Below are 118,210 nucleotides of genomic sequence, written 5' to 3'. Positions count from 1 at the left end.
AGAAATAATGATCAGGTTAAGAATACAGCGTTATTGGATTATAAAATAAAAATACTTGAGTTAAGTACAAGTACCAGCCTACGTAATCCCCAGTGCAAACTATGAGTGTAGTTCTACTGCGATGTGTGAAGTATTTACACTAATAAATATCCCCATGAAACTTCAGTTCATTACTTAATAAAAAAGTAATGAACTTACTAGTTTTCATCCTGCCTGCTTGTTCTATTAACTCATTCCAGATCCTGTCCAGATTATCTCTCATTCCTTACACCTGGTCCTCATGCCCTTCTCACCTGGAACCCATTCCATTCATTAAAACAGCAACGAGGGATTTCATAACTCAGAACTTTGAGGTCAGTTTGTTTTTAAATCCTATAAAAAGGTGCCACCAGGACTCCTTGGTTGACATTGTGAGAGTGGACTTCCATATTTTAGAGAGCTCAGACAGCCTTCCCCCCTCTGCTCCAGAACTGGTTCCCAGCCCTAAATCAAAGTAGAACATTAATGACAGGTATATAAGCGTACCTGAGCTCCCCGTCCACTACCTGCTGGATGTTAAAAAAAAAAAAACTCTATTCGGGTCAGAGCACCCCCCCACCCACCGGTAGCGGAGCATCTTCTGCCGGCAGTTTCTGTAACAGATTGTGTGGGGATTTCACCGGGAAGCCTCCATGGCAACAGAGATTAGGCAATTAACCTGCACGTCACTAATTATTAAGACACTTTAGCAGAAATTTAAACATTTGTATCTACATTGAGTATTTCTGCTGCAGAGTTGGGCATTTTAACTTGTTTTACTTGAACAGAATCTTTGATCCAAATAAGTCAACTTCTCATCTATATTTGACCTTTCACCTTCATGTTTTAATCTCAAAGGAGAAAAGCTTTCTTCCCCTTTTTCCTCCATCAATATTTATATGTTGATGTCACGGCTCGTTTGAGGAAACCCTGAACATTAAATCCACTGAAATAAAATCACTTTCAGCTCATCTGTCATCATAAATGTTGGATGGTCTGTGGTGACGTTAATATTTACACCCCCCCCCCCACTGATGGACGGGTGAGAAGATGTGGGAGGACGGAGGAGCGGACTTCACATCTTTAACACACTTCAGCCATTGATATTCAGCACCTGCCGCTCCGCCTGCTCGTTAATTACATCTGTGAACAATAATGAAATCAGTGTCATCGTTGCAGCACGGAGGGGTCGGAGGTCAAAGAAAGACCAAGGGGGAGCTGTGTTAGCGAGTGGGAGGATATGCTGGTATTTTAATTAGTATGCTAATGTGTTACAGTGCGAGTGTTTTCAGCTCACGCTGTTTCTATTAATCCTGAAAAGTTATTTATGAAGATAATGGGTGAGATGACAAAGCGTGGAGTGAATGCTGACATGAAGGTTTGAGCACTTTAATCTCTTTTTCTGCAAAGGGATTTGTCAAACATGAAGAAGAAAAGAATTTCGAAATCCCCAGAATTTTTAAAAATTCAACTCCTGTCTAAAGCAGAAACTTCATGAAAGTGTTTTAAAAAATCAGATGTGGAACCCTAACCCATCCGACTATTGACGCTTTAAAATGTTTGTGACCTTATGTCACATGACATTTTGGCAGAATGTGTGTTTATTCATGTAGCAGTATGTCTTTTTAAAGTGACAACAATCTGCTGCTGTATTCTAGCAGATGTAAGACCCCACTGGAGCTTTAGGCCGTCAGAGGCCAACTGGACGCACGCAGCAGATGATGGAACTGAGTCACATGACGTGGCATCTGTATGCCGCTTCCCTTTGGAGCTCCTCCAGGAGGGATCGAGGGGTCTTGGAGGTGGAAAGTAATGCTGGGGAGAGGAACGTCTGGAACACGCTGGAAGTGGAAAAGAACATCAGGGTTCAAATATTTTCCTCAGAGCAGAAATTTAAATTGAGTTTTGATTGGAAATCTGTACATACAAAATTTACCCATCTTTTGTTTTGGCAAAAGTAAGACATTTCTATATTTTATGTATTGAGAGTAAATAAAAACCCAAATAACTGTATTTTCTTTCAAAATCTAATAATTCATTTTTTGTGTGTGTGATCCGTTGTTCATCATATATCTCAATTAAATAAATCTGTCTTTCTTAAAGCCTCCATCGCTCCATCAAGAGTGTCTCTAGTCCTGGAGCGTGAGAACAAACGGAGGCAGACGGATTGAAAAAAGGGGAAGAAGACAGAAACGGGGGATCAGGGACTCATCAGTCGACCTGTCGTCTCATTAAACGCTGCGATGCTAATAAGCCTGCATCCGTCTCAACAAACACTAATTACAGTGACTCGATCGCCTCTCATCGCATTAGAATTCACAAACGAGCTTTTGAAGCTGAGAGCCCGGGACGTGGGAGGAGCCTAACGCGTCTCTTCACCTGGAGACCGTCCAAGCAGGACGCAAATATCTACAAACTTACTGCAGACTTTATCTTTATGTTTTATTTGGGTTTTTTTTGTGTTTCTTTTCTAGGTCGCAAACTTTGAACCAAAACAAGTTCCCCTGCTCAAGAAGCACCAACAGGTGGGTTCAGTTTTGGGAGAATAATGTCTTTGTGTCTTCTGCGGCTCAAATGGCTGCCAGCAAGTCTCAGGCAGAAACAGTTGACCTTCTTCTTATTTTAAGGCGTTTTTTTTCCTGTTGTTACTCCACGCCGTCTGGCTTTGAACAGATTAATATCTCATGTCCTCGTCAGGACAAATCTTCACTTCATCATTTGTTCCTGTTAGCAGACTCGGCTTCCAGCCACTCGTTCACACTCTCATTCCTCTTTTTCTTTTTTTTCTTGGTCCCTTGAAATATTATCAGAGGTTGCTGCATTTATTATAACATGGCGTTATGTTTCCTGGAAGCCATTGCTGGGGGAGTGGTTAGTTCCTGTTGATGAATGTTGGCTAATCGCAGGCGTCAGACGCAGCGTTCTCCATCATTCATCACGTCTTTAGAGGACGTCCCTCCGGGAATATTAACCAGGCCACTCCACCCTTTAAGGAAGTCTTTAGTGATGTTACAGCAGCTCTGGGCCGACACACCAGGTGATGGAGGGAGAGGACCCAAGGACAGAGGACAGGGGATGGAGGGAGAGGACCTGAGGACAGAGGACAGGATGGGATATGAGGTGGATAGGTCAGGGGACTGATGAGTCTGATGCAGCGATGAAGGGAAGCTTCATATGACCTGTTGCACCAGTCTGGAGATCAAAGGAGCTGATTGGTCAAAGAAGACCTTTCTGAAACAAGCTGTTGCGAACATCCTTACTGAGAGTTCAACCCTGATTCTGTGAGACACAATGTCCTTACTGAGTGAACAATTTAACAGCTATAAGATATTTTAAGTTTAATTAAGTATTTCTACCTCTTCTGAATGTCAACGTGGAGTTGGTTGCAAAATGTGCTGTCAAAGAGACAAGATGAATCGACCAAATGTGAAAAAAGACGTCATGTTGTCGAAACATTTGTGTGAAAGCAGCTGATGTTTGTGTAACTTTAACAGTTAATTGTGAAAGAAGACTTGAAACAGACCGAAGAGCAGCAGTGGGAGCTTCATCCATTCTGATCTCGGAGGAGAATGTTTATTTTATCTCTGTGTTCTCAGGGAGGAATCTCCTCCGGCTGGAAACTTACACCCCGGTTACATCATTACTGCTGCATCAGCGAAATCTGCACAGCCATCAAACTACAGTTTGATGCTCCAGCTGCCGAAAGTTTTTATCGTCCTTTCAACGATGCCTGACATGGTCGAACGGTTCCGGCAGCGAGTGACATTCCACCGTATCTACATCTGTTAGCCACCAGACGAACAAAAACAAAAGGGATTTGGGTAATTAAGCAAAGCTTTCTTAATTAAACAAGCGGCCATTAGCAAGCTGCCGAGGTCATGTCGGGCGGCAGAATCCTGAAGAGACGTCGTTCCTCCAGCTCGTATCGGGCGGAACTCAATAATCCCTCCTCTTTGAAACCTGCGAGCTCCTCGGTCTGGCCCGGCCCGGCCCGGCTCGGCTCGTCTCTCCTTGTCAGTTCATGATTTGTGGGTCTCACAGTAGAGGAGCGAGAGGATCTCCTCTAGGTTAAAATCTGCAAACAATGAGTCTTCCTCGGTGTGATGGATGGTGCACATCCGGGCCCATTTGTCTGTGCTTTACAATTGTTGAAACTTTGCTCAACGTGCAGTCCTGGATGTTGGCGAGGAAGAAGAAGGAGAAGAAGAAGGAGAAGAAGAAGGAAACAAAGAAAGAAGAGAGATAAGATGGATGTTGGCTTCGTTTGGAAGAGATATTGAGAAGGCCACATAACAGTGAAATTGATTAACTCCCAACAATAGAGAAATAAATCAAGTACGTTATTTTATGTTTGTTTTGTGTTGCATTTCTCATACTTTTTAAATGTACTAGTGAAGAAAAGAGTAATGCTTTTAGTAACAATAATGTGTGGTATCCAAACAGTAGGAGAAGGTTTTGGATCTACACTTATCGGCTTACTGTACCGTTCAGGTTCACTATGACGGCTCTCAAAGCTTGGTGTTTGAGAGAAAAAGCCATGCAGCAGAGAGACAACGAGGCTAGCTGGTGAACACAGTGGAGCATTTAGCTGCCAAACAGACGGTGGAGACCAAAAACAGAGTTACAAGAGAAATAATACAGGTCTTACCTTCATCAGTTGACCATAAACCAAGATCCCTTTGGAATTATTGATTTATCAGTGTTCGATGTGCACAAAAGCTGATGCTAACAAGTTAAAGAATATTAGCTCAAAAGCACATCTATACCTATGATGAGCCACTATAGGTCGGCAGAAATCCGATTTTCTGTAACTCTTTACTCTCGTCTTCAAGGACGTATCAGAGCAACCAAAACAAAGTTGCCATTGTTAATCCCACGAAAAACTCAAATCTCTGAGTGAGAAATTAGAAGAACAATAGATGTTTTACAGCACACTGTAAGCTGCCTGCTTGTTACGCTGATCCAACACCCATCAAAATGTGGTTTGTCTTTACAATATTAGATTAGTCTGAACTCAAAATATAAAGAGAGCCTAGCTCTGGTGCATCACTTTCATTTGGGTCTCTTTTAGTTTGAAACTTTAGTTAGCTAAAATTCTCAATGTCTGAGGTCTGACTCTTGTATTACACATTGATATTTAGCTCTACTAGGAACGATCTGTTTGTTTTTTTGACCATCTGTTTGAAACGACAGAATCGCATTCAGACGTTTGCTTAAACAACAGATGCCGTTTGGATTTTTTATCATTCCTTTCCATGTTTTTATCCCTTTGAAGAAATGTCACATCAGTTTGCCACCGGCAAACAATTAAAAGTTTATCTCAAGAAACTTTTACTCTTGGCTCTGAGGAGGAACACAAAGCAGTGTATTTTGAGCGTCTTTTGTACCCACTACAGTCAGATAATCCATCCACTCCTAGCTGGACTTGCGGATTGGCTTCATGTCCGGCCACCGTCGGGCTAATTGGTCCTCGAGAGGAACAATTAGGTGATACGATAAAAGCGACGGGGCTTTTTGGCTTCTCCAACAAACGTCACTTTATTCCCTTTCGTGTTGCAGATCACGGCGCTTTGAGAGCCGCCTGCACGGGAAACGGCTAACGAACCTCCATTAGTTGCACCGAATAGCTCAAATGTCTCTGTATTTAAACTTCTTTAACAGACAGCGTTGAGGCTGAACATATCGGGCTGTTGCATTTATAAAAACGCAAATTGGAAACGGCTACAGGAGAACGTTTCTCGTTGGACCCTAAAAAGCAAGACTTTCCACGTGAATTTGAATTGTAGAGCTCTTGAAAACCAAAGTTGATCAAAGGTAATATCCAGTTTCCATCATTCATCGATTTATTCAGACCACATGCTTCATACTTCCCATTCACAGAATAACTACAGCTACACTTTTAGAAAAGTTTTACCTCCATAGATAGCTCATAGCTTAGCATGAACACACACAAACAAACACAAAGAACTACAATACAAATCTTACTGGAAAATGGAAAGCTAGCAATTCCGTGGAGCCGCTTCAAAGTCGGGTCAGCAAATAATTCAGTTAAACAAAAAGAACATTTTGTATTAGCTGCGGAAACAGTTAGCTTAACAAACGGTTACGATTAGCATTGACGTTTTGGGCTTTGAGTAGAAAGATGAACCATTATTGACGATACATTTACGAAGTAGCTTAGGATCTTTGTCATTCTGCAAACACATATTTCCCATATTTATGAAACCATTCAGTCAACGTTGACTTATTTGAAATTAAGGATATGTGAAGTTATTTCAGGCAAACCATGATGTTTTCTTTCCTAGACCTACTAAACTAAATTACCTTGGGGCGTTGTCTAATTTTGTTGGCTTTTACGAGCTTGTTGTCATTCTCGTATTTCTGAGATCACGTTGCTCTGATAGCCACGTTGGGCTAGCCATTAGAATTTACACTGAGTTCCTTGTTAACGTTTACAGTAACAAACCAAGTAAGACTCATATTTGATGAATAAAAAGCTTACACAGTTCATATCCTTTCGAACAAGCACAGAATTCCAATGAATGATGCCATATATTGACCGCACAAACACTATTTCCTAATGGAAACAGGCAAAAGGAATTGGGCTTCTGAGGTACGCTCACAGTCATCGTCTGAGAGCAAAAACATTTGGATCCATTGACTGGAAAAGCTTCAATACTACTGGCTGTTTTTTGGTTTCTATGTTTAAAAGATATTGATCTCCCAGAATTCCTCTTTTTCTTCACAGAGGGAAATTGACCTGACCAGTGTGCGCTACAGGAAGCTACACATGGCTCGCCAATCTACTCAAGCACTATAAGTACGGGTTTGAGTTTTAGAGAGTATTTTCTTTACTTTACAAATTAAGATTCATATAACCATAAAACTTGTGAAAATATACACCTAGAGCAGAAAACAGAAGTCCATTAATAGAAGATCTATTGCAATAAAAGGTTTAAGCAATTGTATTTAGTGCGTCTGAAGATAGAAAAGGGGAAGTTAAATACGAATTTGAATATTTTAGTATAAATATTGAATTGACTAAATTAACATTATTAGAATTATTGGGCTTTGTTTAATTAGGACGCCTTATTTCTCCAAATATCTACTTGTGAAAAAGAAAAAATGTAAAACAACAGAAAGGTCCTGCTTTTATCAGAAAGGACAGTTGCCTACTCTTATTACTTTTGGTGCAAGTAGAGTTGACATACACATTTCCAGTGTATTCCAACACACAACAGGGGCATCAAAAGGGTATCTTCACTGTGAGGAATTAGCACTTTTACATCTGAACACTTGCTCGTTCAAGCTCTCGGTTTATCACACACCTGAACTGTTGTTTGAGAGCTTGTGTGTCTGTGAAAGCAGATTCATGCTGTGCTGCATGTTGTGTTAAAACATCCAATGTATGATGTATTTGTGACAAATGACAACTAATGACAAATGGATGGAACGAGCCCTCGATGGGAAGCCAGCCGTGTGAAGTCAAGTGCAAAATTGATATTTGAGGAGAACTGATGCATTGTGGGAGTCAGGTCTGCCCGGCGTCATTGGCTCGGTGTCACAACGATGCAACACCGAATCCGTCTCCATCAAGGCTTCACCCGGAGAGGGGGGGCCTCCAGGAAACACCCCCTCGGCCGGGGGGAGGAGTTTGGACTCTGGATAAAATGACGGAAGCGGCTCAAATGAACGTTTGCATAAAGAGGCTTCTCACCTGAAGGCATGTGTGACGCCCACGTGCACAGAAGCCAACGTGCACAGAAACCAACGTGCACAGAAACCAACATGCATAGAAGCTACTGGAAACCCAAGTTAATTAGTTTTCTTCTCTAAAAACCAATAGATAAATATTCCTTCTATCAGATGAAAGTACTTGTGTCTTCTGGTCCATATTTAGGTTCCAACATTATTTCGCTATTAGCAAGCTGTCAGTGGGTTAAAGTTACATTATATCATTATGTCATAATGTTGACTTCAATTCATTTGATGCTGATGATAAGAACTCTTTCTCTCTTCCTGCAGCGATGGAGCACAAACCGCTCCATCCATCCGGCGTCCTTCCGTCTGCTCCCAATGGACAAAACCAAGAAGGCCGCCGGCCTCTCGGGTCCGAACCAGCAACCCGTCGCCTCCCGAGGGCGGCCATGATGGATGGCGCCGGGGAGCGGCGAGACGCGATTCCCAGGAGGCCGAGCGCCTCTCTCTGCAGGTTAAACAGCGCTCAATGCAGAGGAATCCATTCTGACATCTGATAGGACGGTGCCGACGACACAGAAACCCAATGTCAGAGGCATCGAGGAACAACATGAAGGTCAAAATGTAACTATAAATGTACTCGGGGGGAAATGTCTTTATTTATGTAATTTTTTATGTCACGTTTTATGTCAAATGTGGCACAATGGTTTACATATTAAACATATGAAAAGAAAAAAAGAAAAAAATATATATACATATATTAATAATAATAATAAAACCATTAAAAAAAATTCCACCTAAAAAATTCAGACAGAACTGAAGAATTAATGTCTAAAATACAGCAATAAATGTAAAAGCCTGAAAGCGCAGAGGTCTAAGAACATGAAAATCAATAAATGAGGCGAGCTGCCGTGTGGTTTCACTTTCACTCCTCACTTCTTGACTGTGATTGGACGCTCAGCAGCTCAACAAAGCGTTATTTATTGATGTGCGTTCATTTCCACATGCGATGTGACATCGGTTCACATTACCTACGCTCCAATGAAAGAAACACATTTCTCCTCTCAAAGGCGACCGCGGACGGACGGACTCAGGTCCATTAACACCCCCCCCCCCCCCCTGTGAGAGGCAGGATGAACAGAACTAAACGTTTGGCAGTTTTCACCTATTTTACGATGCATGTGACGAGTCATATTAGGACATGAAAACACAAGATGCATTCATTCATCAGATATTTATATGTTTCATTCCAACAATCTGAAATCCTTTGGATTCATTAAACATTTAGTCACTGCTCGGATCTGCATGCAGCTTTTTGTTAGAGGCATTCATTCATTTCATCCTCTTCAGGACCAAAGAAACGGATCAATTTGAGTGACAAGTCCACATGAACCCACGTTAAATCATATTTAACATGTTAAGGAGTGAGAAATACACAACATTCAAAGGCACAGAAATGACCCATCAGCTCTTTCGCACTAGACGCCAGACGCATGACTTTGTTAATGAAGGGTTTGAATTGAGTTCTGACCCAGACGAGGTCGTCGCTCTGAGGTCGACTGCAGCACAGATGAGCTGCTGAGCTGCGTCCATGTCCATGGGCTTTTATTGTGAAAGGTAGGAACAGAATGAGTCTGCCTTTGTCACTGTTGAAAGGAAGAATAAAGTCTGATGTTTTAGATCAGACTAAGGAGGATAAAACGGCTTTGTGATCGGTTTAAACCACACTTACAGAAGAAGAAGTTTGGCCTGATGTTCACGTCGGCTTAGTTTCCTCCTCGGTGGAGATGTTTTCCTTCATGACCCCTGAGGAGACACCTGCAGGTACATTCTGAGAGGAGGAACCAGTCCAGTGACTTCTTCAATTAGGAGAAAAGGTCAGATGGACATTTTACAGATGATGAATGTCTCTGTGAGCGAATCCAGCCTCTGCAGGCCGAACCGAGGTGGGAGGAGCTCCTCAGAGACGAGCGGGGGCCTCGTCCGCGGCCTGCCGGGGGGGGGAGGGTCCCGTGGGCGTCTCGCGTTCCCGCCTGCAAGGTGTCATGGCGGCGCGCTGGGACCGGCGCCGGTCCTCGGCCGCCTCATCCGACCTTCAGCAAACAGCTCTGACCCCGACATTAATCATCAGGCGGCGGCGCGTCTCTCCCCCGACGCGTTGGACCTGTCGTCCCCCCCCCCCCCGAGGAACTCGCCTCGTTCCCCCGTTGACGTCCACCTTCCTCGTCCTCGATGTCCTGATGTCCTCCGCACCTACGCGGTCTGTCACCTTAAGCTTGTCAGGTGACCAGTGCTCCTTTAGAAGGTCTCATGATGTCTCAGTTGAAGACTTTTAGTCCCGAGGGTCGAGGGATGCAAACAGGACTCTGATTGGCTGCATCGCTGCTGCACGTTGGCGCACTTGGTCCAAGTCTTTCTGATGTTTTGTCCTTTCGAGGTACTTGTCCCACTCAATGAAAGGCAGTTTATTAAGTTACCTTCCAGATTATTTTAATTCTCCTCTTAAGGAGATGTGTTGATGTTTTTGGTGTCAATAAATATCAGAAACATCAGATATAATTCATGCTTTTACTTGAAGTATCTTTGTGTCTAAGTGACTGATGAGGTGTTGAAGGTAAGCGGTGCAATGGGATCCCTCGGTTCTCCTCCTCACGTACTCAGTGTCATCAAAAAGACTCTCCATGTTGCCGCTGAATCTGAGGCGAGACGCACAGTTACAAACAGATCTATTATATAGATATATTACTATATATAAACATATAAATATATTACATTTTACGACAACAAGAACTTCTACTTGTAGTACTTATACCTTTCTCTCCTTCTTCATTCATCAGTTGGCTTTTTCATAAAAAGATCATTTCAGCTGCTGGTAATCAAATAAAGAGCTGGACAGAAGGAGGAAGGAAGAAAAAGGAAGGAGGAATGAGGAGGGAGGAAGTAGGATGCACTTAAAATCCTCTCACATATATACTGTATCATATACCAAGCTACAGTGTGTGTGTGTTTATGAAAATCTACGTAAATCCAAACATTAAGCTCCTGAGATTAAATTATTCAAATGAAAACCTTCCCACACACACACACACACACACACACACACACACACGCACACACACACACACACACACACACACGCACACACACACACACACACGCACACACACACACACACACACACACACACACACACGCACACACGCACACACACACACACACACAGCTACACACAGTGTTTATGTACTGTGTGTTATATAAAATTCACATTGATGTAAAACGACATCACTCTGCTGTGAAGGCCTGCATGTGTGTGTGTGTGTGTGTGTGTGAGTGTGTGTGCGTGTGTGTGTGTGCGTGCGTGTGTGTGTGAGTGTGTGTGTGTGCGCGTGTGTGTGTGTGCATGTGTGTGTGTGTGTCTCATGTAGGGTGAGTTTTCATGTGTCCTGCATTCATTAAAGGCTCCCCGCTGTGAGGCCAATAAACATCTGTTAATTATCGGTAGCAGATGTTTTTGTGTTTTTTACAGAACTTTGAACAAACATTTTTTGCAGAGTGAAAGATTAAAAAAGAAGAATCACGGGATATTTCATTTAAAGTTAGTTTTAGTTAAAGAGTGGTGCTTTATCTGTTCGATAGTGAGACACAGTGGACTAAACAAAGCTTCCAACGTCTTCATACTGTTACGCAACACGTGTCACTTTCTGCTCGTCTGCGTGTAGATTTTTCAAAGTGAACCTTTGTGTTGACAGGAAACAAGTGTCGGCCACTAAAGAGGCAACACAACTATTTAGTCAGGTTAAGATAAATCAAATATTGAGGCAACACAACATGTTACTTGTCTTCGTTGGTTGGTGTTTATAGAAACAGAAGGTTCGCTTCAACTTAAACAAACACTTTTACCTTCATGGCTCTCTTCTTCCAGGGTGTTTTCTCCAAGGCCTCAAGGACACAACGTTACAGTAAAGTGTTTGTTGGTGTTCAGGCTGGTTGTAACATGAATATTCATGTGACATTAACATTTGAACAGAGCTTTTCAAGGTGAAATCCATCAGCTGCTCACAGGTTCCAAAACACGCTGCTGATGATGGATTTTAACGTCACTCTGACCTTAAAATGTTCCTGGATTCCTTCCTGGTTTGTCACATTTCTCTCTGAGATCTTTCAGTTGATGGCCTCATGCTTTTTAAAAAACAAATAAATAATAAAAAGAATATTCTTCACGTGAAACGACACAATTTTATGTTGAGGTCGTCCGCACTGTTTACTTGTTTTTGGAGATGTATTGAACATAAAACATCTGCACAATAATGTCCCTCAGGACGGTCTTTTAGGTTTGTGTGTTTTTTCTTCTTTTTGGAAAATAAAGAAAATGCACAACTAACAAAATGAACTCTGGGAAACGCAGCCATGAAAACGTCTCCAAACGAGCTCCCTGGAGACCACCAGGAGAAACTTTTATTTTTGCCAAAAGAAATTAAGAAAATACAATTGTTTCCAATTTAGAGGGTCATGATATGACATCCATGTTGTGATTGAAGTAACACATTTACAAGAAAAAACTAATATTTCCTAATACCCTTCAACATGGTGGACGGAGCTGCAGGACGGAGCTTTTGTCCACGCGGCCCGCCGTCCTAACAGAAGATGTGAATGTGTTTTAGTGGCGTTAAATGGAGCCCGACGACTTGCTGACATCAGCTCGACTCCCTGCAGCCATGACAACACTGTGTGTGTGTGTGTGTGTGTGTGTGTGTGGTTTGAGGTGTTCTTTGGTCTAGCTTTTGAAGGACGGGTGCCGTATTTGTTCAGGTCTGCAGGAAGTAGTGTTTGGACATTTAGACCATGAGAGTCAGAGAAAAGAAATGCACCTCATTAAAGTGATCTTCTGCTGATTTCCTGTTTCCGTTGTAAAAAGTGGGCTAATTTGCTGAGGGAGAGAAGTAGGCCAGAATATGAAGTTAATAAATAAAAAAGGAGAGTGTAAGAGCAGTGAAGCCTCAGAGAGCCCAGCCTACATTCTGCTCAGTATATTTAGTTCATCTGAGGTCTGGAAACGGATTCATTCAGTCACTGCATTCGGCAGTGGGACGTCGCAATGCTTCATGTTTGATTTGGAGACGACAGAGTCCGTAACACCCTTCAGACGGGGGACAAGTCTCTGTAAAACCACCCGATCTACAGCGTGTTGGTGTGCACATCCTCTACTGCATGATGAGGTTTAAATCATTTTCTCGTATGTGGGATCATCTTGATACCAACAGTTATTTTAGCGAGGTAGCTGAACTATTTGCAGGTCACATGACTACTGATTGGCGGCAGGTTGTGATCTGTCTCTCACAGCAGCTTCACATCAACGCCTTTCAAGAATTTAGTGGGAGCAGATTTTTGAAACTGCATTTACTGCTCTCCCCCTAAATGACCTCCAGACTTCAGTCCCCGCCCATTGGGTCGTGACGTAGTTGCCGCAGGAACCAGCAAGTGTGGTTTATTGCGAACTCGCCTTCCGGTTGCTTTTTTTCCAATGAAATGCGGCTGGAAGCTTTTATTGTGAAGGAGCATCAGCCGTTATCTCAAAACGCTTTCTGCTTCTCTGGTTGGAGATTGGAGCCACGCTCGCTCTGTGACCTGAAGCACCAACATCTGACCACCAGGTGATGGAAAGCCGGTCTCCATAAGATGACCGTGCGAATTTAATAAAAATAAAGCTCTAACGAAAGGCTTTGTATCTTCTTCTTGAATTTGTGAAAGATCAAATGTTCTGATCTGCAAAGACCAACGCGTTGATCTCATGAACAGCGTGAAGACGCCTTGATGCACAATCTGACAGGAGAACAAACCCTTTGAGATGAGACACAGAGGTGTTTTCTGTTTAATGAAAACCTCCATTCTGGCAGAGACGCACTGCATTCTGGGATTCGCTAAACTACAATAACTGAAGGAAAACTCAACGCCACTTTCTCATAAAAAAGATTTATATGTTGTAATTAATGATTTAATTGTTGATGAATTACTTGGTTTTACCTTCAAATTATTATCATTTACAGCTGAAGACTTAATGGATTATTAAAGGCAATTTATGATTTGCAGATTTAACCGTTTTTGACAGGTAATAAACCATTAGTTACAACTTATAAAAGGGTGACCAGAAAGTGGGATAAAAACGTTTCTGTATCTCAGAAACCACAGCAGCCGCGTGCTAAATAAAACGTCTCTACTTAGATAATAGTTAAATATAGAACTTTAGGCTTTTGAAAATACATTTAATGCTTCTCCCACCACACGAAACGAACATGACCGCCTCGCTTCATCAGAACCTGCCGAGCCGACGGGGCACCGCAGGGTGTAAAAGCAGAGTGGAGGCGTGACGTAGTCGGGTGGAGAACCAACCAAGGCGCCGCTCGTTCCCACGATCCGTCCGTAGACCTTCAAAATAAAGCTGCAAAATAGAACCACGAGGGAAACTTTGGTTTCTCCTCAAGGAAGAACCCCGCGACAGAACTCAGAGAAGGTTGGAGCGGGGACCCTTTTGGGACTTGTTTCAACCCTTCAGAGGGCTGTACCAAAAAACCAACACAAGGGGTTGTACCCAAAACGATCTGAGAGGTATTACAAATGGTGTAATGGTTCCGTCCAGAGACATGTCTGACCTTTCTATGCAGAGCCTTTTACACCTGGCGCAACAAGAATCTCCCCAACGTACTGAGAACCTTTTTATGTTTCAATGTGAGTTTCATTGGGAATCGACCAAGAACCCTTTTACAATCCAAGGGGTCCAAGGGAACCGGGCTGACTGAACAGCGACTCTTTCAACGCTCCTTCTTCAAAGGGATGTAAACCCCTTTAGGAAAAAAGATGTTCCTCAGAAGGAAGGCGATGAGGCTGGAACCTCAGCTCTTCAGCTGGAGCCGTCCAATAAATGAAGTGGAGTTTATGGTAAAACATTCCCATTGATTTATGTTAATGTACTTTATAGTTATATTCCACCATTGACTGACTCTAATCTTTAAAACATGTTTTATGTTCCAACCTTGAATGGCGGATGAGGTTTTTCACCTTCTCTCCTTCTTCAGCACATGGAAGAGTTTCCAAACAGAAACTTTAACAGCTCTCAGAAAAGTTTCATCATGAACTCATGTACATGTTGGCTGTGCTCAGGTACGACGACTGAATAATGTGACAAGGTGTTCATTTCTTTACATGGTGAAAACCTCTCGGCTCTGTTCATCTTTGGTCTGTGAAAACAGAGTTTTGAGCCTCACAATAAATCCGTCCTGCAGCTCCTCATAATCTGCTTCTTTTTCTTTGAATCTCCTGCAAAATAAACATTTTATTTCCAGCAAAAGTCCGGCCCCAGTTTCCTCAGGTGGGCCCGAGCACGAGGGCCCGCCCCCAGGCTCTGAGGGGGGCTTGTGATTGGTTGGTCGGCGCTTTGCGGTGATGGACGATGGGACCCGGTCTTCCTCCGGAGAGCGTCAGTCTTTGCCGCCGCTGTCAGGAGACCTGGAGGACACACAAATAGACCGGCGTCAAAACCAGAGGGTCCGCTCGTACAGTTTAACAGGTTCTATCTCCTGAATTACATCACAAAATAAAAGTCACAAGTGCCTCATCCAGAGCAAGTATTCGACTTTGTGTCAATCAAACACAACCACAGCGTCTCAACGTGTTGACCTGAGATCGAGTTGTAATTGCTTCAAGGAAAAGATTTAGAAGAAGAAAATGAAGCGGAAGCAGCACCTCGGAGACGCCCCCCACCCCTCCTCCTCCTCCCCCTCCTCCCCCCCACACACCCCCTTCTGAATTATTCATTTCCATCCTGTTCGACTGCAGCTGGAAACCTAAAAGCCAAAAGAGTCAAACAGGGACGAGCCGGATGACTCTGAGAACTCGTACATCATTCTGGAAACTAAACGCATCCAGGCCCCCCCCCAAACGCATCAAGGTCCCCCCTCCTAAACACATCCAGGTCCCCCCTCCTAAACACATCCAGGTCCCCCCTCCTAAACGCATCCAGCCCCCCCCCCCCTAAACGCATCCAGGTCCCCCCTCCTAAACGCATCCAGGCCCCCCCCCTAAACGCATCCAGGCCCCAAACGGGGTGTGGTCATGTGACGTGCACACGGGCGTGGTCCCACTCACCGTGGTGGTCTTGACCCGCCCCCCCGGCTGGGTGCAGGTCCAGCCCGACTGGTTGACCAGCAGGTCGCAGCCTTCGTCCTCCAGACACGGAGACATCTCGCACCACTGACGGGTCCACACGATGCGACCTGGGAGGGGGGGTAGCGGGGGGGGGCACAGGTCATAACACGACTTTATCTGACCCTGACTCGTTCAGATTATGGCACTTCTCTTAAAATGAATTCCATCTCTAGGACTGGTTCTGTTTACTGTAAACTCCTCGGCTATTTATAAAGAAATAGCACATTCTCACAAACACATTTGCATACCGCGGCTCCCTGATTGGCCCACAGAGAGAAGAGGAGGGGGGGGGAGTGGGGGGTTTAAGGGTTTAATAAGAATCACAGGATGTTCAGTGGAGTAAAGGGCGGAGAAACCTCACCTTCATTTCCCATAATGCAACCTGATATCGTCTCTTCATCGGCTCATCGTCAGTTAGTTGTATGTTGAGACGCTAACATGAGACAATATGTAAGATGAGACGCCGCTTCTTTAATCAGCAGAAAACGGAACAAACATCTGTCAGCAGTTATCAGTTCGTGCATCTAATTAAAGATGGCCGCCGGTCCCAGAGGGACATAAAGTACATAAAGTAATGTTCTCATTATGGAGGAAGCAGAGGAACATTTCCTAAAAACAAATGCAGCTTATATCGGTCTTCTTATATCAATGTACATCATTGGTTTTAAAATACTTATTATAATGTATAAAACAGATTGATGTATTCTTAATTCCTTCCATGTGTCACATTCAAGGCCTCATCAAGATGAGATTTCTTCATTGAGTCAACCTTTAAAGAACATTTTATACCCAGAGTTAAAGAAACATTAAAAAAAACAAATCCCACAGTGAAGAGCAGCGTGGTGGCAGACTGTGGTGAAATGTGATGAAATGTGGTGGAATGTGGTGGAATGTGGTGAAATGTGGTGAAATGTGATGAAATGTGGTGGAATGTGGTGAAATGTGGTGAAATGTGGTGGAATGTGATGGAGCTCTTCACTCTGAGGGCTTCCCTGCTGTTTGGGCGACGCGTCGCTGCGCCGAGCGGCTTCGCTTTCATTCTCGGCACTAAATGACCACCCGGGGAAAGAGGAAGGGGGGGGGGGGGCGAGGGTCTGCACCTGTGACACACAACCAGGTAAGCAGCAGAGCGCCCGTTAGCCGTGAGCCGAGCCCTCGTTCTTCATCCGAGGAAAAGGAAAGTACCAATAACAGGGCGGTGGGGGTGAAGGTTTATTCCGCCTGCCCCCTCCGGAGGAGAAGATGGACGTTTAGAAATGTCTGTCCAGTCTGAGACATGTTCCATCGTGCTTTTATCGCGCTGAAAGTCCTCCTTAGGAATAGATTTCGATTTGGACGTTCATCACCATGGCAACAAGGTTTCTAAGCATTCGTCTCGGTCGTTGTGGAGAAAGTTACCAAAACAGAAGTTTAAATCTTTGTCCTCTAGAGACACTTTTCCTGATGTGAATGATTCATTTTGTACTTATTTGTTCTCAAAAAACATTCAACGTTCACATTCAAAAAAATTCTTAAGTTATTCCTTAATTGGTGGATTCATAAAATAAAAGAGTGAGAAACGTTCCCCGTAACGAAGGATTAATCTCAGGTATCGTGAACACCTGCGAGCGCAGATTAATGATCAATCAGCAGGTCGTTCATCCTGGAAGAGAGGCGGCCATTTTTTAATGGCTTCATTCATCAGCGGCTGCGTCCGGGAGGAGGGACGCCGCCCCGCTCCCCCGAGAGGAACCAACCAGAAGAAGCGAAGGACGAACAGCTGGACGTTAATATGAAAACAGGAAGTGGCGAGAGGAGCCATTATTCCCGTCTCCTTTTAACCGCTGTTATTTCAGCCTTTCCTTCTTTTCATCAAGTTCCCTTCTGCAGGTTAATGTCTGTCCTTTATTGTCCCTCCGTGTCCTCTCCTTAGAACCTGTGTTTCTGTGGGAGTTTTACTGCAGACTTTACCGTCAAAATACAGCTTTCATGTGAAGATTTGCATCTTAAAGTCAAAAGACTCGTTCAAAACGCACCTCAGAGACCTCACAAAGACCTCATTCTCATCATGACGAGACTGATTAAACATAACCAGGTGATGAATATATATCTCCTCGCGTCTCCTAAACAGTTGTCCTGCATTTCATCATAAAATAAAATGAATGTAATTATGGTTCAGACAGAAGACGCCTATTATGAATGTGATTAACATGAATACAACTACATTTATTTTACTTTCCTATTTGTTGAAAAAGTTACTGCTTCTGCAGCATTCCCATTTTCCACATGGAATTGACTTGATTGGAATTGATTTTCAACAAAGTCCAGTCATTGATTTCTTTTCCTCTTGTTGTCCTCTAACGTTGGAGTTGCAATGTAAGATTAAATATTAAATGAAACACAAATAAAGTTGGTTTGGTTCTGTTAACTGATACTTCTCAGCATGCACATCGGTGTCGAACGAGTCTTGACGAGTCTTCCTGTCGGAGAGCTGCAGCGATCGGCCTGAACGTTGCTCTTCTTCTAAAGGTTTAGACGAAGCAAGCGCTGATGTGGGAGACGCACTGATACAGCCGAATGGACCAGAGGGACAGATGCAGATCACATGACCCAAAGCTGTGTCCATCCTGCAGGAGGACAGAGAAGTTTGGACGGAACCAAAAGTGGTTCATTTATCAAAATGACGTTTTTTCTGCTGATGAGGTGAAAACAACCTTCATTAAATCGTTATTAATTGTGGTGTTTTAGAGCCTTTTGCCCCAGCTGTAATTATCCTGAAGGAAATCCATGCTGACGAGATGAAACTCTTCAACCCAAGGAGACGTTTCCTCTGGAGCTCAAAGGAGGAGAAGGCGGCAGGAAGGACTGCGAGCGCTGAGCAGCCGCTGATGAAACAATGCGCAACTCTGGGCTTTGTCCTTCTGAACCTTGGGCTCCAGACATGGAGATGTGGAAGATCTAGAGGCCACGGATATCTGTGAGTGTGCTAAAAGGAAGGTTTAGCCTCAGGAGACATTTCTGCAGACTGAAATCCCTCAAAATGAACTTAATCAATTGTAAATGTGCCGAGAAACACACACAACAAACTCTTAAAGGGAGTCACGACAGTTCCATCTGTTTCATTTGGATTTCATCATGAAGCTTAACCAGTTGGACCATTATTTTTATATTTTTAGACGGTTTTTCCATCATGAATCAAAAATGAATAATCAGAACATAAAGTCCTCAGACCCTACATTTTAAAAAATGTTCTGCTTGTTCAAAGTAATAAAATGTTGTAAAAGTCAGACTATGAAATATTCATGAACGAAGCCTTCAGAACAACCAGAGGAATTAACTGGACAGTTCTGAAGAGAGATTCTGAGAATGAACGAACATTAAAGATATCCATCACCAAAAGAAAGAAAGCAGGAAGTCCCGCCTTCACTTTTCAGAAGGGGACGTGGCCTCCAGTTTCTGACCCACATTCATCATCATTCCCCCGACACAGTGACGACTTTATACCGACACAACTAAACGGCGTCTGCTGCCGCCCGAGGACAGAAGCAGACATTTGGACATCGGCTGCGTCTCACCGTCCACGCAGGCCGGCCTGGCTCGCGTCGTCCCGGCGATCCGTCCCTTCCTGCAGGCGCAGCGGGCCGTCTGCCGGGCGATGGTCCTCCTCGGCTGGCTGCTGTCCCGGTCCAGAGTGACGATCTCACAGGTTCCCGCCGCCAGCTGACCTGAGGCGGGGACGGGAAGTCCGTCGTGAAAAGACAAGTCAGTTGGTTTCGGAAGGATAATTAGCCAAGTGCAACGCGTGGTTTTATTTTCTGGTCCGTTATCGTTGTCATGGTTACGGGTGGGGAGACACACAGACTCCCCCCCCCCCCCCCCCCATCGCTAACCAGCCCTCCATCCGCCGCCACGGCAGCAACTAAAACCATTTCCTGTCGTACTACTCGAGTGATCAGAAAAAAAACAACCAATAGTCCAAAGCCAGAAGTTCAGTGCCACAACCACATCATCACAACTGACTGAATATTAAGGATTCTGTGTCTGAAAAGACTGAATTTGGTTGACACAATCTCCTCTAAAGTTCCTCAAGGACCTGCACCACGTCTTCAAAGATGTCTGCAACCACAGAGAGGATCTACATCTTAAGGGATGAATACATTATACAGGCACCTCAACAAATTCCTTGTTTTATTTGGTGCGCTGTCAGTTTTTTAACAGTGAGAGCAAACCAGAGGAGACAGAAAATGAACCTGAAGTTTTGCTCTCTGATTTGGTCGAGCCAAACTGAAGGATTTCAAAAACCTCTGAAACCTTCTGAGAGAAGCCTGGAACTTTTTCTGTGCCTCTCTAACCTCCTCGAAGACAAATAAAGCCTCCTCAAAGACAGCTCCCATGAATAACTATGCCTACTTGGGACCTTTCTACCTTTCATAAAGTCACCGTTAGTTTGTAGTACAGAATAACTTTGCAGTAAATCCTCTTTCTGAATGAAAGGATTCGTCTGAAGGTACCGATAAAATCAAATCTGAGGCCGAGGCTGGACAACGGAGGGGTGAGTGTTGGGTGAATCAGAGGGGACAGAAGCTGCATTTGGTCGCCGTGGGGACGGCAGACGCCCCCCCTGCATGCTGATGAGCTGTCATCAATAGAGCGATGGACCGTCTCCCTCTTCGGAGAGGACCAGGACCTCCGAGGCAGAAGAACAGGGGGAGCATTTCTTCAGAGAGGCCGAGGCCAGAGCGGGAAAAACTCAGAGGAACAAACTGCTCGGAAGAAGTCCAACAGACTTCTGTGAAGCAGTTGACAGGTCACATGATAACTGGAGGTGGCCCATTCATTGGAGAAGCAACAGGACAACTGTCAAGGAAACAACAATCATCAACAAGCATAAAAGGAAGCACCTTAAAATGACTCAAATATAATCAAACCTACCAAATGTACAAATTTAACCTGATACCTTTTCTCCTCTGACAACTACAATAAACTACATAGACGTCTATGAGGAAATGACTCTACTTCTGTGTAGTGACCAGCAGGGGGCGACTCCTCTGCTCCCATAGACGTCTATGAGGAAATGACTCTACTTCTGTGTAGTGACCAGCAGGGGGCGACTCCTCTGCTCCCATAGACGTCTATGAGGAAAGGACTCTACTTCTGTGTAGTGACCAGCAGGGGGCGACTCCTCTGCTCCCATAGACGTCTATGAGGAAATGACTCTACTTCTCTCTTGATTTATTCCCTCAGTAAACATTGTAAACATGAGTTTATGGTCTTCTTCAATGCAGCATGATGTTCATTTAGTGAATGATGGTCCATTTAGAGTCAAACAGACCATAAAGGGGGGATGCTTCAGGTCAGGGGTTCAGTCTGACATTATTTACATTTTTAAGCAGTATCTTTGTAAACAATGTTTGTGTTACAAGTCGTCATAAAAAATGTTAACACGTCCTTGAACAACGCACACTGCTGTAACGGCTTCCCCCAAAAAGTGTTTTAGGGAACTGGGAGCTCTTTTGAATCATGTATTATCACATGGGAACTTCCAGGGCTGACGTTAGAGACACAAACAGTGTTGAGATGTCTTTGCTGAGACTCTCTGCCGTTTTAATGAAGCTCATAATTACTTCTGACAGGCCGCATTAACGCGACTTCTGCTCTCTGTCTGATGTGTCCGCCCCCTCCCGTTAGCCTGCAGGCAACATGGAAGCTGATAAACTCTCTCATCTCTGTCTGAGAGGTGCTGTCATGGCGTCTTCCTCCTCCTCCTCCCTGTGTACGTACAGACAGTCAGACCTCTGTGAGCGCAGCACTTTAATGTTAAAGGCTGCAAAGGTCACGGCGAAAAGTGTTAGAGCTCCACGACATGCAGAGAAGACGCGATCACCTCAGTTCCCTCGAATGTAATCCTATCTGACACAAAGGTCAAAGGTCGCCCACACACACACAACCAGATACCGGCCTCTGCAGGGAGGGAAGCACGAGAGTATTTCATGAAAGATGAAAGTCGTTACTCAACTTCTGGATGTACCTGAATGTTTGAACAGTTATAATAATCAATAATGATCTTTTATGCGTTGTGTGGACGCCGCAGCTGAAGCATGGTTATTATTTCAATAAAGCCTCACACAGAGACGTTGCACCACGGCCATTACGTCACCAAACATCTCGAGCAAAACCCTCCGGTGGGACGAATCATCGGAGGAAGCTCAGAGTTCAAATCAAAGCGCGAAGCTTCACAGGTTTCGTCCTTTTTCAATTTCAAAGACCCTGAACCCTCCGAGCCGCTGAGGGCCCAGAAGCCCCCGAGCTTTTTCACGGTAATTGGGAGCCGGTGTTCATGTGTGTGATGTGAGAGGCGCTGCTCGCTAACAGGTAACCCGTGGTAACCCGTGGTAACCCGTGGTAACCGGCGGCGGGCAGAGCAGAGGCCTCCGGCTGCTCGTTAGCAGCAGCATTAATTCTCAATCTGCTGCAGGTCACCAGGAGGAAGACGCCATTGTGCTCCATCCAGAGCAGTGCATGCTGGGAGAAGAGGCAGCTGCATGACACCTAATAATGTTACTAATAAAGAATAGTCATCAGAATAAACAAAAGTCTGACAGGACTCCAGTTGGTCTGCAGAGGTTTTATCAGTTATTCTGAGTCGACTGCTTTGACCACGATGTCGCTGGTTTGATCCCAGACTCCAGACTCCAGCCTGCTGGAGTGAAACATATATATACATATATATATTATACTTGTGAGCCGCATTTAAAAAATCCATTGTATTTTATTAAAAAATCGACATGTATGTGAAAGCTCAGACGGGGCTGAAGCTCGACTTGGACGTCAGATTGTTTCGTAAAGCTTCTCAAAGTCGACCATCCAAACTCCTCATGTTACAAGAGGGTTTCTTATTGCAATTACCTACATGTTGTTGTTTTTTTAAACTGGGAATACCTAACTCAAAATAGTTTTTTTACAAATTGAATGTGTCTTGTTTAAGTTTGAACTACATCATGTCGTCTCATTAAAACAAAGAATCTCAACCCGTGAGGGTTCATAAACTTCTTTTTGTAAAGTTTAGGGATGAAAGCATGAAGTTCATTACTTCACAATAACATCTCCCACACAGAGAAAGTTTCATTATTGCATTTATTTGACTGTGTGACTCAAAGATGACTCACGAAGCCTCACGATACGGAATGATGAAATTACACAGCGTGGTTTTTCGCCCGTTACGCCGACGTGTGATCGGTTCCCGAATGAGAGGAAGGACGATAAACAGATGAATGACAGCTTTTATTATCCCTCGTCTTACTTTCATAAACCCCTGCAAATCCAAATATAAGAACCACGACCACAGAGAAAAGAAAAGCATCCCGAAAGCGACGATGGAGGAGGTTACCACGGCGACTGAGTGCAGCTTTAAGACCGGAGGTTGCACCTGGAAAGAAAGGTTGGATCGGGCTTCCATAGCTAGCCGCCATCATGGAGGAAATAATGACGATGATTGATCAGCTGATCTCAGGGAAATATTAATTTTATGCTATTAGTGTAAAAACCCTCATCAAATCATTTCCTCAAATGAAGTTCTTTTAGTTAATTAGCATGTTGAAAACTAGCCACAAACCCCCAAAAAACTCACAAAACTCAGATCTTATTAAAACAAGTTATTTTTTCCTTTTACTTAAGATTAATATCTTTTCTTATGTAACTTATATGTATTACTTTCTATTGGCACAGTCAAGTAAATACTGAAATACTAAAAGTTGACATGAATCTATTTATTACATAATAAACATTCTGTAATTTCTGCCTCTGTTGATGCAGGCTTTTATTGTGAAGTCTCACAGCGGGCACCAAGGGATTAGAATTCTTTAAAATGGGGTTGTGGTTTCCTGCCCGCCGCCCCCCCCAGAAGAATTTATTTAAATCCAATTACACCCTCTGTCGCATTTTACTCCTTTAATTTGTGTTTGTGTTTTGTTGTTTTTTTCTCTTTCATTCACCGTGTTCATAATTGCCATGAAGATACGCTCGACTTAATGGAGCACTGAGAATTAATTTGGACTCTGAAGGCTCCTTAGATAAGCGTTTTCACACCGCAGGCACAAACAGCTGTTTCCTGGATCTAAACTCATTCAAGCTTTCCACTAAAGAGACGGCAGCAAACACACCTCCAAAGAGCAGATTATCTCCAACGTTTGAAAGGAAACCTTCCAGTAAAGATGTTAACACCATGTGTAACATCACTATGATGGAAGCAACCCTCCTCCGTTAAAGAGAGGAAATCCAACTATCCATCTTCAAAATAAGAGTCTCTGCAGCGTGACAGAAAGCTCGATCCTTCTCACCTCTGATTGTTGAATACGAGCAGCTGCTGGATTTCTGTTGCAGTTTCTCGTCTCTCTGCAGCAGGACGGATGATCTGAAATCTCTGCTGTGGTTTGTGATTTTGCCTCATGTGATGACGGTGGGGTAAAAGGTCTAGAGAGGTAACATTGCTGCTACGCCAGGCTTAGGAGGGCCGCCGTGGTTCTCCATGGTTCGCCATGGTTACGGTAACAAACATGTGGTCGATGTCATCCGGAACAATCACGGTCATAAATACTAAGGCCAAAACTAACGATGCTTCATTTCTTCTTTTGGCAAAGCGCTGACGTTTGCTGCTTTTTGGTGTCTACTTTGCTTTTAGCATTAGCATTAGCATTAATGAAACATTAAAATGAACAAGTACCGCTCGATAAGGCAAAACTTCATTGTTTGTTACATTACAAAGAAGCGCGGTCTGGCCTTAAATTACTTTCCATCATCATCATCATCATCATCATCACCATCAAAGGGTGTGGACGTGCGTATCGGGACAAACACACGCAGGACTTTCACCCAGGAGACCTGCGTTGATCAGAATCTCCTTATTATACTTTACGTTATTACCTTCAATAACGCAAGGAAAAGCCAGATGTTTGAGCCCAATTAATTACAACCTTAACCACATGTTTAAAATCTGCAACCTCGTGCAGTTTAATAAAATGTATTTTAAAAGCTGATTGCATGTCGTCTTCTAGAAAGCCCGACTCACAATTATGTGGATGTATAATTGTTTTAGAGAAGTTACATTGTTAAACGCTACTGGAGTTAATAACTTAAGAAATGTAAGATTCTTCATTCTTTATGTCATGTTAAAAATGCGTAAAAACCCAAATTCGTTATTTAGTCTGTAGAATTTTAAGGGTCAACTTCTGTGTTTTATTTTCCTTGTGTTTCACACTTCGTCTTTTGCTTCACACATCCTCGTTCAGAGAAGCACAAAGACTGAGACTGAGGAACGAGAACCTCGTTATTTACAGATTCCGCCCACATTCAAACCATTCAAAGCCAACGGCACACACGCTGGATGGGTAAAAAGAAAAGGTCTGCGGGGTGAACAGGTGGAGTCAAACCGGCAGAAGTGATGACCGCGGGGAGGGGGGAGGGGGGGGCAGGTGTTCAGGTGGGCGGATGGAGGAGCGTTAGTGAGCAGGTGGTCTCTAATCCTCGAGCTGTTTCTCAGGTTCCCGTGTCGGGTTCTGCACCGCTGTGCTTTTACCTTCAGGAGTTGAAGCGATTTGCTAAATGATGTGTAGTGGATTCACAGAAACGCTTTTAAATTCTGGTGTCAAATTCTCCACCAATTTGGATGGTTGTTCGAGTCCTTCTAAGAATATCTTCCATAGAGTGAACACTTATTGAAGTCTGTAGATTCTTATTACCTTCCTGATGACTATTACTTTAACCGCGATGGTCCTCTGAACACCAAAACCATTTCAACACATGTGACCTGTTGAGGCCGTCACACACACACACTCACACGGTTTACTTAACCAAACCTTAAGGGAAGTCTTCACCCAGAATATAATGAACTATAAATGAAATATAATGTGTCCCCATGAGGATAGTGAGTCCCCACAACGTAGCTGTGTGCGCTGACGTGTGTCCTCACAAGGCCGGTAACACATGCCCACACACACGAGGTCTGGGAGCCGTACCTTCTCTAAGGACCTGGTTGTGGAGGATCAGGAGCAGCAGGAAGCAGAGCGCAGAGGCAGTCACAGCCCAGGCCAGCCGGAGGAGCTGCATGAGGGAGAGCCGGGAGCCGCACGGGGAACCAGAAAGTCCGAGACTACCCGCAGGCGGGTGCGTCCTCACTGCGCCACATCCATCCCGCTCCGACCCGGGTGAAGACAGGGACCAGAACAGATGGGGGGCATCTCCCGGGTATAAAAACAACACACGAGCCAAATGCACGGGCGGAGCAGATGTCTTTGAAGCAGGAGTGAGACTCTCCAGGTGAAGCCTCCCTGGCGCGTCACGGTGCGCAGCGGCGGCCGGCGGCAGCAGCACATTCCCGGGGTGATCCCCTCCGCGACACCATGTTCAGCAAAACACCCAAACCTGCTCCAGATAGGAGGTTTTCCAGTTTCACGGACTCCGACTCACAGCTCTCTGCGCTGCGGATCCACCGGGACTCTGCGTCCGCCCGTCCGCGTAAATCCCCCCAGAAGTGGAAAAGCCGACCCCGGGCCCAGCTGGAGCCGCTCTGCGGGCATGTTTCCGCGCCGGGAACGTCGCCCCGTGGGTCGGCTGGTCGGTGCCCGGCTCCCCGGTTGTGAAGAGGAGAGGAGGAAGATGAGCAGGAGAAGGAGATGCTGCTCCCCGTCCGATGATCCGGCGCGGTCTGCAGCGTCTCTCTCTCTCTCTCTCTCCCCCCCCCCTCGCTCTCTCTCCCTCTCTCTCTCTCTCTCTCTCTCTCTCTCACACACTTCTCTCCATCCCTCTCTTTTTCTCAACCTGTACCACAGGACTGGGGGTCAATGAGAAGGGCATCCATTTTCTTCTTAATTGGCCAATTTCTTAAAATATTTTAACTCATGTTTCTTTGTTCAGGAAAGTAATGTGTAAATTAAGTAATTACTGTATTTATGTGAGATTTCTTCTTTTTCCTCAGCAGTCCAAAACTTCACAAATAATTAAACGAGACAAAGAACAGATACCAATCATCTGGTTTAAGAAACCAGTTTGCGTAATCATTTCATATTAAATGACTAAAGCAAATGATTTATTAACATCAGTGATGACAGACGTTTTGATTAAAGTGGTGCCGGATATTTTACTTGCACAAAGAAGAAAACTTTTTGCAATGGTGGACATTCAAATGTCTGAGACTTCAAATGATTTCGTAATTGCCTTTAATAATTACAGCCCACAAGAGGTGAAGATCTGCTTCGTGGATGGAATGAATAGATGGAGATGATTCTCCTTTACTGGATTGTTTCTGCTGCGTTTGAAGGAAACTGCAGGACCTCAGTTGTTGGCGAGCAGCAGTTGCAACATTAATTATTGCCATAATTCAGCAGCCAACGACTATTTTGGTTTTCCCTGAACTGAGGTGGTTGCTGGGCTCCAACTCTTCAATCTGCTGCTCCTTACATGCTGCTCTAATTACTGAGTTTGTTTCCTTCCATGCAAGAATAAATTATTCAGAGTTCTTGTGCTGTCAAGCTGCACAGTGACTCTGTCATGCTACAAACATAATGATGAATTCATGTATTGTTACATGTAAAAACATATACCTGTTTATACGCATGGGTAAACACTTATTCAAATACACAGTTTAGAACTTTGGGCTGTATTGATATTTAATGCTGCTGACCAGCTGCAGCACTTCGTCCATCAGCTGATGGTTTCCTGCTGAGCAATGAGGCGTTCGAGGTCCGACCTCTCCACCCACCGCGGTGTGTTTACATGCACTCTGACTTCAAAGCGCTCGGCCTGTGACACACTGGGCGGAGGACGGAGGAGGCGTCTATCAAGTTACATTTTCAGTGCTTCGGCAAACCATTTCAGATGCTTAAATGTAAGTTTAGTATCGTCAGCAGTGTGCAATCAGTGACTCACACAGGATGAAAGATGTTCTGCATGAACACACACGGAAACATGTTGTCTTGCATGGGCAATGGGAGATGATGCGTCTGGTGGGGACGTTTGGTGGGGACCTTTGGTGGGGGCGTCTGGTGGGGACGTCTGGTGGGGGCGATCTTGATGGATGGTCCAGGTTTTCTTCGGCGATGGACTCTACTTGCCGATGTTTCCCCGGAGCCGTCAATCAACGAAACGAGTCTGCGGAGACGAGCTCAACACAAACGCTGTCAGGACTCTGCAACAGTAAATTAAATCTGTCTGTTGGACGGTTTTCATTTCACGTTTCAGTCAGAAATGAACTTCTACACAAAGTATAGGTACAGCTACTCAGGTATCTGGCTTTACGTGAAAAAGCCATAATCCAATATAAAAATTAGGTTACCATGGAAAATTCAATTCACAATGGCTATCTTTCTGTGTTTTTATTCCATTTACTTTTTTTGCAAGAACTTCAGGAAGTGTGTTGTCATCACGCGGTGAGGAATGCGGTGTGAACCCCATTAAAAAAAAAACACGGGGAGACGGGTGTTTGTTTGATGTAGACGTGTGCTTCCCCTTCAAAACTCCTCTAGATTCTCCACCGGCGTGAAGGAAGCGGAGGAAACACTTCAGTCAGCATGAAAGAAATGCTAATCCATAAAAGAATCTGCACACAATCAACCGGGGGGGGGGGGGGGACGCAGCTGGAACAATCCTCCTGAAGACTCCCTCTGTAATTCCCAGCTTTGGAGAGAGCAGGCGGCAGATGAAGGGCCCAAAACAACACACAAACACAACCACGCACACGAGGAGGTGCAGAGGGCTGGTGAGTGAGTGACAGGTGGAGAAGTGGGAACAGGTGAGCGGCGAAATGGCTGGAGAAACAAGGCGAGTGAAACCAGTCCGGGCGATCGTACCTGCAGGGGAGGCTCACGGAAGCCTGGGAGGGAAGGAAAGTCTGGGACTTGGTGAGTTAAAGCTGCATTCTGTGTAGTGGCCACCAGGGGGCGACTCTAAGCCTAAGCCCAACCCAGTCCTAATATGGTCACGTCTGTTTGCTAGTGGCAAAAAAAAACAGAAAAATATTGCGTAGTGGAGTAGAAGCACAAAGTACCTTCCCTCTACTCAGCTTAAAGTTAAACACTCGTTAGGTCGACTCTTTCTGTTCTTATCCTGTAATTAAGCGGCAGTATATTGTGTAACTGCGTGTGTGTGTGTGTGTGTGTGTGTGTGTGTGTGTGTGTGTGTGTGTGAAATACGAGCGTCAGACAGCAGCCGCCTGCACAGCAGCAGTAAAAACTTAAGTATCGGTGATTAAACACGACACATTTAATCATCGTGTGAGTTTTTGAATCATTGCAGAATGCTGATCATCATCAACACCCAGGGAACTACATTTAGTTACTTATACCAAATAAGCTCTATTCACATACCACACATACGCCACACACAAATCATACACACTCTACGCACTATTCATACACCATAAGTGCTATGCGTGTATATTTGAAAAGAAAACAATATTTCCAGAGAGAAATATGATGATTTCTGATTGTTCTTTCCCTCTTGAATCTATTTTTCTGTGTCTTTTTCTCTCATTCTCCATCGAAAAAACCACCAGAGATAAAGTCGGCCTTTAAAAAGCCTCGTTTTACTCTCCCGACCTTTTCGTTTCCCGCCTCGCGCTGGCAGAGAAACGCTCGTAAAAATGAGGTTCAACAAACCGTCCTTAAAACAAGCCGAGAGGATTCTTTCTCTGTAAAACCACCCAAACAGCGGTGTTCATAGAGAGAGAGAGAGAGAGATGGAATAAGTTTAACGTCCTCGTAAAAAAAGAAGAGGAATGAAGTGAATGAAACTGGCCTCAGGTCAGCAGTGAGCACATTTCATCCCAATTTAAAATGGGCGTCGTTGCTATGCAGAGCACAGGGATGTGAGAGCGACGCATGAATAAGAGAATATCTGAGAGACTAAACCTCCTCTCTCCCTCTCCCTCTCTCACAGGAGACCATCAGCAAAGTATGAATAAAAAATAAGATGCTTTTGGTTTGTTTTCAATCAAAATGAGGACTTGGCACACTGGGATGGATGCTTTCATATCTGCGTTATTATTATAATTATCAGTTTAACGAATATTCAGACTACAAATCTACAAAAAAGAGTTTTATTGGCAAGTAATAACATTTACATCAAGATCACTTTCATTAGAACATTTGATTCATTTCTATTCTTTTTAATGAGAAAATGTGTTTTCATCACCTCGTTCGTCACAGCTGTGAAAGGGGAATCCGCCATGTTCATTTCAGGAAGGATTCCTGCTAGAAGGTTCTTTTAGAGACGCGTTCCTCCAGAGGTCCATGCTGCTCTGCAGCCTGAAGGCCAACACGCCTGCATAAATAACTCTATTAACGTCAGTCAAGGGTTTTTAATTGGAATTTTACAGTCAGACACCAAATGTGTTTATTTTATTTTTTTATTTTAAAAAGGGTTTATTCTGTATTATTGTAATTTAATATTAAACCTTTGTGTGGTTTTAGAGTTTCATTCTAATCTAATTATGTGTTTTGAGTTTACTGCTTGTTTCTTTTTTATTCTCCAGTATGTAAAACATCTGTTGAAAGCATTTAAATGTATTTAATTCTTATGTTTCCTCGATTTTTACAAAGCGTCTTAACATTCATGAATCTGGAAAATGGGGGCGTACATTTCACCTCCCAATTGAGAGGAAGCCCCTCCCCCTTGCTCCCGGCCCCGCCCCCTGCTGCGTCCCTCCTTATAACCTAATGGTCCACATTATTCAGCCGCGTCTCTAAAGGCTCTAAAGGCTCCTCTGGATTTATGGTCCGGCTTAGAGTCAGAGGTAGAGCAGCACATTGGGAATTATTACGCTCACTTTACCGCACAGGAGGAGGATTCATTAAAGGGAACAGAGCGGTGATGCATCACCAGGCCGTCACACACACACACACACACACACACACACACACTGCGTGTTAACCACATTGTGTTCGTCCAACTAAACACTTTCAAACTGCCTTTGTGAAATATACAAGACAGGAGTGGTGCTCTGATTCATAAAACACAGCGTTATCCAATCCGATAGAAAGGATTCACCAAAGTGACAAGACTGGGCTCTGAAGGCAATTCATAAATTCACTTTTCAATAAATACCTTTTAATTCAATGATGCTGTATCCATTTTGGTTTTTTAATGCATGATAAAAATCGCGGTTATTTGTAATTGTCCCAGAAGTGAATGTGAGGAGATCAAAGAGGAGAGTCTTTAGCCTTCAGACCTTCTCTGTCATGTTGGGAACATTCAGTGAGGAATCCTCCTCCCTGAGGTAAAAAGAAAGATCAGGTCCAAAGGAAGGAAGGAGGAGAGGAGGGAAGGAAGCGAATGAGGACGTGTTTTATACGGCTGATTCTCCATCTGTTATTTTCTGACTGAATCAGATTACACACGAAATATTGAAGGAGTGAAAAATGTTTTGTTTCAGAAATAGAGTGAAGTGACTGTAATGAGCAGATATGAGGATCAGTGCACATCTGCTGCACAGGACTTAAATAGCTGCAGTCTTTAATAACCAGCATGGGACACCATTAGATTCTACTGATGTGCACCAAGAGGCTCTAAGAGCAGAAGGGAAACAACGTGACGACATTTAGGGAGGAAATGTTTAAAAAAATGAGTGTAATTATCAGACATGATGTCTAATTGTGACACATATCGTCTCCTGGAACGTCCCATCAAGTCGAGACTCCTGGAAAGAAAACATCCAGATGTTTATTTCGACTTTGTTTGCATTGGTGGTTTTCCCCCAAATTCACCAAAGTTACAATTAAATAATTTGTCCTTTACTCATTTAACACAGCATTTAAGAAAAAGTATAATACAGATTATTATGAGTGTTCATCTAAGTGGTGAAGTGGTGAAGTTTCATGCTACTCTTTCATTCTTTGACCCTCTGCACCTGTCGCGTCTTCAACATGTCGGTCATGTGACTAAACTTCTCTTTAAACGAGTCTGTTCTCTCACTTCGATGTGAACGTTACATCTTTTTATTCACAGTCTCATTTAAACATTAAATAACTGAAATAAAGTGTTTTCTTGCTGCACTTTCAAGCAGGAAAAGGACACAAAAAAAAGATATTTCACAAACAAGAGCAGCACATTGTGTTCTTCGTGTCTCTCTGTTACCGTTGGTCCTAAAAACAGTTTATAGGCCCATTACCTCCAACTACTGGACAGAGTGGAGCAGCAGACTGTGAAGTGTGCGATAAACTTAATGAGCACAAGCGAGCGTCGTTAAGCAGGAGAAAGTTTGACTGTAGTTTTTAATGGAAAAATGAACAGCGTTTTAGTTTATTGGATGGATGATGTTAAATGTAAAAATGTTACATTCTTCTGTCTCCAAGTTGACCTTAATGCAGGTTTAAGTATGTGTGAGTGTGCGTGTGTGTGTGTTTATGTGTATTTATGTGTATGTGTGTTTATGTGTGTTTATGTGCATGTGTGTGTGTGTGTGCTCAGAAATGAGCGACCAAAACGACAAAGGGAGAGAAAACAAATTGTGACAAAAAGTAATGGTCCAAACCCGGACTGTCCAATCAGAACTTGAGCCTGTTTTAACATTTTGACTTCTTCAAGCTATTAAACATGTTAGCAAGGAGTCTGAATGAGCTCAAGCATGTGACTCCAGTTTTAGGATGTATTTTAACATACGGTCAGAACAAAGGACTACAAAGCTAAAAACAACCATCAGCCTCCTTCCAGATGATCCAAGAGTTTTGCAGTTTACTTTGCTGAAGAAGGAGGAGGATTTCCTAACACATAAAGGAACACTTCCACAAACATCCACACATCTTGAGCCACGTGGTTTTACCTGAACAAGAAGGGGATGAAAAGAACCGCTGTCAGTGCGACCCGGGTCCTGAAGGAGCAGCTCGTGGCGTCTGATCCGCCTCTCGCTGAGAAACCATCACGGTGAATAATGACCCGCCCGAAGGCGCTCTCGGCCTTCGCCTTATTAGAGCGCTGATGATGACACCACCAGCGGAGAGGACAGAGAGGAGGCAGCGGGGGGGGGGGGGGGGGGGGGGGCGAGACCCAGATCCAATTACCGCCGGCGCTGAAAGCTCTCCGTGGGCGGGCCGGCGGCCGTCTCTCCGGGCGGCGGCGGTCCGGGGAGGTTTTCTGTGGTTGAAGGTCGGAGCCGGGCAGAGCTTTTCAGATCGGGGGGGTGGAGGGAGAGAAAGAAGGAGCAGCAGGTGTCGGAGGTCAGGAGCGACATCCCGGATACATCCGTGTAATCCATTTAAAAAGCACTCCAGCTGCTGTGACCTTTGACCTCCTCTCTGTGTGTGAGGAGGTCATCCTTTGAAAATAAAAAGAAATGACGTGTAAAACCCTCGTTATTAAACCTTCAATTAAAGGCACCTTCATCTTTCAAAGCCACACCGATCAATACCTTTCATACTGAATCAGTTTGCTATTTATAAACTGCTCCATGTGAAGGACTATTAGGGAGAATATTACATTACATTTAATGATTTGCTTTGGCTAGATTGGAGATTATAGGTTAGCATTTCATTACTATTAATATTTTATTTATAAAAAATGTTACATGGTCGACATCATTAGACACACATAGAATATATCAACACGCAAAAGATAACATGAGAATATTTAGATGAACTTGATATAAAAAGTGTTTCATCGCAGTCACTTCAGGTTCTCCAGCAGCTACACCACAGGAACAAGGAGGACATGTCCACAAGGAGCTTAAGTCACACTGTGTGTGCAGGGCTTTGTCTCAGTAGTAAAAGAGTAAAAAAGTAAAGCATCTGGAGCAGAAGAAACCACAAACCAGCTGTTGCAGAAAGAATCCGAGCTCCAAGAGGAGAAAGGGGTCACCAAAAAGCTCCAGAGCTGCAACCAAGCCGAAGGTCCTCAGAGGAACCAGAGGAGCCGTTCACAAAGAGGGAGAAGAAGCCTTTACTGCTTTAACGGAAGTAAGAGATCGGAAGCGGGTTGATCCACATCGGGGGATTCTGTCTTCCTGTCAGATTCAAAGAATTCAAGAATCATTACCCCCCCCCCCCCGACCCCCCCTTTGTCTAAACCTTCTTCCTTCGCAGCATTTGACCTCTGACCTCTTTATGGATCCACACATCCTCGGCTCCTCGCTCTTGCTCCGGCTGAGGACCGTTAGCTGATCAGTAAGTATCAGTTTGTCCAACTAACTGCGGGGATATTGATCGCTGATAAGCGATCGACTGTAAGAAGCTGACGGATCGACCCGCGAGTGTCAGGAGCCTCAGTGATCAATATCTGAATATTGTAACATCGCTGTTGTTGTTGTTGTTGTCGAAGCGCTGCCATTGATGATGATTGACCTGGATCCGATTCCAACTAAGCTGCTTAAGGAAGTTTTTCCGTTAATTAGCACATCCCTACTGGATATTATGAATCTGTCTTTGTTGACAGGACATGTACCACAGTCCTTCAAGGTAGCTGTAATTAAACCTCTTCTGAAGAAACCTACCCTAGCTCCAGAGGTGTTGGCTAACTACAGACCCATCTCTAATCTTCCCTTCCTCGCTAAGATCCTGGAGAAATCTGTCGCGAATCAATTATGTGACTTTCTACAAAACAATGCTTTGTTCGAGGATTTCCAGTCAGGATTTCGAATGCATCACAGCACAGAAACGGCACTGGTGAAAATTACAAATGATCTTCTACTTGCATCGGACCAAGGACTTGTATCTTTTCTTGTATTGCTGGACCTCAGTGCTGCATTTGACACCATCGATCACCGTATCCTGCTGCAGAGACTGGAACACTTGATTGGCATCAAAGGAACTGCACTCAGCTGGTTTAAATCTTATTTATCGGATCGATCCCAGTTTGTGTTTGTGAACGGTGAATCATCGAGGACCACGAATGTTGGTCACGGAGTCCCACAAGGTTCTGTGCTTGGACCGATTCTATTTACCCTGTACATGCTTCCTTTGGGCGACGTTATCAGAAAACACCGCATAAACTTCCATTGTTATGCAGACGATACTCAACTGTATCTATCGATCAAGCCAGAAGACACCAACCAACTTGTTAGACTTCAGGACTGTCTTGGAGACATCAAAACCTGGATGACCTGCAACTTCCTGATGTTAAACTCGGAAAAAACGGAAGTTATCATGATAGGCCCAGAGCGCCTTCGAAGTCAGCTGTCACGTGATACAGTCTCTATGGATGGAATTGCTCTGGTATCCAACAGCACCGTCAGAAATCTTGGAGTTCTCTTCGACCAGGATATGTCCTTCAACTCTCATATAAAGAAGACTTCAAGGACTGCCTTTTTTCATCTACGGAATATATCAAAAATCAGGAACTTCCTGTCTCAAAGTGATGCAGAAAAACTAGTTCATGCATTTGTTACTTCTAGACTGGATTACTGTAATTCTTTGTTATCAGGCTGCTCTTGTAAATCGCTTAAACCTCTCCAGCTGATTCAGAATGCTGCAGCACGTGTATTAACAAGAACTAAGAAATGGGATCATATAACTCCTGTATTAACTTCTCTGCACTGGCTTCCTGTTAAATCAAGAATAGAATTTAAGGTACTTCTCCTCACCTACAAGGCACTTGCTGGTGAGGCACCGTCTTATCTTAAAGAGCTTGTTACACCGTATTGTCCTACAAGGCATCTACGCTCCATAGATGCTGGGCTACTTGTGGTTCCTAGAGTTTTAAAAAGTAGGATGGGGGCCAGAGCCTTCAGTTATCAAGCTCCTCTTTTGTGGAACCAGCTTCCACTTTCAGTCCGGGGGGCAGACTCGGTCAGTTCATTTAAGATAAAGCTTAAAACGTTCCTCTTTGATATTGCTTATAGTTAGGGCTGGCTCAGGTTAGCCTGGACCAGCCCTTAGTTAAGCTGCTCTAGGCTTAGACTGCCGGGGGACTTCTTAGGACACACCGAGCCCCTCTTTCACTCTCACACTCTCCTCCCACAATCATCCATGTTTTATTAATGTACATCACTAATTAAGCTTCTTTCCGGGAGTTTTTTGTGCTTTCTCCCCTAGCAGGTCTCCGTGGATCATAGTTTCGTGCGGACCCCGGTTCTGACTCCTGGCTCATGGCTCTGCTGACACCTGCTGCTGCCATCATCATTACTTTAAATATGATTCATATTACTGTCATCAAAAACCAACATCTTTCTGCTCTCCCTCCCCACAGAAGCCTCTGTGGATGGTGGTTCGATCTGATGGAGGTTGTCCCTGCAGTGGTCCTGCCGTACACCTCTTCTGCTACTTGCAATTACTTGTATCATTTCAGTTAGAGAAATTGAATGTATTGTACATCTTTTACATTGTTGATTCTGTACACATGACATCCATTGCAGTCTGTCCATCCCGGGAGAGGGATCCCTCCTCTGACGTTCTCCCTAAGGTTTCTTCCCTTTTTTCCCCATTGAAGGGTTTTTTTCATATTTTGGGGAGTTTTTCCTGTGCCGATGTGAGGGTTTCGGGACAGAGGATGTTGCATGTGTACAGACTGTAAAGCCCTCTGAGGCAAATTTGTAATTTGCGATTTTGGGCCATACAAAATAAAATGAATTGAATTGAATTGATCAAATCTGCCAATATTTCTCTACGTTCTTCTCTCCCCAAGCGTCTCCTCATTAGCGTCAAACAGGGGTCCCGTTGGCAAGGTCACCGTTGCCCCGGCGACGCTTCAGAGAGGAGCGATGACCAGGCCTATCGGAGCGGCATCGGCTGCATCCGGGGATAAAGAAAGAAAAAGAATCACAAAGAGAGTGAAAAAACAACAAGCCGAAAGGGGTCCGACCGACTGTACCAGAGAATGATCATCAAACATCAAAGGGACACCAGGGACGGCGTCCCCCACGTCCCCACTCTCCCCGTCACCACTGACGTTTGATTGACAGGTGGCATTTAGACACACGTGACCCCCAACATGACTTCACATGCCAACGTGAGCACGGTCAGGCGGGCGCGGGGCCTCGGGCGAAGTCACGACCGGAGGACGAGCTGCAGGGAGATAATGAAATATTAATGAGCCGTTCGCACCGGAGCTAATCAGAAAGAAGTCTCTCGTCAGACGAGAACTGGAAACAGATGTCAGACTAATTGTCTATTTATTACATCAATTTTCACCAGAGCTACTGGGACACAAAAAGAAAACCCTTATAATATGTCTCCTTACCTTAAAAATACATCAAACATCTCAGTCAAAATGTGCATCATCCCGACTGTTAATCAGCGATTCACGAGTCGGTCCCTGAAAAAGGATCCGCGGGGCAAAAAGCAGCATAAATGTTAAAATATGCAGCGATCAGACTGCATCAGCACAACTTCATCCCAGACCAAGACGTCTAAAGTCTGGACTCCTGGACAGACCGTTTTAATAGAGAGATGATACCACGCTCATATTTGTTGAATAAGAAGCTTATTAATAATAATCATTGTTTATATTTAAATAGAACATTTTATACAGTCATGTTAAATATGTGAATGAAAAGTGGACAGAGAGGGGGCAAGGCCTGTTTAGGCTGGTTTGGACCAGTTCACACTGGGTGTAGACTTCATTAGACTGGGTGTAGGGTCATAAGACTTCGTTTTATTGAGGGTGGAGGTCTGCAGACGGCCCCGGCCCCGGCTGTCCATCACGCCTGACAGGGATGTTATTGTTTGTGAGTGACGGACGAGGAGGCGAAAATGAACCTGAAAATCCAGCCGTGGAGAAATGAAGGAGATGAAGAGCTGTCAGGCTGCATGAAGCATCGCCACCTTCATCGCTCGCCTCTCAAAGCGCTGGAACCGACACTTTTCACTTCCTGTCGCTTTGTCTCCGCTGTGGAAAGAAGCTTCTCACACAAGAAGGTTTTCTTCTGTGTATTTTAAACATCTTCATTCTTTTTTTAATTGTACGAATGATTTCAGATTTGCCAAATTTAACCTAAATGTTGAATCCTGTCGTCATGGTACCAGGTTTCCAGGTAGCAGGTTCCTTGGTACATCACATTCTCATCAGGCTGAGAACGCTCTTTTAATCAAAGGCAGATTTCTGATAGATAAGCTCTAATAGCTCACATTTTATATCAGACTAATGGGACATAATGAGCTACGCCCCCAAAGTACAGCATGTTTTATTATATAGTGTTATTATAATATATGATGTTCACCCTCATTTCATTTCATTAATCGGCTCAGTCGGCTCCTCTGTGTCTGCACTAAGGAGCTGAAATGTGTTTGGAGTCCTCTGAGGTCCGGGAGGAGTCGATGTTGGAGAGGGCTAAACATCCCGCTCTTCTTCTTCTTCTTCTTCTGACTTCCTGTCACCTTCCAGGTGACGATGATGGGAGGATTTCAGATCATTCTTGAGCATGTATTTATAAAATCTTACTTACTTGCCTTCACCCCCCCCCCTCAGGAGCTCTGACTGCAGCTCTCTATATTTGATGATTATTCCCTTGGATATTTCACTGACCCTCTCTTGAATCATTTACCCCTTCTCAGACATTTAACAATACATTTAGAAATGTTGATGTTATTTCAGTAATCTTTGTGTTTGATGGAGAATACCTTTTTAAATAAAGTCTGTTTCTGAAGTCACTAGTTGGACAGCAGAGGAGGAATGTTGTTATAGTATGTATGGTGGGGGTCAGAGGTCAAAAAGAAAGCGCGGCGCTCAGCAGATTCCCCAACAGTGCTCGCTTGTCTTCTGACGACCTTTGACCCCACCTGTCCGAGTGCCCACCGCCGCCACGTCCCCACAATGTCTTTGTTGACTAATACTTGTGTATGCGACTTTTAACCCTTTATTGTACGGTATATATACAGTATATATACATATATATACCATACAATACAGAGAGAGAGAGAGATGATTGTCGAGTTTCATCACAGCAAAGTTTAGTCTTCTAAAAACTCTCACTTCCTCATCAAGGTCGTCCCCAGAACCTGCTGCCATCATCATCATCATTAACAAACTGCTTCGTGTTCGAGAAAAGAAAACGAAAACCGCCACGTTCGCTTAAAAATATCACGACATTAAACTTAAACGACTGAAGCGTTCACACACGCACGCAGACGCACACGCAGACGCACACACAAACACTCTGGCTGTTAGCGGTTAATAAATAAAGGAAATGAGCAGAGAGAGAGCTCATTAATATCAGTGAAGGTGAGCAGCTAACGGCCCACGAGGCTGTTCACACACTCTGTTAAACCTTCTCCAATATGATACATATATATATATATATATATATATATTAAGGTTTTAGAGATTGATAGATAATCAATATTATTCATACATTTAGTTGCTCCAGATAAATTATCAATAATTTTCTTTGATAGCTTACAAAGTCTTTGTTTATAGGTGGATGTATTCATATTTTACAGATATTTGAGTATTTAATGCATTTGCATGCATTTAATTTTGGAAACTCATCAAATGAAATCAAGTATGAACTATGGATATAAATACATATAAGTACATATACACCAAAAATGTTCTACTTCTTGTCCTTCTTTTTGTCTTTCTCTTCTCATTTTTCTTCTTCGTCCCTCTTCAGACCTTCATCACCAGGAAAGCGTGTGTGTGTGTGTGTGTGTGTGTGTGTGTGTGCGCATGATTATTGTGACCTTGGCTGGACTAATTATCTCCATGAAGGACACGTGAGGGAGAGCAAATTCTTCTGCTTCTAATGATTCATAAACAATTTTAACAGGATGAACTCCATCAGGACCTTAATTACCCGACACACACACACACACACACACACACACACAGGCTTCACAATAAAATCTGCAATACAGCCGTATAAGCATTGTACTTGAGTAAAAAGGGGTGTTGACATGTTACATGTGTCATGGAGGCTGCATGCGGTCAAAGGTGCGAGGACCATGACGTGTGGAGAACGGCTCCATCAGAGTTGGCACCTTTGCAAACGGTCTGTGTGTTTTACATCAAGCTCAGGTGAGTCAGCTTATTGCAGGTGAACGAGGCCCAGCTGGGGAGCAATCAAGTCAATCAAAAGGGGGGGGGCGGGGAGAAGAGGAGCCGAAACCAACCCTACAACCCTTGATCTGCTGCACAGGCGAGTGTGTTGCAAACCAGAGGAGACTGACAGCATGACCATGTACAGCGCGATCGTGTTATGCCTTTTCTTTGGAGCCTTTTCAGCCGCACAGGACTTCAAGTGGAAGACTCACCAGGCCAATCCAAACCATCAACGTTCAGGTACATTTTTTATTTTTTCCAGAGCTCCTAAGGGATGAAGACCAACGAGTTGCACTCCTTGTAATGCCTGTCGTCTCCCAGCTCCGTTCCAGAAGACTCCGCCTCGTGAGGAACGCTTGTCCTGGAGGTTTCCAGAGAACCCGGCCGAGGAGGAGCCTCGGTTCCCGCCGGAGTTCGAGGTCAAGGTTCCGGTGGCGGCGGAAAGCATCACCGCCATCTGCGGGGAGAACTACGTCTGGGTGGAGGCCAAGAAGGACCTGCTGGGGGTGGGCGAACCGGTCCTGTCTGCAGACCTCTCGCTGGGCGGATGTCCCGCCACCGGGGACGACCCGGAGAGGCAGGTCCTGCTCTTCGAGTCCCCGCTGCACGGATGTGGCAGCCAGCTGCTGGTGAGGGGTTAATGTGAAGGGATGAATTTTACACATTAAAGGCTTTCAGTTTAGCACTGACATCGACACAGTGGATAATTTCAGTATTGAGACTTTGCTGCTTTGAGCTCTGTTTTTGGTCTCCACCATCTCCTGAAGGAGGTGTTTGTCTTCAGCAGCTAAATACCCCAAAATGTTTATTTTAACAGTCTTTCTGGTGGACCGTAATTTTAATTTTTGGGGGTTTCAGATGTCTGAGGACTCGTTCGTCTACGTCTTCACGCTGCTCTACTCTCCCAGCCCTCTGGGCTCCACTCAAATCACCCGAGCCAGAGACGCCGCAATCGACATCCAGTGTCACTACCACAGGTCACATTTTACCAGGCTGAACCAGAAAATGTCGTTTTTGGAAGGTCTATCTGGATGTTCAATCTGCCACACGTTTCTTTGCTGAGGCTGTAACCGTTTCAGGAAGCAGGACGTGAGCAGCGCGGTGTTGACTCCGACCTTGAGTCCCTTCAGTCGCTCCAGTGCCTCTGAGGATCAGCTGTACTTCTCCATCAAACTCGTGACCGGTGGGTTTCTTCAAACTGCATCAGTGCTTCCCTGGTGCAGCCTTTCTGAGATCCTACGAGACTTGCCCATCGTTTCAACCTTGTTTCTATAAATTCACTTGTACCTTTTCTACCATCAGGCTCAGTTGGTCTTTTTATTGGACGCCACAATGCTTTGGCGTTAACTCTTCGTTCCGCCCTCCCTCCTCAGATGATTGGCAGTTCTCTCGTCCAGCCGCTGAGTTCTTCTTGGGCGACATGATGAAGTTCGAGGTATCTGTCCGGCAGTTTCACCACGTCCCACTCAGAGTGACGGTGGACCGCTGCGTGGCCACGACGCTCTCGCACGTCGACACCGTCCCTCGCTACGTCTTCCTGGGAAATGGCGGGTGGGTCCACCGGAGCGGCTCCTTTTTTATAATAAAACCTGACTCGTCCTCCCAAGTGCAGTATTTTTAGGGTTTGTTGGTTTGCGGTTCAGGTGTCTGTTCGACAGTCAGCTGACCGGCTCCAGCTCTCGGTTCCTGCCGCGCTCGCAGAACGAGAAGCTGCAGTTCCAGTTGGAGGCCTTCAAATTCCAGCAGGACAGCAACGGCGTGGTGAGAAGAGATCTCCTGCCTGTTAGAATTTACCTGACCATGGCTACTAACTCTACTAAACCCCCCCCCCCCCCCCCCCCCCCTTTGTGTCTGTGCAGATCTACATCACCTGCAACGTGAGGGCCACGGTAGCTGCAGTACCTGTTGATGCCACCAACAAGGCCTGCTCCTTCTCCAACGGGTGAGACTCTACGACTCCCAGCATGCATTCTGCCTCTCCCGCTCCAGAGCAGATGTCCAGCAACTTTATTTAAATGTTATCGTAACCTAGTTCGACCCCTGCAGGGATAAAAAGGCTTTTCTTTAGTGTGACCGTAAGAGGCGGTGCTTTGTTCGACAGGTGGAGGGAGGCCAGTGGCAACCATAAAGCCTGTAGCTGCTGTGACTCAGACTGTGGAACAGGAAGCCAAGGTCATGCGACTAAGACTGGTAAGTGGACACCACAACCAGATGGACCTTTGTCAATGTATTATTGTACTGAGCAACTTTGAGGATTAGGCTAAAGTTTGAATACTTGATGCATTAGATCCTTTTTATGCCTTCTGACCTTTTAATAATGGAAAGCTTTATTTTTAAGCTGCAAACGAGACATTAATAAAATGTTTGGGGTGAACCCTCTGACTTGACTTGGTGTTTGTAACGTTAAACTGCTGTTCTTTGCTCCAGGAGCTCAGTGGGAAGAGGAGCGAGCTGTAGGACCGATCACAGTGAAGGAGAAACCTCTACGGCAACCCGACGCCCCCTTGGTGAGAGGGTGGAAATAAAGTTACTAACTAGAACACTGAAGCTGTTGATTTGGATTTAAAAACTCCTTGTTACTGAGAATAAATCAAAGCTGTTTGACACCTGAGACTCAAAGTCCCTTTTTATTGACTGGCTCAAACTTATCAGAAAGCTAATGTATTGTTTCAATGGCGCCCTGCATGGCGCGGTAATTATTTTTTGTCTCCTGTGATCCGAGTGGAGCTTAAGTCTTAATACAGCTCATGGGATCTCCGTCACATGATCCAGAGAGAAACGCTAAAACCTGCTTACTGTGCAGTTCCACCATCACCTTTCAAATGACTGAACCACAAACTCTTCATGGCCGTCAGAGCTGGTGATAAAGCTGCTGGATTCAGTTGTTTCAGCAGCTTTGCTTCATGAATTTTACTTTTATTTTACCTTCAGTAAATGTGGCCTTAATGTCTTCTTCTCTTGGTGAGAGGGTGGAAATAAAGTTACTAATGTCACACTATGGAAATACCCCAAGTAGTGCTTTCAAAATGCAACTTAAGTCTCAGCCAAATGCTTTAAAATATGAGAAATGGCTTTATATGGATCCTGTTTAGTCAACTTCAGAATTTGCTTGTGTTTACCTGCATTCGTTATAAATTATATTTTTCCAAACAAAGTCATTTCTAGACACTGAAAAAGGAATCTTGCTCAGTCTGGAGTTGAAGTGTCATCCAGAGTGATTCTCGTGTTAATAATCATGAAGACTTGAGTGGCTGTTTTACCTTCAGGCTTTTTGGACAGGTGTTTAATTTAGTTAGATTTCAAATCAATGATTTTATTTATTCATACCTTCCAGAGTCAAAAGTTTGAGTTGAACACACACACACACATGAACACACACACAGAGAGAGCAGTGAGTGAAGCTGCAGCGTCTCCTGCTGTCTCTGAAGGACATCACATCCCACAAACCTGCAGGTAGCTTTCCCGTACTGGAAAGCCCTGAAAATGTCTTTGAAAACATCAAATTGTCCAGTTGAAAGTTATTCTCACAAATGGAAAGAAAATTCAATTTAAACTTGGCTTGAAACGTTTTAATTACAAAGCTGTCACCAAAAAGTCCACATCAAAGTAATTAGGCAGAATATTAAGGCAGGAAATCGATAATGTATTAATATAAAACTTTATTTTAATGTATTTGTCTTGGATGGATGTTGGATTATCAATGATTTCCTATTTTTTAATTACAGGAGCCCTGTTCGTCCTCTCACTGGAACCGTAAGACGACGTGATGACGTAGGGGACAACACACGCCACACATCCCTGCGCGTTCAAGTGCTGTATAAAATGTTGGAATTATGAACTATTTTACGTAAACACAAAGAATCAATAAGTGAGATGGGATCGCATGTACGTTGCTTTGATACAAAAACCTATATAAAGACATAAGGTATTTTAATCTCCGTTTATATCCCCACTGAACACAGACATGTTTAAAGCATACATGTTAATATATCGAAATGAATAACTTTTTCAATAACACATTTTTTTTCAATATTATCCAAAAGAGACGTAACTCGCTTTGGATAGGTGTTTTAAAAAAGAAATACATTGTCTTTAAAATCAGACCGAAACTATCCAAACATATTTAATATTTAATCTATTGTGAGCATTTAAAAAAAATACAAAATATTTATAAAAACGGATTTCTTTTAGCAGCACATGAACGCAACACCAGGGTCCTCCTACTTCCGGAAAGAAAACCGCTATCTGTCAGAAAAAAACATCACGGCCGAATTCCGCTACTCGGACGCACTTCGTACCGCGGACGTCCCGCCGCTGTTAGCTCGTGACATTCGGTTGTTGTTGTTGTTGTTGTCTCCGACGCACACAGAGAAAAACATGAGCGGACAAAGGTAACCGACCCCCCCCCCCCCCCCTCCCCTCCCCTACAGCCTCCCCCCTCCCCGGGCAGAAGCACCGGGGACGGACGCAGATGGAGAGGCCGGGCAGGCTGCTGCTGCTGTCCGAGCTCCACGTCGGGAACGCGGCCTGCGACGTGAGCCTGAGCCGGTCCCTGCTGACCTGGAAGCGGCGCGGCTCCTCCGGCCCGGTGTACCACCCGTTCAGACCCAGTAAGACCCGCCGCACCGTCGGCCTCCTTTGAAAACACCCCGAGCGAGACGCCGAACGGACAGAGGACACTCAGAGGACAGACGCGGGACACACACGCACACGCACACATACACACGGCGGCGTGCTGAACATTACACAATGAGCCAGACGCGATACATCCGGGTTACATAACGGTAGACGCGGCGTGTGGAGGTCACCGGGGGCTTTGTTCTTCTCAAACTCCTCTATCTACACTTTTAAATTACATTTGGACATAGACTTTAATGTTTGTGCTTATATCCGCTCGAACGTTTTCTATTCTATATTTAAGTACTTGAGAGTTGTAAACAAGCAGTACTGTTAAGTATAGCTTTAAGGTACTTGTACTTGTTTCTACTACTTAATACTTCCAGGGGCCTACAAATCAGACAAGAATACACCAGTAAATTCACTTTTATAACTTCAGGTACTCTGCAGGTTCCAATCGATAAATACAAAAGGTACCTTGTGGTTCTCCTGCAGGGTTTTGTGTTCTTTGGTTCCCTTGGCGACCAGACTCAGGTAGGAGCCTCCCACAATGCACTGGGCCGCCGCCTGCAGGTGGAGCTGAGATTGTGGTGCTGCTGTTTTATTTTGTTCCTGTTGAACGTGTTTTCTGTGTTTTGACGGTTGATCTGTGAGCCCAAACTGAGGCAGTTATGTCCCACAGTGCTGAACGCCATTAAAGAAACACCTGACCACTCAAACTGCTGCCGTTACCTTTTAGTTCATTCATTCGTCTGGAATCTAAACTCACATTTTGGAATGTAACTGCTGTCTTCAGAGAAGTAGAAGTTTCAGATATCCATGAGCACGGCGTCCTCCCGCTGCTCCTGGATCTGTGTTGGTTGTTGTTTGGAATGCGTAGTTTAGTTTTTGGATTCCTGTGCTTTGTCGGTTTGATCAGATGTTCCTCCAGAGGAACCCTTAAAGATTACTCTCTCTCTCACACGGAGTCACATGACTAATGTTTCCCTCAGTTTGAACTTGTGGCGTTACAAGTAGATGAATGTTTTATGTTTTCGTTAAACATGGCACGTTGTATCCTGTTAACATTCAACATCTTGTCGTGTGAAGAAAGAGGAAGAGCCACACCCTCGACATCTGATTGGCCACATGTTCTCCGTGTGGCGGCGCGGGTTCTCTCCGGGTTCTCCGGGTTCTTCCCACGTCCCAAAAACATGCAGCTTAGGAGATCCGAAGGCCTCACATACGTTTGGATGTGGGACATCTGCTTACGCAAGGCTGGATATGTTCACTCCAGAAAGCCCAAAACGTCCCTCACACCCACTCAGTTATTAGTTATTCGTTCATTTTTCCATCACATGACACTTGTGGTTCTGATACTCCGAGAGGTGGACCCTAACGCTAACGAGCTGTGTGTGTGTGTGTGTGTGTGTGCGTGTGCGCGCAGGTGTGTCACACAGCGTGCCAGTGTCAGAGATCATCTCCGTCAGAGAGGAAGAGGAGGAGAGCCGAGGAAGAGACGATGGCAGCTGGAAAAAGATCAGAGAGAGTGAAGGGAAGGACTGCAGGCAGGCCTTCACAGGTAAACGCAGTCACACAACATGTGATCGAGCACATGGGAACACGTGAAGACACATCGAGAAACGCATTCCACAGAAATACACCTGAAAACAGACATGGAAACGTGTGTGTATGTGTGTGTGTCTGTGTGTGTGTGTGTGTCAGTGTTGTACGTCGAGAGGCGCCAGCAGCACCGCTGGCGGTGTGCCGAGGTCACCTTCACCTGTCCAGAGGGGGCGCTGCGTCAGCACTGGGTCGGCAGCATCAAAGAGCAGCTCGCCGCCATCGGTACGACGTCACGCCAGCGCACACGTGGTCTCGGGCCGGACACGCCAGTCACGTTGTTGTTTTTGTTGTTGTTTACAGCCAGCCGACCCAAACACCTGCTGGTCTACATCAACCCGTGCAGCGGGAAGCGCAAGGGGAAGCGCGTCTACGAGGAGAAGGTTGCGCCGCTGTTCGCCCAGGCCGGCGTCTCCACGCAGGTCATCGGTACGTCCCGCCTCCCCCGCTTCCTGTTCTTCGGGGCTCCCCGTGTTACGCGTCTGATGGCTGTGGGTTTGTTGTCATAGTGACGGAGCGCGCCAATTATGCGAGGGACCACCTGAGGACGGAGGCGGAGCTGAAGAAGTTTGACGGGTGAGAGTTTACTTCCTTCACTGACCAATTGATCGTTACGCCACGGGAGCGCGAACGACCCGCCAAAATAAAAGCACGGACCTGAACGCTTCTTGTCAGGCTGCTGTTTTTCCACGTTTTGTAGGGACGTTAAACATAATAAATACAAACAGCGCCTTTGCCTTTGCCCCGGCTCAGGGTCGTGTGTGTCGGGGGGGACGGCATGTTCAGTGAGATCATCCACGGGCTCATCTGGAGGACGCAGGTGGACGGCGGCGTGGATCCAGACTGTCCGGATGAAGCGCTGCTGCCCGGCTCGCTTCGCATCGGAATCATTCCCGCAGGTCAGAAACACCTAAATGCGCCTTTTATTATTTATTTGCTTGATTTTACTCTGGCGTCAAAGTGGAAGAAGTCGCTGAGGCTCGCTGAACCCTCGAGGAGGTCGTAGGGATCGTTGGGTAAATTTAGCAGCCATCACGTTGCTATGGTTACCTATAGTTCCGTGAATGTGTAACTGTGTAAAAGCCGCTACGTTATAAAACAAATGAACGAACCTGAACTCAGTTTGAGATGATGAACTGATGTTTGATGAAGAGCCGACAGCCAATCAGAGAGCAGGACTCTCTGTTACCGGGGTCTCTGTTTGTTCAGTTTGTTTGTGTCCTTTTGTGCTTCTTGTTGACGTATAAATCCTTCGGTCCACATCCGTTGTGCGGAAGCAGCTCGCCCGGTTAATTGGCGCCGATGCAACGTGCAAATATTCTAAACAGGAAATATTTGATGATCTCAAATCCACCGAAACATCGCTTTCCTTCTTTTTTTTTTTTTTTACAGGTTCAACAGACTGCATCTGCTTCGCCACCGTGGGCGCCAACGACCCCGTGACCTCCGCGCTGCACGTCATCGTGGGTCAGTCGCGCTGCGTCGCTACGCCTCGAGCGTCACACGCACGCTGTTGTTTGACATGTTGCACACGGGACTAAAGGACAAAGCAGGTCGTCCTCTGGGGACTCCAATAGTTTAATGTGCATGAATAGTAGGGATTATCCGTCGGCTTTTTTTACACATCGGATGATTTCACTTTGGGTATCTGAGATGTTTTAAAGACCAAATGAAAAATTTAACAGAGAAAATAAGTCAATTCTGCCGCACTGAAAGAAACCTAAAGAAGAAGATGCTGTTCATCTCTGAGAAAAGAACATGTGTTTGAGGAGTATTATAATACCAACCAGAAATAAAACATTAGAACATGGTTAACAATATTAACAACAACAACAACGACAACGTAAGATAAACCCATTAATAATCATAAGGTTTTCTAATAAACAACTAACAAACATGATTGATTGCTTGTGTTGATGCGCTCAGGAGACTCTCAGCCGATGGACGTGTGCTCGGTCCACCACAACAACACCTTCCTGCGCTACTCCGTCTCGCTGCTGGGTTACGGTTTCTACGGCGACGTGCTGACGGACAGCGAGAGGAAGCGATGGATGGGACCGGCCAGATACGACCTCTCGGGTCAGAACCAAAATACTGCAGTACCTGATACTTTAAAGTTTCTTCTTTGCTGGCTTCTTGTTGGTTTTGTCGCCCTCCTGTGGACCGAAGGGGCCTCCCTCCAACCCCCCTGTGACGTGTGTCTCCAGGTGTGAAGATGTTCCTGACGCATCACTACTACGAGGGAACGGTGTCCTACCTGCCGGCACGAGGCATCGAGGGAACGCCGCGGGACGCCGCCAGGTGTCGATCCGGGTGAGAAGTGTCACCTTAATGCCATCGACTCGACGTGTGACAAATACACACATACACACATACAGATATACACACATACACACATACAGATATACACACATACAGATATACACACATACAGATATACACACACCTACACACATACAGATATACACATATACACACATACACACATACAGATATACACATATACACACATACACACATACAGATATACAGATATATATACACACATACACACATACAGACATATACACACATACACACATATACACACATACAGATATACACACATACACACATACAGACAACTTCTTTGGTTCAGTACAGATTCACTCAGCCAACATTTAATCAGTTAGAACAGAATTGGCTTTAGCAGCTAAACATGTTTTGCTCTGTTAATGTTATGTGAAGGTTCATTTTTTTTATAGTTACCTTTATTTTCCTTACTTTTACAGCTGTGTGGTTTGTCAACACAACGGGCAGCAACTTTCAGAGAAAGCTGAGCGTTACGAGGTGGACGAGGCATCGGACAGCGGTGAGTCCAAAGAATCCTCATTCGGAGCTTCTAGGATTCTGGGACCCACTCAGGTTTGAGACTTCCTGTCGAACCAAGAGATTTGTACTCAAAAAGTCACTTTGACGTCACTCCCACAGACTGGAAGCAGTTTAAAATGCACCTTGCATCACATCCAAAGCTGTCTGACTAGTGGTCCCTGAATGAAACCCTGGGGGACACCAAAGGATCGTCCTCACACTCAAATTCAATACACTGAGTAGTTATAAGAGCTGTCAATCTAATCCCACGTCTCTTTTTCTTCTGATAAATCTGTACGATGTCTCATCCACCTTGTATTAAGATCTTGTCTCTCTTATTCTATTGGTATTGATTTTTTTCTTTGGTCAATTACTTGTCAATATCAACGTTTTCCACAATAAAAGCTCGAGCTATTGAAAGTCAAGTTGGGGGGGGGTGTGTATCTGTTCTAGAAAGGGACAGCGAGTGGAGGACAATCAGAGGGAAGTTCCTCGCCATAAACGCTGCCAGCATGAGCTGCGCTTGTCCCCGGAGCCCCAAAGGCCTCTCGCCCGCCGCTCACCTGGCCGACGGCACCACCGACCTCATCCTGGTCCGAAAGTGTTCCCGCTTTGACTTCCTGAGGCACCTCCTACGGCACACCAGCAAAGACGACCAGGTACTAGATCGGCCCTCTGCTTTCACGCGTGATCATCACAGGCTGAAGAGGCTGAATCCCAGGACCCCCCCCCCCCCCCCCCTCACCGTCTCGGTCTGTCCCCAACAGTTCGACCTGACCTTTGTCGAGGTCCACCGGGTGCGGCGTTTTCGCTTCACGCCGCGTCACTGCCAGAGCGACTCGGACCTGGACCTGAGGGAGAACGGCAAACACCAGATCTTCAGCCAGATCTGCCGCGACCACCCGGCCTGCGGCTGTGCCCCCGCCTACAGCAGCTGGAACTGCGACGGCGAGATCCTGACCCACACGGCCATCGACGTCAGGTACCGCCGCCCCCTGGGAGCCTCTCCCCGAACCCATGAGTGGATTTTTACTTTTTTTAAAAATCTAAACACCTCCTCATTTTGTTCCCTCTTTCCCAGAGTGCATTGCCAGTTGATCAAACTGTTTGCGCGAGGGATCGAAGAGTCAACGGTGTTTGAGGACCTCCCCAACCCTTGTGCAATATAAGCCCCGCCCCCTCGGATACTGGGTTCTCCCAGTTATGCTGTTACTACACGGAGATAAGCAGAAGGCAAGCAGGCAGGAAGTGAGATGTGGTTTCCTCAAATCGTCTTTCCCGAGCTTCAGAGGTATTCTGCAGAATCTCGCTGCTGTTTCAAGGAAATAATCCAGGACATTATTGACCTGGAGAGTGAAGCCTCCCCCTCAGATTGTATTTAGTGCTGTAGGTTGCCGGGTGTCTGACGCCTGATTTATTTTTGTTAAATTGACCTCCAGTCCTGAAGCTACGCCCTCGAGGTTAGAGTCCCGTCTCAGAAAATATCTCTGATGTGGCCTTTTCTATTTCTTTTTTCTTTTGTCTTGGTCAAGAGACGTTTTTATTCTTACATCTTCTCGTCATAGTCTGAAATTGTTAATTTCTGCATTTTTGACCTTGTCTTGATTTTGACCATCAAACATTCTCATATGAGCTCGAAACCCATTTGGACCTCAAATTTTTTTTTTATTTGAAATGATCTGGAGTGATGGGTTACATGTTTTAAGGATGCCAGACACCTGCCAGTCATTCAAACCCCCCGTGACCTCATCGCTGGAAGTGCTGCAGAGTGCAGTTATGCTCCAGATGGCGCACAAAACCAAAACGAACGTACCCTCCGCGTGACGTTAGCAAGCAGTTAGCGCGCGTTAGCGAGTGGTGCAGCATCCCGCGTTAGCATCATAGTCTGAGCACGTCGAGGCGTGACCCAGATGCTCTGCACACAACTTCCATATTCTTTACTAATATATGATGTAGCCGCCTTGCATTTCCTCCACTAACCCTCTAGATGGTGAGGACGGTTGAGGACGTGATGCCTGAACATATTCCTGCTTTCAAGCGGATGAACCCTCTAGATTTGAATGGCTTATTAAATGTTGGCCATTTTTTGCTTCACTAGAAGCAGCAAGTATTATGTATCTGCCCCCCCCCCCCCCCCCCCCCAAACTCCTTGACCTCCATTTGGCCGGTCAGGAGAGCATCTGCACTGGGCTGCAGATGCTGTTCCTTTTGTTGGTTTGTTAACGGGCAATCACGTTTTCTCTCCGCGGGCGTGGAGCTGGTCTCCACCCGACGGAGGGGGAACCCGGTAGCAGCTCCCGGTGCTGGTGAACAACCCCGATGCGAAGCAGTAGCTCGGCCTGCGGGACCCCCGCCGGACCCCCGCCGGTCCACAATCAGCAAAGTAACCGCAAAAACCGCACTCATTCGCCGAGGGTGTGTCTCTAATCGCTGTGTCGAGACAAAGTCTCAAACCTGCAAACAATCATGTTAATCGTGTGAACGCGAGGTCGACTGTGATGGTTAGTTGGGAGAGGAGGATAATTATTTATTTACATTTAGCAGTATGTCATTATGATTTAATGTGCTTTTAGTATATAGATTTAGGTTTAGTTTAGTTAGTTGGAGCTGGAGAGGCACCTAACCTGCTAACGCTAGTCCGCTACAAGTGCGTATCTAGCTGTGTCGCTGAGAGCTAGCTGCCGCGCTAGCTGCCGAGCTAGCTGCCGCGCTAGCTGCCAAGCTAGCTGCCACGCTAGCTGCCAAGCTAGCTGGCCGGCTACCAGCTAATGCCGCATTCAGACAGACCCTTAAAAAAAGGCTCAGTCGCACCCAAAAAAAAGGTGTTCATAAGACTTAATGCTTCACAAGAAGCTTGGTGATGTAGCGCCGCTATCTGGTGAGCTAACAGAAGACACACTAAAGACATGCGGCCGTAGCAGCTTGCTTTTGGTCGACTGAGGGAGTTTGCGTCAAGGTTCACGTTCATTGAACTTGTTGCTGCAATTCCTCTGGAACTAATCGACTAATTTGACTGCGTTTATTAATGCTGATTTTTCATCATTTCAACTGAATTTGAAGCCAAGTCTTGTTTTTATTCAGTAAAACACCACAACAATATCTTGCCTTGGGGAGAATGACTTACTGCTGACGTGCGCTCTACTAGTTGGCCATTGATAAGCTAGCTATGCTAACAATAGCACACAGTCATGCTGCTCCTCACATTAACACATTAGAAAACCCCAGTTCAACACTGTGGAGACGTTTGAATGTCTACTTGCAAATTAAATTCTCTCCAGTTAATCCACTGATTGTGTAGATATTAATAGATTTTGTCATTACATTTTGCGGTGGTATGATTGTACATCCTTAACATGTGTAATAGCCTTAAACAAGTAGTTTAAAGATTTAACCAAATCATCTCTGATTGCATCAGGTATTTTACTAACAGCATGTAGAACTCATAGAATGAAGGGTTATTTTTCCGAATAATAAATCCTTTAAGTAATTTAACTTTCGTCTTAACATATGAAAAGTCATTAAAATGTGCATCCTAAGTTCTTAAAGTCCAAATTGTTTTTACAAAAGTTTGACTCCGTGAAGCATTCATTTCTCCCAGTTTAAGTCTCACTAACTGACAGGTGTTATATTTATTTTCGAGGCCGGTTCAATCCGTGGAGCTCTAGTTTGATCCAATGTGTCGGTCGACCTTTAAGATGTAAACTGATCTTTTCCTTCTTCTGTAGCTGTTTCAATTATCAAGAATAAAAATAAGAAAAATACAATTCCACCGCCTGTTGATTTATTGTGAACATCTGGCCACTGAAGGGATTTGAACCCTGACCCCGGACCATCAGGCGGATCTTTCCTGCGATCGTTTGTATTTTTTGGTATAAACTATTTGACTTTCTTTCTGTGGCGTCATGCCGCTGACTCCTCCCCTCTTCACCGGTAGATCAACAGAAGACTCTTCCACATCACCCCCCGATCGTCTCACAAAGGCCTTTTTTTACAATGTGCTATAATAAGAATTGATTTTTCCCAACGACCCATATTAGGACATTTCCTTTTTTTTGAAGAAATTGTAATAGGATTTTCTTTACTTTAAAAGTAAGCTAACGAGGGAGATGTTGATTCGAACCCTCCTTCAGAACGTCATAATGCGCAAGGTGAAATTATTCTGTAACTGGTCCTTTAAAAAGAGAGAAATAGGCTTGTGGACATGATTTGGAGATCTTTGATTGGTCAAATTTACATTTTACATTTACATTCAAACATGTAGAATGAGATTCCCTCTCGTGTGGTTCTTTGACCCCACAAACACTTTATAAGGCTGAAGGCTTTTGGAGCTAAAATTAGAGTTTAACTTTAAATCTCCTGCTGCTGCTGTTCTAAACTCACTATAATGTGCAATCATCATTGTCTTCACACCGATATGTTGAAGGAGAAACTTCATAGTGTTTTAAGCAGAATATAATTAATAAGTAGAGGTTATTTAAAAGTGAAAAGCGTAAAAATGTGACTCATAATTGACATTTTTGGTGAGCAGAGCAAACAGAAGCACAGAGCTAATGAATCGTGTGGCGTGGGATCGATGCCCCGCGTCGGCCTGAGGGAGATGTGAACAAACAGCGGGCCGCTCTCACAGGTGATTAGAACTCATTAAGGAAGTCGGACCCAATAATCTCATTAAGATTTCAGGAAGCGCAAAACAACCGGAAAATCTGGTTGCCCTAACACGCGTGTTGACACGGTAAATAAGCAGACCCATAAAGTGGTGGGGTCGATACCCGAGGGGGTTCAAAAGGAGGCGGCTTGGAGCCCAGCAGGCAGTCCGCAGGTCTGATCCGTCCAGGTGAGTCACCACACGATCTGATGTTTCTTTCAATCGCATTATTTTAAGTTTCATTTTTTAAACTCGCTAAATCATGTTTTTATTCAAGTTTGTGCTTTTTCAGTTTTTCGTTTTTCACCTTAAAGCCACTTTGAAGCCCGGGGAGATCAGACCTGAATCTTTTTAACTTTAAGTTGCACAAAGCTGATATTAACTAAACATTTTTTTTGTAAAAAATACTTTTATTCCTGGATGAAAATCAATCAATTTGAGCCCCTCCATTCTGCTGAAATGTTCTCGCAAGGTTAACCTTTGAGGATCCATTTCATAAACTAAGAAGCACCATTATTTCCATGTGATGTAACAGTCTTCCGTCTCTCAGGGTGTTTTCCACATTGTTTAAAAAGCCGTCCGTGAACTCGATAATTAAATCACATCTCGTTCAATGCTGCAGACAGAAGAACCGAACCAGAGGATCCATCTGAACCTTCTCCTCCGGCCTCATGATGCCATCGGTTAGTGTGACTCAGCTCTTCCTGCTGTCGGCCCTCCTGCACATCAGCACATCCCTGCCTGTCAGGTAGTCTCACCTGTCCACCAAAGACAATAAATATGATATCATTATGTTTATATATCAGTCGCTCGTGAGCAGCAGCATTTAGTGGAAAACTAAATACTGAACGTTTTATCGTGTTTAGTTCCTTCCTTTTTTTGAATGATCTTGTGTTCCTGTCACGTGACCTCAGGGAAGAGGAAGAGGTGGAGGCTTTCCTGACTCAGGTGGGACAGCTGGACGCACAGTGGTCTCCGTCCAGGATGAACTCCGCCGATGTTCTGCTCGAGGCCCGACTCAGGTGAGGTCACACCCACAGGAGAAAGACTGTGGGCGGGGCTTACAGCTGTTACAGGTGTTAATGCTACACAGTCAAAATCTCAATGTTAACATGAAAAACGATGTGAAAAAGGTTATTAGTCGTGATGAGACAACAACACATGGATCTGCAGCTCCTCCCAGGGATAGAATTACTCTTTAAGGACCATCATTCACCAAATGAACAACATGCTGCATTGAAGACTTGAAACTAGAGACTGAGACCATAAACTCATGTTTACAATGTTTACTGAGGGAATGAATCAAGGGAGAAGTAGAGTCATTTCCTCATAGACGTCTATCTGAAAGAGTTCTCTCTTGGTTCATAATTTGTTTCTTCTTCCATTTCATTGCATTGTGAATGGAGTTCATTGTAACTTCACATTCAGATGTAGATTGGTGTCGGTGACTTTCAGGCGGCTGCTGTCGGCCGGTCTGGACCGCCGGAGGCAGCTGGGAGACATCGAGTTCTCCAACAGGTACGCAGAGTTCCTGCGATCCAAAGCCAAGCACAACTCCGTCTGCGCCTTCCTGCGCCGCATGCAGAGCGTCAGGAGGAGGTGAGACTCCTCAGGCCTTCATGCAGCGGGTCTCAGGGACACATTACAGTTGGGGAATACACATTTTAAAAAGGATCCCTGGTCAGTTTTCACAACACTCTGATCTCCAAATGAAACTTTGATTTTCTGAGCACATGTCAACTCATCGACCGATCATGAACAACGCAGCCAACTTTAAAGAACCCAATGACACAAAGGGACGTGTTCGTCACTGGCTGTTGGTCACATCAGTGTTCTGTTGTCGGGGCGTTTGATTCACTGTTCAATGTCAGAATGTTCTTCTGAGAAGACGACCCGGTGTTCTTTGCCCTCAGCGGCGCGGGGGGCGACTCGGAGAGGGTGAACCTGCTGCTGAAACAGTACATGTGTCCTTCCGTCTACGACAGCTGGCCGACCGACCTGTAGAAGAAGGAAAGGGGAGCGAAGCCAAGCTCTTTACATGCAGCTTCAGTTTAAAATGGAAACATGGATGTCTTTGTTATTAAAATACATTTGATGAAGAAGCTCCGTGTGCTTGCTGACTAATGCTTTGTATTAGTGAGGTTTGAAGACAGGTCGTGGGGTCAAGCAGGGAAGGAGGCTTTAACTACATGCAACTTATCAGTATCACACCACATGTAAGGGTTATTCCAAATAAGGACCCACGCTATCCCTCCACACAGCGAGCCCCCCCCACCCCCCCCCCGCTCGAAATATAAATGAAATAAAATGAGGCGAGTAAACGAAAAAAAACAGAAGGAGAACACCAGTTATTAAATTATTAATTATTAAATCGCTACTCAGTTCAGTTCACCCGGCTCAGTTCCAGGGTGTAGTCAGGCCCGACTCCAAATAATGAATAGTGACGTACATCACGTTCCATCAGTCTATTGGTGCGAGTAGGTTCTGTGTAAAGTCAATGCGCGACGGGTCTGGTCGCCAATGAGGCCAATTTTAAATGACACGAAAGACAGGAAAGACGCAAAGAAGAGAAACGCAAGAACGCGCAGACGTAAGAGCCCCCGCTGCCTTTCACCCCCTCGTGCGTACATGCGTGTGTCCACCCATTTTATCTAAACATGCGGCAAAAGCAGCAGGTGGAGTCACGTGTTTTGTTGAAGACGACCTGCAGAGGGACGTCTTTGTGTGGAAGTCCTTGGTTTGTTGAGACTTTTTTGTCCCGTGCATCGACACTGCTGCTTTTCAATGCATTTTATTTGCGTATCTCCTACTAATTCTAGTTGTGTTGCTGTTGTTAACAATAAAGAAACAGATTACACTGTGCACAACTATTGGGAAGCTTCTTTTCCTCCGGCAAAATGAGTATATTATATGTAGTAGTTTATGTGATGTTAGATAGTAGATGTGACATTTGTATGTTAGATGAAGTGAATGCATTATAATCAATAACAATTTATAGTCATGTAAATCATATAAATACTGTACACATTAACATCCTGTCATGATGTGATGTTAAAACCTGGGGATGGAAGCTAATTTCCGTCCTTTATGGATTTCTCCCAACTTTCTCCCCAAAGAGGGTTTTATTGGGAGTTTTTTCTCCTGTCAGGTATTAGATGAGCAACTGGATGCATTTAATTTATGCAATTAAAATGCGATTAATTTTGATTAATTACAAAGCCTCTAATTAATTAGATTTTATATATTATATATTATATTATATATATATTGACCGTACATATATATTTTTTATAATACATTTTTACCTATTATTTAAAAAAAATCTTTTCTTTTTTGACCCTACATATTTTGACTTTTTTCACAATATTTTTTTCCCATGACATGACTGGAATGATCTTAGATGGAGCAACCTACACGTCCCTGTCACTAATGCCAAATGCCCCAAAATTCTGTACTTTAAACCTTATCTGGGTTCAACCCTCAAGGGACATGGTGGCTCTTACTAAATCCTTTTTTAGTTTTGGGTAACTCACATTTATAAAAAATCCTAATGGGATATTGCCCCAGAGACGGATTGGTGCATCTTGGAGGATCAACCGTGCTATTCATCCTTCCTGCATTGGTAATGGCACAAGTGAGTTGAATTTGAATGTAACAGAGAATTGGAGGGTGGATGCACTAAAAGGGTAAACAAATCTACACCCTGTGCCAGACTGTCAGTTTAAGGTTGTCCGCAGGATGCCCTGAAGTAGACAAACATGTGATTGTCTTGAAAAATGCCCTCAGAGGCTGTAATAAGTTTCATGTCAGTGTGACCACTGAATGAGACACATCTGCTCATCTTTACTGACTCATCCGGCCTTCTCTCCCGTCAAAAAGGTGGAACCCTATAGGCTACGTAGCATGGCTAATAAGTGCTAAAAGCAAAGCAATTAACATCAAATTTAGTTAATTCATCATCATTCAAAAGATTCTTCATCATTCTTGACAATGCCTTCATAACTCAAGACGCACCTTGTGTTTCTGCATAACCCCCAGGGTTCACTTCTCTGAAACAACCAGTGGGGACAATGCCCCCACAACTACCTCCGCAGTAGTGCGCTCAAGACTTGGCAGGAGCGGGATTTGAACCCACGGGCGGCACTTACAGAGGCTTTCGGCTCCTTCTTGCACCCCTACACTACCAGTCCTGGTCACATTTTGGTAACTTTGATTCTCCTATTTAACCTTGAGCATGGGAGCTAAACCTCAAAATTCTTTTAAATGTTATTTCCACATCTGGGCTTGAACCCACAACCTTCAAGTGCAGTGCAGGGGCTTATGTCAGCAGCTCTTTCGCTGCGCTACTTCACCACACACTAAGCAACCCTTTGTTTGTTGTATTTAACCTTGAGATTGCTACTCAAACCTGAAGTAGGCTCAAACCCAAGACTGGGCTTGAACCCACAACCTACAGGGTAAGGACAGTAGCTCCTCAGCTCTTGTGCTGCACAAATTACATTTTTGTTTCTCGTATTTAACCTTGAGACTGCTACTCAAACCTCAAAATTCTTTCAAAGCAAAAGTGATGTCTGCATGAAGGGGCATGAACCCACAACCTCAGACAGCAGGTTGGAGCCTGCAGCCCTTCAGTTGTTCCCTTGTGCCATTCAAGCACATGCCTCATTGTGTCCGTTTCTCATATTAGACCTTGGGATTGTTTACCAAACCTCAAAACTGTTTCAAAATATACAGTTTGAAGCTCTGACTGCAACCAAACCCTCCTTCTGAGAGAGCAGGTTTGAACTGCGGATTTCACTACTTTTATGCTGTGATCCTTATTTCACTTTTTTGGACATGTGTGCTGATGCCCGCGTGTGAATTGAGAGGATTTATGCAATTAAAATGTGATTAATTTCGATTAATTAATTACAAAGCCTCTAATTAATTAGATTCATATTTTTAATCGAGTCCCGGCCCTAATTTACACACATGACTCTATGGTCTGTTTTCTGTATTTGTGTGTTGGTTGTAAAACAGAAACGGAGACCCCTGATGACGCTGAGATGAGGTCAAAGAGGACCTGCTGATACAAGGAATTAAGTTGATTACAAACTTAGTAAAGGCTTTCATTGGGTCTTTAGGCTCTGTGTGATCCTGTAGTCACTGTCAAACTGATCAAATAAAGATCACTGGTCACATAGAAGCTTTTATGACTTTATGACCCAGCACAAACAGACCTGTGGTATGTTTTTACGACGGGGAAAAGTCCACCGAAGCCATATAGCCGAGCAGAAAGGTCGGGAACAGAGACAGGCAGAGACCCGTTGGGACGGAGACATGGAGGCGATTCATCCTGGCTTCACGTCCTTCTGCTGGCTTCTTCTGATTCTGCTTCCAACGTCCGACGCACAAAGTGAGTTTGGAAATGAGCTGTTTCGCCTGAAGCTTTGTTCTGTCACCTCCCAGAGAGAGCCCACGGTGTGCTGACCAGTCACCGGTGGTACAGACCATTCATGATGTATGAGGAGACAGAAGGCGAGGAGAGCGGGAACCAGGAAGAAGAAAGTTTGTGTGTGGAGGCCAGAGAGCTGAAGGGTGGAGACATTCTCACCAAGGGACTGTCGAATGATCTTGGGATAATTTGGTGCTTTTATCAAACAGCGGCTTGTTGTTGAGGACAAAACGTTAGCTGCTTATTTATGGTTCAGGGGAAAGGACACGTTCTCCAACCCAAAAAACGTCTACAGTCAGTGTTTGTTTCGTCCTTTCTGAGCTTCTGAAAAAGAAACGTTAAAACAGGTTTGAAAAATGGGAAGCGGTTTTATTATCTCCCATAATAATAGAATAATTTACCCGCCAGTCAAATATGCTCCGATACGTCGAAAAGGACCATCTGATAAGAAAACAAATAAGTCCATAAACTTCAGATTTCTGTGGGGCTGACGCTCCGTGAGTCTGTTTCATCCTAATCAGGCCTCCTGCAGAGCTACGCTCCCATGAGACTTACCTGTGGTTTACCTGAAGTTATGGTTGAGGCTCGTCCGCTCTCACCAATGCTTTGAACTTCACATCTTCATGAAGTGTGTTTGAGAATATTCTTGTGCCTATGGGTTAAATGCACACCACTGTGGAATGCAGTTATGCAATTATTATTCTTCATTCTTCTATTTCTTCTTTCCCGACAGTCTGCTCTGCAAAGTCACAGGTGGAATTCACAGAAAACAACGTAGTGGGAGCTCCGGTCTTGGAGATCACCATCGAAGAAAACGTGATCCTCGGGTTCAAAGCTCCTGTAAGCCCAGACAACCCGTTCAGCTTGGAAGGAACCCGTCTGATAGCTAACAGGAAGCTGGACTATGAGGTATGAAGGTCACGACTCGTCGAGCAGATCCAGGCGACACGTCTCTGGTCAGTCACCAGTCTGTGGAAGTACCGGGAGCATAAAAGCTTGTTTTTTTGTTTGTTTACAGACCGAAAGAACTTATGCAGTCAATATCATCTGCACTAAGACGACCACCGGCGAGGAGGTAACACTTTGTTCTTACTCTAAACATTCACACTGTTGAAATGAGAGACAGATTTTTGATGAGGTTCCTGAGGAGGTTCTTTGGGGTCTCGCATTGGTAAAAGTGGTCCAAGAGATTCACTGGGTTTCACTGGGTTATCAGGCAGGTTCTCAAGGAGCTTGAACATGTTCCCCAGTGGCTTGAGGAGATATCAAAGGATTGATAATTAGGTACACGTCATTTTGGGGGGATTGTTCAGGCTTGTACGGATGCTTGGGGGTGTTTTACTGGTTCTTGAGGAGGTTCTACAGCTGCTTGAGGGTGTTTTACTGGTTCTTGAGGAGGTTCTACAGATGCTTGAGGGTGTTTTACTGGTTCTTGAGGAGGTTCTACAGATGCTTGAGGGTGTTTTACTGGTTCTTGAGGAGGTTCTACAGATCCTTGAGGGTGTTTTACTGATTCTCGAGGAGGTCCTTTGCTAGAGGAGCCACCAGGTTCTTATAAAACATCTTGATGGGCTTCAGAGTTTGAACATGTTACTGAATCAGGAACCAGGAACATTTATTGCGAAAGTATGTGGGACATTGAAGGAATTTGACATGAAATTTGACACAGTGCAGGAAATATTCACTTTTGGACTTCAGTTCTATTTACATACAAAATAGGATCCTATAAACAGACTCAGAATCTTCATGCAGCTAAGGGATGGATATCAGATTTTTTTGTCTTTACTTCATATTCTTATTCTTATTTATTCATATTCTTAATGTTTGGTCACTCATAATTTACTATGCAAGTTCTAAGCAAACCAGGATATAAAATACAACAAGTAGTTAAACAAGGCTTTCGTCTCTTTGTTTCCAGTTCCCTCTCACCATCATTGTACTTTTGGTCAATTTGAATGATAACCTTCCGTTGTTTGACCAGGACTCGTACAGCGTGAGCGTCAATGAGGTAAGACCCGCAAATACACCTTCAGATAGGAGATATATATATATATATATATATATATAATAGATCAATGAAATATTATTAATCAATGTTCATCCTGTTTTTACATCCGAGTTGCTGTGGAAAACACCAGAACTATGTGGACATGTATTTCATGCTCTGCTTACAATGACCCGTTAGTCCTGTTTTCCCGTGATAACACTTCTGTTCACAGCTGTCGAAAGAAGTGTTTTTTTAGTTTGAGGTGGAAGAACTTATTAAGTCTCTCATAGGAGATTCATCATATTCCACTGGTACTTCTGGCCATGTAGAATTCAAACAGGGACTTTATTGTTCAGGTTTACGTGGATCTTTTGTGTCAGAGAGGTTTCAGTTGAAGCTGCTTTAATCCCTCCAATGGTTTCTATCCCAGTTGTCTCCTGTAGGCACAACTGTGGGCCGCTTCGCTGCTACCGACTTGGATGGACAACAACTCTCCTACTCGCTGACGCCTGAATCTGTGAGACCTCCTGCTTGTTTTTCTCTCTCAACAGGTTCAACATTGAGATAAAGCCTCTGGTTGTTTGCCTTCCGTCTAATCTTTAATACTCAGATACTTTGCCTAGCATTAAACTGCTAGCTCAAGGGTCAGATCTTAAGACATTTTATTGTCCTGATGGATTTCTGCAGAAGGGCTTCAAGCTTAAGTCACAGACCAACCCAGATCTCCTGGTTGAGATGCCTCTTAACTACGAGAAAGACCCAACTGTCCATCTGGTATTAACCGCTGTGGTGAGTACTGCTGACTGCCGGCTTCAAAAGTTTCCCTTTTGTCAGAATCAATTAAATATCTGTATTTAACAGGATTGTGATTTATAAACAATCCAATTCACGCCTCTCCTTTTTATTTTTTTTAAAGGAGGCGCCGCTGGGCGGTGTTTCACACAGTGCTACAACCACCATCAACCTCTCCATCTTAGACGGGGACAACAGGCCGCCGTGGTTCCAGCCCTGCAGCAAATACGAGGTCGGGGGGGCAGTTGTCTGCCAGAACAACGGCTACAGCGGCAGAGTTGTCATGAACGAACGAGAGGTGCAACACTTCATCTGGAAAGAGTGTTTCACCCTAAACGCCTTTACTTCCACACCGACACACAACGACGCACAAATTCTTTTCCAAACAGCAGGAACGCAACAAAGCCTATGTTCCAACGAGTGGTTTTACACTGTTGGACAACTTTAGGCCTTTAGGCCCCTTGGCGGACTTCCGCCGCAACGATGATGACGATCGGTGTTTTTCTCCTCGGCAGCCCGGAGCGCTGCCTCTGGATCCCGGGCCGCTGTACGCCATCGACGGAGACGCGGGGATCGGAGACGAGGTGGCCTACTCCATCTTAAGCGGTGAGGGTTCAATCGAGGTATTTGTTGCTCGCCCGCTGACCCACAGGTGATCGGCAGGTAGAAGCAGCTCCCTCTGTCTCCGTTTCAGGAGACAACGGCAATCTGTTCGAGATCAACCCCGACTCGGGGAACATCACCATGAAGAAGGCGGCCGACCAGCTGGGGACGATCGGACTGACGGTTCTGGTAAAGACGAACGTTCCATCACGCGACCCGCGGTTCGGAGGCGGGTCTGTTTGGTCTGTACTGTTGTTGCTTAGCGCTGTAACCAGTGGCGGCTGGTGGACAGTAGGGCCAGTCAGTTTCAGTATTCAGTATTTGACACATTTAAAAAAAACACAAGATTACTTTACACTCCAAAAAAGGGGCCGAATAAATAAAAACAAATTAAAAATATAATGTAAAAAAGACGGTACATCGATACATAATGAAATGGCGAATCAGTCACTCAATGAGAGATAACGGATCATAAATGTGTCTCCCAGGCTGTTCAAAAGACAAACAGCTACCAGTTTGCCACCACCTCCGTCACAATCAGCGTGCAGGTGAAGAGCCTCCACCAGCCCGAGTTTCAGAGGTTGCAGTACGAAGGCGTCGTCTCCGGGGTGGGCGTCATGGCGACGGAGCTCAACACCAAGGACGAGCCGCTGCGGATCCTCGCCACGGACGACGACTACTCCGGGGTATGAAGCCCTGGAGCAGGACTCCAGCAGATTAAACTTGACTTTGTGCAGATTTATAGAAGTGGAACCGTGGGTTCTAGTGGTTCTAGTGGTCTAGTCAATAGCCGAGATCGTCCACAAACACAGACCGTATATCGGAAAGCCTTTTAAGGTTGAAAAGTACACCTGAAATGTACATTGACACAACATTTTGGGCAAACCCTCCGTTAACTCGGTCTGCTGAATGCTCACCGTGGCGGGTTTGAGTGCTGAGAGTTCCCTGTGGTGCACTGACCTTTGGATTTATGTTAAAACAGGGCATAAATCCCTACATCTCCTACTTTGTTACCGGGAGCAGTGATTTTGCCATCGTCGGCGGCTATTTGTTCCTGACAAAGGCCCACGCGGACGGCCCATTGTCTCTGCAGGTCAGTCTACGAATCTACAGCCAAACCTCCAAGTCACACAATGACAAGAGCGGATTTTCAATTGAACTTTTGTTCTTGCAGCTGAGGGCCGTGGACACCACCAACAATGAAGAAGCTTCGGCGTCGCTGTTTGTGGAGGTGATTTCAGGTAGGATGAACCCTTCTGTGCTTCATTGCATCAAATACATGCAGGGGAGCCACAATCACGCAACAGTGTCCAATAGGCTGCTGGCTGTCAGACACCTCCCCCCCCCCCCCCCGCCCATCTTTCAAGAGCAAAAGCCGATTTTACAAATTCCAGGTGCAGAATTGATTTGGAAACTTTCACGGGAACCTTTTCAGAATGTTGTACCTGTGTGGCCTCGTTACATCCGTCTCACCCGTTGCGTGGGAAGCTGACTGTGTTTTTTCATCAGTTTGATGTCTCCTCTGCGGCGCTGCCCTGTGGTCGGTCTTTTCTCATGTCACAAGAACTGCAGCACAGTTCATTTGGATCCGAATTAAGACCTCTCATGCTGTCTGAGAAACACAAACTCCGGGTCGAGTGATGTAGCAAACGTATGTGACGTATAAAAAGATTTGTCTTCTTTTCTGTCTGCTACACTGTGAAGCGGCAATTAATGTAAGCTAAATCTCTCACGGATCCACTGATTGATCGTAGTGTATTGGAACTTCCAGCGGTCAGGTTTGTGCAGATAACTCAAGGGGGTCAGGGGGGCGAATCCCTCTGCGTCCGGTGTGAAGAACCATTCGCGTTTTGGAGCTTCAAAGTGTGTTCTCCTCTTAGGTCTAACCACCACCAGTTTGCCTCCGAACACCACAAACACAACGTCCTCCACCGTCAGCATGACCTCAGAGGAAGTGTTCACCTCCGACCCAACGGCCTCCACCTCCATCAGCCTCTCAACCGCCTCCACCAGCCTCTCAACCGCCTCCACCAGCCTCTCAACGGCCACCACCACTAATCCAAGTATGACCGGTGAAGGCAGAAGACGGGCGGCCATGCTTCCCTCTCAGGCACCTCCGTCATGTCGAATATGTTCCTGTCAGGCTCCGATGGCAGCGATCATCGTGGGGTTAGAACACGCGATACACTGTTAAAATAACAAAAGGAGCTCCGGCGTTCCACCGAAGGGATTCAAGAGAGGGATTAAAGTTCCTGCCGTGGACGAGTTCACAATGTGTTCGAGGGCAAAGACAAAGTGTCGTTGACGTGAAAAGCAACCAACCACAGGGCTCCGCTTTGTGATAGGGATGGATATCAGACCGACACGTTGTCCAGCTCAATGCGGACCAGCTCGACCTTAACAGACTTGTGATAGGTCAAAAGAGCAGAAAAACAAAATGATTGGAGACTTTGCAGAGCCCTTTGTAGGCACTTTGTTTGGCTGATGTCTAAAACCATCGGTCTCTCTTGGGTCTCCTTTGAGGTTTAAATCGTTCAGTTCGGTTTCTGAAATGCTGTAATATTGGCCACCTGTTGAAAGAGCCACACCTTAAATTTAAGATTTACCGCCGTTTTGATTCCAGATTCATCCGTTTTTTGTTGGATTTTTGGGGCGGCTCCTGCAATTAGTTCCTCTTTGTTCCCGCAGCTGTTGCCCCGGGCGCCCCGGGCGCCTTTGGGGTGGTGGACATGGCGGCGCTCGGGGCCACGCTGGCCGTCCTGCTGCTCGTCTGCCTGGCGGCCATCGTGGCGCTCGTGTTTCGCATCCGGAAGGCGGACGCGAACGGGAAGAAGGTCTTCGAAGCCAGCGTCTTCCAGAGCTCGGTAAACTCCGACTTGTTGGATCCCTGATTCCAGTGGGATTATTGGGGATAGCGCTCTGTAGAAGAGACGCGCTTGCTGCCATTTTAACGCCTCCATCTTGTAGGAATCTGCCAACACTTTGATTTCGTTGACCACATGGTGTATGGTGACCACTGCAGGTCTTTGAACAGTTGATCCTGATTTCACCCACATGTGCTCTCCGTCCACAGCTGGGTAAAGGCGGTCCGAAGGGGGGCATCCAGTTCACCAACGAGGCCTTCCAACACGATGAAGATGGAGATAACCTGGGCTCCGGGAGCCCGGCGGCGACACACTTCGAAGAGTCGGATGACCTTCCAGTGAAGTCTTCAGTGCCGCTGCGTTCTGTCCCGCACGGTGGTGGTGATGATGATGATGATGATGGCAGCCAGGCGGGCTCGGACAGCGGCGACAGCGTGGGGAAGGATGTGAAACCCATCCTGACCAAGGAGAGGCGCGTGGACGACGGGTACAAGTCCGTCTGGTTCAAGGAGGACATCGACCCCGACGCCAAGGACGAGGTGGTCATCATCCCGGACAGCGAGGAGGAGGAGGAGGAGGACGAGGACCAGAAGCCGCCGTCCGGTAGCAGAGAGGAAGATGAAGACGAAGGCCCGCGGGTGAGAACCCGGAGGGTCGGCTTTAACGACACCGATCTGGACAGCGGACTCGGGGTGAAGATGGATGATCCAGAAGATGACTCAGAGGGTGACGAAGACATTAACAATTATCTGTGAAAACACCCACAATAAAACGTAACGATTTATAAGCAACGGGGTGACGATCCGCCTTATCAGTAAATGACATTGAATCATTCATGTCATAGAGTCCTTTAAATACATTTCACAGCATTATTTATGTAAATACTTGTGTCATAATTACTGTGGACGGACCTGATTAAAGATATTACGGGAAGTCCGACCAACGCTTCTGTGGCCCCCCTAGTGGCCATTGCTTGCAGTTACAGTAGAGTGGAAGATTTTAGGAATTCTATTGATTTTAATTTGTTTAAATGACAGATGGACTTAAAAATGACTAATTAACTTTTCATAAGGCTTTAAAGCACATTTTTGATCCTTTTCTAAGTTAATGAAAACGTTATTTTGCAGAAGAGTTTCCAGACGTACTGGTAATTATGGTTGATAATTCACCAGTTATGGTGATTGTTGTTCAGCACTGACAGACGCACACTATCGTGTCACAGGCCCTATAAAACCCTCCCTGCTGATAACGAAGGTGGTAAAACATTATGATCGAAGCAAACTCTGAACTTCTATAGATATGCTCAGAGCAGAGATCCAACACGTCAGTGTTAACTAATTTAAATTCATGTAAATAAAATGTGTGATTGTTGGCTCAAACCATTAAACCCTTGAACTGAAAAATGAACTGCTTCACAATTATTGTCCTTCAACTTTTGTGAATATGAATCAACTGATTGAAGTTTTATTCAACCATAAAGAAAGAACCACAGAAGAAGAATCCAACCTGAGGATAATTCCCTAAGGACACCTACAGGCTGAAGATGGTACTGGACAGAACAGACAAGAGACTGACATTTTTTTACTTTAAAAAAAAGATTTTTTTTTTTACATTGACTCCATTTTATAAAATCATTAAATCAAAAAGACTCAACATGGCCGAGCGAAAATAAAACCTGATGAATAACATTAACAAAAAAAAACGAAACTGAAGTGAAACAGGAAGCGCATAAAACACAAAATCTAAACGAGGCAATGTGGCGTTAATAACTGGCATCAATACTGCAAAAAATATATATAGAAAGAAACCCATATTTTTATAAGAAACAAAAACTACAAAAGACTAAAATACTTGGAAACGACCGAGCTTTGAGAGGAAGTGAGAAAAGATCTATCAAAAATGTATTTGAATAGGATAGAAACATTCATATAATATTATACTGACGCCGTCATTATGCTAAGTTAGAAACCGCTATTACCAGTAATATTACCTCATTTTACTCATTAAAAAACAAGCCTTTTTTTAACAATAATCATTTCCAACAAAATTGAGTGAATTTCCTGTGAAGTAAAAGTAATGTATGCTGGTGTGTCAGCCTCCAGACTGACAGTTAGTAGTTCTACACAGTGACGACGAGCAGCTACAACACAGGATTATAAAATGTACACGGCCCTTTAACCGGCAAACACCATCAGAGTGCAAAAAAACAAAGTGGTTTTCTTAATTTATCCAAAAACTAAAAAACGGATCTCGTCCTCTTATTTCGATTCCAATTTTCTACTAAAAGTTTAAAATGCGGACAACATATTAGCTCCTTTTTTATCCTATAAACACTTGCCGGCTTCGAACAAGGTTTTTAAAAAATCTGGTTTTAACTCGTTCAGCTTTTGCCGATTAGAAAACAGTGATAAGTTTTAGACTCTGTTTTACGGCGTCGTTTTGTTTCGCTTCTTTAGCTTTTAGAGATTTGTGCTGCATTCAAGTGGTGTCAAAATAAATAGAAAAATAAATTTGTGAACCTAACGTCAGGACATTTGAATCAAGTCTGACACGTGTTTGCTCAATAAAATACAACATGTCGTCTTCCAAGTTTCCACATTCAAAGTTTAAAAGGACAGGAAAACATCGAAGTTAGAAGAACTAGATTCCATTTTGAAAAATCTAATTTTTAAGCCTAGTGAGTTTTTCCAGTTCTGGAACTCACACCAATCGAATAAATATTGATTAATAATATTTAACGACATCAAGCAATGAAGGTCGGGTTAATAGTACAAGCAGGAACATTCAACACTGCTCTTTGTTGGCTGTGAATGCTAAAACTAAATAAACTGAACGGTACACGAAACCGTTATTACCGTTCAGCTTATTGCATTTTTTTTAATTGTTTAGCTTTATCTAACAAGCAGAAACAAATTGGACAAAGTGTTGATATTGGACTCAAAATATGGCAAAATAAGCTTTATCTTATTGGTTGGGAAAGAAAGCTAAAGCCATAGACCAATTAATAGAGATTAAATCTCGAAAATTTAGGGGGTTGAACATTTTTTTTGCTAAAACATAAAAGCGCAACACTGAAGTAACATTAGTGGTTTACATTGTTAGCTTTAGCTATTAGCTCAATTATAAGAGCTACACTAAAGTAACATTGGTGGTTTACATTGTTAGCTTTAGCTTTTAGCTCAATTATAAGAGCTACACTAAAGTAACATTGGTGGTTTACATTGTTAGCTTTAGCTTTTAGCTCAATTATAAGAGCTACACTAAAGTAACATTGGTGGTTTACATTGTTAGCTTTAGCTTTTAAGCTTTTAACGAAGACAGAAAAGTAGTTTGAGATGAATTCTGTGGTTCACATTAAATAATATTGAACAATAGAATACAAACCATCTCTGACCACCACATAACGAACATACCATAATATTACTGTAGGCTAACCTGCTAAGTACAATACAGAGGCATATAATGACGATTTTACAAATCCCTGAAGACACTGATGTAAATGAATGGTCTAAAAATGTTAATCTGCTAATACTGTAAAACAGATTGAACTTGTTATTAAGTCAAAAACACTGGAACACGTGTAACACGTGACACGCCATCAGCAAAGTAAGTACGGTTTTAAAAATCATTGTAAACTGATTATTTGGGAGTTAATTGCTTACTTTCTCAGTTATCATTCTACTTTTTAAAGTTGAATTTAAATGCCCTGTTTGAAGCCAGAGAGATTAAAATAGCGTGATTTTCACCTGTGTTGTGTTATGGAATAACAGTCCCAACCTGAGAGCTATTCAGTTCACAATGATGCATAAAACAAACAGCACTTTTCTCACATTGGCAAAGCTCTAAAAGAGAATGCTTTAGGTTTCTATTGATGTGACTTCAATGATGAAACTATCCTCACAAATGCTAATAGAGTAATCCTTCCCATTGTAGTGAGGTGAAATCAAACAACCAGCTGAGCCTCAACAAGCCGATTGAACTTGAATGCAGAAAGTGTTTCACATTAAAAGCCTCCCAAGTAAAAGGAGGTGTGTGCCCTTGGAGCACTTTTAATGTGAAGGATCTGTGCAGGAGGTTTTGCAGCTTAACAGGGATATAATTAAGAGAAGGAAAAACATCTATGGATGTTAAACAGGAACAAAATCTACTTTATACTGAATTCAAGTGTGAGGCTTTAGTAAAAGGCAACATCACCCTCCTCAAAATCTTTAGCCGGCTCTCCATTTGTTTTTGCCTTTAAAGGATACACGTTAAGAAGTAAGTTAGCCCTAAGGATCACCGCAAAGCCAACCGCCGGGGTCCAGAGACACCGCGGATCCCGACAGGAAAGCAGTGATTGGTTGGCAGCCCGAGTGACGGGAGAGCAAAATAAAATCATCAACTGTTGAAAGTCGTCACTGATGAACACAGTGAAACCATTCCAGGGTGTGTGTGTGTGTGTGTGTGTGTGTGTGTGTGTGAGAGAGAGAAGCTGCTGCTATGTCTCATGGCTGGTGGCTGGACTCGCGTTGAGGATCTTCGTGTACTGGGTGAGGATGGCGTCGAAGGCCTCGTCTCTGTGGATCATCGCTCCGAACACCATGGGCTGAGAAGCGAGGGGAACCGAGGGTCAGTGACTCAAGGACAAGCATCAATCACACTGTAGGTCAGACAACACGTGCTGAACGTAAAGAGAGCAGGGTGAAGGCGTTAAAACCTTCACATTCATCTTTAAAAGCACTGTAATGAAGTACTCATGTGTATCATGTTCTAACTCCCACCTTCTGGGTGGATGGCGTTGCGATGGAGATGCCCATCCCGGATCCAGGCAGCACGGACAACACTTTGTACTGAGTGACAGGAGACAAACAGCATTAAACAATCAACACCAAACCAATCAGGGTTGTTAACTAAGAGAACAAGAGCTTGGGATTCTTCCAAGTTGTTAAAAGCACAAAATAAAAACCTAAAAAAAGAACAATGAACAGATGATTTACTGCAGAGACAGAAGCTCTTACCTCCTATTTCACTTTGTTCCATTGTGCATCAGCAATAACAAACAGTTTATTTAACGCCTTGGTCGGACAGCTGGTTCTTCACACTGTGGAAAGTACGTTACCTTCTCCTTAAACTAATAATAATAAAACTATTTTAATAAACCTGCAGCCCCTCAATCTGCATTCATCAGTAGATTCACAAATGTCTTTTCAGACGCTCATGAAGACACCCGGGGGCTAAAATAACTTAAAACTAACCAAATCATTCCAAGAGGAAGAACATAATCACACTAAATGCATGATAACAGGAATAAGTGATGTAGAGCACCTTCTGGATGTCGATGACTTCCAGCAGTTTGATGACTTTGTTCCTCTTGGAGGATCCGGACCTGGAGCTGGAGCTCTCGAAGCACAGGTAACTGAGGAGAAACATCAGAGCTGCAGGTTTCAGCATGAAAGAGTTCTTCATATGAGGAGTGTGGAGGAGCTTAGACGTTCCCCCCGCTACATCTACAGGTCCTTCTATCCATGGAGGGCAGATCTGATCTCAGGACCCTCGTCTCCCACTCAGCTCCTCCCTTCGATTCTCCCAGCGAGCACATTGACATATTTTAACCGACCCGACCCATTCGGACCCACGCGAGCGCTCACTTCTCGGTGACGTAGAGGTACCCGTTGCGGATGTAGTCCGTGGGCGTCTTGCGGTCCCTGTTGATGAGGCAGCAGCGCCAGCCGCTCTCGCACACTGAGACGACACAGAGACAACAGGGAGCTCCTTATGGACATTCAGGGGGGGGGTTATGAGTGTGAATGAGTGAATTGACACCTGTCAGCGGACGCTCGCTCTCCGGCAGGCTGAAGACCTCGTGGAAAGCTCCTCTCTTGGTGCTGGAGTACCGTCCTCCGTCCTCGTCCCGGCTGACGCCCAGAGGAGCCGCGGCGCCGAGGCTGCCTCGGCCCGCCGTCACCGCCACCTGGACAGGTGGACAGAGGGGGGGGGGTTACAGCAGTAGGAACACAGCGGAGGAATCCTGAGCACAAAAAGGTGTCAGAGAGCGAAGCGGCAGCCCGACCCACTCACCTGTCCAGATGTTTGAGGAGGTTTCACTTTGTATCTTTTGGTAACAGACACGGGTTCTAAGAACTAAACTAAACCACGTGGCACTAAAGGAAAGAACCAACATTCATTCACAAACATAGGATCTAACCTTTAGAAAAAACGTTGGAAAGTCCGATAAGTCTAATGGTTAAATGTTTGTTGCACTTGTTTTAAACTATTTTAAAGTGAAACCTGAAGCAGGAATCCACAAACTGAGCCAAAGAGAACAACAACTTTAAGGACTCAACGAAGCTCAAGTAAAAACTTTGAGAAAAACAAAAAAACAAAACAGCAAAAGAGCGTATTAATTCAAGTAGGATCTGATCCAACGTCCCACAGGAGGCGCTACAGGAAAGATTGGTACGGTCTAAAGGTTCATCCTCAGGGGAGCGGGAGAGAGAATTCTCCCTCAACTAAACAGACTGTCACTCAACAGCTGATTGGATACAATCATACGATTCTCACACACACACACACACACACACACACACACACACACACACACACACACACACACCCTACCTGTTCACACTCAGACAGCTGAGAGAGAGAAAAAAACAAAGAGCTGAAACACAGACCAGAGATCACCCAGTGGGACAGTTATTACCAAGTCACCTGATCCCAGACCAGCGGGTTCTGGAGGGAGGGAGAGAGGGTATTCGGGGGGGAGGGGGGGGGGACTGACCCGTCTGCTCAGCGTGGTGCCGCCGCGCTCCTTCAGCTGCAGGTCGGTGGGCAGGTGGGTCCAGATGATGTAAGGCGTGTCGAAGCGCTGCCTCAGCTTGGGGCAACTCTTAAAGATGAAGTCGATGATGAAGAACTTTATGCCTGCGTACACACCTGAGGAAGAGGAGGAGGAGGAGGAGGTGGAGGAGGACACCAGTCATAGATTGAGTCAAATATTTGTGTTGTTGTGGTAGAAAACGTATTCAGGTAAATAAAGGATTCTGGTTTGGTATTTTGAGAAACCTCAAAGTCCCTCTCACTCGTCGCTTGGTTGCCGTTGGCAACCGTTTTGAGGACTGAGGATAAGAGTCGTACCTATGATGAATCCCAGCAGTTTGAACGGCAGCAGGCAGGAGGAGATGAAGGCGAGCCACAGCCCAACGTACAGCTTCTGAGTCAACTCTGGCTGCACCCACATGAACAGACTGCACACACACACACACACACGTTATCAAAGTCCTCTGGAGGAACCATGAGCTCACCTGTGTGCAGAAAAACTCACTTCTTTATTTTCTCCAGGATGTTTGCCATCTTCCCAAACAGATTCTGTGAGGAGCAAACAAACAGCAGCAGACATTGTTTAGTCTGCAGGTGACTCACAGCCTCCAGCTTCTCCGTCACGTCTCACCTGAGCTTTCTGAGCGACGTCCAGAACCAGCGTGAACTTCTCCGACACCGTGAGTTCTTCTTTGGGAGGCTCCTGCGAAGCGGAGGAGACCTGTCAATCACCGCTCATCTTCTTTTAAAGCTCCCACAGACGTTTTTATTTCTGTTGTCTTCGTGGGGGCCGGGCGGGCAAACAAGGCACCCTGTGCAGATCCTCCAACTTACAGATTAACTACTTAATAAACTTGGGAAGTAAAAGTACAGCATTTGCCTCTGATATGTAGCAAGTACAAAGTTACGTGATATAGAAATGTACTAAAAAGTACTGAAACTTGTTCAGTTGTAAGTTAAAACAAGGGTAAAAGGAGTTTTCTCACCACCGGTTCTGAGACTTCAGGTACGATGCTCCACTGGATCCTCCAGCCTCTGAGAGCAATGCATCATGGGAACACACAGCCAAAATACATGACATCATTGCCCACAACATAACTGTGTATTCATCAGTCACTGGAAGAAGACGGATCACAGTGTGTGTAGGTGTGTGTGTATTTGTGTGTGTGTGTTAAGCCCTTTTTGGAGGGATTAATTATCTGCAAAAAAGAAATTATCTGCTGAAGCTAGCTGGGGGTTTTGTGATTCTGGCCGTGTGACTGGCTGATGAAATAGGGGCGGGGCTTGCACTGACCTGGCGATGAGGCAATTTAAGGAGAGGCGCAGGATGGCGAGGAACAGGAACATGGGGACGGCCCAGCCGTGCCATGCCGCATACATGTAGACCTGTGAGAACACATCCATAACAACATCAACAACAAATGAGCAGGTTGGTAATACATTGAGTTTTGTGCATGTGTGTGTGTGTGTGTGTGTGTGTGCGTGCATGTGTTGGACTCACAATGAAGGCGATGGCCGACGTGTAGACAGAGTTCCAGCTGGATAAGGCAGTAAGGTTCCTCTTGAAATTGGTCAAAGGTTTGAATCCTCGCTCTGAAAACAACGGACCAATCACACACCGAGAATTCATAGCGATAGAACCCCCCCCCCCAACCCAACACACACACACACACACACACACACACACACACACACACACACACACACACACACACACACACACACACACACACACACACACACACACACACACACACACACACACACACACACACACACACACACACACACACACACACACACACACACACACACACACACACACACACACACACACACACACACACACACACACACACACACACACACACACACCTTTCCTTAAAAGTACAAGAGGAGAAAAACTCACTGAGGCGTCTCATGTTTTCAGTCAACCTGTGGAGCAGAATCACAGACTTTAGCTTGAACACAATAAAAACAGTGGGGTGTAAAGCTGCGGGGAGGGGGGGGGGGGGGGGGGCTCCATCACCTCTTGGCGCTCAGCGGCTCCTCCGTCTCCACCGTCTGCTCCTCCGGCTGGAAGCGGAAGTCCTCGATGTAAACGCCGAAGCGCTCGTAGAGCCACTTCAGGAAGCTGTCGGTCAAAGTGTCCTTCTGCTTGTCTGAGGGAGAGGAGCCTGTTAGCACGTTAGCACGTTAGCACTCTTATCCAAGTTTATACACACGGGTCTGAAGCCACCAAAAACACAGAACAAAGATGTTACTTTGTGATGGAGGAAGTATTTACATCCTTTACATTAGTAAACGTACATCTAGAATGTTAATTAAGTTACATTCATTAATGACCTTTTAAAAAAAGCTCACCTGTGCTGGTGGAGGAGGGTGGAGGAGGGGGCGGGGCTTTACGCGTCTGACAAGGCGAGTCTTCAAGTCTGAGAAGCGACAGAGGACCACGTCAGAACAACGGCCCAAAACAAGCTGGAGTAATAAAGCTTTTTGAACAGAACCAGGACCTGGGCTTCACCACGTCGCTGATCTTCTGCTCCAGCTCGGCGCACCTGCTGCGCTCCCTCTCCAGCTCCTGCCGCAGGGCGTCCACGTTGGACTCCTCCCTGAGCTTTCGCAGCTCCTCCTCTGAAACACAGGCGGAGGCAGGTGAGCAGATCCCTCTCCCTGACCCCTGACCCCTCAGGGACTAACTGACGTCCCCTGGTCAGTGATGAGAGTCTGAGGGCCGGAAAAGGTGCAACACATCTGCAACACGTCACCATGACAGCGCCAAGAAAACATATTTTGCCATATTTTACTATTCTGAATCATTTTTTTTGTTTAGCAAATTGTCAACATATGTTTTGACTTATGAGATAAGTTTCACTTCTCTATAAATCTTTGTTAAGAGAAAGAACTCGGCTCCATCTAATCGAGTAGAAGCACAAATATCATCAGAATCATCACATTTGGATGTGTTAATTATATAATAAATACCAGTGAATAAAAACATACCCGTGTGTGTGTGACAGATGAGGTCAGCAGGGTTATTAATAGTGTGTGTGTGTGTGTGTGTGTTACATAAAGCGGACAGTCAGATATTGACAGATTACCCAGCATGCTTGTATGTTGTGAGGATGTTTGACAGATTGAAGACACTTAGTAGCTTTAACGGATTCTAAAGGGTTGTATTTAGAGACAATGGAACAAGGAGAGTTTCCTCCATCAGAGGAACAAACACGCGGTGAGTCTCCAGGTTCAAATACTCACGCAGGAAGTGTTTTTCCAACAGAGCGATTTCTAGGTGACCTTTGACCTCGTTGAGATCCGTCCTCGAGTCGTCTGCAGAAAACGTCGCCGGACCGGCCTGAGCAGCAGAGACAGAACCGCCGAGGAAAGGTGAGTGAAGCCGTTTGTGACCCAGTGATGATAATATTAATAAACCGGTTCCCCATCAATCTCACGACCCTTCTGACCCTTTGGGGCCAAACCACTAAAAGCAGCTGAAATGAGCTCATTCAACCAATGACGGAACCCAGCTGCTGTCACACAAACAACGATTTGTTACCGGCGCGTCACACTGCTGCTCTGACTCCGCCTCCCGCGGCTCCTCCGCCTCCCGGGCGGCGAGTCGCGGTTTGATCACGACCTCCTCGGTGCATTCCGTGTCCGACGTGTTGGGCGAATCGGCCAGATCCAGGAACTCGTCCCGCCTCTGGCCCCGGAACCGGATCCGGTCCAGGTGCTTCCGCATGGCGGAGGGTGGGGGGGGGGCGTGGAGCCGGTCTCTACCTGAACATGGCCCTCAGCCGCCCTGCAGGGACGACACGAGAGGGAGGAGGAACAATGAGAAAGGGTCCAAACAAAGAACGTCTTTGGCACAGAGTGAAATATCTCCACAGCGATTGGTTGGATCCCCAATGAGGTCACACGTTATGCAATATGTTCTGGGGGGGCGGGGGGGTAGCCTTTCTTCTAGCTCGAGAACCCCGGACTAATGGAGGTTTCCATAAAACTTCGCCAAATGATTACTCATATTAAGAAAAAAATGTTTTGTCTGAGAGTAAATGTGACGATATGCAAATGAGGCATTATCTAAATCTTCATCAATAGAGCAGTAAACTAAATGTGTATTTTGGATGTTTTCTTTCCACTAAGGACCACCATCTCTAAATTGAGTCCTCCACTGGTTGCCTAGCAACCGCTCAACCAATACAGCATGGCCTCGGTAAATTGACAATTGACAATTTCAGTCTAAAAATGGATTTAAAACAAACAATTTAATGACGATTTTAAATGTATGAGCAGCTTTAAGAGTATTTTATAGTATAAGTATAAGAGACTTTTTATTATCTTCATGATTCTATCGTTAGACGATGTATCATATTACCTTCAGCCGTCGTTATGCTAAGCTAAGCTAACCGGCTGCTGGCCTTATGGGAGACGTGGTGCGCGTGCAATGATCGGTGGGCCTGTGTGGGCTTGAATCACAGAGCCTTCGATCGCCTGCAGGGACAACCGGACCGACCGGTCCAACGGAAGCTGGGACACTCATTCTTGGGCTTTCTGCTGTCGTGGCAACTGGGTGTATTTCAACATAATAAAATGATTTCAAAGCCTCTGACAGAGAGAAGAGGCATTTAGTTCCTGTAATTAAGTCAAAATGCTTTTTTAATGTGCAAAATGTGTGAACATTTATATAAAAAAATAGTCTTAAGTTAAGTGATTCTACCTTTACTTATTATACGTATATACATGATATTAACTCCTTGATATCATGTTTAATCCGAGTTGAATCTAAATGAATGGATCATATTCTACGTGATCATTTCGTCTTTGTTAGCATCTGGTTAAAGAGTTTTATCTCCACGTCAAAGAGTACTTTGTCCTTCAGATTCTCACAGACACACCTGGACACACGTGCCTTCACCTGCACGGAGACCCGGTGCTTTGTAAAGTGAACGAAGACTCAAGGAAAGCAGCGTGGACGTGGACTTGAGTCCAGTACTTATTTGGGTTCATGTAGCCTTCACATAAGGACCGAAGGACAACAGCAACCTGTAACGTCGCTTTGATTGACAACCCGATCGGCGCGTGTTCGAGAGAGCCGATCACCTGCTGCTCACCTGCTGCTCACCTGCCGACCTCACCGATCCGCTACCGCGCGGTTCCCCGTCGGTCCCGCCCTGGAGGACCGAGGTGTGGAGGGAACAAGGCGAGGAGGCGAGGGAACAGGAAAAAAGGGTGTATCGCCGTGAACCGAAGCCGAGGCAAACTTTGCCTCCTTGTGTTCTTTCCGTCGGTGCCGACCGATCCCCAGACCCGCTCCGAACCGGGGCCCGCTGCTCTCAGCCCGGCTGCGGACCGCCTCCCGTCTCTATCCGGGGTCCTCGGTCCAGCTGCGCAGGGCTTTAGGGGGTAAATAAGCAGCTCAATTGTGAGGGCGAACCGAGCCGTCTGTGTCTACCTGTCAAAAATAATCTCCGCTGTGGGCGGGGTCGCCGGCGGCGGGCAAACACGGAAGTGACGTCATCGCGTTGCGCTCTCAAAGAGAACGTCCGGGGGGCACACGGGCGGAACCTTTGTTCGCTTCCCTGTTTCCGGGGGCACGCTTTCATAACTTAATTTTAACAGCCCGTCCAGCGGTGGTGACTGCGTCAGGACGCGTGGATGGATTCAGGCATCGAGACTCTTTACAGTCTGCTTTGTTTCAGCTAAGAGGCGGAAATGGTCTCCACGGTCCACAACACCGACGTGAAGCAGGTAACGCGCACCTGAGCGCGGGCTTCTTTCTACGGACTGAGCCCTCGTCAAAGACGTTTCACACAACCTGCAGAACCACTAGTCCTGCTCCGGCAAATCTCAGATGTTATAACACGCTGTTTGTTGTGGCATTTTCATTTTAAATGTTCCCTCCAGACTACATTTAAATAACCACCTACTTTGTTGTTTATTGACTTCCTCGTTTTCTATAAAACATCGCGTAACTCGTTTAACTCGACGCCGCGGGGTCCACTGGCCATTTCATCTGGTCCATGAGTTAACGTCGTACTGGTTTACCTTTGAAACATCCTATTTATAAAGTTTGAATCCTAGTCCCAATCCAATTGTCCCCTTAACCTCTGACCCCTTAGGAACATATCTGACGTCACCTGCTCAGTGGTTGAGGGTCAGAGTCTGTGAGGGCTTTAAAGGGTAAATATGAACGGGACAGCACTTTGCTGCCACATGTCACGTCACCATGACAACGTCACCAACGCCAAAAAAAGCATTTACAATTGAGAGTATTTACTGAACATCTTTCAGGCTCTTTCCTCATAAGATGAGACGGTGATTTGAAATAATGTTTTTCTGCTGCTTCTCGACAAAATGTAATGTAAATATCACAATATTCTAATTAATATTATGTGTATATTATGTAAGACGAATCGATCAATTATAGCTAGTCATTTAAAATACACTAAGTTGATTATAATCTATGATGTACCTTCACCTCTTGCTGGCAAAAAAGAATAAGCCCCCCTATTCTAACAGTGAGACATTGTGAATTGATAGCGTAGTGTTTTCTAAAATACTAAATAAAGTCGCTTTATGAAGTCAAAGGTCAGGTTTCTAATGAAATTATGTTATTTTGTATTCATATTTCTGTGTGTGTGTGTGTGTGTGTGTGTGTCCACTGCAGAAAGACGCTGGTTGTGCACTGGTCGTCGCGGTAACGGCGCGCGCGGTGTTCGATGCTGGAACAGGTGACGTGTACGGAATGGGCGTGGCTTTCCCCTTGCTGCAGGTCAGAATCAAACAAAACTTTTAAACTCTTCACTGCTGTCATTACGTGTCGAAGTAAGTTATCCACCTGCAAAGTATCGCGTCTTTTTAATCGAAGCGTGTGTATAAATACAGTCTTTACAGAACTACCTCACCAGTAAGAACCAATGGGTTTGGACTTATTAGCACTGAGTGATTGTTGTTGAGAATGAGAATAATATAGAATTACACCAGATGGGAGCTTTAAAGGAACCTTTTTCATCCGTTTGATGAATCAGTCGCTGCAGAGAGTGAACGAACGTCTGCTGGAGAAGAATCCAGCTGAGAAGCTGCTGTTTGATGTCGTCCTGATCGCCACCGACAGCCAGCAGCAGAGCTCCCGCATCATCAGCAGCACCAGCCACTACGGTAATTTAACCTTCATCATCAGCAGCACCAGATATTAAAATAATCTGATTTGCATCTGATCATCATCTCCAGAGATTACCGTAATCTGTCTTTAACTGAGGTGATGATTGTCAGACATTACAGTAATTTAGCTTTGAACCCTCAGCGACGTATTGCACCCAGCAGCTGATCAGGGCTTTGTTGAGAACTTCCTGTCTTGACGTTGTCGTGGCTCTGTCTCCAGGTCTCGAAGTGGGCCGGTTCTGCTTTTCCAGCCGGGAGGATTTGGTCGAGACTTTATTGGTAAACAAGGTGCATCTCTTCCTCTCGACGGACCGAGAGGAGGCGCTGCAGGCGTCACACAAAGGTCGGCCCTTTTCTCTTCCTCATTGGTTGAGCTTGCCAAAGCAAAATAACAACCTTTTTTAGCAAAATATATATGTAAGAGCCAGCTTTTGTCAATGTCGACCTGATGAACGTTTTTGTTGTTAAAACACGATCATTAAGTGCTGGATTCATTGTGACCGGAGTGATTCCTGTAGAAATGAAGCGCTCCCTCAGCGCCGGAAGCCTCTCAGTGGGTCGTGACGTCTGAATGTCGTTGGTCCAGGTGTCCCCTCGGCGCTGCTCGGTCGGCAGGAAGCTCCGTCAGAGCCGCTCAGAGTGATGTTGTGCGGGGACGCCGTCGTCCGGCCCGACTCCGACCCGGCGCCGGCGAGCCGACGGGCCGCTCAGGTACTCCCGGCGGCACATTGTCACATTGTCCCCATGGCTCGCTCACGTGGTCACGTGGGGCGTTCTTTAAGCGTACTTGGCGTTCCCGCTCCGCAGAGCTTCTCGGCGCGGCTCGGCGAGATGCGGGGCCGGTTCGGCGCGGCGGGCAGCCCCCTCAGCATCGTCCTGGTGACGTCCAGCGGCGGCAGCGAGAGCTGCGGCGTGGCCCTGCAGGCGCTCAGGTCCCGCGGCCTCGCCGTGGACGAAGCGTACTGTCTGGCCGGGGCCCCGCGGGGCCCCATCCTGTCGCTGCTGCGACCTCACTTCCTGCTCGGCGACGGCGTCATCGACCTGGAGGACTGATGACATCATGGGGGGAGGGAGGGGGGGGGGGTGATTTCATATGACCTCACTAAAGCTCCACTGTGTCTTTGAAACAAGTTGCCAAAATGTTCACGAATGAACTGAAGTTCAGGAATGGTTTCAGCTCATTGAGCCAATCAGTGACAACTGATGTAAAGCTAAGCCCCGCCCACCACAAGCTTAGACACTGGCACAGTTTTCAGCTCTCTTTTTCGGACGTTATCGTTAACCTGGGTGATTTAAAACAGTTTTGCACAGTAATTAACTGTATTATTTCTTTTTAAATCTGTCATTGATGAGAAATGCTACTAAATTGTTGGACTTTTGATTCTCCAGTTTGTTAATGTGGAAACGTTCTGTTACTTTGCCTGTTGGGTGTTAGAGCTGCCAAAGTCCTGGAATGGGACACTTGTATTAAAATGTACAAATCTCTACAGTTGTGTGGTGTTTAAAAATGTCAAGCAGGTAACAAGTAACTCCTGTCGGTGTAAACAACCGGTCACTTACTTTCCTTAGTCTGCACTGACACAAAAACACAGTACAAAGAATATATATATAAAATGGGAATGTTTGAGGAGAAGGAGATCCTTGAGTACAGCCTTGAAGAGACTGGGGAGGGTCCTTGAAGAGGCCCCAGGCTTCCTTCATTAGTTTCCTTGTAGTTCTGAATGTCTCCAAAGGTCAATGAGGAGGTTCAAAGAGTGCTGGCTTTTGATATGGAGGATCAGACTATAATCCGTAGAGCAGAACCATCATTTATTAACGGTGCTTGAGCAGGTTTGAGGTGTACTTCAAAGGTTCTGACCTATTGATCATTGAGGAGGCCTGGTGCTCCTTCAGAGGTGCATGGGGGCTTTGTTGATATTCCAGCAAAACATTTGATGGATTAATAAAAAATTATGGGGTTTCATTTGTTCTGAAGGAGGTTGCAGTGGTTTCTTGAGGAGATCACATGGTCCTCTGGAGTTCTGTTATGTTTTTATAGTGGTGAGATTCAAGTGGTTGTTGAGGATCTCCATTCTATCCTTGAGGTGGTTCCAGGTGTCTGTCCCAGCGGTTTAACGGTTCCTAAAGTAGGCTGTAGTTTCTCTGTCAGAAGGTTCAGGTAGTCCTTAAACCAATCTTGATGATAACATCCTCGCTCTCAAAACTGGCCCTTGAGAAGGCTCCGTTGGTCCTTGAGGTGGTGTTGTTCCAATGAGATGGTCTCAGTGAACGTTGAGGGACACTTCCTGTCCTTGAGGTGGTTCCCAGTGCAGCGGTTCTTCACAAGAGTTAAAGGGTTCCTGGGTGCGTAAGTGCATGGTCCTTGAGTAGCTCCTGGTTTTCCTTAATAGGAACCACCAAAACACCCTCAGTAAGGACCGCCGACGACCAATGAGAGAGCTCAGAGGAGGATCCACTGGTCTTGAGAGGGGGAGATACTTCAGAGTCTCAAGGTGCTTTTGAATTCAGGCCCTCAACCATCTTCATGCAGGCTGTTCAGGATTAGTCCAATTAAAATGAGAGAGGTCAAGATAAAACAATCAGGGTTCACAATGCTAAGTGGAGTATGATCAATATCAGCATCAGGTCGACTTCTTCGCAGCACTGAAGGTGCAGATGTTCACGGCACAGAGAGTAGACGGCCATGAAGCTCCCTTCTCTTTGCTCCCTCTGCTCTCAGAGGAAGAGGAAGATGAGGAGGAAGAGGAAGCATCCTGCAGGGATCCGTGAGACGGGGAGAGGTGTCAGACTGAGGAGAACCGTGGATCAACCATCAGAGCCTCCACCTGGAGGAGAATAAACTGTGAGCTTTCACATTCAACATGTATGTTATACATACATACATACAAGTCGCCACGTGTTGCTGCTCTTGGTGAGAAGACGCAGGCGTGTGAGGAGGTTTTTGAGATGTGCCGTTGTTGCATGAACTTTTGTTTTGGTGTCTAAAGGTGACTTTACTGTTTGGAGGTTTTTCCTAAACGCAGACTAACAGACACATTTGATATCGTCTCTGTAACAAACTGCAACAAATGAGGCTCAAAACATTGATTCATTTAGTAAATAATGTGCAAATAATCAATTCATTTTTCAAGGTTGAATTATTGGCAGTTTTTTAAGAAAAAACACATTTAAATCGACCACGTAACATTACAACTTTCTTTAATGGTTCATCTTTAACGTTTTTTTCTAAAAAAAGATGACTTTCATTTAAATAAAGGTGAATATTCAGGGTTTGGTCCATTTTAAGGTGATTACGAGGTTTTAAGGGGTTTAGTTTTTGTGTTTTTCAAACGAATGAACAGATTATAGCACACAAACCAGCACTCTTAATCCGTGTACAATCACGTGTCATAATCCTAATCCCATTCATTCAAAACAAAGCATTAAAAGCTTTTAACTACACCGCTGAGGTGAAATAAGGCGTTAAAGGTCCACGTGCAGCATATTGATCTTAGAATATTACATTGTCTAACTGTTCATTTAAGTTGTGCATATTTTTTGCAGCGGGGGCTCGCCCCCCCCCCCTCTCACACACGCGGACACGCGCCTTCTGGCACTCACGCACACGCACGGAGACGTCGGACCGTCTCCTGCTGGCGCTCAAGGACTGAAGGACACGGCAAAGCGCAGCCGGTAAGCGGCTTTGTTGGGCTAATTTGGCCCCGGTGGCCTGTGGGCAGGCGGCGGTAAACCGGAGCCCCGCGGACCGACTCGCTCCGTCGGCTCTCTCGGCCCGGAGCGCTCTGTCTTTTGGACACATGGACTTCGTCCCCCACTTTGCAAGGATTCCAGGATTATTAGTGCGCTTTTGATCAAATCGGTTGTGAATGTTCTCTCTCCAGAGGACGAAGGGAACTTTGTGAGCACCTGTTTGACAGGATGAGTTAGAGGCGTCCGTGCGCGTGCAGACACGACCCGAAGCCGTTTTTACGCGCGGCCCGTCTGCGTAAAGAGCGCACCGGGGCGCCTCTGCGCCAACGCGATGGGACCCCGGCGAGGGGACCGCAGCCCGGTCCGGCATTCATGAGAGCCCGCTGGCCGCGCTACAGGGGCTCGGGGCGCGCACGCAGCGCGCACGCAGCGGAGATGTCGGCCAACCTGAGCGCGCCGGCGGCCGCGGGGGGGGAGCGGCACAACGTGCCGGCGCTGCTGTTCGGCGTGCTGCTCATCGTGGTGATCATCTGCGGGAACCTGCTGGTGTGTCTCAGCGTGTTCACCGAGAAGGCGCTGAAGACCACCACCAACTACTTCATCGTCAGCCTCGCGGTGGCCGACCTGATGCTCGCGGTGCTCGTGCTGCCGCTCTTCGTCTACTCCGAGGTGAGGTCACCTGTTTGCACCTGAAGGAGCAACAAGCACCTGCGTTTGGGTTCCCTTTCCATTCAATTCAATGAAAACATCTTCATCCAAGGGGGGGGGGGGACTTCACTATTGTACAAAGTCATGACTCATCATTTCATCAAGGTGTTATTTCATTATTATATATGAATTATTGCTGATGAATGGCTGTGTGTCCTGTAGCTCGGTCCAGAAAGGTCAAACATTAAACCTGGCTGTTGAAATCCATCCCAAAGGTTAGAGCTTCACTCTGGGAAATGAACGGGGTTTTAAAATATATCAATTGATTATCAGACCATCCTGTCGCCCTTTGATCTTTATTGAGCAGCCAATATTAAAAACATAAAGAATCCAAAACTCCAAGGAAAACATTAAAAGTGATGAGAAAAACAATAAGTGATGGATGAGTTTGAACGGAGGGATCGTTTATTGTTTATTAGAATATAGAGTTTTCATTTCATGTGGCATCAATAAGAACCTGAGCGTCTGCATTATTGATTTGTGATTAAACATTGATAAGCAAACACACCCTCTGCTCTCTTCACTGTGATTAAACACATAGGAAGGACATTTCTTTATAATAAGCATCATTTCATGTGATAAAAACTCTGATGCATATTAATGTCACGTTACCAACACTTCATATCTGGCACAAGGAGTTCATTCAATTTTCAGTTGCTCCAAACGAGGAGGAGAAGAAGGTCAACCTTCTCTGAGAGTCTCTCCACATCTTTAAATAAGCATTTCCGTTTTTGGCTCAGATAAATATAATATTTCTAGTCAAATATTGAATAATTAAAACTAATGAAATAACTTGTTGAATGCTTTTCGATGAAGGCGTCACAGGAACGCGACTCTTCGAGGTTTACTGCACTCAAACCTGGAGTCACCGGCTATTTCCTTCATGGGGGTCAAAGGTCAGCAGCCAGCAGGTGAATAGTCCACAGAAGAATTAAGGAGCGGCAGACATCTGGGGAGCATTGTTACAGCTTTTATTGTTACAGCTTTTCCCTCAATCACAGTCGAACAGACGAAGTGATTCTGAGCACGACGCGTCCTCCACGCCGACCTAGAAGTTGACCTTCACCGCTGCTTCCATCGGCGGTTTGAGATCACGTCTCACCTCGCAGAGCTCCAGCACTAATGGACCTTGAGGGGAGGTTGTTTTTCATTCTTAATTCCAAGGTCTTCAAAAGAGGACCGAGAGCTTCTGCTCCAGGAAGCTGAAAACCTTCATTGCTTTGACTCCTTTAGCAATAAGTTCAATTGTCTTTTAATGTGACGATTCATTCTAACAGGTTTATGGAGAGAGTGAGATATTTGATTCATTTCTTCTTCATTTGCATTGTTCTTCATTCTAATGATATTTCTAATATTTTTGTCATGTATGCATTTATTTGTTTATTCATTCATATATTATATTTCTAATGTATTACTTTTTCATTTTCTTCTTTTAATACATAATTTAATCACTGATTTAATACATTGGTCCCAAACTAAGCTCCGAACTCCTTTTCCCTCCTCGGGAGAAGCTCCGCCCCCTCCTGTGACATCACTAAGCAAACAGGATAATGAATATAAAGATATATATTCATCTTTCACTATTTGTCATTAATAAATGAATTGACCTTTGAATGTCGCAGCGATCGCAAACATCAAGACGGAGGCAGGAAATCCTCTTTTTTTCATTAACGAGATCCAAGTAAACAGTGAACACTTGTTACAGTTTGTCTCTGTGTGGCAGACAAACACTGTACATTCCTCCAGAGGTCGGCTCAGCTGTGGGGTCAAAGGTCAGCCGAGGGGCCTCACAGTTAACGGGGATATTTTGGAGGAGAATGGCGGGGTCCTGGTTTGTTGCTTTCATCCATTCATCGTAACGTTTCCTCCCCACAGTTGATCTTTTCTTTGTTTCGATATTCAAACTGTTTTAGTTTTCGTTGTCCAACAACCGGATCTTGTTCCATTTGGGTTCATTGTGGCGTTTCTTTCAGTTCCAGGGCGGCGTGTGGACGCTCAGCACCACCGTGTGTGACGGCCTGATGACCATGGACGTGATGCTGTGCACCGCCTCCATCTTCAACCTCTGCGCCATCAGCGTGGACAGGTCGGTGCCCACGTGCACGGTGCACGCTAACAACGACGCGCAATCTGACAAAAGCATCAAATATACTTAAAATACCGAAATCTAAAAATATTCATGATGCAAAATGGTTCATTTCAGAGAAGAAATATGCATATATATACACAAAAAAATAATTGATGAATTAAAGTGTTTGTGCAGCTTGTAAAAGCTGGAGGGACTTAATATTACCATGATACTACTTTAGATTTAAGCTGTGAAAATAAATGTAGCAAAGTAAAAAGTAATTAACATTCCTCCAAAATTTACTGGAGTGGAAGTAAAATGGAAATATTCAAATGAAGGATGAATATCTCCAAAGAGTCCACCAATGACTGCGGACCACCTTGACACCAGGATCCCAGTGAACGATGCAAGATGCATTTCTGCAGCTCAGGAGCACAAACAAGACCCTGCAGGAATATCAAAGTCAGAGGTCAAAGTTCAGCCTCAGCTCAGGGAGTCTGTGTCCTGACCGGAGCCTTTAATCAGCTGATTACTCAAAGCGCCGCTTTTTCTGCAGAACCCCCCCCCCGCTGAGCGCTTCGGCTGCGCGCCCGAAAAAGTCGCCGGGGTCGGACCGTCGGGCCGCTTTCATGTTTCCTGTAACAAGATTTTTTTTTTTTTTTTTTTTCTTTAAAGATCCGAAAGAAAGACAAATGGGAGGAATGCTTCCGCGGCGATGAACCGCCGGCGCTCGTTAGCGTGACGCGATTAGATCATCCGATTAACTCGGCCGATGCTGACGGATGAGAAACTCTTGAGCTCCTCCAATGTGATGTGGCGAGTCCGGACAGATGGGATTACGAGGGAGACGGGCGGAGCTAACGAGGACTGATGCTGAGGATCTGAAGCTTTCTGTGCAGAAGCAACTCTTATTCAATTTGGTTCTCGAAAGTCAAAAGTTCAGACGTCTTTACCTACATGTTTTTGCTCTGGATCAAGGATCCAATTAGAAGTCGTGATTTACAGTTAGCTTTGCTCTGTCCAACGGCAGCAACATCACCCGCATTTAATTTTCACTAATTGACACAAATGTGGTTTGTTTAACTCAAGGAAAGTAAGAAAAAAGGAAAAAAAATATGAAAAAGGGAAAATAAAATTGGTTTTGAGAGGAGAGACGAAAATCTCAAAAGTTCTTCCTGGTTTGAGTCGTTTGATTCGCCTTGATTAGTGATCGACCAATGGGCGCTACGGGGCGGTAACGGTTAACCCAATCACACCCGGGGGCGGGGCTGCTTTCTGTTGGTGTTGGTAGCTGTGGTAATGCACGCTGCCGCCTCTAGGGGGCAGGGTGTCTTTTTATTATTTGGTCATTTCCACAGTTTGTCGCTTTCAGGGGAAGCCGACCTCAACATCTCCCCCATCGGTTGCAGGTTCATCGCCGTCTTGATCCCGCTCAACTACAACAGGAAGCACGTGGACCTGCGGCAGACGGTGCTGCTGACGGGCACCTGGGTCGTGGCCCTGGCGGTGGCCTCGCCCATCCTGTTCGGCATCAACAACGTGCCGGGCCGCGACGCCACCGAGTGCAAGCTGGAGAACGACGACTACGTCCTGTACTCGTCCGTGTGCTCCTTCTTCATCCCGTGCCCCATCATGCTGCTGCTGTACTGCGGCATGTTCCGCGGCCTGCGGCGCTGGGAGGAGTCGCGCAAGGCCAAGCTGAAGAGCAGCATCCAGGCCTGCCGCAAGCTGCAGGAGGCCGCCGCCTCGCTGCCGCCGCTGGCCTCGCTGCCGCCGCCGCTGCCGCCTGTCATAGAGCGGGAACCGACGGACGACCCCGACGGGCCCTCCGCCGACAAGCCCCTCCCCTCGGCGGCGCGCCGGGACGGCCTCGTGCCGACCGTCAGCTTCGCCGAGATCAAGTTCAACCCGGACCCTCGCAGGAGGAAGACGGCCAAGATCAACAGTCGGGAGAGGAAGGCCATGAAGGTGCTTCCCGTCGTCGTGGGTGAGTGCACTTCCTGTTTAGCAGACGTGTCGCCTATACCCTATATCTTAGACCCTATATCTTAGACCCTATTTCCTAAACCCTAGACCCTATACTCTAAACCCTATACTCTAAACCCAAAACCCTAAATCCTAGACCCTAGATCCTGATGATTGGTGAGATGATGAATTCACCATGCAGCTGAAGGTACCTGAACGCCTCATCTCCACCTCTGATTTGTGGTCAGAGGCTCCAACACAAAAGGCCGTCCTATTAATAGCGGCCGGTGATGGTTCTGAGTGCTTTGCTGTGGCGAGCTGCAGTTAATCCTGCAGCTCGCTAATCTGAGATCCACTTAGCAGCCAGAGCTTGACCACAGGGCCTGTTCAGTGTGCAGCAGGTTCTCACGAACCTCCTGCTCGGATCTGAGAGGGCAGTGACCCGATGGAAGGATTAAACGATGGAAAGAAAAGGTTCCGACCAGTAAAGTATTTTTGCATGAATCAGATCTTCATGAAGATCTTTGGTGTCACGCTGCTCTCTGGATTTTTCATTCAGAGGAAAGTAAACTAGTTTTCCTGAAACAACGGTCGTCATGGTGACGGGTAGGTTTGGAGGTCATAAGGTCAAGCTGTGCCTCATTAGCTAATCTGACCTCCTGCTATTAGGTGTGAGTCTATGCTGGTGAGCCAGAAGGACATGGGCAGCTTGATGGATACATGAGGAGGTTTGGTGAGTTCTTTGTGTTTCTTTCTTCTGAGACAAACTGCTCGTGGTCCTCCTGCAGGAGCCTTCCTGTTCTGCTGGACCCCCTTCTTTGTGCTCCACACCATGCGAGCTCGCTGCCGGGACTGCCGCGTCCCGCCGGCCCTCATGAGCGTGACGACGTGGCTCGGCTACGTCAACAGCGCTCTCAACCCCGTCATCTACACCGTCTTCAACACGGAGTTCCGGAAGTTCTTCAAGAACTTCCTTCAGCGCTGCTGCTCCAGGGCCTGAGGGCCGTCTCCTTCTGTGCCATCGTCTCCGTCCTCTGTGAGGTGTTGATTTCTTTTCTACTTGTGACCACGGTTTGTTTGAGCGCCGGGTTCCCCGTGAAGGACTCAGAGGGACTCAGAGGGTGGGGGGGGGGGGGGGGGGCGGATTTTATATGTTGGAAGTTGTCGTTTCGCAATAAAAGTTTTCACAAACAAAAAGAGAAGCCAGTTGATGCGTGAACATCTGTGTGTGTTTGTGGTCGGAGACAAAGAGGGGGGCAGATGTTTGGGTGAGGAGGACCCGCCTTCACGCAGCGATTCCCCGCCCCCCCCCACATTCATCCCGCTCCAGTACACAAATCCAGGTAATTATACTTGAATTAAGAGTATTCCATGCTGGCAGCTTTTCATTAATAAAGGTCGTCCCTGCAGGAGCTCGTCCTCTGGTGAACAACGCCTGAAGGTCGTCTGAAGGTCGTCTGAAGGTCGTCAACGTTTCATGATCCAAAGACAAATGTCATCGTGACACAAGGTTCATAAGACGCTAAACTCAATATGAAAGCATATCGTATGAAAAACAAAATGTCATACGGAAATGTGTCTGGAGGAGGGGTTTAATAAAAATAATAATAACACCTGAAATCTGCTTTTCATTAATGATGAGGTTATTTAATAAAGTCTGAAAAAAAGACTGAAAAACGCAAGAGAAATTAAGTTATATTCTTAAAAAAAGAGCCTCATTAATAATTTCAAATGATTGTATTTATTAAATTAGATTCATGGACAGCCAGATATTTTACATATAGCTTGGGTGGCACAATTTAGAGTAAAAAAATAATTTAAAAAACTAATGATAAAAAAAAAAATCATATAAGTGTTCTATAATAACTACAAAGGTGAGTCTAGATTAAATAGAATAAATCTAGGTTTCCCTCCTGTAATCCGTCCAATCACAGGACGCCATTCGACCGTTCTGGTTTCAGGTAAAACACTGTGTTCCAAGTCCAATCTGACCATTAAATACCATCTCAACAGAGGACTCGTCCTAAGTATCAGCCAGGGGGGAAGTATACATCACAGTATTTGTAATATAATACTGTTGCCCTTTATTTTCAAATGATTCAAATGAGTAAAAATGGCAGTAAAAAACATAAATATAAAAAAACAAAATCTTTTTTAAATAGAGTGTCAACAGATTCATTGATAATCCGAAATAAAGTTTGGTGTCAGCAGTCTTTATGAAACTAAAGCTGGGTCCTCCGTCTCCTGTCCCCTGCGGAGGACAAACCTTCACAATAAAAGCTCCTGTGAGGAGGTCGTACGTCTTTAGAACAGACCCGCTCCTCTTCAGACCCTACAAGGACTTCCTGTCTTTCATTTCACTTTGTCCATGTCCATGGCTGTGATTGGCTCCTCCTCCTGGACGGACACGCCCCCGGCTGATTGACAGCAGGTGTGCTGATGCTCCTTCCAGTCCTGCAGTGGGGAAAAGCCCCCCCAAAAACCAGCTGTGAACGTCTGCACCAAGTCGTACGTTTCATTCATGTTTCATCTCCGTGGGTCTCACCTTCCTCTGGCAGAAGGGGGAGCAGTAGTTGACCTTGTGACACCCCGTGCACTCGCTCATCGCCACGCGGCCGCAGTTCACGCACATCTGCAGCAGGTGAACACAACGATGACTAAAGGTGGCAGACGGACGGACGAGAACATGACTCCACTTCTACATTGATTCATTCCCTCAGTAAACACTGTAAACGTGACTTTATGGTCTCAACCTCTAGATGACATTGTGTCGGTGTGTGTGTGTGTGTGTAGGTGTGTGTGTGAGTCATACGTTGATGATGATCTCTGTGATGTCAGAGCTCCTCTTGACCTCCGATTCGTCCGGCTGCTGGAACGTGATCTGGTTCTGAAACAACTGACACCACACACACACACACACACACACACACACACACACACACACACACACACACACACACACACACACACACACACACACACACACACACACACACACACACACACACACACGTCTTTCAAACTGGGCACTGAGATTGATTTGTGGGTCACAAGCAGAAGGATCGGAGAGAAAAGGAGGCACAGAATGGAGAAATGAGGAAGGCCTGATGTGTGTGTGTGTATTCTCACCTCCTTTCTGCCTCCCTGACCTTTGACCCCGGCAGAGTTTTTGGCCTGTTCGATTAGAACCTTCAGCTGCTGGACGTTGCTCATCAGCGTGTTGGCCATCTCCTCCAGGTGCAGCCAGGCGTTCCTCTGGCCCTCGATGAGCACCGGCCCCGCCCCCCCCAGAGGCTCCGCCTCCAGACTGCTCACCAGCGCGGCCGACGGAGACGCCGCCACCGTCACCGCCATCTTGGCCTGAAGCGGCTGAGGGGTCACGGCCAGCGCCGGCAGCGCCGTCAGCACTGAGAGGAGAAGAGAAACTACATGAAAGACGAGATGGAGGGACAGACGCTTTCCTACACCCACAATCCTTTGCACATGTGATGCATTGGACAGCTGCTAACCAGATGATTTGTCTTCATTATGAGATCTTTTTAATTCATTCATTTCATTCACATTCCTGATGATATTTATAACCTGTCACACTAAAAGTGATGAGGCCTATCGCTGGCCCATCGGTGACATCACAGGCCCATCGCTGACATCACAGGCCCATCGGTGACATCACAGGCGGAGCCGCTACCTGCTGTGCTGGCGAACACCTCGCTCTGTGGCGACCCCTCCGAGATGATGGCGGCGTCCCCCGGCGGCGTACGCTCGAAGGTCAAGGTGCCCGAGGTGGTGAACTGTCCCGACGGGGACACCGTGACTGTTGGGGGAGGACAGACGCGTCAGACAACCCCCCCCGGAGACACTCGTTCATTCAAATCCTTCCATAAGCGATATGATGACATCACAATTTTAGGGTCTTTCCATGAAATGTGAACGTATCTTAAAAGGGACAAAGACACAAATTTGTAGCTGCTGTGAAATAATTGGATTTAACGGACCTAAACCTGCTGCTCCTGAACCACAAACTATCTTTTCCCTCCACCAATCAGAGGTCGGGCCGAGGTCACCTGACGTACACGTGGTCCCCGGCGTCAGCGTGATGTTTTTAGCGGCGGGGGGCTCCTTCTTCGGGGAGGCGACCAGCGGCTCGTTGTCCTTCTTCCGTCTCTTGTAGGGGACGAAGAGACGGACCGGACCCGTCTGACGGAGACGAGACGAAACATCAGCGACGCAGAGATTCTCCTCCCAGAGTTAAAGGAGCCAAAGATGTCACGTGAAGACAAATGAAGGGGGTCAAACAGCTGTGAGGAGGAAGGAAGACGCACCATGCTGATGTTTTCTGCTTCCACAGCCTCTCCGTCCTTTGGACACTGACGAGGAAGACGAGCACAAAGTGACTCTTTATCATTAAACATGAGAAATGATTGTTCCTTCAGCTCATCAGACAAAGTGCTCCGTCCCTCAATGTTCTTTGGCAGAGTGAAACAAAAAAAATAAACCTTTCGTCACTTAGTGACATCACAAAAATGTCCGACCACGAGGTTTGAGAAATTTGTCACTTTTAACGTCATCCCTAAATATACACATATACACACACATGTACATATTCATAAATACACTATTTTCTTAAAAAATGTTAATCTTTTTCTTTTCTTTTTTATTAAAATAAAAAATAATGGAACAAAAATAAACGAAGGGACATTATTCATATTATTTTAAATTATTTTGAGTTAACTATGACATAAATGCGATTAAATATAATAATATACACACATAACATACAAACCGACTCACCCCGGTCAGGTCGTCACAGCAGGCTGCACAGGTGCAGGAAGCAGCATGCGGGTTCAGGATCCGCTCCTACACACACACACACACACCTGTTTGTGTAGCAGCAATCCACAGTAGTACCTGTAGGAGTACTGCAGTATGCAGTAGTACCTGTAGGAGTACTGCAGTAGTACCTGGATGAGGCAGAGCAGAGGCCTCCCAGCGTATCTGATGCTCCTCTTCCAGTCTTTGCTGCTCGCTCTTCCTGCCAGACCCTCGAACTCGGTGGGACTAAACCACTGCTGGTTGTGTCTGATGCAGCGACCTTTGCCCCCTGAACACAGAAATATGAATCAAAATAAATGGAGAAGAATACAGAAATAAATAAGAGAGCCTTTTTTAAATGAAGTGAGCCATGTTCACAGCGCAGCAGGCGAGGAGGGACCGACCGACTGGCTGAAACCAGAAGCGCCAGTTTATGAGGGTTACGTTTCCATGGCAACTCCTGTGGTTTTGCCACTTTAGGAACGGAGAGCGCGAGGTGCGTCGGATCACCTGATCCCAGCCGGGACTTGTAGAGGACTCCGCTGGTGTTCCTGCAGCGGACCGGCAGCTCGCTGTTGTAGACCGACGGGTCCCAGTTGTACTTGGAGCACGAGTCCTTGTCCTGGGGCGGAGTCAGCGGGGTGGGCGGGGTCTGCGGCCCTGAGGCACGAGCAGGGGGGACAAAACAAACACACCCGTGGGTCAGTCTGAGAGCGTGGAGGCCCTCGCTGCCACTCAAGGGCCTTCTCAGTGCGTGCATGCGTGTATGTATGCGTGTATGCATGCGTGCATGTGTGCGTGCGTGTATGCGTGCGTGTGTGCATGCATGCGTACCTGATGCCATCGATGCAGCGGACTTGAGGCCGGTGGCCTCCACGATGCTGCCGTCGGTGTGAACCACGATCAAGGTGGCCTTCTGGGTGCCGAGACCATCCCCCAGCTGGAGGGTTGTTCTGCCACTCTGAGTCACACCAACACACAAGTGGTAAAGATAGGACACTAGATCAGATAGATGCACCTCCCCCCTCAGGCGGAGATATTTCATATTCAACTATCCGATAAAGGATGCAGTGAATCTGGGGACTTCTCTTGAAACTCTACCGTGACCATATCTTATCATTCCCTGCTGTCTGCAGGTGTGACCGTGCGTGTTCATCTGTTTTCTAAAGTATAATAAAATCTGAAAGCATGGTGCTGTGGAAGAGCAGCACGGAGCGTACCAGCACGTGTTCAGGGAGGCTTCCTGAGGTTGCGACCGTCGTGGTAAACACGTTGTCCTCTCCAGCTTGAACGTCCGCCACCGTCACAGCGGTCACCTCTGATTACCAACAAGAATTCAAATATTCACATCAGTACATCATTAATGTTTGGATAGAAGGGACCAAAGCACCGGCAAAGTATTGTGATGGCAACAGTGAACCCCTCTACATTTGTCATTATAGGTCTTATTATTGTCTTCTTTCGATGTGAAAGCGGCCTTTCAGCGGCATCTTCAACATTTGAGACATGACTTGACTGCAGAATGTTGCATTGTCATCATTATTTGGGCAGCAGCCCTCCGGACGGTGACGCCGTCTGGCCACCAGGGGGAGCTCTTCACACCATTTATTCTCACAAACTAACCTTAGAAGAAAAAAAATAGAATTTAAAAAAAAAAAAAAGTTGTAAAGTTGCTTAGTGGTTTTAGTCAGAGCCGAATTTGTAAACGCATTAAAATCAGTTAATTGAGTACAAATATATTCGTGAGATGCAAATACAGATCTTAAAATAAAGCGATGGGAGTTTGTCAATAATACAGAGGTGTTGATCGATCAGGTTATTAGATTTCCTGAAGAGCTGTGAGACTTTATGTGAGAGGTGGTGTCTGAATCACTTAAATCGATAAGAAGTGATAAGTACAACAGACGCGTGTGTTTCTGTTTGCGCGTTGTCGTTTGAACACGAAGCGCAGCCGCCATTGTGCGTTTCAGCGCCACCCTGCTAGCTTGCCTGCGTACGCCGCCTCGGCCTCGTCTGAGTTCGGCAGGGACTCGGCTCCCATGTCGAGGTTTTCCGGATCCGCCATCACGGCCATCGTGGTGACTTCGGCCTCCGATTCGGTATCCGAGCCCACTTCCTGAACGGGCGGCGTGTCGATGGGCGGTTCATCCAGCCCGAGCGCCTTCGTGGCCGAGTCCGCCTCGTCCATTCCACCGCCCGCCGAAACGACAAGAGCCGAACGCCACCGAGCAGCCGCGGTCCGAGCGCAGCCGAGCCCGGTACGAGCCTGGGGACGAGCCGCGCGCACGGTTATTCCGGGGCCCCGAAGCGGCGAAACGCAGCGGCTGCGTCCCAAGAACCGAGAGAACGAGTCGGGAGAAAAGAGACTACGGCCGCTCGGCCATTTGTCTTTTTTCATGAAGTCTCTCGAAAAGGATGAACCGGAGACTACCGGAAGAACACGAGTGGATCCGAAGCGACACACAGCGGCCAACACACACACACACACACACACGCGGATATAGCCCGAACTAGAATATTTTATTCCCCATAAACTCATTTCTTCACTATTATTTTCACATGAATGCATCTAGGTGAAAAACGGAGTGTCTTGTAAATACATACAAATAAAGAGAAAAATATAAATTAATTGGGAGCTTTGCTATGAAGGCAGTGGTGGAAAAAGTATTTGATAAGTTGATACCTCACTGTAAAATACTTAGATACAAGGAGAATACAAGTAGTTGAGTGGAAGCACAAGTAACATCTTTATTATAATTTACCATTAAATCAGGATTAAAAGTTATTTCGCAACTCGACTTGTTTATTTTCTGATATTTAAGGATTCAAAAATATCTTATTTCATTTAGACATTATATATATATATATAAATATTTGTATACATAGTCCAACTACATAATGAACAGAACCTGAATAACACGTAAAAAGACCGCAAACAAATTACAATTAAAGCCATTTCTGTCATTGTTAACTAGCAATTGGAATGTGAACACATGAAAAAAGGAAATTATTTTGAATGTTTTAATAACATAGATACAGAACCGCTACCAACATGTCATATTATGCAAAGGAACCACACAGTGTTTCCTGTGACCCCGTCTCCCTGGCAACCAACCGCATGATCAATAGTGTCATGAGACGCTCTCGGGGGCCAAATGCACATAGATGGTTAAATTGAGCAGTTGAGTGGCGGTTGCCAGGTGCTGCATCGCGTCCCACACTAATGGTGATTACATTTTCCATTTTCCTTTGATATTCCATTTGATTTCTTGCAGATGCTGGTTTTTGAGTCCGGAATCTTGCTCTCTGAATAAGTTTGCCACCTTCAAAATAGTTGCGTAGGTTTGGGACCGGGACGCTGAGCTCGTAGATCCTTCTCCCTCCTGAGATGCCTTCAGGCTCCTTCTCCTCCACATCCAGTCCGGGCTGCAGCAGCCGGGGACACAAGTAGTGCCGGCATGATTTTTTTTATTAAGACGCGAGTATCTTTGGTAGCAGCATCGTCCCACCACCCCCTGGGTAAATTCAACAAAAATATGATTTTCTCTCTACTTCCCGTTAATTTTCTCACTCCCGTGCAGCAGAAGCACAGCGATGACATCAGTCCTACGCTCGCAGATCCATATCAGCTCCTTGCCGATTCCTTCATTGAACCCCCCGCCCCCCTCCGCCATCAGCGTTGAATCCTGGAGACCATGTAGTAGAGCAGGAAGAAGACCAGCACCAGGCCCACGGAGACGTAGCAGAGGATGCGGCGGTTGTCCCTGCCGGATCGCACCATGGTGGAGAAGCGCTTCACGCTGCCGCTCAGCAGACCCGTCGCACTCAGGAAGTTTGAGTCCTGAATGGGAAAAGAACATTGTGGGGGCAGGCCAAGGGGGGCATTGTAATGAAATATTTGTATACATTATCGGTCAGTGCTCACCATGCCGTCCAGATACTCGTTCTGATCGTCAGCCTCTCGGTCGATGTCGTACGCCAGCTGTCAGGTTCAGAGACAAAACACATTCAGAACAAACTGAGTGTTAAACTCTTCCCCGTATCGTCCAGAAAGCATTGTCCTGATTGGGAATGAATTTGAAGAAACGAGACTCTGTATGTGTCTCGTGTCGAGACCTGTCAATCACAATAAGCCCCGCCCTGAAGCAGACTTTCTGTCTATTTGTTTGTTGTATTGAAGAAGATTTGAAACTAGAGGCCGAGACCATAAACTCATGTTTACGAGGGAGTCATGACTTCAATACAATACTTTGTTTGAAGAAAAAAAAAAAAGCATACTTATTTGTCAGAGTTGCAAATAGCAAGTTTTAAGACACTTCTTCCTGCATTTGTGTGAGTTTCAAGTGTAACGGGAAGGTGAAGAAATTGTTGGTGGTGGCTCACCGATTTCAGCCTGGAGACTTTGGTGGCCAGGTTCTCAGCCAGGAGTTTGTTTTCCTGATCCAGCAAGTCGTCCACCGAGTCGTGACCTGGTCACAACACGGGGGGATCACAAATGTAACATGAGGTTGATCAGGAAACTATGGCTCACTGTAAAAATGGAAACTAATATGGAAGCAATACAAAATAATGTCCCGAGCCCCCACGTGTATCACTTTATGGAAGCAAAAAGCTGAACACATGACAAAATAGATATTTTCTAAATTAAGACAAACAACTTCGTACTGATTTATAATTTCCGCTTCAAATAGAGGTTGATTATTAAAGTGGGCGTGTCAGTCCGGTGCCATGCTACGGGGTTTCCTGTCCGACAGCAAGGGGACTCCTTCACTTTTATAAATCACTAGCCAGTTAAATTATGGCACCTGACGTTACGTAACATTATCGAATCCAGGTTAAAAACCTGACTTTGCAGAAATGAATATTTTTTCATATTTATTTAATTAGTAATTTGGGGGAAATAGTCAACAATTAGGCGGTCAAGTTAACGAATGTTAGCTAACGGCTGTCCAAGCTAACGGGGGACGGCAAGCTAATGGCGGTCCAGTTTCCAAAGGTAAGCTGAAGTGATTAACGTTACGTCCATTAACGCTCAAATTAAGCGATTTTTTGTTATTAAATGGGTCTGTTTGTTAAATAGTTGAATACATTAAGATATGTTCCTTAATATAAATCTTCTCCCAATGAAGAAGCGTTAGTCTGTCCGTTAAGCAGGTACAGACTCAACGGCCTTAATTAGCAGTTTTCTGCTGACAGGTCCACTTAGTTTCTTACTGTCATATAGAGCACTGTTCACCGGCAGTTGACTTGGTTACTAACGTTACAGAAAACAGTGGTCCTGCTTCTGCCCCAACTTAAAATTAAGTTTCCCGAAGCGGGAAGCAGAATTAACGTTTACCTAATGCTGCGCCTCTTTAACCAGTTATAACGAGACCCCGGGAGGTTTGATTCACCCGGACTTGGATAATATGGCTAACCTATCAGCGCGAAGCAGTTAAACACCTCTGCTAGTTAGCCTAGCTGAGCTCCAGTTTGGCTCTTGGAGAAGTGAACTAACGATCTAAACGCACTGTTGGCCTGATCCGACGTTTGTGGTTAAAATTCCACCGCACTCCCGCAACGGTAGCGTCGTACTGCTAAAGACGATCAACGGCTCAATATTTAGAAGTGAGTACGTGTCAAAGAATAATACCTCTGTTCCAGTCCGCCATGTTGTTGAGTGACGTCACGATCAGCTGTGTGCAAATTTGATAGGACCACTCCTCCCGCGACGCGTCACTTCGTCCGTGCGTATTTGGGAACCAGCGTACAGGTGCATCCTCGCCGCCTACCGGACTGGAGTGTGGGGCTGTGGGTTCTAAGTAAAGAAACATTTTTTAAAAACAACGCAAAAGTCCCCCTATTATTTCTCTTGCTCCTAAATCTGACTTGTGTGTAGTAGAATAAAAATTAATTTGTTATCATGGCTTTCTTGCTGCAAGAATCGGAGCTCTGAGAAGCTGGTGAATGTGTGGCTATTCAGTCCACGGAGTCCTAAAACAAATCTTTGTTAGAATGAATTATAGTGTGGGGTCAAAGCTCATGCCAACTCAATGTTAAAACGCTATCATGCAAATGTTAAAAAGTGATGTCATTTTGTGTGTGTGTTCAGTTAATCCGCCTGTGACTCTATGTGCCGTAATCCACCTGTGTGTGTGTGTGTGTGTGTGTGTGTGCGCGTGTGTGTGTGTGTGCGCGCGTGTCACCTGACGTCAACCGGCATCAGTGCTGCTCAGATAGTGGGGGGAAGGGAAGTGTCCATGAGTTTTGTGTCTGTCTCTGTAAAAAAAAAAAAACAACGGTAGTGAACAACATCGAATGCAGTAACAGCGCTGAGAAGAGGATGGATATTAATTAGCGGGTTGAAAGGCTGTGTCCTGGAGGTTGCTTCCCTTTGGTGGTACACTCTTACCTGGCCACCCGTTGCACCTTTTCTTTCAAGACTGTGAAGATTACGAATCCGGTCTGTTACTGTTTAGACTGTTTAGTGTATGTGTGTGAGTGCGTGTTGACCTTGTGGATGTGCCGACTTGGGGTGTGACCTGCCATTGTGTGTGGAGCCGCTCTGTGACTCGTGTCAGACCTGTTGTGTTCTGCTCAGCAGGAGGAGCTGCTGCAGCAGCAGCAGTCTCTCTGGCGCTCACCGAACCCACAGATTGTCTAATTAGATTAGGCAAGGCTTTCCTCAGATAATCATTTAGCCAGCTCCTGTTTCTTACTCCGATGGAGTGCTGCTCGTGGCTGTGAGCTTTCTGAAGGTCAACGGGAATTTCTTAGAAGAAACGGCTGGTTTGGGGAGTAAATTTGGGTCTTGGAGCAAGTCTGCAGACTGCCGGCCGAGGAGCCGTGGCCGGGTTATGGGTTGTTGCTGGAGCTGTGAGTGTGACGCTGCTGAGAGTAATCGGACTGCCGTTAATACCTTCTGCTGCTAACAGGAGGCGATGGGGGAAGTTTCTGTAAGTAAAGCTGTTATCTTCTTCAGTGCAGGAGTAAGGAAAGTGACAACAATGTTTTATCAACAGTGCTGTCTGTTTTTGTCAGTGGAGAGAGCCGGGACTTTTGAAACAGCTTCTAGTTTATGTAGTATTACGTACTGTTCTGATGACTAAGTGATCCAAAAAAATCCTGTTGCAGCATCTCTCTTGTGCAGATTTACAGCTCCTCTTGTGTTTCCTGGTGTACACGGAATCTCTTTGTTTTTCTTGGGACTATTTGTTGGAATTGGTAACGAGGCTCTAGTTATGTACAGTGAGCAGCAAAGCTCATCCAACAATGTGACCAGTGATGATTGCAGTTTATTTATTTCCCCCTTTCTCCCCTTCGGCCTCAAACAGCTGCTCCTTGCTTGCTCAGATTAAGCCTCGGCTGACTGATTGACACAGATTACAGTTGAAGGCACATAGGTCACAACCTGTGAGGAACATGTATGAAGGCTGTCAGTTCACACAGCAGACACAATGCTCCACACCAGAGAAATAATATATCACGACTGTCCAAAGTCAATCGACTGGTCAAAGGTCCTGATTGTCATTTTCTGAATTCAATCAAACCTTTTAATGTTCAAATATTTTAGACACTTCTTAGTCATTGTTTTCTGTCTTTATTGCCTTAATCACTGTTGATGTATTATACATTCCACTGACCAATGTACTGTGCTAGGAAGGGTTGGATATGAATATAGGTGGACAAAAACGAATTGGGCCAAATTCATCTCAAACTGGATTCAAACAAATGTAAATCATTGCTAAACCGTCTGAATGTGAAGTAAAATGGGAGTGTGATCTGCATTTCAATGTTCAACCCTAACAATAACAATCAAATGATCTAATGCCTAAACAACAACAAAACATAATATATGAATTTGATATATTGCTTCTGATTATATTACAGCTATAATTACACATCATACATATTAATATTGGGGAAAATGCTGTTAAATGTGGTGACGATTCCCAACGTTTTGGTTACAGAGTGTTGTAGTCAGGATCGTTTCAACAGTCAACACACAGCTCGGCTCTTCTCAGTAACGCTCCCTGAGGTTTCTGCCTTTTCTTCCATAGTTATGGTTTTATTACAATTTTGTTGACAGATGTATTTGAATGTAATCAAATATCTGTTTTACTTTACATAATTGTAAACCCCACTTCCTCTGAAATAATATCAGACATGAACTTGGTCTCCTGCAGCCAAACGAGCCCCTTTGAGATGTCGGCATTTTTGCCCTCACGCTATTTCATTTGTCAAAGAAAGCTGTAAAATGATGCGTTCTCTCTTGTCTCCCTACAGTCACAGAGTCCCTGTATGGCCAGATCAGCACCTGACCATTGAGTCTGTGTTTTTTGGGAGGCCTCTGTCAAGTGCAAGAGGAAAGAGACATGGCCAACAACTCTTTTCGTGGGTCCAAAAATGGCCCACGTGGCGAGTCCAACCACGAAGCCGAGTTCGGCTGCACACTGCAGGAGCTGTGCTCCCTCATGAACCTGAGAGGAGAACACTGTTTAAACACCATCAAGAGTAGTTACGGAGACGTTAATGGACTGTGTTCCAGACTGAGGACGTTGCCTATTGAAGGTAAGTATGTTGAAACCGTCCCTCTCAAATAACAGTGCTGATATGCCAGCTTAACCACAGGCAACGTGACGCTCCCCTCTAAATATGATCTGTGTTTTTTTCTAATGATGCTGCAGGCTGCTTCGGCAGTGAATCACAGACCCTTCCCCGTGTAAAACCAACAGGGTGCATACCAGGTTCACTCTGGCTCAGGGGACTGGCTGCTGTGTGATGGTTAAAGTCACTTGTGTCCTTCAGCCTCTGTTGGTCCTGTTTTTCTTCCTGTTCAGCTTCAGGACGATATGAGACACATGCAACGTGATCTTTTGTTTCCTGCATTCAAATATAGACCATAGACCAAAATACCAAATACCTGCTTTGTACAACAATTCAATCTTTCCTCTGTTTCCTAATGTCACACAAATGGGCAGAACTAATTCAACCAGGAAAACAATAAATATAAAATATCCTGACACAATCATGATATTTTAGTTGAGGATTACATGCAGATGATTGTGGATAGCGGTTCAATTGTCTCTCAGGTGGCTGTTGTGTTTGTACATAAATCCTCGGCCTCTAGAAACGATATAAACATATTTCCGTCTCTTGAGCTCAAGTACACGTTTAACTCAGCTGATTAAAAAACACAGGTAATTCCCTTTTCATTTGCTAGTAGACTTCTAACATTATCTTTGAATTGCCATGATTATTCAAGCTAACAATCATGCAAAAATGGTCACAGTCTGTTTAGATAATAGAGATCTACTCATTTAATAATAGCTGCTATCCCTGTGATTTGCAGAGCAGAATGACACGATTAATATCCGACATAATACTAATTAATGTAATGTAGTCAGTGATGATCATTGAGGCTGGTAAGCCCGTGTAGCTGTTCATCATGATTTGACCTCTGCTGAATCCTGGAGGGGGGGCTGGCGGATCACTTGTTGGTGTGTTCTCATGCAGCAGATGACCGGAGGAGTTTTACGCTTTAACTTCATCTGCTAAACTTAGACTCCACAGCCCGATGATGGCTAAAGGTTCAGACAGCTCAACATCCTGCTTTTTACATGTTTCGGCCCTTTTACTACATATCAGTACATGATTATTTGGCAAATGACCCATCTTGTTTCAGATTGATTTCTTTCCCTCCTTCCATTAACCCAGTGGTTTCACTTCAATCTCTGGATGGTCACCTGCAGATAAAAGTTAAAATGATCCAAACTATGTTGTTTTGGTTCGGACGATCGGACTTAGGGCAGCAGTACCGGTTCAAACGGTGCACCGGTATGAGATCTTACGGTATGGACTTCTCATACCGGTGTTACGCCATTAGAAACTGAAGTTGCTCTTCGGCAGGCGGCAGATTTTATTTTTACACGTCATCACAGAGCGTCCTGCGGTCAGAGCTAGTTGTCTTATGTGTGTTGAGATTGAGTCTTTGAGGTTATAACTTTATAACAACAATGAATAACCCACAACAAACTATTTAACAGGGTAAAACACCACAACACAACATCTTGTGACATATAAACATAATACTAATGCTGGGTACAGCTCACAACAAGAAGTAACTCTGAAAACACGGAAAAGAGTGAGACAGGAACGACGAGAGACCTGAGATGCACAAACACAACTTGTGCGTCTGTTTGGAGGGTTTTTGGTTTTAATTAATTAAGTTACGTTAGATTAGAAAAAGATTTATTGCAAATTCTGTCGAGCCTCTGGTGGCAACACTAGCAGCCAAAACAAGCTAACGAGCTAACACGCTAACGAGCCGGCCAGTTGCGAACAGGTTGGCGAGCAGCTGTTCAGGTAGACGCGGTCGTTTTCGGGGTCAACGAATGAATGTGTTTACTTGAAAGAGCAATAGCGTGATCTGGATTTTTGGCCGTAGCATGCAGCCCTACCTCGACTCGTACTGAACTACAGACTCGGTATGTCACAAGGTGTCTCGTGCTGACCTGTAGACTCGGATCATAAACAGTGCGTCTTATTTTCCTCATGACATTTTCCTCTTCATCATTAAGTCATTCAATCTGACCGCCTTAAACTCCGTAAACACCTTCAGTGTTTGGCCTCCTGCTGGCAGAGAGGAGTAAAATGTCAGAAGCAGCTTGAAATCAATAGAAAATCAATCGCACTGTTTTACCTCTCTGTGTGTCTTTAAGGGGACAGCTGGGGGGGGGGGGGCAGATTGATTTACTGAGATTGTAATCTCACTGAAAGCTCAGGGTTCGGCTCACTTTTCACGTTTCATTTTTGTGGAACATGAGAGGTGCCTGATATTAAACCCAAGTCCAGAGGGATGTGAGCATGTCCCGACAGGTCCTTCTGCTCCTCAGAGGAAACCCCTCAGCTCACACTCCACACAACAAACACCCAGGTAGGCCCTTCTATTTCCAACAAAAAAGAGACTTTCTTCAGATTCATTTAGATGTGCCCCTTCTCGCCAAATCCTAGACTGCTTCTCCAAGTGGCGACCTACAGTCGGTTGGTCTTTGCCTTTTGTCTTTACTGCTTGGATCAATCGCAGACTGCTGATTTGCTCTGAGCGTATTCTCTCTCTCTCTCTCATTCTCTCTCTCGTTGCACACCCACAAACTCGATACACACACACACACACACACAACACCACTGTCATACCAACAACGTGTCACCATGACTACATCAGAGTAGTGAGCATACAGAGGGAATCAAAACGGGCACATGGAAAATAGGTTGTTTGTGTTATCTGGTCTTTTGCCATGCGTGACTGGGGCATAGTTTGTGTGGTCAAGGAGGGTGAGGGAGGGGGGAATTACAAGAGGGATTTAAATCAAATCATTAGCATTTGATTGGATGGAGAGAAAGGGGGCGGGCTTAGAGTTTAGCACGATAACTGCTATGGAGGACTGTTGGCTACACACGAACACCTGTCCCTCCTGTTAAGTGAGAGAAATGAGAGTGAAACTGGCTACCCTGCTCATATAAAACTACATTTTAAGATCATGGTTAGCTAACAGAGCAATACAAAGAGACATGGGAAAGGATGTGTGTCTGGGAAGAACTTCTATTTCTAAAACAATGTGGATGATTTTGCTAATCTTCAGTCTCTGTTTCGATGAGGAGGGACAAAGAGACGGCACAAGTTGTTACGTTAAGACAAAAAGAAGAAATGCTTCCAGGAGAAAGCATTAAATATACAAGTCTCTGACGGTGTCCTTATGTCTCCTGTTGCAGGTTTAGATGGAAACTCTGAGGACATCGAAAGGAGAAAACAGGTGTTTGGAGCAAACATCATCGCTCCTAAAAAACCCAAAACCTTTCTGCAGCTAGTGGGGGAAGCCCTGCAAGATGTTACTCTCATCATCCTGGAGGTGGCCGCCATCATTTCACTCGGCCTTTCTTTCTACAGTCCTCCTGATGTTGAAAAACGGAGTGAGTTGAGATACGTGTATTTCAAACAGTTGAAATAAGACCTTTTATATATCATATTCATTTTATGCATAGCCCTATTCTGACAGAAATGAACACCCACATCCAATAAAATTATTTCATCCCTCGAAGCAACATTGCGAGAATCTGGCTGCTCAGCAAAGTAAGTCCAACAAAGAAAAAATCTGTTCTCAAACTTCTCCCTTGAATACGCACAATCAACCTTTCACATCGTCATGAATCGATCTGCTGTACAGCACAGAGAATATGTCACTTTTAAGATGGTTTTGATACTGAAATATTCTTCGGTATGCAGCGGACCGAACTACCTCGCTTACTGATCCCACAATGCAAAGTGCTGGAAATGGCAGTCCCTGTTCACAAAAACAGCAAGTAAAGAAAATACACATTTGTCTTAGTTTAATTCACTTATAAGAGTTTTTGATGCAACAAATCTATACATTTTGAATATTGTTATAAATAAAACCGAAAATTTCAAAAATCTACAGTGACTCATCTGGTCTGGGAGCTGTCTGTTCGGTGGGGGCCAAATGCCGAACTTTAGGCTTGCTGATGACTGCTTATCTCTTACATACAACGTTAAGGAGACAAATGTTGACACATGACTCTAAACAGCAGCTTGTGTTGTCCCTGTTCAGACTGCGGCAGGGCGGCGGTCAGCGTGGAGGACGACGGCGAGGCGGAGGCCGGGTGGATCGAGGGGGCTGCCATCCTGCTGTCGGTGGCCTGCGTGGTCCTGGTGACGGCCTTCAACGACTGGAGCAAAGAGAAGCAGTTCCGCGGCCTTCAGAGCCGCATCGAGCAGGAGCAGAAGTTTACCGTTGTCCGAGGGGGTCAGATGGTCCAGATCAAAGTGTCGGAGATTGTGGTCGGCGACATCGCACAAGTGAAGTACGGTGAGAGAACACGATATCATGCTCCTTAGACCAGAGAAGCGCTCTTGTACCTTTGAGTGCAGGAGAACTGTCGACAACGCGAGAAGTACGAAGCGTCGAATGAGCCGTGAGCCCTGAGGAGAACACACAGGTCGTATGAAACAGAGTGACAGCGTTACAACGAGCACCAACGACGACGTGCAGACTCACACAGCAGTCTGAAGCACAACATCTGCACCCTGTTGCTGGTTATATCGTTCAGAAGAAGAGGGTCTTCATCTGAAAACGATAAATGACCTTGTGTGTCTTAGCAACTGGCGCAGAGCAGTAAGAAAATGTACAGTCGCAGTAAGGAATAAAAAAAGTGGACGTTAAAAGTTCAAATGTATTATTAATAGTTCATTGTCCTCAAATAATCAAAGACTTGTTTTGTGTGTGTTTTATTCCAGGTGACCTACTACCTACGGACGGAATCCTCATTCAAAGCAACGACCTGAAGATTGATGAGAGCCCGATGACCGGAGAGTCGGATCACGTCAAGAAGACTGTCGACAAGGACGTCTTGTTGCTTTCAGGTGCTCCGCTCTCCTCACATGACATTACGTCATGACTAAAAAGAAAAACCCTTCATGGTTATTACTGCAAGTCAAATAAAGGCAATTTTACCTGACCTTCAAGTCTTCACCGGCCCACAAAGCTGTCGGGTAAAGTTCCCGTGCGTCTCTCTCTCTCAGGGACCCATGTGATGGAGGGCTCTGGCAAGATGTTGGTCACCGCCGTAGGTGAGAACTCTCAGTCTGGAATCATCTTCAAGCTGCTTCTCTCTGGTGAGGAGAGTGAAAGTGAAGCTGAAGAGAAGGCAAAGAAAGCCAAGAAAAAGGATCAAAAGAAGCACAAGAAAGGTACGTTCAGAATGTTTTTTTACTCTAGAGCAGGGGATTCCAAACTCTTTTTCTCGAGGGCCACATACAGAAAAATATACAAAGGACTGAGTCACTCACTGGATGTGAGGTATACTGCCTCACTAATGCTCTAATATTCAAATCAATCAAATGCAGGTAAATTACGTTTGAACATGTCCGAAGAAAAAAAAGCCTCCATCATAGAATTTTTTTAAATGGTAATTTCCAGGCCTGGAAAAGTCATGGAAATGTGTTATTTATATGTTCATGTGGTTCATTTAAGATACGTTTAAAATAATTAAAATGGTTTTGAAGAGGCAGGACGCTCTCGTACTCTCAGCACAAATAATTGGCCCTGAGTGAACGCACCTTGAGTTGTTTGTCATTGAGCTGCAGACACGTGACTTTGTTACGAGAATGACAGTAGATCGTTTGCTTCTTTTCGTCTTTATTTTATGCAGCAAAGCGTCAACCTAATATCCAATTAATACATTCTTAATACATTCTAATTGGAAGTAAAAAAAGTAAGTAAAAGTATTGGTTCAGGCACCGGTATGTTTTTAAAAGTCGTTTTAACACTGGTATGTTGTGGAATTATTTCAATAAACCTAGTTTGGAGAAGTGAATGATTTGTTTGAATGTTTTTCCTAATTGAATGGAATGCATTGGGATTCTCATTGTTCACTTTTTCATGTAGACACTGAGATTTCACAACATTTTTGGTCATGGAAATGAGTCATGAAAATCCATTGGTCAAAAGGTGTATGAACCTTTATTAACAGTGTTTTTAAATCTGATGTTTTCTGTCTAATGGCTTCTCCTTGAAAATAAGAATTACATAAACCCTTTAACTGAAAAGTGATGATAAAGTTATGGTTTCATATAAAAACCTCAATGGCTTGAATAGAATCTTCCCAGCAGGTCTTTAATTGTTAGACATCTGCAGGATTTTTCAGTTTCATTGACAGTTTTTAACTACTTGAAGACCTAGAGACGTCTTCCTCCAATACTTGCGTATAAAGATGTTACCTGAGTATCATCTTTTTACTGTCTCTGTTTCTTCCAGCAGACGATGCTGAGGACGGAGACGCAGAGGTGCAGCCGTTCAATCGGGGCGGAGAAGCAGTGAAGAAGAACCCACCAAAGAAGGAGAAGTCGGTCCTCCAGGGGAAGCTGACTAAAATGGCTGTGCTGATCGGCAAAGCGGGTACGAAGACCGTGTGAATGTCGTTTGAGTTCTGAACAGCACCTCCACCGCCAGGAAACAAGCTGCTGCAGAACATCTGGAGGACTACAAACAGGAAACCTGCTGTGCTGTTCTTCCCATCGTTCAGCACTTAGTTTTTTTTAGTTCTCACTGTGTTTTCTACCATCACCAAGATCGCAGAATGGATTATTATTATCTGATTTTCTTTTTGTCCGTCTCTGAATCTCTGTCTGTGTCTTCAGGTCTGTGCATGTCGTCATTGACCGTCATCATCCTCATCAGTCGCTTCCTGGTCGATACCTTCTTGATCCAGAGGATCCCCTGGACCAATGAGTGTCTTTCCATCTACGGGCAGTTCATGGTGAAGTTCTTCATCATCGGTGTGACGGTGCTGGTGGTGGCCGTGCCTGAAGGTCTCCCTCTAGCCGTCACCATCTCCCTGGCCTATTCGGTCAAGGTCTGTTTGAATACGCCATGCAAGCCGGAAAAAACACCTGCAGTCAGATTATGTTTTTCTTTTTCTCATTTTCCAAATGATTTCTTCAAACATTACATTTGTGTGGTTAAAACTGGCCTCATGTCAGAGAACAGTTCCATTGGGACAGTTCTGAGGTGTTGATTTCACTCCCCAGAGAAGTACTATTGGGCCTAATGATCCAACACTGTTCTCTAAATGTTTTTGGTAAATTCAGGACAAAGCTCTGAGACTCGGGGAACGCTGCTTTTACTCTTTTCTCAGAAAATGATGAAGGACAACAACTTGGTCCGCCACCTGGACGCCTGTGAGACGATGGGCAACGCCACGGCCATCTGCTCCGACAAGACGGGCACGCTCACTATGAACCGCATGACCGTGGTGCAGGCCCACATCTCAGGACGCCTCTACCGAAACGTGGCGGAGCTCAGCAAGATCTCTGGCCCGAGCATGGATCTGCTCATCCAAGGCATCGGGGTCAACTGCGCCTACACCACCAAGATTATGGTGAGCTCTAAAAATAGCCGTCCATTCAGGAGGCTCCGTGGGTTAAGCGTTGGGCTGAGAGAGCGGCTCAGGACTCATCTGATCACTGCACAGATCACGGCACATACGCACATGATACCAGCCGCTTCGGAGTGACCGTCTCCTTCTGTCAGCCTGAGACCGCCACCAGGGTCCGGCCTTCATTAGCCCCATCCTTATTTATTTATTTGTTATTCGTCATTAGATGGTTGGCAAAAATAAAATCAATAAAAACAATTTTTTGATCCGTAGTTTTTCATTACCTCGGGCCTCCTGAAGCTTTTTGTGATAAAATAACGTTCATCTTGGGTTGAACTGCTCTGACGAGGGTTTGATGCTAAAGAAAACCTGCTGTCTAAACAAGCATAAAACACAGTGACTGTGTATCCTAGAAGTTAGTGGTCTGTTGTGTGGTCTATTTAGGATGCGTTGTGTGTTGTGTTCTCTAACCTCGTTGCTGCTGCTCCCTGCAGCCTGCAGAGAAGGAGGGCGGGCTGCCGCGCCAGGTGGGAAACAAGACTGAATGTGCCTTACTGGGATTATCCCTCGAACTGCACCGAGACTACCAGGCCGTCCGCAACGAGTTCCCAGAGGAGAAACTGTTCAAGGTCTACACCTTTAACTCCTCAAGGAAGTCCATGAGCACTGTGCTAAAGAACCACGATGGCAGCTACCGAATGTACAGCAAGGGCGCCTCTGAGATCCTGCTCAGGAAGTAGGTCTTCTTCTGCTCTCGCGGCTCTGCTGTCGCGTAGATGCTGATCACGTGACTCTTTCATGTGGCTCCAGGTGCTGTAAAACAATGTCGGCCGACGGCAAGGCCAAAACCTTCAAGTCTCGGGACCGAGACGACCTGATAAGGAACGTGATTGAGCCGATGGCGTCGGAGGGCCTCAGGACCATCTGCCTCGCCTTCAGAGACTTCCCTGCTGCTGACGTAGAGCCTGACTGGGAAGACGAGGCCCACATCCTCACCGGCCTTACCTACATCGCCGTTGTTGGCATCGAGGACCCCGTGCGACCTGAAGTACGTCGACACTAACCAGTAACCGCCGTACAACAGTAAACACGCATACAATTTGATCAACAACACTATCATCCATTCTTATGTTGAGACGCTTTGCTGCTTGATGTGAAGGTACTTTTTGAGGCTTTTACACTAGAGTTTGTGTCTCAGAGTGAAGAAATCAGTCTGACTAGTATCTGCAGATGTGTCCTCAGGTGGAGACATCAGTTTGGAGGAGATATCTGGGGCAAGGATTGTTTCAAGGTCCAATGTGTAGGATGTAGTGATATCTAGCAGTGAGGTTGCCTATTGCAACAAACTGAAAGAGAACTGCATTCACAGCAAAAAGGCAACTGGCTCTCTCCAAGGCAAATGTTTTGTTTCTTCGTTTTTTTGCCACTACAAAAAAGGGCGATAGAAAAAACCTCATTATTATTATTATTATTATTAACAAAAGTGTGGTTTTCGTCAGGTACCTAACGCCATCAAAAAGTGTCAGCGGGCCGGCATCACTGTCCGCATGGTGACTGGAGACAATATCGATACTGCCCGGGCCATCGCCTCCAAATGTGGCATCCTGCAACGTGGAGAGGACTACATCTGCATGGAAGGCATGGAGTTCAACCAGCGGATCCGCGACAAGCATGGACAGGTCAAACATGAATGGTTTTATTCTTATTCAAATCACAACAACGCACTTAAACCCCACGTTGTCTTATGTGAACCAACTGAACACAAGTTTCCAGGACAGTTTAAATGGTGACTTGTGCTTCAGCCCAATCGATGGTGAGCACGTACAACCCTCAACAGAGATGAGAAGGAAGCGAGGAGCTTTGATGTGTTTGCTTACTGGTTTTTAACCAAATGCTGGATTGAGCAGCTAAGATGCCACCAGCTTCCGGCATGAAGGCAGCTGTGAGCGGTGGAATCAGGGATTCAATCATTTGATCCGTTTCAGGGGAAACGGTGGATACAGATTCTGAGAGATGTGAGAAATAGATGTGAGGCAGACTTTTCTATTTTTTCTTCTCCACCTCTTTGAGTCTCTTTTGGTCCATTTATAGGGTCAAAATAAGTGTCAGTTTTTCCCAAGCTGCAGTTTTGCCTGAGTTAAATTATTTGATATTCCTTGCTTTTCTCTCTGCAGATTCAGCAAGAGCTTATTGATGCGATATGGCCGAGGCTGAGAGTCCTTGCCAGATCGTCCCCAACCGACAAACACACTCTGGTCAAAGGTTAGAGACACTGAGACATGTAGTCTTTAATATATTTTACTGGTTGCTATTTTTATTGCTTGTATTAGTATTATTAGATCATTATATCATGTGTGTCAAACTATTCTTCCACTGCTGTCTCTTATAGTGCTTACAATAAAATGTCAACATGAGAACGCATCTTGACGGGTTTGTCTGCCATCATCAGGTATCATTGACAGCACTGCGCTGGAGAAGAGGCAGGTTGTCGCGGTAACTGGAGACGGAACAAACGACGGCCCCGCCCTCAAGAAGGCGGACGTTGGCTTTGCCATGGTAACGATTGTTGGTGATGTCATCAAACCGCTGTCATATCCTGACCCAGAGCAGCCAGGGGAATAAAGGACAAACAATGTATTCTAACATTCAGATTGTGGCGTTGAGTCTTCTTCAGGCTTGTATTTTTATTTCATCAAGTTCTTGCAAATTGATTTAATTGATAAACAAGCTCTCCCAAATCTTTGGAATTCTGCTCACTCTGATTTTGGGAATCCATTGCTGGTCTGCTGATCCTGACAGAAATGTGTCAGAAGCATCTAGATGATCACATGATATCCTTCAGTCCCCTGCACCGTTTAAGTGTAAAACCCACTGTGTGGACCAGGATCCAGGATTAGTGTAAGGCTTATGTTTAGCTTATCTTAAGCTAACCCCTGGCTGTGTTGTGCAGGGGATTGCGGGGACGGATGTAGCGAAGGAGGCGTCGGACATCATACTGACAGACGACAACTTCAGCAGCATCGTGAAGGCCGTGATGTGGGGCAGGAACGTCTACGACAGCATCTCCAAGTTCCTGCAGTTCCAGCTCACCGTCAACGTGGTCGCCGTCATTGTGGCCTTCACCGGTGCTTGCATCACTCAGGTCAGCACCGGCACACAATATAGGCAACCCAGATAAACGTGGTACATATCTAGATATCAGCAGGTGATCTGACATCGATTGGGTGCCAGAGCTTCGAAAGCTAAAACGGCTGTAATATGGTTATGTTTCCATAGGTCATAGATTCTTTTCTCCTTTTCAACATAACTTATAACAATTAACGCATATTGTACTGCTTGAAAGTCAACGTCTAACACTCATTGTTAGTCTACAGTTGTGTAACTCCGGGTAGATGGTGTTGACCCTGACAGTAGGTCTGTGTACGTGTCCCAGGACTCTCCTCTCAAAGCTGTGCAGATGTTGTGGGTGAACCTCATCATGGACACCTTCGCTTCTCTGGCTCTGGCCACCGAGCCGCCCACCGAGGCGCTGCTGCTCAGGAGCCCCTACGGGCGCGAACAGCCGCTCATTTCCCGCACAATGATGAAGAACATCCTGGGACACGCCGTCTACCAGCTGACTGTCATCTTCACCCTGCTCTTTGTAGGTCAGTGAATGCACCACAGCTTCAGGCTCTCAAACAGACAGTAAAACCAAACACTGAATCGTTATTTCATATCTACGAATGAATTGAATTTTTAGGTAAATACATGGACAATAGGGTGGACTTGAATTTCTCACCTCAGTGCTCCTATCTCTCACAGGTGAGACGTTATTTGAAATCGACAGTGGCAGGAACGCCCCCCTCCACGCCCCGCCCTCCGAACACTACACCATTGTGTTCAACACGTTTGTCCTGATGCAGATCTTTAACGAGATCAATGCCCGCAAAATCCACGGCGAGAGGAACGTGTTTGAGGGGATCTTCAACAACCTCATCTTCTGCTCCATCCTCCTAGGAACCTTCATCATACAGGTAACCCCCGATGGGGGGGGGGGCGGCTCGTCGCCTTACCCGGTCACTCCCTGGTGGGAGGGTTCCCCCCCCCCCCCACCCCCCATGACAGCGCGTCTCTCTCTCTCCCCCCTCCGGTAGATCGTCATCGTGCAGTTTGGAGGCAAAGCGCTCAGCTGTGTCCCCCTGAACACCGAGCAGTGGCTGTGGTGCATCTTCTTTGGTTTCGGCAGCCTCCTGTGGGGACAGGTGAGACTCTTTTGGCCAGTATTGTAATTATGGGACATGGGCAACAAAACACACATTTGTCTCAAGGCCTCGAAGAAATACACGATTGAGTTAAAAGTGGAAGTGATGAGTCAGTTTACATGAACAGTAAATGAAAAACACCAAATAATGAGTGATTGTCATCATTAGTCAATAGAAACGCTCCCAGCCTTCAGGTGGTCACAGAGGTATCGATGAACAGGAAGTGATGCTCTTGTGTCTGGCCTCCCTCCCAGCTGGTGTCCAGTGTCCCCACTCGCTGGCTGAAGTTCCTGACGACGGCAGGTCACGGCAGGAAGCAGGAGGAGATCCCCCAGGAGGAGCTGGAAGAGATGAAGGACGCCAACGAGATCGACCACGGCGAGATGGAGCTGAAGAAGAGCCAGGTGCTCTGGTGCCGCGGCCTCAACCGCATCACCACGCAGGTATGGATTCCCATCTAAAGGGTTTACAGACCAGCAGCGGCATCTTTTAAAATATCTGGGTCCAAACAAAAGGCAACAGGAAGTTTAATCCACCGGATTAACTCCTAATGGCAGAAGAATCCGAAGCCAGCTGCCAGTTGGCCTGCAGTCTGCTGTTTGTTTCCCTCTGTGAGCCAGAGGGTTTGTTTACTTCCACTTGTTCTTGTAATCTTCTGTGATTTTGCTTCAGATCCGAGTGGTGAACGCCTTCAGGGACAGCGTGTCCCCCTACGAAGGCCTGGAGACGCCCGAGTCCCGCAGCTCCATCCACAGCTTCATGACCCACCCCGAGTTCCGCATCGACGACTCGGCGCATCAGATCCCGCTGATCGACGAGGTGGAGTGCGAGGACGACGCTCCCACCAAGCCGAACTCTGTGGCCCCCCCGCCGAGCGAGCTCGCCGCCCCTCCCCCCGCTCACAACAACAGCGCCTTGGACCACGTCCTCCCGCTGCCGGGTCAGACCCTCTCCGGCTCAGCGGGGCTGCCGCCTTGTCCGGGGAGCCCTCTGCACAGCCTGGAGACCTCGCTGTGAGGCCCCCTGACCCCCCCCCCTCCTGTTAACGAAGGTCTGTTGGTTCTGTTTGTTACCGCCGGACTTCTGCTTCTTCGGGGGAGAGTGAGAGAAAAGGTGTGCTACCTTTCTGTCGTCAGGAGATCACCTGCTGGTTTCTAGAGTCCAGGAAGCAGAGACGCCTGCAGGTGTGTTTGTGGTCCGTGGTCACACTGACCGATGGCCCTTCTGTATTTGAATAGTCATGCACTCTACAGTCGTTGTTTAGGAGAAGAGTGATCGTGAGGTGATCGGTAACCAGGTCCTGATCTGTAAATATCAATGTTGGTGTTTAAATGTAGTCGCAGCTTCTTTTGTTCAGGTTAGATTTGTGTTGGGTTTAACTTTATGGATCTGCAAATGAAATGTTTAAAGTCAGCTGTAATTGGGGGGCGGGGTCAGGGGTGTGTGGGGGGGGGACTTCTTACAAATACCTGTGTTTGTAGAAAGAAGTTTAAGGAAATGTCTTCTTGCATTTTTGTAAAAAAAAGATGGTTGTTGTTGTTGTTGTTTCAAAATATGTAAAACCAAAAGTTATTAAAAGTTTAAAACAACTTTCAGAGCAGGATGTTTGAGAAGAAGAAATGCAAGAAATGTCCTTCATGACCACCTGCTGAAGCTGCACCTCGTTGGTGATGCTTCTATGACACCATGAATCCTTCCTCTCATCGTACTGGTCCTACGGGAATCGTCCCCACTGCATTCTCTCCACATCCAACATCGGATGTTTAAAGAAGCTCATTACAACCAAATACACAAAGCATTAACCAAATGAAATATTAAAAGCATCCACTATCTTAATTTGAGCTTTTGTCATATTAAATTACAATAAAAAAAATTAAGTTGTGATTTCATTGGAAATTGTTTTAATATTATGAATGGGTTAAAAGACCGTGTTAATGGTTGGTTTACCATCACTGAAGTTTTCTTGTTTTTCTTTTAATATTTCAAATCTATTTACAGTCTCAATATTTTGACAACCTGCAGAGGATTGTTTTTACATTTTGGGCATTTTAAATGTTAGTTTTAAATTACCTTTCTCCAAGAAAAAATATAAGAATAACAAGGTGTGATATTTTTATAATTTTACAAGAAAAACAAAATAACAAATACGTTGAAATACTTTGAATAAAGTAAGAATGGAATATCCAAAGAAAATAGTTATTAAAAATTTTAATCTTGTGATTTCCAGGAAATTAAAAGTTATTAGAGCTATTGTTGGGAATAAACTCATAAATTTCCCAAAAAGTAAAGAAAAGTCAATTAATATTTTATCTAAATTATCCAACCAACCTGTGTGGATTGTATTGTTTGCTTTGGCACAAAGTTAATGTTTCAACTATTTACCCATTATTTATTCAGTAGTGAAGTAAGTATATTAATCTTTAACTTAAATAGTAGACGGTGTAGAAATGCAATCCTTCTCTAGAACGTCTGTTTCCATTTCATTTTAAAATGAAAAATGTTAATCAATAGATTAAAAGGCTATATGATCATTTAGATAAAGAAGAGAGAAAAAGAAAAACTTATACTTTCTTTTTTTACAAAAATATAATCCCCTTTACTAACTACACTAAAAGTACTATTTTCCCATGACGTTTTTCACTTTATACCTTTTTTGTCATCACTTTATACTTTACATTTTCTTTATCTCTTATTTGCGCATGTAACAGTTAATGTTATCTTATTTATTTGGATTCAAACGGAATAACGATTTAAAAGCATTAAAAAAGAACCAATCAAATAATAAATATGAAGAAACCCGGAAATTGGTCCTAAAACTACGGACTACAATTCCCATAATCGTATTCATATTTTCGTCCCATTCTTTCAACCAATAGCTGAGTGGAGCAGAGTCACGTGACCAGCAGTGCATCAGATTTAAATTGTGGTTATTTGTCACCGTTCGAATGCGAAGAAGAAGAGGAGTTTTTTTTTAGTTTCAGAGGCGCTTGAGGTTTGTAATTCGTTTAACTTTGTTTCAACCGTGAGTTCCGTAAACCAAACGTATTGTTTAAATATATTTACCGTTGGTTCGAAGCTGAGTTAAGGGTTGACCTTTAGTTTAGCTAAGTCAAAGCTAACCTTGCTAGCATGCAAACGTTAACGTCTACACGACCACTAAAACTCGTGTTTCACTTCGGCCTCTCCGCCGTTTGTTCACAGTGTGCGTTTAAAACCTCGTGTTTACAGCTGAAGGTTCCGCTGCAGGTCTGATCCGGATCGATCTGTTGCCCACCGAGGAGATGGACTGTCGAGCTCAGAACGGTACGTGTTACACCAACTGACCCGGAGTCAGCACCGAACCGTGTTCCACATGTGTTCGATATCATCCGTCCTTCTGCCTCCCAACAGATGTGTTCTTTCTGATCGATGAGAAGTTCGACTTCGATGTTTCTCTGTCTCCCGCCAGGTAGGAATCAGTAAAAATATCTAACACTTAACATTATTTTAATTACCTTTTTACTTTCATTATTGTCAACGCTTTACTGCTGTAAAGTACTCACTGCAGCAAATACTCGTACAAGTACTTTTCTATCATTCCATGTTAGTGTTTATAATTCATCAGCTGTGGGCTGCTCATGGACACCCAGATGTCATTTCATGTTTGATATAATAATCACTACGGTGTCTGCAATAAATATGTATAAACGATGCAAACATGCACCCACAATATGGTTCAAAAGATATTCAAGTATTTTGAATTAGGAAAATAAAAAAGGTTCCATTCATACATAACTCGTATAGAGGGAGAAATCATTTACAATGGAAGATGTACACTTATGTTTGCATTAAATTCTTCATTTAGTAACTTTAGTGACTGAGCTGTTTGCGTTCCTCTGTGGTGTCTCTTGTGTCCTCTGAAGCTCCAAAGGTGACGAAGACGAAGACGAGGTGTTCGTGGGTCCCGTCGGCCACGTGGAGAAGTGCGTCTCCGCCAATGTGGCGTCCCTCAGCGGCGGCGTGCGGACGAGCTGGAGTCCGCTGAACGGCGAGCAGATGGAGGCCATGTGTCAGGAGGCCCAGACGCTCGCCGGCCAGCTGCAGCGCGCCGGCCTCCTCGCGCCCCCGCCGCTCCCCGACGAGGCGCCTGGCGGCGACTCGTTCTCCCAGGGAGCCGAGGCCCAACTGGGCGCCATCGATCGCGGCGCCGCTGCACCGAGCCCCGTCAAAAGGCAGACCTTCTGCGTGCAGGACAGTCCCATGAAGCAGCTGCCGCCTGCCATCCGCCACCGCCTGCTGACGCAGGGCGCCGCCGCCACGGCTGCCCCCGCCCGCCCGGCCTCTACGTCCACATCCGCCCGCCCTGCTGGCAGAGGGGGCGCCTCCAGTCCCGCGGCCAGGCCCCCGCCCAGGATGGGGCTGCGTGGGAAAGCCACCCTCGGCGCAGCCGTGGTGCTGCCCAGCAAACCGGCCGCGGCGGCGCTCCCGTCTGCGGCCGTCAAGAGGCGAGCGGAGCGACTGCAGCCGCCGAGCAAAGTAGGCGAGGCCAGCTGTGATCTTTCTGTCTCCTGCAGCCTGGAGCCTCACTCGACTTTTTCCTTCTGCTCGTTGTTTCCCTTCATTTTTCTCCCAGCCGACGGGGGGTTGGAGGCGGAGCCCCTCCAGCAGAGCCGGGTCATGTGACGATCTTCTCTCTGATTCAGCGAGCGTGGCGTCTGACATCAGCGACTCGTCCCTCAACTCCAGTCTTCTGGGAAAGCGCACCATGGCTCCGCCCACCAAGGTAGCACACCTCCCAACTGACTTAGGCACAAATGAACAAATTTTACCATTGAATGCGGATTGTAATGTGAAACCTGTTCAAACAGCGCCACCCGTTGGTCAGATTCAGTTACTGCAGACCAACTCATTAAATTGACAATATTGGCCGTGTTTATCAGTCAGGATTGATGGAATCTATTTTTAACATCCTGAAAACATAAAGAGTACAATGTTTTCCCCCCCATCAGCGTGCTCTGGGGAACCTGTCAGGTGTGAAAGCTCCGCCCCTTCAGAGGATGAAGGTGACTGAGAGGAAGAACACGTCCTCTTCCTCGTCCTCGGTGTCCAGCTTCAACTCCAGCCTCTCCCTCTCCCCCGCTACAGGTACGCTAACCTGTGTGGCCAGGTGAAGGTGCGCTAACTGCTAAAAGCTAACGTGTGTCCACAGTGACGGGTTTGCCACCATGTATCCAAGCGCCCACTCATTTGGAACCGTATGACGAGTTCTCTGTATTTACCTCTAAATGGATCCCAGTCTGCATAATAAATGGAGGAGGAGCCTCTGCATAGCGTCACAAATGAATTCTGGGTCTTGTATCGTCTCCTCTCAGGTAAAGTGAACTCCTCTCTGAACCGGAGACAGAGCAGCTCCGTTGGCCCCGCCCCCAGCAGGCCGGCCAGTCACAGCAGGCCGCGCCGCTCCACCACCACCGCCGCCGCGGCGGAGCCAGCGCCGTCCACCGCTGGCCGCCGCTCGCTGTCGCTGCGGGCCAGGAAGCTGTCGGAGGCGGAGCACGTCAAAGCCCCCGTGTCCACGCCGCGTAAGAGGCCCGAGGCCACGCCCGTCCACA

The 118,210-nt window shown here is 45.6% G+C and overlaps 11 protein-coding genes across 25 annotated transcripts in view; 7 read left to right on the top strand and 4 right to left on the bottom strand.

Moving 5' to 3' along the window:
- Window positions 1-13,855: 13,855 nt before the first annotated feature.
- LOC119196578 (chemokine-like protein TAFA-5) lies at window positions 13,856-26,604 on the bottom strand. The gene is made up of 4 exons (XM_037452374.2): window positions 25,905-26,604; window positions 19,470-19,619; window positions 15,856-15,983; window positions 13,856-15,216 (listed from the first exon to the last, which is right to left on the bottom strand). The coding sequence occupies exons 1-4, from the start codon at window positions 25,993-25,995 to the stop codon at window positions 15,208-15,210; spliced, it is 378 nt and encodes a 125-aa protein (XP_037308271.2). The 5' UTR covers window positions 25,996-26,604; the 3' UTR covers window positions 13,856-15,207.
- Window positions 26,605-39,977: 13,373 nt separating this feature from the next.
- On the top strand, window positions 39,978-42,489 carry LOC119196163 (zona pellucida sperm-binding protein 3-like). Its single transcript, XM_062563004.1, has 9 exons — window positions 39,978-40,086; window positions 40,168-40,475; window positions 40,705-40,823; window positions 40,926-41,029; window positions 41,220-41,397; window positions 41,490-41,607; window positions 41,706-41,788; window positions 41,948-42,036; window positions 42,274-42,489. The coding sequence occupies exons 1-9, from the start codon at window positions 39,978-39,980 to the stop codon at window positions 42,369-42,371; spliced, it is 1,206 nt and encodes a 401-aa protein (XP_062418988.1). The 3' UTR covers window positions 42,372-42,489.
- A 1,556-nt stretch (window positions 42,490-44,045) lies between these two features.
- cerk (ceramide kinase) lies at window positions 44,046-52,679 on the top strand. Of its 2 annotated transcripts, XM_037451862.2 has the most exons (14): window positions 44,046-44,456; window positions 44,959-44,997; window positions 45,890-46,024; window positions 46,168-46,290; window positions 46,369-46,494; window positions 46,575-46,641; window positions 46,819-46,964; window positions 47,458-47,532; window positions 47,992-48,144; window positions 48,273-48,378; window positions 48,837-48,916; window positions 49,369-49,574; window positions 49,683-49,897; window positions 49,997-52,679. In XM_037451862.2, the coding sequence occupies exons 1-14, from the start codon at window positions 44,318-44,320 to the stop codon at window positions 50,082-50,084; spliced, it is 1,698 nt and encodes a 565-aa protein (XP_037307759.1). In that variant the 5' UTR covers window positions 44,046-44,317; the 3' UTR covers window positions 50,085-52,679. The 2 variants fall into 2 exon arrangements, with proteins under 2 accessions (XP_037307759.1, XP_037307760.1); XM_037451863.2 differs by lacking the exon at window positions 44,959-44,997 and having other exon boundaries at window positions 44,047-44,456.
- A 6,151-nt stretch (window positions 52,680-58,830) lies between these two features.
- cdhr5b (cadherin-related family member 5b) lies at window positions 58,831-66,645 on the top strand. 4 transcript variants are annotated; one of them, XM_037451271.2, is made up of 15 exons: window positions 58,831-58,955; window positions 59,728-59,903; window positions 60,013-60,069; window positions 60,913-61,002; window positions 61,412-61,498; window positions 61,669-61,770; window positions 61,898-62,071; window positions 62,289-62,379; window positions 62,468-62,565; window positions 62,865-63,062; window positions 63,359-63,469; window positions 63,551-63,617; window positions 64,257-64,439; window positions 65,065-65,240; window positions 65,450-66,645. In XM_037451271.2, the coding sequence occupies exons 1-15, from the start codon at window positions 58,880-58,882 to the stop codon at window positions 65,993-65,995; spliced, it is 2,232 nt and encodes a 743-aa protein (XP_037307168.2). In that variant the 5' UTR covers window positions 58,831-58,879; the 3' UTR covers window positions 65,996-66,645. The 4 variants fall into 4 exon arrangements, with proteins under 4 accessions (XP_037307168.2, XP_037307167.2, XP_062418850.1 ...); XM_037451270.2 differs by having other exon boundaries at window positions 65,062-65,240; XM_062562866.1 differs by having other exon boundaries at window positions 64,257-64,448.
- Window positions 66,646-66,808: 163 nt separating this feature from the next.
- On the bottom strand, window positions 66,809-77,524 carry LOC119195939 (GRAM domain-containing protein 4-like). 4 transcript variants are annotated; one of them, XM_062562868.1, is made up of 19 exons: window positions 77,164-77,524; window positions 75,595-75,840; window positions 75,297-75,393; window positions 74,552-74,672; window positions 74,403-74,470; window positions 74,068-74,215; window positions 73,948-73,973; window positions 73,540-73,631; window positions 73,333-73,424; window positions 73,025-73,073; window positions 72,670-72,741; window positions 72,544-72,587; window positions 72,357-72,466; window positions 72,001-72,155; window positions 71,043-71,190; window positions 70,868-70,961; window positions 70,545-70,635; window positions 70,001-70,069; window positions 66,809-69,825 (listed from the first exon to the last, which is right to left on the bottom strand). In XM_062562868.1, the coding sequence occupies exons 2-19, from the start codon at window positions 75,778-75,780 to the stop codon at window positions 69,718-69,720; spliced, it is 1,770 nt and encodes a 589-aa protein (XP_062418852.1). In that variant the 5' UTR covers window positions 75,781-75,840; window positions 77,164-77,524; the 3' UTR covers window positions 66,809-69,717. The 4 variants fall into 4 exon arrangements, with proteins under 4 accessions (XP_062418852.1, XP_037307171.2, XP_037307172.2 ...); XM_037451274.2 differs by having other exon boundaries at window positions 77,308-77,524; XM_037451275.2 differs by having other exon boundaries at window positions 74,068-74,200; window positions 77,153-77,523.
- Window positions 77,525-77,598: 74 nt separating this feature from the next.
- Window positions 77,599-80,687, top strand: LOC119195940 (cytosolic 5'-nucleotidase 1A). Its single transcript, XM_037451277.2, has 6 exons — window positions 77,599-77,789; window positions 78,709-78,813; window positions 79,070-79,199; window positions 79,423-79,545; window positions 79,789-79,913; window positions 80,010-80,687. Exons 1-6 carry the CDS (start codon window positions 77,754-77,756, stop codon window positions 80,253-80,255), a joined length of 765 nt encoding a protein of 254 aa, XP_037307174.2. The 5' UTR covers window positions 77,599-77,753; the 3' UTR covers window positions 80,256-80,687.
- A 2,090-nt stretch (window positions 80,688-82,777) lies between these two features.
- drd4a (dopamine receptor D4a) lies at window positions 82,778-88,699 on the top strand. Its single transcript, XM_037451721.2, has 4 exons — window positions 82,778-83,561; window positions 85,574-85,686; window positions 87,078-87,655; window positions 88,422-88,699. The coding sequence occupies exons 1-4, from the start codon at window positions 83,265-83,267 to the stop codon at window positions 88,631-88,633; spliced, it is 1,200 nt and encodes a 399-aa protein (XP_037307618.1). The 5' UTR covers window positions 82,778-83,264; the 3' UTR covers window positions 88,634-88,699.
- A 728-nt stretch (window positions 88,700-89,427) lies between these two features.
- Window positions 89,428-95,434, bottom strand: deaf1 (DEAF1 transcription factor). Of its 3 annotated transcripts, none has more exons than XM_037451566.2 (13): window positions 94,435-95,434; window positions 93,666-93,763; window positions 93,280-93,406; window positions 92,956-93,105; window positions 92,595-92,734; window positions 92,425-92,490; window positions 91,956-92,000; window positions 91,629-91,830; window positions 91,322-91,447; window positions 90,763-91,040; window positions 90,446-90,529; window positions 90,179-90,265; window positions 89,428-90,087 (listed from the first exon to the last, which is right to left on the bottom strand). In XM_037451566.2, the coding sequence occupies exons 1-13, from the start codon at window positions 95,012-95,014 to the stop codon at window positions 89,986-89,988; spliced, it is 2,085 nt and encodes a 694-aa protein (XP_037307463.2). In that variant the 5' UTR covers window positions 95,015-95,434; the 3' UTR covers window positions 89,428-89,985. The 3 variants fall into 3 exon arrangements, with proteins under 3 accessions (XP_037307463.2, XP_037307464.2, XP_037307465.2); XM_037451567.2 differs by having other exon boundaries at window positions 91,698-91,830; XM_037451568.2 differs by having other exon boundaries at window positions 91,707-91,830.
- Window positions 95,435-95,576: 142 nt separating this feature from the next.
- bet1l (Bet1 golgi vesicular membrane trafficking protein-like) lies at window positions 95,577-98,227 on the bottom strand. Its single transcript, XM_037451569.2, has 4 exons — window positions 98,078-98,227; window positions 96,829-96,914; window positions 96,371-96,427; window positions 95,577-96,286 (listed from the first exon to the last, which is right to left on the bottom strand). Exons 1-4 carry the CDS (start codon window positions 98,094-98,096, stop codon window positions 96,119-96,121), a joined length of 330 nt encoding a protein of 109 aa, XP_037307466.1. The 5' UTR covers window positions 98,097-98,227; the 3' UTR covers window positions 95,577-96,118.
- Window positions 97,033-114,045, top strand: LOC119196119 (plasma membrane calcium-transporting ATPase 1-like). 3 transcript variants are annotated; one of them, XM_037451563.2, is made up of 20 exons: window positions 97,033-97,441; window positions 100,711-100,995; window positions 104,197-104,394; window positions 105,051-105,308; window positions 105,737-105,862; window positions 106,022-106,189; window positions 107,259-107,396; window positions 107,639-107,853; window positions 108,136-108,378; window positions 108,870-109,111; window positions 109,186-109,423; window positions 109,875-110,054; window positions 110,550-110,637; window positions 110,825-110,931; window positions 111,326-111,517; window positions 111,809-112,022; window positions 112,180-112,391; window positions 112,512-112,619; window positions 112,874-113,062; window positions 113,292-114,045. In XM_037451563.2, exons 2-20 carry the CDS (start codon window positions 100,800-100,802, stop codon window positions 113,634-113,636), a joined length of 3,657 nt encoding a protein of 1,218 aa, XP_037307460.1. In that variant the 5' UTR covers window positions 97,033-97,441; window positions 100,711-100,799; the 3' UTR covers window positions 113,637-114,045. The 3 variants fall into 3 exon arrangements, with proteins under 3 accessions (XP_037307460.1, XP_037307458.1, XP_037307459.1); XM_037451561.2 differs by having other exon boundaries at window positions 107,256-107,396; XM_037451562.2 differs by lacking the exon at window positions 97,033-97,441 and adding an exon at window positions 98,744-99,380 and having other exon boundaries at window positions 107,256-107,396.
- A 1,452-nt stretch (window positions 114,046-115,497) lies between these two features.
- gtse1 (G-2 and S-phase expressed 1) overlaps window positions 115,498-118,210 on the top strand; it is a 5,068-nt gene continuing 2,355 nt past the window's right edge. Inside the window, exons 1-7 of one of the 4 annotated variants that reach the window (XM_062562966.1) lie at window positions 115,498-115,611; window positions 115,866-115,922; window positions 116,010-116,067; window positions 116,522-117,134; window positions 117,232-117,381; window positions 117,608-117,743; window positions 117,971-118,210. The exon at window positions 117,971-118,210 is cut by the window's right edge and continues 141 nt beyond it. In XM_062562966.1, coding sequence (XP_062418950.1) covers window positions 115,901-115,922; window positions 116,010-116,067; window positions 116,522-117,134; window positions 117,232-117,381; window positions 117,608-117,743; window positions 117,971-118,210 — 1,219 coding nt within the window. In that variant the 5' untranslated portion in view covers window positions 115,498-115,611; window positions 115,866-115,900. Of the gene's footprint in view, window positions 115,612-115,820; window positions 115,923-116,009; window positions 116,068-116,521; window positions 117,135-117,231; window positions 117,382-117,607; window positions 117,744-117,970 lie in introns of those variants that run through there. The other 3 variants (XM_037451320.2, XM_062562965.1, XM_062562967.1) reach the window with 3 other exon arrangements.

Source organism: Pungitius pungitius, chromosome 6, assembly GCF_949316345.1.
Source record: "Pungitius pungitius chromosome 6, fPunPun2.1, whole genome shotgun sequence".
Classification (NCBI taxonomy): Eukaryota; Metazoa; Chordata; class Actinopteri; order Perciformes; family Gasterosteidae; genus Pungitius; species Pungitius pungitius.
Note: the sequence above shows the minus strand (reverse complement) of the source record. Positions and strands in the feature narration are given on the sequence as shown.

Excerpts from the sequence above, each read along its gene's own strand:
- LOC119196578 (XM_037452374.2), bottom strand. The coding sequence starts at position 25,995 with ATGCAGCTCCTCCGGCTGGCCTGGGCTGTGACTGCCTCTGCGCTCTGC. Across the intron at positions 19,620-25,904 it reads CAACCAGGTCCTTAGAGAAG|GTCAGCTGGCGGCGGGAACC; the intron begins GTACGGCTCCCA and ends TCCCCGCCTCAG. Across the intron at positions 15,984-19,469 it reads CAGGCCGGCCTGCGTGGACG|GTCGCATCGTGTGGACCCGT; the intron begins GTGAGACGCAGC and ends CCCCCCTCCCAG.
- LOC119196163 (XM_062563004.1), top strand. The coding sequence starts at position 39,978 with ATGACCATGTACAGCGCGATCGTGTTATGCCTTTTCTTTGGAGCCTTT. Across the intron at positions 40,824-40,925 it reads ATCCAGTGTCACTACCACAG|GAAGCAGGACGTGAGCAGCG; the intron begins GTCACATTTTAC and ends TAACCGTTTCAG. Across the intron at positions 42,037-42,273 it reads AGGTCATGCGACTAAGACTG|GAGCTCAGTGGGAAGAGGAG; the intron begins GTAAGTGGACAC and ends TCTTTGCTCCAG.
- cerk (XM_037451862.2), top strand. The coding sequence starts at position 44,318 with ATGGAGAGGCCGGGCAGGCTGCTGCTGCTGTCCGAGCTCCACGTCGGG. Across the intron at positions 44,457-44,958 it reads GTACCACCCGTTCAGACCCA|GGTTTTGTGTTCTTTGGTTC; the intron begins GTAAGACCCGCC and ends GTTCTCCTGCAG. Across the intron at positions 46,965-47,457 it reads CATCGGAATCATTCCCGCAG|GTTCAACAGACTGCATCTGC; the intron begins GTCAGAAACACC and ends TTTTTTTTACAG.
- cdhr5b (XM_062562866.1), top strand. The coding sequence starts at position 58,880 with ATGGAGGCGATTCATCCTGGCTTCACGTCCTTCTGCTGGCTTCTTCTG. Across the intron at positions 62,566-62,864 it reads CGATCGGACTGACGGTTCTG|GCTGTTCAAAAGACAAACAG; the intron begins GTAAAGACGAAC and ends TGTGTCTCCCAG. Across the intron at positions 64,449-65,064 it reads CACTAATCCAAGTATGACCG|CTGTTGCCCCGGGCGCCCCG; the intron begins GTGAAGGCAGAA and ends TTGTTCCCGCAG.
- LOC119195939 (XM_062562868.1), bottom strand. The coding sequence starts at position 75,780 with ATGCGGAAGCACCTGGACCGGATCCGGTTCCGGGGCCAGAGGCGGGAC. Across the intron at positions 75,394-75,594 it reads AGCAGCAGTGTGACGCGCCG|GCCGGTCCGGCGACGTTTTC; the intron begins GTAACAAATCGT and ends TCTGCTGCTCAG. Across the intron at positions 73,974-74,067 it reads GAGCCGCTGAGCGCCAAGAG|GTTGACTGAAAACATGAGAC; the intron begins GTGATGGAGCCC and ends TCTGCTCCACAG.
- LOC119195940 (XM_037451277.2), top strand. The coding sequence starts at position 77,754 with ATGGTCTCCACGGTCCACAACACCGACGTGAAGCAG. Across the intron at positions 78,814-79,069 it reads TGGCTTTCCCCTTGCTGCAG|TCGCTGCAGAGAGTGAACGA; the intron begins GTCAGAATCAAA and ends TTGATGAATCAG. Across the intron at positions 79,200-79,422 it reads CAGCAGCACCAGCCACTACG|GTCTCGAAGTGGGCCGGTTC; the intron begins GTAATTTAACCT and ends CTCTGTCTCCAG.
- drd4a (XM_037451721.2), top strand. The coding sequence starts at position 83,265 with ATGAGAGCCCGCTGGCCGCGCTACAGGGGCTCGGGGCGCGCACGCAGC. Across the intron at positions 83,562-85,573 it reads CGCTCTTCGTCTACTCCGAG|TTCCAGGGCGGCGTGTGGAC; the intron begins GTGAGGTCACCT and ends CGTTTCTTTCAG. Across the intron at positions 85,687-87,077 it reads TGCGCCATCAGCGTGGACAG|GTTCATCGCCGTCTTGATCC; the intron begins GTCGGTGCCCAC and ends CATCGGTTGCAG.
- deaf1 (XM_037451566.2), bottom strand. The coding sequence starts at position 95,014 with ATGCATTCATGTGAAAATAATAGTGAAGAAATGAGTTTATGGGGAATA. Across the intron at positions 91,831-91,955 it reads AAGCAGAAAACATCAGCATG|ACGGGTCCGGTCCGTCTCTT; the intron begins GTGCGTCTTCCT and ends CGTCTCCGTCAG. Across the intron at positions 91,041-91,321 it reads GGTGTTCGCCAGCACAGCAG|TGCTGACGGCGCTGCCGGCG; the intron begins GTAGCGGCTCCG and ends TTCTCCTCTCAG.
- bet1l (XM_037451569.2), bottom strand. Across the intron at positions 96,428-96,828 it reads AAGTCTCCAGGCTGAAATCG|CTGGCGTACGACATCGACCG; the intron begins GTGAGCCACCAC and ends TGAACCTGACAG. Across the intron at positions 96,287-96,370 it reads ACGAGTATCTGGACGGCATG|GACTCAAACTTCCTGAGTGC; the intron begins GTGAGCACTGAC and ends TTTCCCATTCAG.
- LOC119196119 (XM_037451561.2), top strand. The coding sequence starts at position 100,800 with ATGGCCAACAACTCTTTTCGTGGGTCCAAAAATGGCCCACGTGGCGAG. Across the intron at positions 110,638-110,824 it reads CAAACACACTCTGGTCAAAG|GTATCATTGACAGCACTGCG; the intron begins GTTAGAGACACT and ends TGCCATCATCAG. Across the intron at positions 112,620-112,873 it reads GCAGCCTCCTGTGGGGACAG|CTGGTGTCCAGTGTCCCCAC; the intron begins GTGAGACTCTTT and ends CCTCCCTCCCAG.